General features: G+C 36.9%; 3 protein-coding genes and 4 long non-coding RNA genes across 13 annotated transcripts; 1 reads left to right on the forward strand and 6 right to left on the reverse strand.

Moving 5' to 3' along the window:
- Positions 1 to 1,717: 1,717 nt before the first annotated feature.
- LOC126826654 (probable RNA methyltransferase Y17G7B.18) lies at positions 1,718 to 26,432 on the forward strand. The gene is made up of 5 exons (XM_050555632.2): positions 1,718 to 1,958; positions 5,422 to 6,742; positions 9,818 to 10,036; positions 10,759 to 10,882; positions 26,275 to 26,432. The coding sequence occupies exons 2-5, from the start codon at positions 5,504 to 5,506 to the stop codon at positions 26,331 to 26,333; spliced, it is 1,641 nt and encodes a 546-aa protein (XP_050411589.1). The 5' UTR covers positions 1,718 to 1,958; positions 5,422 to 5,503; the 3' UTR covers positions 26,334 to 26,432.
- LOC126826671 (uncharacterized) lies at positions 12,943 to 15,018 on the reverse strand. The gene is made up of 3 exons (XR_007682358.2): positions 13,941 to 15,018; positions 13,426 to 13,601; positions 12,943 to 13,275 (listed from the first exon to the last, which is right to left on the reverse strand). It is a non-coding gene; the product is annotated as an uncharacterized LOC126826671 (long non-coding RNA).
- On the reverse strand, positions 15,135 to 17,826 carry LOC126826668 (uncharacterized). Of its 2 annotated transcripts, none has more exons than XR_007682356.2 (3): positions 17,727 to 17,826; positions 16,980 to 17,051; positions 15,135 to 16,745 (listed from the first exon to the last, which is right to left on the reverse strand). It is a non-coding gene; the product is annotated as an uncharacterized LOC126826668 (long non-coding RNA). The 2 variants fall into 2 exon arrangements; XR_008788722.1 differs by having other exon boundaries at positions 17,697 to 17,822.
- A 10,800-nt stretch (positions 26,433 to 37,232) lies between the features above and the next one.
- On the reverse strand, positions 37,233 to 88,929 carry LOC126827152 (protein bicaudal D). Of its 4 annotated transcripts, XR_007682586.2 has the most exons (5): positions 88,622 to 88,929; positions 86,271 to 86,363; positions 81,894 to 85,452; positions 41,740 to 41,890; positions 37,233 to 37,428 (listed from the first exon to the last, which is right to left on the reverse strand). XR_007682586.2 is itself a non-coding variant. In XM_050556383.2 (3 exons), exons 1-3 carry the CDS (start codon positions 88,730 to 88,732, stop codon positions 83,314 to 83,316), a joined length of 2,343 nt encoding a protein of 780 aa, XP_050412340.1. In that variant the 5' UTR covers positions 88,733 to 88,929; the 3' UTR covers positions 81,524 to 83,313. The 4 variants fall into 4 exon arrangements, 1 of the variants encoding a protein (XP_050412340.1); XR_007682589.1 differs by lacking the exons at positions 81,894 to 85,452; positions 86,271 to 86,363; positions 88,622 to 88,929 and adding an exon at positions 70,720 to 70,763; XR_007682588.2 differs by lacking the exons at positions 81,894 to 85,452; positions 86,271 to 86,363; positions 88,622 to 88,929 and adding an exon at positions 55,603 to 55,794.
- A 1,560-nt stretch (positions 88,930 to 90,489) lies between these two features.
- LOC126827221 (uncharacterized) lies at positions 90,490 to 102,117 on the reverse strand. 2 transcript variants are annotated; one of them, XR_007682610.2, is made up of 3 exons: positions 97,441 to 101,467; positions 96,880 to 97,122; positions 90,490 to 96,138 (listed from the first exon to the last, which is right to left on the reverse strand). It is a non-coding gene; the product is annotated as an uncharacterized LOC126827221 (long non-coding RNA). The 2 variants fall into 2 exon arrangements; XR_008788721.1 differs by having other exon boundaries at positions 96,880 to 102,117.
- A 6,942-nt stretch (positions 102,118 to 109,059) lies between these two features.
- LOC126827160 (uncharacterized) lies at positions 109,060 to 113,112 on the reverse strand. Its single transcript, XM_050556392.2, has 7 exons — positions 112,930 to 113,112; positions 112,519 to 112,720; positions 111,518 to 111,672; positions 110,838 to 110,979; positions 110,377 to 110,513; positions 109,801 to 109,948; positions 109,060 to 109,569 (listed from the first exon to the last, which is right to left on the reverse strand). Exons 1-7 carry the CDS (start codon positions 112,949 to 112,951, stop codon positions 109,287 to 109,289), a joined length of 1,089 nt encoding a protein of 362 aa, XP_050412349.1. The 5' UTR covers positions 112,952 to 113,112; the 3' UTR covers positions 109,060 to 109,286.
- Positions 113,113 to 116,603: 3,491 nt separating this feature from the next.
- LOC126827342 (uncharacterized) lies at positions 116,604 to 120,435 on the reverse strand. Of its 2 annotated transcripts, none has more exons than XR_007682668.2 (4): positions 120,291 to 120,435; positions 119,139 to 119,275; positions 118,354 to 118,501; positions 116,604 to 117,824 (listed from the first exon to the last, which is right to left on the reverse strand). It is a non-coding gene; the product is annotated as an uncharacterized LOC126827342 (long non-coding RNA). The 2 variants fall into 2 exon arrangements; XR_007682669.2 differs by lacking the exon at positions 120,291 to 120,435 and adding an exon at positions 119,471 to 119,521.
- Between the last annotated feature and the right edge of the window lie 23,744 nt (positions 120,436 to 144,179).

Here is a 144,179-nt window from a genome sequence, read left to right on the forward strand (position 1 = left end):
TTTTAAAATTGCCTTTGTGCTGTAAATGTATTGCTTTGTGTTTGTTGTATGTTGTTTGCATGATCTGTATTATTGATGTATTATTTTGTGTAAGTCGATTTTAAAAGCTCACGTTGTACTCTTGTTTTATCGACTATGAATTATTTCATACAGACGTCACAAACCTTACTGCATGATGAAATTCACGAATTAGTTCATCTTCTGAAAATCTAGAGAGAGGGGTTTTATATGGTGGCTGAAAGCGTCCATTTAGATCGGCGTGTTTCTAGATACAACGCGAGAGTCGCCGTTAAGCCAGCACGACGAAAAAGGCGCCGATCGGCGACTTTTTCGTCGTACTACCTTATCGGCGACCCGCGACTTTCACAACACGAGAGTCGCCCATAAGCCACGCGCCGAAAAAGTCGCCGAAAAAATCGGCGCCTTTTTCGGCGACTTGCTTAACGGCGACTCTCACCTTGGAAGTTTATAGTTAGTTACATGCGCAATGGCTACATTTTACTTCTTGTATATAAAATGGAGGAGCTTTTGGATGAGTTAGGACTTGTAGGCTAGCCTACTTTCTGCCACAGATGGAGCAACATGTGGCAAACTCTTGCACAAAAGCATGTATGAGGTTTACCATGAAAAACTTGAAATACACAAGCTGGAAGTAGGGACAAGTAAACATGCAATTTTCGGCCCTACATTTCAACCTAACCGACCTCTCAAAATCATGAATATTCACCAAAACCTGGCAGAAAATGTATTATCAAACCCCTTTCTTCGATTCTACACCAAAAATCGCCATTCAAAAGGGGGAAAAGGGAAAGGGAGAGAAAGACTAAAAATAACTTTCGCCCTACATTACGGCGTAGAAATATTTGGTGATCTGTGTGTGTAAAATGTAGCCATTGCGCATGTAACTAACTATAAACTTCCGAGGCGAGAGTCGCCGTTAAGCAAGTCGCCGAAAAAGGCGCCGATTTTTTCGGCGACTTTTTCGGCGCGTGGCTTAACCGCGACTCTCTTGTTGTGAAAGTCGCGGGTCGCCGATAAGGAAGTACGAGATCGGCGCCTTTTTCGTCGTGCTGGCTTAACGGCGACTCTCGCGTTGTATCTAGAAACCCGCCGATCTAAATGGACGCTTTCAGCCACCATAGTTTTACATAGGCTAAGCCTGTTCCCCAATCTCATTCAGAAAAACTGAATAAAATATTGTTTATAAAAAAAAAAAAAAATGTTACTTGACTTCACGACTGAAACGAAGCTGATCAGCAGTAAATATTCGCTTGGCCTGCTGAGATTGATGACGAGGGGGCGGGTTAATTAGCTGTCAATATTCACTTTTTTTTTTCTTCTTCTTCTTCAAATTAAATTCTTAAACAATTTTTTAAGTTATTAAAAAAAAAGCTGTAAGTAGGCCTATATCTGAATAAAAAATATTTCCTATTTAATGTAAATGGGTACATAAAATAGTACGCGAAGGTGTAAAATGAGTAAAAGGTGACCAGTTTGTATTACTATTATATATCGATTGTAAATAACACGTGCTACCGACGCCGTATGATGTGACGTCACCCGTAGACCTATACGGCTTTGTCTGCGATATCACCTCGGTGGAAGCGGACGTAAAATACAACTAACCCCCCCCCCCCCCCCCACACACACACACACACACACACACACACACATCGTGTACAGCGTTAAAAGAAGGCTTTAGTATATTTTAGTATAGTTGTGACCGCTCTCTTTTAGCGTTCGATTGGTCACTAGCCATGGTTTATACTCCCGAGACATGCGTATAACCATTTCCGTTTGAGACCGAATGATAACATTGGTCTGAATCGAACTAAGCGTGTAGCCTGGCAGAGGCTCTGCATAATCGACAGCGAGCTGCACTGAGAAGCACGTATTTGTTGTTGTGGAAGTTTTCTCCAGAATATTTGCGTCAACGTGATGTTTATTCTCATTCCCAGGTTTCAGTATTAAACTCATTAGATCTAGTGACATTGAATATTTGTTTTACTGAACATTGAATAGAAACTATAATTGTATGTATGGAAATTTCGTCAGATGAACAAATGTTATTATTTATAATTAGGGCTTTGTTTTTTAATTGTGTAGAGCTAGAGGCCAAGGCCTAATATCAACATTTTAAAGGGACACGACCTAGTAGATAAGTTGTAAAATTGTTATGACTGAAATCAGTGGTGTCAGCTTTGTAGAATATAAACTACCGGTACATTTTACTGTCTTTCTCACTTTCTGTATTTGATAGTGGCATTGATGATTAAAGGAACTAAATCTGTATGCTTATCTTTGACACCTAGAAGTATACACAAGACAAATGGATCGCAACGCATATAATAATGTAATGTGAATATATAAACTGATTTACTTTCAATCGTTTCTGTTTTTACTGTATAATTTCTAATCAGTTATTTTTGGCGAAATAAGCTTACGCGAAGGGTCCAAATTGAATGGCAGTCTTTGGCATCTGGTTATTCCAGTCTGCAGGGGTAGTATTGTCCTATGGGATATGTTTAGCCTCATAAGTCATACATCGTGTTGCTTCATTACAAATGTCGCTCGAAAGCATTCTGGCACACAATTCGTGCGTCAATTTTAAAATGCTCATTTGAATAATTTGCTATTTTGTCTTAAATATTAGATATATCAGAAGCCCATCTTTACATAGTAAGATAACAACATTAATGTTGATTTAAATTGATCAATAAGTCGTGCAATGTCGAAGACTGTGGATGATATTGAGTTAGCGACATACCTCCTTTAATACTTTGGAAATCTTGGGGCTTTTGGGGGAAAAAATGCCTTGTTGGATGTGGCTTGACTAAGTACAATGAATTACATCTTGCCTGTTCAAATTGTATTTTGACAAATCTAAGTAATATTGGAGATACTCACACTTAACTTTCAATAATTTACAATTTCGGTACTATACTATTCAAAAAAAGTAGGGGATATTGGATTTTTAAGTGTTATTAAAGTCACCTAATGAAACTGACGAAGAAACAAATGACAAAATGAAATGAAGTTCACATTCATCGATTTATTCCAAATGATCGTTAGACTAAGTAAGGCACAGACTGACCATTATAAGGGTAAAATGATACCCGGGGTCAAACAGCAAAGTTACCACAGCATCACAACCAAGTCAGTAACGGGTAAATCCTCCTCTGTTTGCCAAACAAGCATTGATCCGACGTGGCATACTCCTAATGAGACGTCTAAGGTCATTTTGGTCCAGATTGTCCCATTCCTGTTGCAACGCAGCAGCAAGTTCTTGGACATTGGCAGGACGTTCTTGACGTTGACGTAACCTCTGTCCAAGCATGTCCCAGACATGCTCGATGGGGGAGAGGTCGGGACTCAGTGCTGGCCAAGGTAATGTGGTGATGTTCTGTTGTTGGAGGTAACCTGTAACGATCCTGGCCCTGTGACATCTTGCGTTGTCATCCTGGAAGATGAAACGGCGGCCATGACGTCGTGCGAACGGCACAACATGGACTGCCAAGATGTTGTCCCGGTAGTACTGGCCTGTAACACGCCCTGCAACAACATGTAAAGCCGTTCTTCCAGCAACAGTGATGCCTCCCCACACCATAACAGAACCACCCCCAAATCTATCATGTCTGATGACGTTAACGTCTTGGAAGCGCTCGTTTCGACGACGCCACACCCTCCTACGTCTGTCCAAAAAATCAACAGTGAATCTTGACTCATCTGAAAACATCACATTGCTCCAGCGTCGATTATCCCAGTGTTGACGATCCCTACACCAACGACGTCTTGCCTGGATGTGATGATCTCTCAAACAAGGGATCACGCGAGGACGTAGGGCGCGAAGGTGACCCCTATGCAGTCGATTCCGAATCGTCTGGCCACTACCTCTCACACCAGTGTCTGTTTGAAGACGAGCGCTGATCTGATTTGCTGTGATGACACGATTTCTCAAGGCCAAGGTACGGATAAATCGATCCTGGGCTTGAGTTGTCGCCCTTGGTCGACCTGAGCGTGGTCTGTCCTGTACAGATTGTGTATCACGGTATCTGGACCATAGCCTGCTTATGACAGACTGAGAAACATTCATCGTCCGCGCCACAACCGCCTGTGTTGTGCCGATCTGTAGCATACCAAGGGCACGTAACCTTTCATTTTGGGTAAGCCGACGCATATCAAAATTTGTTTTCTGGTCACTAAAACAATTAAACTGATGTTTCCACCCTGGAATTCAAGGCCACAATGACTGTAACATTCAAAGTCAGAGTCGTGCAAATCTTGGGTTGGACCCCCATGATGATCCCAAGCATCACCTGCATTCCATGCGGTAGCTATTGGTGCGTTTGGGCGTCACATGTAACTGGAAATGTTTCTTCTGTTAGGTTCTATAGTGACTTTTTTCGTAGTCATTTGCATATTTTAGTATTATGCCCCCAAAATCAAATATCCCCTACTTTTTTTGAATAGTATATTTCAGTAACGTACCTCTACCAGTGAAATTTTCAGGGGGTGTTCACGGGGACTAGCCATGACCTCACACCAAATTTCAGCCGAATCGGTCAATAACTTTTTATTTTACCGTAGTTTAGCTTCTATAAGAGATAAATTTATCCGATTTTTACGCCATTTTGTTTGTTGACTATTTAGGCTCGAATGACGTCATATTTGGATTGTGGGTTAGGGTATGGGCTAGGACCTGTAGATTTTGTCATAGTCTCAAGATGTAGACAGGGCTAGCCCTAACCCTAACCCTGTCTTGTTATTCGAGTCTAAATAGCCAACAAACAAAATGGCCTCAAAATCGGATAAACTTTCTCTCGTTATAAGCTAAACTACGGTAAAATAAAAAGTTATTGACCGATTCGGCTGAAATTTGGTGTGAGGTCATGACTAGTCCCCATGAATACCCCCTGAAAATGTCAAGTCTCTACGATCATGGGAACTGGTAGAGGTACGTTACTGAAATAGTACCACAATTTCTAGTTCATGGAATTTAAGGAACACTAATGGAAAATACCATACTTTGGTCAGTGCTGAGTTCAACTTGAGTGTTGGTCTAATTATATCATTATTTTGTTCCATTTTATCTGGAAAGATTAATGTTTTGGCTGTATCAAATATATTTTCCCACCGTAATAAGGATGTTTTCCAATCGATGGCTGCCTATTTAAGATCATGACCGTCGAAGAAATATATTTCTGTTAAGACTATTGTCTATTGTTTGAAGTCTGATGAACTAGTTCTTTCCTAGTCAGTTGTCTTGGTATTGCCCAGAAGGTCTTTTTAGTGGATTTACAGAAACAGTTGTTTCACTATCCAATATAAGACCCTTTTGTATGCATATAGTCACTCAACTTATTAAGTACAGCTAATGAATCTGATGTGAGGTTTTAAATCTAATTAATTTTCTGTTTTCAGGTTCACCCTCATGTTATAATGGTATTGACTTACATTTCCTAAATGTTTACCTATATAATTGCGAAAAGGTTAATTTTCAAATATGGATCTAGCTGTTCAATCAGAGATGGCTGTTGAAGAGAAACCCCCTTCTTTTGCCCAGGGTTCCTCACAACCTACTGATCTACCGAAGTTTGCGAGTTCTGGAAGTTCAAAACCCAACTTGACAACTAGCGATATATCTAATAATAACATGGATTTGTTACGGACAAATTCTTTTTCAAAAAAACGCAGATTTTCATTTAATCATAAAAACTATGAAAATGCCGTTAGAAGAAAGAGAAGCTATAGTTGTGTATTGAGAGGTGATAATAAGTATGTATTACCAACTAAATTTCTTCTTGGTGGAACAATTGATGATCCATTAAATTTAAAAGGCTTGTCCTCATCAGAACAATTAGATGCATTAAAACATTTTTCACCAGTTTCATCCCCACTGTGGCATAGTCAAAGGAAAAATGTTGAAGTTGTGATCCCACCTAACATAACAGACCCTCTTAATCTGAATTCGAGCGATAATGAAATAAATAATTGCCTTGCTAAGCGAAGGAAAAGACATCGACACAGGAAAAAAGATGAACTGAATGAAGATCTTTTGCCATTTGATGCCCCCATCAAAATAGATGTTAATTGTGAAGTAGATTCTGATATGGCATCGAAAGTATTGAGTGAACCTATCGGTGGTGCATCTACATTTCTCCTTCCATTTGCCAATTCAAGGAGAAGAAGACGAACAATGAGTGAATGTGCCGCGGACATGGTAAGCTCATGTGAACTTATAAACAATGATAAACTCAAAACTGATAAAACCATATCACCTAAGATTCAACCATCAAATTCCTCAAAAAAACTTACACCAGAAAAGATATTAAGTGCTGAAACAAAACAAAAACCTGCTAGGAAAGCATCAAATACAAAATTTATTCATGGAAATTATAATCGGTATTACGGATACAGGAATACGCCTGAAGTAGACGATGTCCGGTTAGTCAGTTTCAAACAAGAGTGGTTTAATGCAAAGGATGTGCTGGATATTGGCTGTAATGTCGGTCATGTGACAATGGCAGTAGCTAAAAACTTTCTTCCAAAGAAAATGGTCGGTTTGGATATTGACAGTAATTTAATATCAGCTGCTAGGAAAAATATCCGACATTATATAGACAGTCAACAGAAACATACTTATCCTGTCTCGAGTACTGTGGCATTTGGTCCTTTAGCACCACCTCCATTGGGGACTGAGCCGAATGAAATTTCCTTTCCAGAAAATCTCACCTTTAAACAGGTAAAGTATTCCATGGTTTAAAGTCAAATCAATGAATTGGGTTATTCAGATGTGTTATTATACGTCCACATTCATAATGTGAACGTATTATGCCGTCGCCCCTGTCTGTGTGTGTGTGTGTGTGTGTGTATGTATGTATGTGTGTGTGTGTGTGTGTGTGTCTGTTGTTCGCCTACAGGGCGCAATTCTTACTGGATTTTCTTCAAACTTGGTATACTTATTCCTTATACCCCAAGGAAGATCCCTATTGTTTTTGGTGCATGCCCGACCCCCCGGGGCAGAGCCACGCCCATTTCTAGTATTTGTTTGTTTGTCGTCTACAGGCCACATTTCTTAACTAATAATCTTGAAACTTTGCATACACATTCTTTGTACCCTAAGGAACATCCCTATCGTTTGGGGTGCATGCCCAACCCCCAGGGGCAGAGCCACGCCCATTTTCTTTTCGTGTGTTTTTGTGTCGCCTACAGGGCGCAATTCTTACTGGATTTTCTTCAAACTTGGTATACTTATTCCTTATACCCCAAGGAAGATCCCTATTGTTTTTGGTGCATGCCCGACCCCCAGGGGCAGAGCCACGCCCATTTCTAGTATTTGTTTGTTTGTCGTCTACAGGCCACATTTCTTAACTTATAATCTTGCATACACATTCTTTGTACCCTAAGGAACATCCCTATCGTTTGGGGTACATGCCCAACCCCCAGGGGCAGAGCCACGCCCATTTCCCATTTTCTTTTCGTGTGTCTTTGTGTCGCCTACAGGGCGCAATTCTTACTGGATTTTCTTCAAACTTGGTATACTTATTCCTTATACCCCAAGGAAGATCCCTATTGTTTTTGGTGCATGCCCGACCCCCAGGGGCAGAGCCACGCCCATTCCTTATATTTATTTATTTGTTTGTCATCTACAGACCGCATTTCTTAACGTATCAACTTTACATATTTATTCCTTATACCCTAAGGATGATCCCTATTGTTTTTAGTGCATGCTCGCCTCCCCGGGGCAGAGCCACGCCCATTTTTGTATTTGTTTGTTTGTCGTCTACAGGCCGCATTTCTTAACGTATCATCTTGAAACTTTGCATACTTATTCTTTGTACCCTCAGGAACATCCCTATCGTTTTGGGTGCATGCCCACCCCCCAGGGGCAAAGCCACGCCCATTTTCTTTTTCTATGTGTGTGTGTCGCCTACAGACCACAATTCTTAATCAATTGTCTTGAAATTTTTTCATATGAATTGCTTATACCCTAACGATGACCCCTATTGTTTTTTTACCCCCAGGGGCAGAGCCACGCCCATTTTCTTTTCTTTTTATGTCTGTGTGTCACCTACAGGCCACAATTCTTAATCAATCGTCTTGAAAATTTTTCATATGAATTGCTTATACCCTAAGTATGATCCCTATTGTTTTTGGTGCATGCCCGACCACCAGGGGTAGAGCCACGCCCATCCCTTATATTTATTTATTTGTTTGTCATCTACAGATCGCATTTCTTATCGTATCACCTTGAAACTTAGCATACATATTCCTTCTATCCTAAGGAACATCCCTATTAGTTGTGGTGAATACCCAACCCCCAGGGGCAGAGCTACGCCCATTTTCTTTTTTTATGTCTGTGTGTCACTTGCAGACCGCATTTCTTAATCGATCATCTTGAAATTTTTTTTAGACTTATTCCTTATAGCCTAAGGCTACGTTTTTACACTTATTCCTTAATCCTAAGGCTGGCCTCTATTATTATTTTTGGTGCATGCTCAACCCCTTGGGACAGAGTCACGCCTAATGTTTGTGTGTCTTGTGTTTTGCCTACAGGCCGCAATTCTTAACCGATCCTTTTGAAATGGGGATACCTATTCTAAACGTCATGCTTTTAGAATAAAGACATCGATTGTTTTAAAATAAAAATTGTGTTCTGTTAATGTGAACGAAACGTTAAACTGATAGCAGTCCTACAACCCAGTTTTATTTCACAGACCCTCAATGCAAACTGGACCATATCAAACAAAACAGGAATGTGGACGTATATTGCTGCGTTAGCGATGCTCTTGTTAAGATAGTGATGGGCGTTGGTTAATTGTAATGGAATTTCTCTGCTTATTTTTGTCTCCTCTGACCTTGAAATGTTAACTAATATTAATTCAATGAGATCAACTAATATCTCAATATTAACAGATAACATAAAATATATTGATTTGAGAGATCTATGGTTTCTAGAAATGTTCATGTATACACCAAAAAATGGACGAAATATTGATCATTTCAGTTTACATGTTGCTTTCATATTGAATTCAAAATCTTCATGTTTGATTGGCAACTAATGTGTTTTAGAAGTATTATGATTGGCAGAAGATGTCTTTAAATTATGAATTTTTTGTTCTCTGCAAATAGGGGTGGACAATAATTCATGACACTGATTGGGTATGAAATCAATCTTTAATGCGTCTTTGATGTCCCAGTTTACAAAAATACATTCTATTCAAGAGTTATTCCCCTTTACAAGGATTTACTAGAATATTCCAGTTCCCCTGGTTTATTACTATCACAAGATAAAAATTACAACAGAATTGAACAAATAATGTATTGTTTTAAATTTCGAGGCTTATTGTTTTGGCAACCCGGGTATCATTTAATCTTGTGTATTTAGCATTAATCATCTAGTTTGTACTTGTAAATTGGATGCTCATTATTGAATTTGAATGGTCGGCTTTAAAATGGACACAAGTACAAGTTAGATGATTTTTGGTGATTTTGTGATTTTTACAAATTTTGAAGTAAACATTTTTTAGATACATGTAATGATGATGCAGTGAGGACCAGAAAGATCACTAATTGCTTTTCGTTGAGTCAAACTAGTGTCTGTGGTTTCAATCACAGGCTTGTTCATGGCAAGGAATAAGGTTGAAGACCTAACCTTGTGGGTTTTCTCTGGGTTCTCCAGTTTCCTCCCACAGTTAACCCCCCCTGAGCTCAAGTGGATTACTGAAATAAATATGTGCCATATGTTTGTCCTCAAATTCACCCCATCTTTCTTACATGTATAGAAATTGTATATAAAATATGTGTACATTTTCAGGCTAACTATGTATTAAGCAGTGATGAACAACTGAAATTAGTGAAAGAAGAATATGATACAATTCTTGCTTTAAGTATAACCAAGTGGATACATCTAAATAATGGTGATGATGGTGTTAAATTGTTTTTTAAAAGAATTTACAAGCATCTTAGACCAGGTGGAACACTGATATTAGAACCACAACCATGGGCATCATACAAAAAACGAAAAAATCTTTCAGTAAGTTTCTGTAGATTCTAAAAACAATTTTTATGTGCACACATTTTCATATAATTTTTATCTGACTATTTAGATGAACTTAAAATATATGTTGTGGATCAAAAGATCTCGGATGAGTTCAATTTTGGTGTGCATCAGACCTCCAATTTCTTGTGTTATGGCTCCTGCCTTTTACTCAAAATGTGTAACTTAGTTTGTGGACTTTCTAGTGTGATGAATGTGAACATGAAACCTATTGATTCCCATCATTCCCATCATTGATCCCTCTGTCTGCCGGGTACAAATCCTATCAATATTCATTCCATGATCTTCTGTTGAAGGGTTGGGCCTTTTTCCCAAAAATTTGTGAAAGTGATAGAGGCTATAGTTTTTAACAGATTTATTTTCAAATTCGATTGGGACAATGAGAGGGGATGAGTTCCGTTGATTTTGGTTGTTTTCCACCTATGTTAGGATACATGTATGTGGAAGCATCTTGTATGGCAACCACTTGTTTTATCTCTTATGACATATTTGATGATATTAATTCAATAAAATCATCTTATATTGAAAAATAAACAAACAAATAAAGGAAAATATATTGATGTTTCAATAAATTTAAAAATGTACTAAAATCTTCGAATGGCATTCAAATAATGTCTTGGAATATTCGAATAGTAAAATTGATTTGACCTCTCTGACACTAATGCCTAGTAATTGACTGACTGTTATTTTTCTTTCAGTCTACAATACAGAATAATTTCCGAAGTATTAAATTGAAACCTGAACAGTTTAGAGAATATTTGTTGGGAGAAGTTGGTTTCCTGAAGTGTGAAGTAATTGATCTGTCAAATCATAAGGCCAAAGGTAGGATGTGATATGATGTATTATTAACACTAAATAAACATTGAAAAACTCAAAATAGTAGTTTCCAAACCAAATAAACTCTTATAGCAATTGTAATTAAAGCTGAACTCTGGTTACAAAAATACCTAAATAATTAAATAAAAAAAGTTAACGCCCCCAAGTCGCCATACTTGTTTCCAATTTATGAAATAAATATGGCGGACATGGAGGCTTATGACCTGGAAAGGTTAGCCGATCTCACTTCCAGTTTGTTTCTTGTCAGCCAGCTGTACACATCCAGTTTTATTCTCTACCCACGCTTCACCGATTGCTCTATATATATTTTCCCAACAGTATACCAAATTATTGATGATTGCAAAATGTCTGATCAGTTAAGCCTGTAATTAATTATATGAACTGCGTCTACTACAATATACCCTAAGCTTTACTCTAAAACAAAAGATGCAAAAAGATGGCTTACCCCAACCTGAAATTTTCAACCAAAACAAGTTACCTACACACACTATTGTAGGGTGACCCACCATAAATAAATATCTCCAAATATCTCGACAATTACGCAACAATATTTATATATATGCCAAGCCTCAAATCAGTTTCACACAATTATAGTCACTAAATAAACGATCATGTTCTACTTAATAACCTATGACCATTAATCATCTATAAATAATAGACTGAAAACTGGTTCCAAGTGTCGTCCATAACATCCAGACACTTTTGAGTAAAAGATAGGTTACGTGCCCTTGTTTTGAAATTAGTCTCACTTAACCAGTCTATCAATCATTCTACGTCTGATTGACAGGTCAGGATAATCAAGACTACTTTTTTACGAAACATAACAGAAAGCTAGAACAAGAAATTGAATTTAGAAATTAGCACTTTAGACAACTCAACAATTGTTTTAAGAAACTTGTAAAAGTAAAATGAAACTACTGCTAGTATCATGTCCCTGTCTAACCCGAGTGTTTCAGAGATATTATTTGTACTAAACCAAAAGATGCCGCTCTTAACGGTACAGCTAATGATAAAGCAATTTGAAAAATAAAACAAATGTAATTTCTAAAGCTGCTGTGATAACCAAGAAGCATAATGTCCAGTGTAATTATAACTAATACTATGCAATAAACATATAGTTAAGATTAGATTTTCACAGGTTGCCATGTTCGATCTTGTATTATTGTTCACGAAAACACTCCACAATGAGATCAAGGGATATAACTACATATAATAATAATATGAAGACAATAGTGTGTGTAGGCGACTTGTTTTGGTTGAACATTTCAGGTTGGGGTATGCCATCTTTTTGAATCTTTTGTTTTAGAGTAATGCTTAGGCTATTTTGTAGTAGACGCAGTTCATATAATTATTTACAGGCTTACCTGATCAGACATTTTGCAATCTTCAATAATTTGGTATACTGTTTGGAAAATATAGAGCAATCGGTGAAGCGTGTGTAGAGAATAAAACCGGATGTGTACAGCTGGCTGACAAGAAACAAACTGGAAGTGAGATAGGCTAACCTTTCCAGGTCATAAGCCTCCTTGTCTGCCATATTTATTTCATAAATTGGAAACAAGTTTGGCGGCTTGGGGGTGTTAACTTTTTTGTATTTAATTATTTCGGTATTTTTGTAACCAGAGTTCAGCTTTAATAGTAAGTATTAAAACAATTTGAGTATAAATATTTGGTAAATGGTAAACTAAAATATGGAAAAACAATGCTCAAAATCTGACTTTGAAAAGACTGACTTGTTCTAAGATAAGTTTCCTTAAAGAGAACATCAAGTGACAAAATAAGATCTTCTTGCAATTAAAGTCAAGTTCACACCAATCTGATTAAAATTAAATCGGCCATCTTCACTCAAAATTGCAAATATAGACCTACCGTAAAAACAACTTTGCCAATTAGCGAAAACACTCTTATCCCCTCAGACGCCAGTGACGTCACAGTGGCCGAATGCATATTCCTTAATAACCTATATACAGCTGGGGTGTATATTCATTAACGTCTGACTGATTCCGTAATGCCCTAATTAAATAAAACAACTGGTTGTGGAATAATTTGTTTGGTAATTTATTTTAAGATCCAATTTAGAATTTGTTTGATAATGATAATTGTAAGCCAACAGTAAACCTGTACAATAATTCACTTTGTATGAAAACAAAAAGATGAGTGTAAAATTGTTATCTACGGTTCCTCTCGTCTTTTACAAAACGAAATGGTTTCATTGTGGTAATTTGACAACAATGTTTCATTCCGAAGCAACTGCACTGAATTGTCTTTGTCTCTGATTACTGCACACCAAAAGAGATGGTTCGTTATCCTTAAAATCCAGAGATTGATGATGTCACAGTGTTTTTCTTTTCCAACTGCCATCTATTTTGTTTTCAAACCTGGAAGAAACAGTAATAATTCTAATGTTATAATTAACATTTATTTGAGAAACTACTCAGTTCTAATGACTTTCCACGATACATAGTTTGATATGTCAATGGTATGTTTTATGATGATCCAAACTCAAGCTACAAGTAAAACAAATTTACCTTTAGCTTCGTGCCAGATAACGAAAAAGTGATTCATATTCACTAGGTTGTCACCGATCCATTTACTGATTTGAGTAGCCAACTGTATATCATATTCCTTTAGTCATCGTATGGCATGAATGAGACCGTCTTTCTCCATGTGGATGCTTGATTTGACTTCATTCCTCTAAAATAGACTGTAAAAAAATGAAATAGGAAAAAATATCTCACTACATTAGAATTAACAGTAGGCCTACAACTAAATTTGGACTAATTAATTTTGTTGGTAACCAACTAAATTGAACAATAGATTGTTTGAGAAGAGGCATCTCATAATATTTGTGTATTAACTAAAAGTTGCACAGACATAGGATCATAAATTAACACCTTGATGGTAGGAGTACTCGTGGGAGTAAGAACGCTGATTAGGTAATTATCTTTTGTATGCCAGCCAGATCAAAGATATAGGTTCACACAAACCTTGCAATATTCTTTTTTTTGACTTTGCAAAGTGATTAGCACGAACTAAGACTTACCTGGACTAACTGTAGGCCTATATCAAATACAACAGATTGTTCCGCGTCCAGCTGGAATTTTCACAACTCTTCAAAGATAATGTTTCATTTTAAAATTCACTCTAAAGTATTCCAGTCACAAGTATGTAATCCAGTGATGGGATTTTGCCTGTATATTCCAGACTTGTCCGAATCTTTTTTCCAAACGCCCAAAATTGTCCGACCGGGAATATGCCCAATCGGACATCAAGACATGGTGAATAATATTCAAAATTCTGAAATTAATATAGTTTACTGAGTGTATAACTACCACTCAACCCGATTATCGTTGATAATACGCTGGGTTTATTAGGTAATTAAGTGATCAACGTATTTATCGTGTTATACCGTCTATAGTATAAACCTACCTTGATTTAACTACTTAATCTGCCTTGATTGACTGACTTAATCCTTTGTCGGACAATTCATCAATCTAATCTTAAACAGAAGTCATTGCTTTCCTTTTGTCGGACTATTCATCAATTCAATAAGAATGATCATAATTTTAATCCACCTCATTTGTCGGGCATCTTAATCGCATTGATGTGAGCCGACATCATCTATAATAAACTAATCATAGATGTCACATATCGTAAAAGTAAATAACACCCTAAATCAATGGACAGTCATTTTGTCTACGATATCTTTTACGTCTTTTAAGAATCCATATAGAAATTCTCATCCACGGTGGCACTTTCCCTTGATCTCGAGCGCGGCACGAATATTGCTTAACATATTATTAGGCAGTGCTTACTATGAAGCCGTGTGATGAGTCACGTAGGCTATTAGTTTCTATTATCCAGAAAAATATTCTACGAATATGTTGAAGACTAGGAGTTTCTGGGTGACCGAGACTAGTACGCGCCCAGCAAAATAACAAAAAGGGGAGGGGCTACCAATAGCTATATGAGCAGAAATTCTAACGTATTTGTAGGCGTCAATCATTCTGCTGTGTTGCCTATGATGCCTGTCACTCTGTCGTGACTATGAAAGAGTGTTATTCGCTGAAGTTAGCTATGCCTGTTTACAAGTGATTTAACTATTTCGGAAGTTCTGCATTCATTTGGACTCAGACTAGCAATTATTTGCCCATTGACTTCAATGTTAAATGACTGTATCATCACAGGCTGTAGCTTTTTGCTCAACATTCCGTTGGTTCCAATCTTTATAAGCACAATGGGGACAACATTTGGCAATCTCCTCATCATAATTTTGTAGGGGGTTGACCGTTTAGATTTTTTGCTACACGGATTTGAAGTTGACAGGGGTGAAAATCTCACTTCCGACACAATGATTGCTCTGCAGAAAGACACTTTACACCCCCTATTCCTCCGCTGTAATATCATCAGTATTACCCAAAACTGCTATGAAATTGCAAATTTGATCCCTTTTCTCCAATTCTAGACCAAAAAGTCAACCCAAAAATGCAGGAAGAGGGGAGAAAAAAATTAAGGGAAAAATTGTCTATTTATAACTCGCACTACATTCATCCATCATGAAATAAGGGGAAATAATTACTAGTCTTAGTCCTATATACCTCACATGTTTCTGCAGTTTAAACAAATCTGTTGTTATCTAATAAACAAACATATATGCAATTCCCTGGCCAAAGAATATGAAAATCTATGCATTTTCAGATGAGCTGTGCGGCATTCTGAAAACACTATAATACATCAGAAAACTGCGGAATTTCAGACAGAAATTTAAAAGCACATGAATTTTGAATTAAACAGAACATTTTTATTTTTGAACATAAATGCATTCTGTAAAAAGATGAGATAAATTCAATATAAATCAAACACGAAAATACTTTAAAACAGTAATCATGATGCAATATTAGACTTTTTAACACTTTCATCGAAAACCACACAGTTTTTCTCTGTTAACGTAGTTTCAAGTGCCAAATTGTGGTCAAATCTAAAATGTTGAAACATGCAGTGCCTATCAATTTTAAAATATCTCCTATATAGCTGTATTTCCATAGGATAAGTAAGTTGAAATAATCTGATTATGTAACACTACAACAGCTTTTTCATCCCCACCCCCCAGTTTGGAATCTGATAATTTAAAAGCACATGAATTTTGAATTCCACAGAACATTTTTATTTTTGAACATAAATGCATTCTTCAAAAAGATGAGATGAATTCAATATAAATCAAACACGAAAATACTTTAAAACAGTTATCATGATGCAATATTAGACTTTTAACACTTTCATCGAAAACCACACAGTTTTTCTCTGTTAACATAGTTTCAAGTGCCAAATTGTGGTCAAATCTAAAATGTTGGAACATGCAGTGCCTATGAATTTCAAAATATCTCCTATGTAGCTGTATTTCCACAGGATAAGTAAGTTGAAATAATCTGATTATGTAACACTACAACAGTTTTTTCATCCCCACCCCCTGGTATGGAATCTGATACATTGCTGACCAATCATAGGTCGCCACGTTCACTCGGGCCTGTCAAATGATTTACAATGGCGATGGTGCCTACAGCTTTCCTGACCAAGAGATATGCACAACCGTCGATCAACACACAAGCCATTAATGTTATCTTCCAATATGAGAGGCCATGATAAATACACAAGCGTCCTTTTCAAGCTCGGAAATTAAGTCATCACCAAAAAGCAAAGTTTACAGAGGTCCTCAGGGCTGGAACCCAAACTGATTACGATTTGCCCTCCACTTCCACCACAGGTGTCATAGAGATCAGGGATGAAATTGATATGCATCATCGTTCTCCTAAAGCCAGTCCAGGAAGAGATCAGGTTTTGAGATGTAGACCTGAAATGTTAAATTTGGATGAGAATGAGAATTCTGGGCGAATACTATCCAGGGAAATGGTCATTGACATCCAGAAAATGGTCAAAATGTGGAATTCTGTCATTCAGTTAAATGTCAAGGGGAGAAGACAGGCCTGTGCAGTACCAAATTTCCAGCCCATTACTATTAGTGAGCAGAAGTGGGGATGAGGTCGGATGTACTTCTTAAAGTGTATGAAATGCACATTTATCTCACCTGTTTTGCTTCTTTTTTTTAATACTTGTGTTGAGGTCAATCATTCCACTCTATGAAACATTGCCCTGGCACCTGAAATGATAGGAGGCTGGGGATAAATATGCAATAAAAAACAGTGAGAAAATAAGAAAAAAATATGGTTTCAACTGGAAATAGAAATAAACCTCTTTATTTCTCGCGAACAGCCCGTCACTGGCCCTCCAAAAAGAAACCAGTTAACAATCAGTAAAAAAGTAAACCTTGAGTGTCACATAAGTCTAAGCCAATCTCAAAGGTAGATGCCATGTTTTGAGGTTCGGTCTAAATATTAAGGCCAACTGCATGTTTGGTCAAAAGTCACACAGGTGTGAATTTTGGAGTGTACATGTTAACATGTCATTGTATGATGTAAAAAACATGTTAGGTCTAAATGTTAAGGCCAACTGCAGACTTGGTTCAAGGTCACAACATGTAAATAGGGTTAGGGCACATGATTTTTTGACACACAAGATTGTGGGTTAGGGTTAGGGTAAGGACTGGGTCTTGGGTTAGGGTCAGTCTTGTTTACATCTCGTGACTTTAGACCAAATCTGCAGTTGAGTTGGCCTTAATATTTAAACCTAACCATGTTTTGATATTGTGAACAAAATGTTACACAATTACAACCCAAAATTCATACTCAACCAACGGATACCCCCAATCATTGCTATTTTGATACCAAATAGTCAAAAAACTTACTGCTGGGCAATAAAAAAGCAGTATTCTTACCATTTCTGACACTTTCCATTCAAAACTTCAGGAAATAAGCCCTTGAAAAAATATCAACATCCCGAGTCGGCCATGCTTCTTTATATCATCAGGAATTAGACTAGCAATTATTTTCCCATTGACTTCAATGTTAAATGACTGTAACATCACAGGCTGCAGCTTTTTGCTCAACATTCCGTTGGTTCCAATCTTTATAGGCACAATGGGGACAACATTTGGCAATCTCCTCATCATAATTTTGTAGGGGGTTAACTGTTTAGATTTTTTGCTACACGGATTTGAAGTTGACAGGGGTGAAAATCTCACTTCCGACACAATGATTGCTCTGCAGAAAGACACTTTACACCCCCTATCCCTCCGCTGTAATATCATCAGTATTACCCAGTATTTTCTCCAATTCTAGACCAAAAAGTCAACCCAAAAATGCAGGAAGAGGGGAGAAAAAAATTAAGGGAAAAATTGTCTATTTATAACTCGCACTACATTCGTCCATCATGAAATAAGGGGAAATAATTACTAGTCTTAGTCCATTTGCTGCCGTATAAACGAAGACACGTAATTCTAAAGGAATATTATGGTTGTGAATTGGATGCCGAAGCAGGATCGGCAAGCTTTCATTCAACATATCACGAAAATGCTTAATTTTGTAGGACATTTACTGACATAAATTTGAATGCCGTACGGGAATTAAGTGTGAAAAATAGCGAGGTCACCAATTTTTATTACGTACGGGATTTGAATATTTTGTTGACATGTGGTTTTTAATTGTGGTATGAATTGAATACTGTACGGGAATTAAATATGAAAAATAGCGAGGTTCACCTATTTTTATTACGTACGGGATTTGAATATTTTGACATGTGACTTTTAATTATGGTACGAATTCATCTGCTTAAATAACGTGAAAATCGGCCCAAAATTGACAGACAAAATGGCCGCCGTTCGTTCTCAAATAGCTTAAAAATATGGTATACTAGCAGGATACCCGGCTTCGCTCGGGGGTCATAACTCCGAAACCGGAAGTGGTAGACTGACGCCACCTGGCTTATGTTACTCCCTGGTCGGAGCTACCCCTATACCCCAAATTTCAGACTCGGGGCAGACCTAGTGTAGCCGCCAACCCAGAACAGACCGGCTTCGCTCGGGGGTCATAACACCGAAACCGGAAGTGGTAGACTAACGCCACCTGGCCTATGTTACTCCCCGGTCCGAGCTACCCCTATACCTCAAATTTCAGACTCGGGGCAGACCTAGTGTAGCCGCCAACCCCGAACAGACAGACAGACAGACAGACAAACGACAGTCACAAATATATATATATAGATCAATGTTGTAACTTCCTGAATTATGGCCCCTGATTGTATGAAAAATCGCGTTTTTAGCTTGTGGACCCTATAGAGGTCATAAGTTTTATCCGATTTAAAAAAAACGTATTATTATATCACCGTTACACCCTAAGGAAGGTTGAGTTCGAATTTCGTGAAAATCGGCCCAAAATTGACAGACAAAATGGCCGCCGTTCGTTCTCAAATAGCGTAAAAATATGGTATATCAAGGTTGAAACTTGAAATGTAAGTTTATCACACAAAGATTTCACTTCCTTTCGATATTCTCGCATATTGAATTGTAATTTCCTGAATTATGGCTCTTGATAGTAGGAAAAATCACTTTCTTGTTAGCTTGTTCTCTATCCATCTCTCAAAATTCTCAAATATCACCTGCAGCGGAAGTAAGTAGATGCGGACTATCTTCCATTCACGCATTCGCTTGGCTGCGGTATTCCTGGCCTAACAGTGACAGTAATCTATTTATAGATCGTTTTATTCTTGCTTTCAGAAATTAAGTTCCGTAGAGTTTTTTCTAAAAATATTCGTTTTTTAAAAATATGACAAACTATTTATAGTCTGGTAATTAGCCACGGTAGTGGGAAATTTCAGGCGTTTAGTAGGCCTAAGCTTTACATGTAGTAACAACTGACAATTTATTGTCGACTAAACACAAAAGTAAAAGTAAGGCATACACGATGCAGTGAAAAACGGCTGCGGACACTGCGCAAGTGTTTTCAACATTTAACGAATCTCAAAACATTATTTTTATTATAGTTTATTGTCGTCGGCCAATTTCCACTTCTTTATAGTGTATTTATTATCTATTTTTATGATAATTTGTTTCGATATATGAAGTTTTTGGCGATATTCGATAAACCACTATATCTACGATTTTTGGCCACATGATATCGTAGTTGGGTCTGAAAATACCATATCGCGATAAATGACTATATCGGGAATATCGTACAGCCCTACCACTGGCTATAAGTACTTAAAATTTAGTTTGGTCTCTTTATGTGCTCTTTAAGCAGATTATATTCTTTCGGTTGACAATGATTTAAAAGTCTGTGTAAGATGTTTTGGTAAACTAATCTTAAAAGAGCAGAACTGATTGATAAATTGATTTTACCAAAAATAAACATAGAATTGAATGCCGTACTGCTACAACCCAAGTGAAATTAAACTTAAAGTAGAAGATAAAATCAAAGAAAATGTGACACTATATTTTACTTACTGATTTTATAAGAGATTAAAGTTTTATTAATAAATAAATTGGGATCTGTAGAGTTAAATCTCCAAACAAATTTCACAGAGATTAATTTCTATGGGAGCCTGTTTATTGTTCGTTCTTCATATTTCCAAGCAAATCTCCTGAATCTCAAATAACCATGCTCTGTACTTATAATCACCCTGTGTGATGGTCTGATTATGTATTTCACCATCGTTAATTGGATGATAAGTGGCCTATCGGTAGAAATAGATATCAGCCAATACATGGCCATTTTGTTGATACCTGCGTAGCCGATACCTGTTCAAAACGACTCGGCAAATACCTTTAAAATATTATTCATATTGTGAACAAATCATCATATTCTCTTGCTTGGCACTCGGCCCTTTTGTTTTAGTAGCCGTGTTTGTGACTATTTAAAGGGACAATAACACTCTTGCTGGCTTGACAGCTCCAGAAAATAAAAAATAGCCTTATTCTAAGTACTAGATGTGTTAGTGTCCTACCTGGTGTGTAAATTATCCATTAAATCCTATTTTACTTGTCCAAAGGGTTCAAAAATATTTTTAAATCCAAGTCACATTTGAAAAGCTTTACGTCTGGCTTTTCAAATCATTTAGTTGAATTTTTCCAATTTTTTAAATTAGGTGTGTTAAGATGAAATTTGTATCATCAATTAATTGAAATATTGTAAAATAGTACAATTTGTTGACCAGAATAAAGATTGGGACATATTATTCAGTTACAACAAGAGTGGTATTGAGCCTTTAAACATAATGCAAGACTCAATGCTTATGCTAGTCTCCCACTGTCATGCAATGAGTTATGATAGGATTGTCCTTATTCAGTCCGCGATCTGGTATGTGCAGATACATTTGCATATGTTTCGATACGATAACACAACTGACCACAATGTATGATGGGATCACCACAATTACTCCACGATTTCAATCGTAGTTTAAGTCGTAATAGATGGTTGTATTTTCAACTCTGTGCATAGAAAAGGCAGAATAGCGTCATTTAACAAAGACGTAAGCTATCACCTTTAACTACGAACCATTTACCGGTGCCGACAAATTTAGGGATATATTTTGTAATCCACATTTAATAACATTTTATAAATCATAATCTTGATCATACAGTATGTGCTAGAAATTAACCACGGCATACGGAAGTACTGTGGTAAAAATCGCAGCAATCACAGACTGCTACAGCAGAAAAAAAATAGCCAAATTTATGCTGTTGTCCACGTGTAGGCCGTATCAAAAGTTCATGTAATAAAAATGAAATACTAGATGGTTTTCTACACAAAAACGTATTCCTTTTATATAGAGAGTAAAGAAGACACATAAAATGCGTAGGTGAGAGAGAGAGAAATGGGGTTTAACGTTCACTCGACACAAACTAGGTCATTTCGGGACTAACAGATGGTTTAATTTTATTTCAACAATTCGCTTGCGCGTAGGGGTCTTTAGCAGTGGGAGGGACCCGGAGAAACCCCACGAGGTTGGACAGGCGACCCTACTCCTTGCCATGTACAACCGGGGATTCGAAACCACGCCAGTTGACTCAATGACAGACTATTATGGTACAGCGCGCACGTGCTAACCATTCAGCCCCCCCCCCCCCCAAATGCGTAGGTCATAACCTTTCAATATCATTCAGTCGTTGACAGACTTTATTATCCTCTGCAGTATGAAGAAATCAGGGGTCTGTCTTTTCGTCAACTTTTTAGGACACAACAAATCTGCTTCTAATTGATGTAGAATGTTCAGACTTTGTGTAGGTGTCTATTAGGTATTTTGTTGATGGAGTTCAATGATGAGTATTTTTTTGCTCATGCTCAGCGAGATAAGCAATTTGATGTGTAGATGCTTCAATAGACACAATGGTTCTAATTGAGTGAGAGTGTTTACACTGGATGTATAATTTCGTTAATCAAAACCTTGATCATCATATTATCGTCCTATAATCTTCTTATTATACGACCACATTTTCATGTGGACGTATTATGTTGTCGCCCCTGTTCATCCATCCGACCGTCCACAATTTATTTGTGGACACTCTACAGGTCACAATTTTTATCAAATTTTGACGAAATTTGAAATAAAGGTCTATCTCCCAAAGATCTTGGTTCCTTTCGATATGGGCATGTATAGGACCATAACTTCATGGATTATGGCCCCTGATTGTACGAAAAATCACGTTTTTAGCTTGTGGACACAATTTACATAATGAAACTTGAAATGCATGTTTATAACCCAAATATCTTGGTTCATTTCGATATTCACACATATCGGACCGTAACTTCCTGAATTATGGCCCCTGATTGTACGAAAATCCGCATTTGTAGCTTGTGGTCCCTCTGGAGGTCAAAATTATTATCCGATGTAAAAAATGTTCGATCATATCACCGTTACACCAAAATGGTGTATTGGAATTCAGACCAAAACTGCCGGACAAAATGGCTGCCCCACTGGAATACGTAATGTTCTTAATTTTTCGGGAAGCAAGTTAACTTATCTTTAGATTTTACAATTCCCACAAGGCCGTAACACCGCTATTGTAGCACCATGGGTCGTTTGTCTCTCGTGGAGAGTGGTCAGCGCTAAACCCGGATGCCACATCCGACGTATAACCCATGCATCGTTTCTTACTACATTTCTGGAACAGCCCATGATCGCCTAGTATTGTCTCTGGCCGCATCTGTTTCTTATTTTCTTCTCGTAGGACTCCACTTTAAATATTGTGTATTTATTCTGACATTCAGTTTATGGTTACACACAGTAACAACAATACCACATTTCGTTTCTACATTTTATATTAAGCACTGCTACATATAGGTTACAAAGTTACAAGCATAATAAAGTCATTCTCTCTAATCCGCTCTCATGCAGACTCAGCGAGTCTGCTGATGGAGATTCCTACATCTTCTCCCTACGAGAACTACATGGCTGTCTACCCTAAAACACACATTCTATTAATTATATATTCTCAGATTCACACCCATTAATTATTCTATTGGCTAATTATGATGTAATTAATCATGTGATTGGTCACTCTTCCCAAATATGAAATGGTAACTTTCCTACCACGTGTATTTCAAACAATGACAATTTATCCTTGAAAAATGCAAATGACCATCATGTTTACTAAACTCTAACTGTGTTAACGTATCTAAACAACCAGCATACTTTCTCTATTTTTGGTTATGAAGTTAGAATCAACAATATGAAAGATAACGCTATTGTTCCAGCCATCATATTTCTCTATTCTTTGTCTTTAGACCTCATGTCTGGTTATTGTCACACTATTCCTAAACAATTTTAATTTGCGTTTCAGAATTAACTTATACCATAGCTAATATTTTGACAATGGAGAATAATTAATCAAAATATTCAAAACCCTAATATTATTTTACATAGATGTTTCAAAGCACAAATCCTTTCCCTCCATATTACTACACTATAAAAAAAATTATAATGGATTTTTCTCCCACATTGTACGTTGTTGAGGATTTTCGTAATTTATATGCTGTTTTTATTTAATATGACAGTTGGTTGGATTCGAAGAGCAGTATTTGCCCTCTTTTCAAAGATCATAATAATCTCGTTTACATCGTGCGTGACTGTAATAGCGGTAAACAGCTTTGTTCTAGAAAATTCTTATTACACGTGGACAATACGTCATTGACTAAGAATGGACCTTTGATAAGATTCCCAAATATCAGTTAACGTTTATTGTTCTACTACCAGACACTCATCATTAATTATCAACACAACACCCAGTATAATCTATTGAGGACAATGTATTCAACTCTATAACACCAATCATGAGATTATGTGGCTTCTATACGTGCACATTATTCTGCACTGGCCGTACAATTTTATAGTTACATAGTGGATGTCGATCGTAGCCATGTTTGAAAATTGGGTATTTTTTCCAGCTTGCAAAATGACCGATGGGTCAGATCTAGTTACGGTCATTTTCCATAGCCCTCGGTCCCGACCGGCATAAAAGGCCGACGTGGAACCTATGTTGTGGACCCTCTAGAGGTCACAATTTTGATCTGATTTTGATGAAACTTGAAATACAGTAAACCTCGCAAAGTCGGATTCGTATTAGTCGGATCTTCGGTCAACTCAGATAAAATTGTTTGGACCCTTTGATCCTGCTTGTTTTTCTTATTAAATTTCTGCGCGTAAGTCGGATTTCCTAAGTCGGATCTTCGCTCAATTCGGTCCATTTGATCTAATTCCGGCTTTTTTCCTTTACCTAAGTCGGATCGGCAGTATGTTCACAACATGCTGTTAAAAATACGTCCCCCTCGCCAAACGGCCTGTCTGACACCATTGAAACCCAAATACAGGGCAGCGCACAAATTTGCGCAACTCGGCCAGTATAAGACGAAACGAAATTGGAATCTTTGAAAAAATTCGATTGTAATTGGACTAGGCAAAGCAATAATTGACTGAAGTTTCTCAGCTTTTCAATGATTCTAATTTTTCCCCACCCCAGCTTACCTAAATTTCGTTTCGTCTTATATGGCCAAGCCACGCAAATCCATACGCCACCCCACATCTAGACCTCAATGGCGTCCGCCAAAGCCATTTAGAAGAAGGGGACGGATTTTTAACAGCATATTGTGTTAGCACATACTGACTCTAGCGAGGTAAGCAAAGTCTTATTTTCTCACTATAATGTTCCTTTACATTGTTCAGGCGTTCAGACCACGACCGTTTAGCAGTAAAAAGTTGCCCAGTAAAATTGACTGGGAATCGATTTTATTTCGACAAGGATTTAATAGGACGGTTCCTGAACGTACAGGGCGATAATGAGACCTATATTCAGAGTGAACTAGGTCTTCGGATAACTTGGATCTTCGCGTAACTCGGATAAAATTGGTCAGTCCATTTAGATCTGACGTATGGTCCAAAGATCTTGGTTCCTTGTGATATTCGCGCATATCGAATCGTAACTTCTAAATCATGGCACTTGATTGTACTAAAAAATTACGTTTTTAGCTTGTGGTCCCTCTAGTGGTCACTATTTTTATCCGATTTAAAAATAACGTTTGAATATATCACTGTTACACCCTAATGATGGTTGGGTTTGAATTTTGTGAAAATCGGACCAAAACGTCGGACAAAATATGTGCCCCTCGAACGCAAATAGTGTAAAAATATAGTAGATCAAGAATGTGGACCCTCTAGAGGCCACAATATATACCGATATTTGCACATTTCAGACCATAACTTTCTGGATTATGCCACGTTTGTACGAAAAATCGCTTTTGTTTTTAGCTTCTGTATCCATCTCTTGCAAAATGTGGGCGTATCATGCCTGGCAACTGCTGGTATAAAACAAACAACACATCAATTTAAAATATTGCTCTTAACTTTCGCTAACCCTTTCTCTGACTCCAGGTATAAAAACACATCATATAATATTATCTAATACTGTAGAGATATCTCACTAAAGATGCATTATAAGAGCTAAATCTGCATAATGCAGGTTTCTATTTTGACTTCAAATGTTAAATAAATTATTATCTTAGACTTACATGTATATGAATTATTTAGTTTAGTAAAACAAAGATGCCTGTTGAATTTCAGCAATTTCGGTTAATTACTTCTAGAGGTATGACCCTTATTTCACTGTGTTGAACCCCTTTTAAACGCTCTAATGACAAAAGTTGTCATTAAATTCAAATGCATTATTGAGGTTATTAATATTGACTTTAAGCAATTTCTGTCCATAACTTCTCCAGTTATGGCTCCTTTTTCACTTTGTTGAACCTTGTCAACATTCGATCTGTATGAAATTGGTATCAGTGTCTTGTAAATGCTCCTATAATCTGTAAAAGTATAAATATGTGACAACCTTTGTCGACTGCCCAGACGACTTAGCTGTTGTGGGTGTATGTTTTGTTGGTTGGCAACCTATCTTAATGCATTTTAATCATTCCATGCATTTCTTCTTTTTTTTTTAGGCTTCCGTAGACCAATTCAGGTATACTCCAAATCGGGCTCTCCAGACAAAAAGAAATAAATGTATAATTGAATTCATGTATAATTCACATTTGTCTGTCTGTATAATTAATTATTACCATTGTTAATTATAAGATTGCTAATAAATCATCTTACAATACTTTTGTTCGCATAAATGTAGGGGACAATCTTAATTCATTTTAGAAGATTGTGCTGGTAAATCCCTTACCCCTGCCATGGTGGCAATGGAGACATGTAATTTGACCTTTTCATTAACAATCTTTGAGGTTGTTTGAAATGAGCCTGCACAAAATGGTGACAATTATTTTATGAGAGCAGACGAATACGGCGTAAAATTTAAAAAAGAGCATCGCTACCTCTGCAATATTCCTGTTTTGATTGATATGGTATTTTTTTTAAAATGAAGAGCATGAAATATGAAATGACTGCAATGACTGTAATATGACAAGAGGCAAAGAAGGTTGGGCATTGGGGTTTGTTTTGCCAAATTTACAGACTAAATATTGACAAATAAGTGGGTGTGGCACCACCCCAGGGGGTTGAGCATGCACCAAAATAAATAGTTGTGGCATAAGGAATAATATGCAAAGTTCCAAGATGATCCATTCAGAATTGCAGCATGTAGACAATAAAAACAAAAATTGGGTGTGGCTCTGCCCCTGGGGGTTGGATATGGAACAATATAAATAGGTACAACCCTGTTATTGAAATGATTATGCTGAATTTGAACAAAACCTGTTGATAATTGCAACCTGTAGAGTATTTATGACAAGAATTGACAAAAAAGTGGGTGTGGTACGACACCTCTGGTGGTCAGGACATGCACCAAAATAAATAGTTGCCAGTGTTGCCACCTTACAGAATAAGGAATAAATATACCAAGTCAATAGCTACGGTCCTTAGGATATAAGGTATACCATGTTCCAAGATAATCCATTCAGAATTGTGGCCTTCAAAGTTCAAACACATAACACAAAAATTGGGCGGGGCTCTGGAGTCGGGGTGGCTATAAGGAAAGTTTCAAGATGATCGGAACATGCACCCAAATCGATATTTGCCGTCCTTAGGCTATAAGGAATACATCAGTTCCAAGACGAACCATTAACAATTGTGGCCTGTAGGCAACACAGACACACAAAGAAAAAATGGGTGTGGCTTAGCCCCTGGGTGTCGAGCATTCACCAGAAACAATAGGGATGATGGCTTAACCCCTGGGTGTCGAGCATTCACCAGAAACAATAGGGATGATCTTTAGTGTACAAGGAAGAGATATGCAGTTTCAAAAGGATCTGTTAACAATTGTGGCCTATAGCCGACACAAAGACACACACAAAATTGGACGTGGCTCTGTCCCAGGGGTCGGGCATGCACCAAGAATAATAGAGGTCATGCTTAGGGTATAAGGAATAAGTATAAGAGGTTTTTAGACGATCCATTTAGGAACTGGCCGTGGCTCTGCCCTGGGGGCTGGGCATGCACCAAAACAATAGGGAGTGATTCTTAGGGTATAAGGAATAAGTATGCAAAATTTCAAGATGATCCGTTAAGAAATACGTCCTGTTGATGCCCATCAAACAAATTTTTAAAAATGGGTGTGGCTCAGTCCCTGAGAGTGGGGCATGCACCAAAAACAATAGGGATCATCCTTGGGGTATGGAAATACGTATACAAAGTTTCAAGACAATCCATTAAGAATTGCGCCCTGCAGGCGACCCACAAACACACACAGACGGACAGGGGCGATAAAAATTCCCGCCGCTGCAGCTATTTTTTTCTTTTTCTTGGTGGCTGCCATGTTTAATCATGTGGCTTATCTGAAATAAAATGGGGTTTAACATTCTACTGGTCTGCTCCTATACTGGGCTAATGAAGACGTGCATACGTCATTCAGTGTTCTGTGTGGGAAATTTTGCCCGGGCAGCGGCACTATATCGTATTCCAACTGCCAAATGATCTTTTACGTGCACGCCAATATATATACAGGGCCTCGGTTTTTCGTTCCATGCGAAAGACCAGACAGCTATCCTTGTCAGACCGTCCGTCCTGCATCACTGACCAGAGGAAACCACGTCGGCAAATCCCGATGAACTATGTGACTTCTCACGTGGAAGGTGATGCAATCAACTTGTGAATCGCCAAGTGTGTCTCCCGCTTAAACAGTGATAGATTGGTAACTCATTCGGGAAATTTTATGAGTGACCTAACGATCACTTACCATTAAAACTAGTGTATTGGTTGTTTTGCACATTACACTTCTCCATTCTGAATTTTGCATGATAGACAAATTTATTTGTCACTTTGCATAATAAAACATATACCTTATATGGGAACTTCCAGAACCTCATTTGCGTGCGGGAAACAAAATGCAGACTAGAACGGAATTAATAAAATACGCGATCAATCTAAAAGGTTATGGTCATTAAAGGGGGCGATACTCTGAACTCCGTAATAGGCAGACCATCATTAATTTCCCCATTGACTTCAATGTTAATTTTGTCTCTTTGGGTTTGCCGGCCTCCCATTTTTCCCCAAATTTTCGTTTCGCTGGTCATGTCTTTGTACCAGATTTTGTATGAGGTTGACCACCAAAATTTTGAGATACCCAAACTAAAAACATGTTCGCCGTACATATCACCGTAAACAACCTGTTGACTGTGTTATCCTTCCGCCTCTAATTCATAAATATTTACTAAAACCTGACAGGAAATTAATTTAACCCCCCCCCCCCCCGCCACAAAAAAAAAATGCCCAGAGAGAGAGGGAGAGAATTGCTATAAACAGACCGGTATGTTTTTTTTAGTTCATATTGTAACAGTATAAATTTTCCATAATAACTAAAGACTGGAACTACCTTGAGACTATTTATTACTGGAAAACATTTAACATCACATACGGAGAACAGCACGTCCGACAAGCAGAGTAACTGTCTTGGAAACGGGATGAAACCTAGAATTTTTGTCAATGTACAAATCGGTATTTATGATAAAATGGTATCTTAGGAATTAACAACATACACCAATGTTACTAATATCAATTAAAGAGGAAAGATTAAAATATAAAAGACATTACATTACAGATAATAATTAAACTCATTAATGTGTCAACTGTCTGCCATTAGATATGTAACTTAACGTCTCATTAATAACGAAGGATTAATAGAAACATAAGAATAATAGAAATGTTTAAATGAATGAATGAATAATGAACAAATGAAATATTGCAATAATTACATATCACTTGAATGATTACAATAACTGAGGCTGTTATTCCTAGTAAAAAGCAGATTATGTTATGTTAATTGTGTGGTCAGTTGTCTTAGTTGGTCATCATATTTTTTATACGCCCATATTTTCATGTGGACGTATATTGTCGCCGCCCCCGTCCGTCCGTCCGTCCACAATTGTTTGTGAACAGTCTACAGGTCACAATTTTTATCCGATTTCAATGAAACTTGAAATATAAGTTTATCACCCTAAGATCCCGGTTCCTTTCGATATTGGCATGTATCGGACTGTAACGCCATGGATTATGGCTCCTGATTGTACGAAAAATCACGTTTTTAGCTTGTGACCACTGTAGAGGTCACATGAGGGGTTGGATGGCCGAATGGTTAGCACGTGCGTGCTGTATCGTAAAGCCTGAGTCAACTGGCGTGGTTTCGAATCCCCAGTTGTACGTGGCAAGGAGTAGGGTCGCCTGTCCAATCTCGTTGGTTTTCTGCGGGTCCTCCGGTTTCCCCCCACTGCTAAAGACCCCTACGCGCAAGCGAATTATTGAAATAAAATTAAACCATATGTTAGTCCCGAAATGACCTAGTTTGTGTCGAGTGGACGTTAAACCCAATCTCTCTCTCTCTCTCTCTCTCTCTCTCTCTCTCTCTCTCTCTCTCTCTGTAGAGCTCACAATTTTTATCCGATTTGGTTTAATTTGGGAGCCACTTGACTAATTTACATGTATATGTTTCTATCTGCCTGGCGAGTATACAAACAGACAAAATGTAAATTAGTTGCAAACACAAATTCGTGAGGTCAATAGATGCAAGTTTGCTTAAACTGAACACGCACACGTAACTTAAACTGGAAAAAAAAATTAAAATTGTTATTTTCAGCTTTGTTCGAAAATGCCGCGCCTTTCAAATGTATGCTGGTCAGTCTGTGGTCACCGTTGCAAGAGCCTTTAATTGTTCACGCCAGACAATAATTAATCTTAGAATGAGAGTGCTTCAAACTGGAACTATTGCCGACCCCCAAGGGCGGGAGCGTCACGTGTGACGTCACTCCAGGAAGATCAAGCAATACGATTACGTCATCTTAGAAACAGATTTGTCACTACAACCTCCACAAGTAGAGAGATGTTTGGTGGAAGGGTAACTGCACAAACTGTTCGAAATCGCTTGCAGGCTGCTGGTCTTCGAGCTCGGAGGCCCTATAATGGACCAATATTGACACCTCTTCATCGCCGTAACCGACACAGACGATTTACTCAAAGACAGTGGAATTCGATTGTCTTTAGTGACGAATCTCGATTCACTTTGAGATTTGCCGATGGCAGAGTCCGAGTGTACCGCAGACGAGGTGAACGTTACGCTCAAGTATGCGTCAGAGAAGTTGACCGATTTGGTGGCGGCAGCGTCATGGTTTGGGGTTCTTTTTGTGCACATGGACGTTCTCCCCTTGTTGTTGTCCAAGGGAACTTAAATGCTGTCCAGTACAGGGATCCGATTTTGCAACCTGTTCTTCCGTTTATGCAGAGACATGGGCATGGACTAACGTTTCAACAAGACAATGCTCGACCCCATACAGCAATTGCTACCCATAATTTTTTAAGAAATGCCGGTGTCCAAGTCCTGGATTGGCCGTCGCTTAGCCCCGACCTTAATCCTATTGAACACATATGACTATTCGTGACATATATACGAAAAAGGGTTAGAAAAACTTGTGTCGACCTTTGTGAAAACGGTGTAAATAATTCGTATCTTTTTCGAAATTTTTTTTAAAGTAAATTTTTCTCTTAAAGTTACGAACTTTTGTGAAACTGCCCCATGTTCGGTATCAAAATGTGTGTATAAATTTCCAAAAAATCCTCGGTAAGGAAACTGACACATGGCTTTATTTTTCGACTCGCATTAAGTATGAGGAAATCAACCAGTATGACCGAGGGCAAAGAGTACTCCAAAATCTGACTTAGCGTCCTACAGTAATATAAGTGAACTGTTCATACAGTCCATAAATAGGAAATCAACAACCCAATATGTCTTTTATATCCCTTGCAATTAATTACTTTTAATCAGCTTTGTTTATTTGTAGTTAAGATTATAATATTTGATTCTCGGCTGATGTACGTCTTAAAGCCAACCCGACACCAGAATTTAAACTTAACCATTAAAGTAATCAGAGAATATTAAACTTACTTTTTTTCCAAATTACTTGTTTGAAGAATTCCGAGAAATGTGGTAAATAAATTTTATAGGTTTGGGGAAGCGGTACCTAGAGGGATGTACGTTTGAGTCCTGTTTGCATTAAGGCAGACCACCCTGTCCAAATTAGCAGGAATTGTTAAAGAGGCAATATGACAGAAAACCAATACAAATTTTCCATATTCGAATTCAACACGTGATGGATTAGATAACAATAAATATATATAAATCAAAAGTATTACAAAAGTCCTCAATCAGTACAAATTAATATAAATTTCAGATGGCCAATACACTGCCCAAGCGGTTGCCAATCACTTCTGGGTCAATGTTCGGCCCATCTACAGGCTTCAGCAACGCTTTTGGGCCACCAACACCACGAATGATCGCCCCCGAACTGGTAGACCAAGGGTTACCACAAGGCGACAAGACCGCCATGTTGTGCGACAGCACGTGCACGTGCAGAATCCCTTCACAGAGACATCACGCCAGACAGTGGTAACACACGGAAGACCCATCCGTACCGATACAGTGCGCCGACGTCTCACCAGAGAGAACATCCATTGCCGTAGACCTTACTGTGGGTCGATCCTCACCCCTCACCATCGATGTGAAAGTCTACAGTTTGCCCAACAACAACAGAACTGGCGACACAGGCAGTGGAGAGCTGTTGTGTTCACAGATGAGAGTCGGTATTGCGTATCAACGAGACTCATGGGGAGGTCCAAGCATAATGGTTTGGGGTGGAATCGGCCTGAACTAAAGAGTGGGTCCTGTGGTGTTCCAAAATCTTGGTCCAGGGAGAGGGGGCGGCATCACAGAAGTGCGCTACATCGATAAAGCTCTCAACCCCACGTGATACTACGTTTCGCACGTCATCGAAACAACGTTTTCCAGCATGACAACGCCCGTGCCCACACCGCCAGAGTTACTCGAGACTTTCTACAGCAGAATTGTGTCAACGTTATGCACTGGCCAGCCCTTAGTCCGGACTTAAACCCGATTGAATATCTTTTTGATGAAATTCAGAGGAGATACCAAACACGCGATGGATTTCGCTAGGCTTTTCTAAGAGTGTGGTTCCAGGTGCCAATAGCGTTCATCAATCGTCTGGTCCACTTCATGTACAGACGCTGCGCTGCAGTTATTGACACTCGCGGTGCACCCACCAGATACTGATGTATAGACTGTGTATAGACTCTAAACCGTCTCGTAATGCCTTGGAATTGTGATGAATTAATCACTAATGTGTCAACATACCGTTCACAAAAAATTGCTTTGATCCATTTAGTAAGCCGTTTTCTAGAACGATCATCGTGCTGGCGTTTTTTTTGCTGTTTAGTATATTTCAGAAAACACCTCTCAAATGTCGAAACAGGGAGTTGGTATTCTTTCTCCCTATATCGCCCTTTTTATAAAGAAGTCCAGATGTTTCACAAATGTATCGTAATCATGTTTAAAGAGACAAAACAATTGATACCCGGTTTACTTTCTGTAAGTCACACCATCCGAATTGTAAGGTAGGCCTCTCCGTCTCTCTGATATACTTAGTCAATCAATTAAGTTAATTCTGCGTGGAAGATAATTCAAAGTCATTATACCAGTCATATGTAGTTGTCTAAACTAAGGTGTTACATTTTCACAGAAATCCACACTTCCACAGTTTTCTAAGTACCAGGATAGCCATATCTACATACTTGCATAAATTAAAGCGATCGTCGCCATTACCAAGTCATTCATGCAATCATAGATAAGACGGTATGATGCAATTGAACAGTGGAATTACATAAATGAGGTATGTAACCGCGTTAAGAAAATCTTGCGATCACTTCTAAACCTTAGTCGAGGCACAACCCCCAGATCGGTGACCATTTCTCGGGGAACAAGGTTTGACAATAGTTTCTGGTAGAAGGGACGCTAGTGAAGATATGTGTAGTTGCTACCTCTGAAATTTACTGGCTAATTCCAGGAGAGCCGAAAATCCAAGATGGCGGCCAAAAATGTTACAGCAAATTTTCAACTCGTCCAAACCCTTTAATGGGTTTAAACAAACTTAAATAGGTATGTTGATTTAGTGGCGCTTGTCCAGGATTTTTCAACTGGACAGGAAATGGACCAGAGGTGTGGAATTGGAGAAAGAGAGGGGAAATGGTGATTCTTCTAAAAGTCATGATGGATTGTAGATAAATTCATAGCCAATTGCCAGGATTATGCTGGGCCAGTTTTATAGAGAAATTTGTATTGAAATATTTAGTCAAAATGCTCTGTTTAAAGCTGCTTTTGCATAATCCCAGCAATAGGTTCTGAATTTAGATGTCTAAATATGTCCCTTCACGGTGCCAATGTCGGAGGCTTGCAGAGGTTTGATGATGCCGGGGATCATTATTTTCCCCGACCGCAAATCCAATACTCAAGTTTAGGGCCTACTACTGGGAAATGTGAGAAAAGAAACATGCATACTAAATTGTTTTGAAACCCATTAAAGGGTTCATGAGGGGTTCAAAATTTGCTCAATCAAGGTGCTTTTGCACCAAAAACTATAGGATCGAGCAATTTAATTAGACCAAATCCAAACACGTAACAATCATGTCACTAATTTCAGACTAACTCTTAACTTTATCATCTGAGGCTGATACATACCGCGTTTCAGAGATATCCATTCCGCCATTATGAAAATTTACTCAGATTTGGTAATATTAATATAACTTCTATTTGACCCTTAAATGTGTTGGGACTGACCGACTATATGTCTACAGTTTGAAAGACTCTAAATGCTCCAATTCGGAAGCGGTCACTAATATTTGAAAAAAAAAACTATTCCGTAACTTAGAAGCTTACGATTTGTATTGTGTACCACACGTTTACCACAAGATCGTAATGTCAATGTCGCTAACTATCAATCCTACATTATTCTGCATTATGCTCCAGGGCCCTGTTTCACGAAATTTTAACTAAAGATAAAATCCAAAATTTAGTAGATACTTCAATTTTGATTGGCTAAGCACTAAAATCAATCTAATATTAACCAATCAAATTACTAAAATTTGGATTTTATCTTAGTTAAAATTTCGTGAAACAGGCCCCAGACTCCACAAGGGTCATTTCGCCAATAATGTTTGTCAAGGTCAATTTCAGACCAATTTAGCCACCATCTTGGATTTTCAACTCTCCTGGAATTAGCCCGTAGATTTCAGAGGTAGCAAACCATAAATATCTTCACTAGGGACCCTTCTATCGGAAACCATAGTCACACCTTGTTCCCGGCAAATGGTCCGACTATATATTAAGCTGAAAATTGCAGACACGCCGTTTGGATCATTTCAAATGCGTGTACTCAATCCCACTCTCATCATCGGTACACTGTGAAATCTGGGACATAGATATCAGTCTTGCGGAGTTTGGTCGGGAAAATTCCTCGTTACTCGTGTTTCTTTAGCAGTGATGCATTAACGAGGAGGGGGGGGGCTGCTCTTTCGGATGGGGCGAAAAACAGAGGTCCCGTGTATACGTTGGCGTGCACCTAAAATAACCTTTTGCAGTTGCAATTCCCCGAAGAGTAGGCTGTAACGCCAATTTCCTGATAAATTTTCCTCATTACACGCTGCATTACGTATGCCCGTCTTCATTGGCCTTAGTCGAGGCACAACCCCCAGATTCGTGACCATTTATCAGGGAACAAGGTTTGACGATGGTTTCTGACAGAAGAAGTCGTAGTGAAGATATCTGTAGTTTGCTACCTGTGAAAACTACGGGTTAACTTCAGGATTTTTGGGGGACAAAGAACACGATTGTTTGTCAGATTTTATTTCTGATCATTTTTGGTCGCCATCTTGTATTTTCGGCTCTCCTAAGGTTAGCCCGTCGTTTCCAGAGGTAGCAAACTACAAAATATCTTCACTGGGGTCTTTTTTTTTATCAAAAACCATAGTCAAACCTTGTTTTCGGCTTTCCTGAGGTTAACCAGTCGTTTCCAGTGGTAGTAAACCACAAATATCTTCACTGGGGTCCTTTCTATCAGAAACCATTATAGTCAAACCGTGTTCCCCGACAAATAGTCAAGGATATGGGGATTGTGCCTCGACTACCTGGTTTTAGCAGTAAAGTAGGACGCTAAATTTACATGAATTGTTTGCTGTATTACCTGATCCGTAACCCCATATTTTATCAATAAGAAAATGGATTATGCTTGTGTCTGTATTCCAATGTTTTCTTTATCTAGTGTCACCAAGCTTCCGCATTTTATAATACACTGATCACCAAACCATACCAAATTATTTTTGAGACAGGAATATTATAGCATAGTATATGAAATACAAAACTGTCTTAGAGCACAGCATTAAAAGTATATGGATTAACCTATATAGAATGTCATGTTTAGTTATATATACGTTCCAGATTTATATGTACAATCAGATTGACTACTGGGCGACTATGTAAGCGTATAGGGGTCAATAGATACCGCAATATTAAGTTGGTAATATGTCAACATATTGTGATTGTTCTGGTGATTTTATCACCGAAAAAACAGTTTTTGCCGAGTTAATTGAATAACTCTCTATGCTGTATGTCGTCATTTCGTTTTAAATGCACACGTCGACATAGCGAATGGCGATATTTCGCGAAAATGTCGACATATGCTACGGCAAAATGGAATATGTCGACAAAGCTTCAGAATAGCAATATCTTAACGCAAACGTTAAAAAGAAACGGGGACATCTAACATAGCGCGTTGACTCAATTAACTCGGCAAAAATTGTATTTTTAGAGAAAAATCATCAGAACAATCACATATTGACATATTACCAACTTAATATTGCGGTATCTATCGCGCTATTGATCCTTATACGCTTCCACAGGCGACAGACCAACTTCAGTGTGATATATTTTTAGGTGATGACCCTGGGCTTTTATGATGTAACTGACTCCTTTGGGTAAGAGTTCAGGGTGTTTCATTTTGGATTGACTCCAAAGGTATACGAAATCTTCCTTTGATATTTAATTATTTGACATCTGTAGACAAGCGCGGTCTGTTGACTTTAATTCGAATTAATTGATGAACGGAAATATTTGATCAGATCATGGCATCTGGCAGACATTGATTTGAACTAAGCAGCCAACTTCGACGGAGGATGGTGGTGGGGGGGGGGGGGTAGGTAAGAAAGGTGGGAAATGCATTTATTATTTGTTTTTCACAATTTATTTCTAATCATAAAAATTGGCATTGAATACAATATATATGGTTCAAACGATAAAGAACAATAACCACCGACACTGGAAAGCCACCTTGTTGTTTTAAAAATTATAATATAACGTTTAAATAAATACAGAATGTAAGATTTTTTATTAAAGGGAGGAAACGAGCCAAAATCTAAATTAAACAATTTTGCATTAATAACTTCATTATTTCAACTTTTCTTTCATCATAATTCAACATTCTGCGACTACTATTTCGAAAGAGGATACTGCCACCTCGTCCATAAGCTCGAATATTCATTAACGTATCGTAATTGGCTAAAGAAAAACAAATTGTGTTTATCAACAGTTCGGGTTTTATTGAAAATACATTTCAACAATCTGTACAGAATAATAAATTATATATTTTTTAACAGTTTCATTGCTATTGTTCTGGTTTGTCAGTTAACACTCTCCATGCCAATACTCTTTTTGGAAACCAACCAAGGTGCAGCCGGGCATACCTTCCACAAACAAAGAGACATCCCACCTGAAATGTAATAAAATGGTTAACTATTAAGGTACTTGTCATTGCCTGCGACATTACCCTACGTGGAAGCGGGTGTTAAGCCCCACTGACAGACTGAAGCACATGTTGTTCTTGCTATAATATTTTCATAGAAAATCTATGTGCAAGTTCTGATTCCCTGACGAATTAGCCGTTTTTATTTATTGGGAGCTTTTCTGACAATTTGAGGCTATGGTTTGATTTTTCATGGTCATTACAAATTAAAGGAGAACTTCCAAATAAATTCAGTGAATTCAATGCGTTAGACACTCCTGAACACCACACACTTGACCTTGTTTTTTATCTCTAGGTACCTACGGGAAGAAATTAAAGGAGAACTTCCAAATAAATTCAGTGAATTCGGTGCGTAAGACTCCTGAAAACAACACCCTTGACCGTGTTGATATCTGTAGGTACTTTTGGGAAGAAACTATAAACTAGCCGACATTAAGGTAGTAAGTGATCGATGTTATCAAGCAATTGAGCAATGGAATTCCATGGAATGAGATACTAAATCCCGTTACTTTTAAATTCACTTTTATTTTTGATATCCCGTGAAATCTTGAAATCGAGGGGGGAGATGATATACATAGCTAATTGTACTTTTGCCTATTTATAATTAAGCATAACAAATAAATATCCCAGATTAACTGGATTACGAGGGCGGGACAGTTTGCTCGTAATTTTCGTGTTATGCAATATTTGAAGAATTAAACGATAATAAACATTGTCTTATTCTATCTATAGATAAGATCATAACTACATATTCGATTAGTTCTCGATTAGCACGCATTATCATGTAGGAATACAAAATGTTTTTTTTATCAGGTAAAAGCTGATTTTGTAGAATCGTGTGTTAATAAAAGGCGACGTAAAAATAATATTGTCTTCCTCGTTTTCAACCCTTTTAAACCTAATATAAGTGTATGATTATGGTGGATGTCTATACGCTAATCTCTAGCATTAACAGTGTACAACTCTATGCTGTTTTTCTACATCGACAAAAGCATTTCATTGTTTATTGTAGGAATGACATCAAACATTATGAGAAAAAGTTCGATGTTGTGGCTTTTAACCCATTAGAGGAATAGTTGTCATATAATTTATTTTAAGAAAGCATTTTTTTTTTGTATTGTTTTAGTGAAATAGCTGTTTTAAACATATATATATATGCGGGTTGATGTAAGTTATAGGAAAACTTTAAAAAAAAAGCTAATGTACGGTATAGACCAATTAAAAAGCCAATAAGTTAATATTTTCTTAAGTTTTATATTAGAAAATCATTACATATTTGTTCCTATTTATTTTTATTCCTAGATTCTTAATTTAAACCATTTTAGTTATTTCTGAAATTCTATACGGATTATCACCCTTATTATTGGTGTATTGGTAAAGTTTTGACGTTCTAATTTATGATGTCAGACTATCGCGATCGCCATCAAGAAACACCATCGAGACCACAGGGCGATATCTGGCGTTTCCACCACGCTTATGGCGATCTTTACGCGCTCTTGGGCCATTTTTCGTCGCCGTAGCAGCGCAGTAAAGGCGTCACCCCGGTCTGACGGGGTAAAGAACGAGATTTTTTTCAAGTTTGTAATTTTTTTGGGACAATTTCTCGCGTTGTGTTTACGTTTGGCGGCGACCTTGTGCATTTAGTCGCTGTACGGTCGCAGCAGCGCAGTAAGGAGGCCACCCGATCTGACCTTTATCTTAATATTTACTGCGTCTTTCTTGTATTCATTGCTAAGTATAATTTGTCTGTTTTATTGTCAGTTTGCTTTTCATCTTGAGTGAAGCTTGTATCATTACAGGCCTGGGATTGTACAGCGCATGAATGATCCATTCACTGGATTTGATATACGTTTGTTGTCCACTGTGTAGTTTTTTTGCTTGTGGTGCTGTCCTCCTGATACGATGTTTGTTTATCTGTTTCGCGTTCTAAAAAGTATTCTGTGACACAATCTGGAATTATTTTTTTTTTTTTTTTTGTATTAATAATATGTTTTCCCTTGTGCGATTCATATAGTTTATTGTTACTGTCTTGTTGAAACTATTAATTTTTATACATGAAAAAATAACACTTCTATACACGACCACACACTTCAATTTCCCCACAAATAATTAACCATGCACAGTTGGTAGGATGCTTGGAACATTCGTTTCAATTAGCTTTTTTTTCTCGTAATAAAATCGTGGTTTTATGTCCATCTACGGCACAATTATAGACTACTTAACATGAAATATTAATATTTTTGCAGTAATGTATAAATATTGGAAGGCTATAATATATTAATTGTTCATTTAAAAGTACATAACCTATTGATTTTGTAGACAATCGCTTATAATTATGGTTATTATTGGTAACTTTTGTTCATTTCCGAATCCATTCTGCACACCCTACATGAGGTGAGATGTACAAATTCAACATAAAGAGAATGAAACGATTGTTTTGTATATGATCCGAGGTTTGATATACTGTAGTATAGTGTCAGTAAGGCAGTTACAATTTTTTCTAATTTGATGACCTTTTTACCGTGGATGACTATAGGCTAGCATCAATCTAATTAAAATATAGATCTATATTTCGTTTCGTTTTTTATACTTTCGATGGCCTACACTACATGTAGATCTAACAAGTTATGGTGGGAGTTCACGTTCTATGACTGGCGTGGTTTCGGATCCCCGGTTGTACGTGACAAGGAGTAGGGTCGCCTGTCCAACCTCATGGGTTTTCTCCGGGTCCTCCGGTTTCCTCCCACGGCTAAAGACCCCTACGCGCGAGCGAATTATGTAAATAAAATTAAACCATATGTTAGTCCCGAAATGACCTAGTTTGTGTCGAGTGGACGTTAAACCCCATTTCTATCTATCTATCACGTTCTATGACGTCAAGTACCAAGCAAGCGACATTTGACCCGATTACGTCAGTCATTCGATTAACCAATTAGCGACCGCCATGTATTTTTTATCTACTTTTGCTTTGTTTTGATTTCTATTGCCGCTAATGTCTACCCACAGTTCCGCGGAAAAAAGGTCTAACGCTCGATTCGACAGACCATTTGATTGGCTGACCCCTCATTTCAAGCAGAACACGAGTTAAATAACAACGCTTCCAGATCCAAGTATAGTAAAGACAAGTAAAATCGAAATTTTGAACTATAAAATCGAAACGAAATTGGATCTGTGTTTTAATCAGATTGAGGCTAGCATATATCTTTAAAAAGACCAGGAAGAAACATAGTTGTTATACAGTAAAATACCGCTCAACAAACAACTCGGTATTACGAGCTACTCACGTACACGACCATATTTTAAAATCAACATTCCTTAATATTAATTTATATTTTTCTTTTAATTTACACCCCCACCCCGTAAACTCCTTCGGCTACGATTTGTAATCGGAATAGCGCTAATTTGGTTTCTATGTTTTGTAGAAGTTACTGGAGATTTTAATGGGATTGTAATATTCCCATCATCTTTAACGCAGTGTAAAGTTACATTCTTCCTTGAAATAATCTCAAACAAATAATGGAAAAGCAATAGAAGCAAAAAAAATCGTAACAAACAAAAACAAAAATGAAAGAATTACGTCTGTTTTCCCACTCCAATTGTTTCCCTGACACTGAACGATGTTGGTTAATCCTCTTCTATTAACAATTATAGAACATAATCCTGACAGAATGTATTGAAATTGGCCATTCTAGTTACATTAATGCTTTGGGTTGTAAGTTTTGTAAGGACTGTATTACCATATTGATTAACAATAAGACATCTTGAATAACAAAGTCTGTATTCGTAATAAGAATTAATACTTTGTGAGTTTAAGAAAGTTTCACCTAAAAGCTCCGCTAGCACTGCTCTTCGCGTATCATTGCGTGACATATCATAGTAACACCACACACTTGATGTCATGGCTCATAATGTATCTGTATTTTGCCAAGGGGAAAGGGGCCTTCAGTTATACTGCATGGGTTAATACAATATCATAATGGCATTCTATAAGTAAAATCTCGTTTTTTCCACAACACTTATCTTGTATAAAAATATATTTAGAGAAGCAAACAAATAATTCAGTATCTAGTTATAAACACGTGGAATGAAGTGACTCGATGGACACAGGGTGGCAGTGTTGCTTGCATTGACACTCCATAGTTTTACTGCACAACATTGCACCGTTTAGAAGCCATTATAGCAGAAACAACATGCGACAGACTTGGATAAATGACGCCTTTTCATCCGCCCCCCCCCCTCTTTCACGTATTTTTCATATCAGTGATTGTAAAAGTTTACCTGATCGTCCTTGCATTGGTGCTCTGTACCGTTTTTGTTGACTTGAGAAAGGTAACGATGACAAATCTGTTATATCTAAACTTGAACCGTTTGGTTTGTTGTACTTTAACTTATCTGAAGCTATCATAAGTCGTGCAAGAAACATTGCTCTCTGAAAATAGAAAATGGCATATTTTTAAAAAGACTCCTCAAAATAGATGTAACTGGTTGACTATATTGGACATCTATGCAACCCTTGTGTAATAGAACTGCTTAGTAAAACTTATTTTACGGTGACCAGTTCTGAGTGTTCCGAGTAGAGTTCTTTTAGTACAACTTATGACTGTATTTTGTTACCGTCTTATTGTGAGTAGTACCATTCGTTTCGTAAAGTGTTATTTGGTACACGTTATGAATGTATTTTCTCACAGTGTTATCGTGAGTAGTACCGAGTGCCCTGTAAAGGGTTGTTTAGTACAACTTATTAAATAACTCTATTTTCTCGTGGTCTTAGGGTGAGAAGTACCGACTGTTCTGTAATAGTAAGTGCAGGGGGACTGCACCACACAAAATTTACACAAAAACAAATACACGGACAAGACATCATACTCAGGAAAACACAAACGGACAAACACTTGACGCAAAGAAATTCAACAGAATAAGATATTCTATAGAAGGCATGTTGTGACAACGCCCAAAATCTAAGTTATCGAAAATTATATCAAAATATCTTTCTGATAAATAACCCGTGTCTGGTTAGGCCACAATTTAAATAAAAGCAGACAGATTAAATCTTACTACAGATCTACGTCTCTATTACGGACGAGCCTAATGGAAAGTAGCATTAGGAATTCCACACTGTCATGCTAATAGAAAAATTGAGTAACGATATGTATTCAGATTACGGAAGCCGTGACCACTGTGCAGAAGGTTACCTTAGGGGCAATGTCTTAATGTACAAGACTAATAAATATTTATATTTGAAGACAAAAGGAACGTCATCATATTAAATTCGTCTTTTGTGGTTGTCTTGGGTAATTAATTGCTTTTCTTCTGTGTACTTTTATACTAATAACATCAAAACGAAATTCTTGAAGTATTTTAAATTGCTAGAACCTTTCAAAACTATTGTGACACCGGTGCCACATGGTACTTGATTATTAAAATAACCAAATAGCAGTTTATTCCTTAACACATTAAATGTGACATGGAATGGGATATATTTTAAACAAAGCACATTATCAGCCAGTATGTAACTTAAGAATACAGTGAAATAAGAAGTACGGAATTCATAGATAATAGAATGTGTTTAACAAAACACAGAAGACAATAGCTATAATTAATGGAGGGGACATTGCATAACACAGCAATCCAATCCTGACAGGAAGTGCAATAAGAGGTTCCTTGTGGCGACTTCCCGCTTCAGTAGAAACACAAAGACAATTTCTGTATTACACAAGATGGATATTAATGACATTTTTCCGTTATATAAAGATACAATAAAATGTTCAACAATCAGTATGTCAGTGACCATCAAATAAAATGAACCCCGAGTAGTAGGTACAGAGAATTCGCAAAGTCTTGACCCAAACAATCTATAAAGAAACAGGAGTAGTTTGTTTTGATTCAAACACTAATGAAATTCCTTATAATTATAAAGAAACAGGAGTATTGTTTTGATTCAAACACTAATGAGATTCCTTATAGTTCAAGTCAGTTCTTTAATCAAGTCCTTAAAGACACCATAGTTCTGAATAAACTGCAAATATAGACTTTCTTCCATTTAAACTAGTAAATAATCTTGCCAAAAAGCTTATATGTTCAAAAAGGATTAAAATTAAGAAAATCTAATTTAAATTCAGACTGCTTTCTATTAATTTCGCGCTCTTTAATTTCTTGCATTAATGATAATACAGAGCTCTATCAAAAATCTACTGGTTTAAATGATTATCTAACAAACACCTTTATGGCCTTCTGTGGCAGCGGAGATGGTTGGTAGAATGGTCTAATTCGTGTGCTCCTGATCATATTGTCTGTCATTGAGTCAATTGGCGTAATATCGATACCAAGTTTGGAGGGTTGTGGGCTCTCTCCGGGTCCAATATGCTGCTAATATTAACCTTTTGCTAGTTCCAAAATGACATAGTTTATGTCGAGTGGACGTTACACCCCCCCCCCCCCACACACACACCCATGTGCCATTGCCTCGTTGTAAAATCATACAAACTAAATTATAGGATATAATATATTGAATTAAGAAATCTATGATGTATTGATTCCCTGCTTGTAATGCAATAACATTTTATGATTATGTTATAGCTAGTAGTTAATATTAAAAATTTAAATATGATAAGTCAAACCAAGTCTTAACGAGCGATATTGAATCAATATAACCAATTAGAATATTTATTCAATCGTGAGAATTGAGTTATTAAGAAAGGGGAGTGAATAACAGTCAACGATTGTTTTTCTAATTAATTCAAATAACATTTTCAAAAATTGTGAAAAATATTTAATGTAGGCTGTCAATAGCATTTGACATAACCCGTATATAGATGGCTTGTCTCTGTAACACAAAATATTGCAATAAAGAAAGGTAAACAGGCACCGCTAGTAAGTTTTAGTTTCGTATTAAATATACAAAAGCTAACAAACAATATGGGCATAATGAAACTAAAAATATCTTCAGATTTCCCACTATCAATCAACTGAACTCTGGAGGGACATGCATAGAGGACCTTTACACAATTTGATGTATGATCCAGATCAAATTCTAGGATAGAGAGGTCAAATCAAACGTAGTCTAATAATGGTTTCCAGAAAAAAATCGTAACTTTATTTCTTAAGTTTGTATAAAAATAACCAAGACGTAATACCAATGTATTCTGCAGTCGTTCTCACTTTACGAAAGAAAAATAAGTATTTGCCAGCTATATGGACTCGTCGAATGAGAAGTGGTATAATTCGTTCTAGAAAAAGAAAAACACGCCATTTAACATTGGTGTTCTGCCATTAATGATTTACATCACTTAAAGTATCTGTCGAAAGACATCGAATCTAAATCATGTTTACCAAAGAAAGACCGGTACGTAAACGTTTAATGTCAGGTGAATGTGTTGTTGCCAATTTGCAATCAGTAGAAACATGAACAATCCAAGAGTTAAACGGCCATTTCCGTAAGATCTATTAATAGGAATTTGTGTTAAATTACGACAAATAGTAGTTTACGTATTAGTTAAATTCGCTTGGAGCGATAGCTAAAAAAACCCTCAAATTAGAAAGATTAAATGACGTCATAATTCTCATGTGGTCGTATTTCAGATCGCACCATTGTTCCTTATCTTTTCTTCGAGTCTACTTTCGTTATAATATAATCTATAACCTATCTTTAGTTCAGATGATTTGTTTTTACTTATCAATAAATAATAACCCGATCGTTTGATCCTAAATGTGACCGCGGTATATAGTTTTAATGATATATTGAAGCAGCGGGGAATTCATGAGTTTGATTGTGGCAAGTGACGCTTATAGGTTACCTAAACACGTACATTAATCAATGTTTGACATGATCTACAAGCGTAATGAAAATTCTCTAAACAATTTTAATTTCAATCAGCATTCGCCACTCCAAACACTATAAATAAAACATATACTTTGCAGAATAAATAATAGCACTGAACAGCATTGCATTAGAAATATTTGGTTTGAAGGTGAGAATAATTATTGTTGATTTTGAAAATATAGATGTTGCCAGACAACAAAATATTCACCAACCAGCAGCTTGGTCTTTTGAGATGCTTCGGTTGTCACTATTTATATCTTTTTCGTTAAGGTAAAACTTGCGATTATAAGGCTTCATGACAATGTAAGTAACACATATATGGTAACTATTTCGTTATGGTTTATGTCTATGAGTAGTTGAATAAGACCACGAAGTTTAAAAAAATCATCTCAAAACATCTAGAATGGTTACAGGACTTTGTACGCAAGGGCAACGCGCCATATATATATTTCACCTGGACATATTGTGTCGGGTGGACGTTAAACCCCAAATCTCTATCTCCTTTTAAATAAATTTGCTAAAAGTGGTAACAGGATTAAGTGTAATCGGGTAATATTGCGTCTCAACTTTATTCCTACATTACACCATATAACACTCAAGTTTAAAACTACTGTATTCAGTAAGACTATCTTGTGATATTAACTTAGCTGAACAACCTTGGATATCAATATTCTTGAGCCTTAATTTCACTGATTGTACACATTCGCTTACATTACCAATGCTTTCAGAGTAGAATATCAAACTAAAACCAAGTGAAGTCATATTATATGAATAAACATTTCAATAGACATTATAATTCTATACCGGTGGAGAATATATTTGTGATTTCAGTAGACATCCCAGACAATATATTACCATAATAAAATTATTACCTTACCAAATCTTAATTATTATAACTAATCGTGAACAATTAACTAAATGAGAATATAAGGAATATGTATATTTGCCCATCATATATACGTACCATGTCTTGTTAATATCCCTAATGGTGAATATATAATACAACATGTCATATTATTAATATAATTAATAAAGTGATCAATTAAACAAAAGAGGGCGTATAACAAAATATTATTTCAGAGAAGAAACTGATGTTTCTGGAATCTATAAGGTCGACTTGTTTTCAATTCCGTTATATCAGTAATCTATATACTCATGACGTATAAAACTTGAAAGGGTTCTTGATTGAGCTCTAATGAACAACCCCAATGATTTTTTAAAATTCTATAAGAACTCTGCCTTGCATCGCGTACACATGTCGGGAGATGACTCTGAAATTTGCGATAGCGATCTTATTCATATTATACCCAATGAAATTGTTGACAGGCGACAATAAAGGTGACGACAATATACATTCATATTAAATGTGAACTTGTATAATTATTCTGAGACTAGCGTAATAATGTGATATATTTTTTTGTTTTAAAGTGTCCTGTGTTACGTGAACGCCACTAATTTGATTACAAGTGTGCGCATTATCAATTGGGCTGTATTATGTTATTTTAATGACAAACCCCCTTAAAAGATCAACAACATGTGAATCTCTTTTGGTATGAAAAGCTTAAAAATGCCAGAACATGCACACATTACCTTGATGCTATTATCTTCTTTTGTAACTCTACACTATGTCAATATACGCATTGCATTTACTAATTTGCATACATTTCGTAACATTCGATTCATTGACGTATAAAAACATCGTTCAAAGAAATGGTATCAAAGAACCGTTTCATCATAATGCTACATTAATATTCATTTTGTAAAAACGTTCGTGCTGTTATTAATATTGTATTTACACTATATTAGAAAGTGAGAGATAATTGTAATTGATAACAATTAAAACAAGTTGTTTTCTTTTTCAAAAAATAAACTCCTATTCTGGTTAGAACAGAATGAAAGTTTCTTCAGTGGTCCATATTCTTTTTGTCATGAGACATTAGAACAGATGAGGTCAGTTTTACACTTGTTTAAATCCTTTTATGGTGGTCTATCATTTTCATATTTGTTAAGTACAATACACTGTTAAATTGGGTGTAATTAAAAACTATAAGCTGTGTTAAGAAGTGTAAACTTTACACCAGTTAGTGTTTTTTTTTTTAAATGTGACACTTTCGCAAGGGTAACCAACTAAAAGAGCTACACCCAACAATGGTAACCTATATTCATGGGTCAGGTTAAACGCCCTATAGAGGCGTATAGCTAATTTCAAGTTTTCTGCACTTAAAATTCGTTTGCTTGAAATAAATATCCAACCCAACACTGTTCTACAGCAGTGTTTTCATAAACAAAATACGCCGCTTTCGTGTAATGATTAATGTGGAAGTGAAAGTTGTTGTAATGCTTAATCTACTCCCGCGTGTGAAATAGCTTTACTTAACGTCCGTTCGAATCCCCGGCTGTACGTGACAAGGAGTAGGGTCGCCTGTCCAAGCTCGTGGGTTTTCTCCGGGTCCTCCGGTTTCCTCCCACTGCTAAAGGCCCCTATGCGCAAGCGAATTATTGAAATAAAATTATACCATATGTTAGTCCCGAAATGACCTAGTTTGTGTCAAGTGGACGTTAAACCCCATGTCTCTCTCTCTCTCCCTCTCTCTCTCTCTCTCTCTCTCTCTCTCTCTCTCAATTAACGTCCGCTTCCACCAAGGTGGTATCTACTTCCACGGGTGTAAACTGTTTAAACATACATTATGCAAGAGCTAAATCTGCCAATTGCGGGTCTTTCTTTAGGCCTGAAATGTTATCTAAATTATTAATTAGACATTAATTAACATATCCAGACCATAATCAACTCTCGATGGCATCGCTAGCCTGTGATATTTACTGGATTATGATCCCATTTGCTGCTCGACTTTCATTCATAATTCAAACATGAAATGGATGATCGAGACTATGTTTTTATCGTACAGACTTTAGTAATGATGATCGAAGCTAGGCCGAAATTTCAATTGCTTAATTCTCGGTTCATAGTGGATCAATTTGACTGAAATTTTCAGCAAATTGCCTTTACATTATCTAGTTTTTAACTATTATAGTGAGAACTGCCAGCTCTTTATCTTATCTCCCATAATGTATCTTTAAGTGTAAAATTACACGAGTGCAAGTGGAGTTGCGATGGCCTAGTGGTCTAGAGTGCCGCGCTTCGACCTCTAGCTGGCCGGTGAACTCGGGCTTGCGTTTGTGGTTTCGACCCCTGGTGTGAGCGTATGTGGCTTGTAGATAGGGGCGCCTTTTCAACCTCGTGGGTTTACTCCGGGTACTCCGGTTTCTTTTCACAGGAAAGATATTTAAAACAAAATGAAAAATAAGACTGGTCTGCGATATTACCTTCGGTGGAAGCGGACGTTAAACACTAAGAACAACAACAACAACTGAGTGCAACACTCATCGGAATGTAGTGTATCAGACAGGTTACACTATTGGAAGTGACAACTATAGTTGTCACCTGAATTGGTATAATGTTCTACACTATTTTGGTGTTATCAGTTTACACCACTAAACGTTAGGAGTTACCCCTGTTTAGGTGGCAACTAATCTAGTTGTCACTCTATTTGGTGTACACTACCTCGTTATATTTAACAGTGTACGTTTGTATTTTTAGGCCTATGTATTTAACCAATACGATAAATATTCGCCAGATAAAGAAAGGGTTTTCCAAAAAACCTTATTCTATTTCACAACAGGGAGAAAAAAAATGATTTGGAGTGATTACAGTTCAGTAAAAGACAACACCAGCAATACATTACCATTCCCGTGAGTTGACCTGCTAACTAATCAGAAAGAACAACATGACAATGGCACAAGGTAGATTATTCTAAGACTTTATTTACTATAAATAATGAGGCATTGGTGCTTCCACAAAGAGCGGCCTGTTTTGGTTTATATCAACAATGTGGGCGTTGTTCACTATACCCACGGAGCTCATCTAAGATTCACAGTGCACCATCAGATAGAATCATATCGACATCTTAATTTCATTGACAATAAGTGAAAGAACACTTTTCGAATCAAAAGGGTTACATTTACATGGGCTATGTTCGAGAAAAAATGAAATTGTGTCAGTGGCAATTAGAAACTAAACTGGAATGAAATGTGCAATTTTAGGGTCAGTTTCGGGTTATTTTGAATATGATTTGCAATCAAGTTAAAGATATTTTAATTTCTAGATGAAATTGGTAATGTCCATCCTCTATAAATTACCAATGGTTAAAAAAAAATTGGTGGAGCCGTATACAAACCAAATGTCAAATCGGAATTGGGAATAATTAGCATATAAAAGAGTAGCCGAGGCGTCTTCGACTCCTTGTTGTTCTTGACCTTATTCTAATCACATGCAACTCAATTTATTAGTATTAACTTGGAAAAAAATATGAAAATATGGCGACATTTACGAGTTAGATTTGGGCAATGATTCGTGGAAAAGCGAGTTAATGAGATTTGTTCCCTCAAGACCAGTATTATACCATCCGTCACCGTCAGATTGGTTTTACAATAAAATTAAAAATCAGTACAGTGTCAGTTTACGATATTAAAACAAAGGTGTTTTATTAACTTTCTTAAGGTATGTCTGAAAAGTTCGTAAAGGACACGAGGGCAGTAAAAGGCCATTGCAACAAAAATATAGATTGTGTGCGAAGTTGTGATGTTTTTGTGACTCTTCGGAGACTTACATAACATTAAAAAACATTTACAGGTTTTGTATCTTAAATGTTTCATTAAAAGGAAAGTTATAATACATTACTATAGCATTGGTTTGGTGATTTTCCATACAGTAAATTACATTTAATTGTCTTTAATTATAAAAAAATACTTGTAAAAATTAACTAAGACTTGCTAAACTAGTCTTCTTAATACCAACAGAGAATCAGACTTTAGGAAGAAGTGCAACACTACTCGAAAATAACGTAACTTTCATGAAGAGCTGCGAGGATGACAACAAGCGCATGAATGGGTGGCCGAATGATTTTACGCGTGTGTGTTACATCATAAGGTCTGGCATTGAGTCAAGTGGTTTTGATTCCGCGCTTGTACATGACAAGTTGTATGGTCGCCTGTCGAACCTCGTTGGTTTTCTCCGAATCCCCCGGTTTCCTCCCATAGCTAAAGACCTCTACGCGCAAGCGATTTCTCTTTACTATAAATAGTATCTTTACCAAATCATGTAGCAAAGTCAGCCGTTTTACATTACATTTTTGGTGAAATATCTTAATACAATAATATAATATTATATTTGTCGGAGTATAAGTTTCCCTTGCCCACTTTTAATGATTACAATATTTTTGTTCGAATTTTGATTGGTTATTTTATGTTATCACTTAGTAATGAACAGATTCAAGATGACAAGATTTTAAAATTACTTAAAGGTTAATTATCTTGGGATACTACTGTACGGGTAATAAAATAAAGATACAAATAAATAATTGCCCATTTCTGTAATGTAATAAGAGTATTAACTGGTGAAGGTAAAAATAAAGTGCGTACGGAATTAATTCCAGGCAATTGGGTTGAGAACTTGTAAACTCTCTATATCTGGATCCTGCGCTTTTGTGAAGCTGCTGACATCAATTCTAGGGCCTTACAATGACATGAGACACGGTATATCATGTTCCACCCTGTAATGAACTATATTGTGGAATCTCATTAAATGAACTACGCTTTTTGATGAAGGATAACTATATAATAATAATAAAAAAGTATGTAAAACCTTCCAGAAACTATAATAATTGTAATATGTTCTATAATTATAAATAAAATAGATTTATACCAAGATCGTGAAAAACTGGATGGAAATTATCTTCTTATATAGGTTTGTTTTTCAGATACAGTTTTTAATTTTGGATATTTTAAGATTGTTTTCTTTGTAATAATAAACAATGTGCTTTTTCATCTTCGATTGTCAGTATTTTAATATCTTTGTAAAATTGTCTGGTCTAATATAAATTTAGTAAGATGACGAAAACCACATGGGATGGTTTTGGATAGTTATTGGGCAAAATCAGTATTAGAACAGTTGGATAACCAAAAAACACGGAAAACGTCTACAGTCACACAAAAGAACAGACATTTCATTTACTGTACATAAAAGAAAATTCGTCTTTAATTATTTAATATAATTAGAATGTCGGCTGAATATACAATGTAAAGGAGCATACGATGCCTACCACGCTATAGTAATAATGATACTTGTATTCGATTTTTTCAGTGGTGATTCTGTGTACGAATTTGAAAAAAAGACGCTCTCAAATAACAATTTTGCTTATTAATGTCAAACTCGACCATTATATTGATTATAGAGATGTCTGGATCTTTATGTAGCAATGATATCTGTTGATGTGAGTTAATATGACACTAGAGATGTTGCTGAATATTTTCAGAGAAGATCCAGATTGTTCAGTATTTCAATCTGAGTAAAATTAGATCTTCGTTTGCCGAAATCTGAGTAAAATTATATCGTCATTTGTTGGAATATGAGTAAAATCAGATCTTCATTTGCCGCAATCTGAGTAGAATTTGATCTTCATCTGCCGCAATCTGTTTAAAATTTAATCATTGTTTGTCGCAATCTGAGTTAAATTAAATCATCATTTGTTGCAATCTGAGTAAAACCTATGTTGGTCTACTCTACACGAGGACCGAAATATTTATTTATGCGGATTTTGTTTGTTTTTCTTTCAAATTAGCCTATATATTGATACGGATGGGTTGAAATACGAGACTGTCACTCCATCTAACTAACATAATTCATAATTTGGCTAATTTACGCTATTCTGTTCTACAGATCATGATAATGCCGGGTCATCCTCCAAGCACAATCCTATATATTGATCTTGCTTCAAGGAAAATTTTGTAATACAGTGCCGCATACTTCTTACCCTAATTGTTATTCTTTCTAATAGGTTACGATCATATCTTAATGTTTATACAAACAAAGTTCTGAATCTTAAAAATCATGAAGTTTGATAACCAAAGACGGCTGTAAACTAATATATTCGAAAGATTTTTTTAAAAGATAATTATTAAATTCAAAATATTAACTAATAATTATTAAATTCAAAAATCTTAATTAATAATTAAAGTATAATCGTAGAAATATATTTATGACGCACGTGTTTAACGATGAACTTCAAATTCCAATACTGTAGGATTAAAAGTATTTTTACAAGAATTACTATAGACATACTTGTACAGATATATGAATTACTCTTTGTGCGTCATAATTGTCAAGGAATATGTTCTGTTCCAATACTTTTCTTGAATGTGAAGCTTATTAAAACATATAATAACCATTAAACCATTATAGGTATATACAAAATCGATTACAATAGTAACATATTTTATAAATATCATATAAACATTACTTAAAACATTTCCAGAATACAAGCAATTAAAATGTATAGAAAACGGAGCTTTACAATGTCTTTACATATGTTATATCGTTTGTTGTTCGATCTGGCATTTTACTGAACCTAAATATTTCGTATTATTCGGGCAGAAATTTTAATCTACTTCATTTTTAGGAAAGAAATACAGGATAATTCAACAGTTTTTTTTTATTGAATTTGGTTAAATATACAATTTCAACGAAACATATTCTGATCAGCTATAACCTATAATGTATGTGACATTTCGGTTTAGTAATCTTCTCAATGACTATTTTTCTATTGATGTCTTTTGTCATTAAGTAAAGAAACCTTTGTAGTAAAACTTTTATAACAGTTATAACCACCATTATAACCAATGGGAATGTCAAATCTCCTGTCCAGTAGAAAATATGATCTTCTTAATGGTATGACTGGGAATTGTTTTATAACGTTGTTCATTATCATGGAGTTACAAAAGAGCAAGACTAACTTCAGTTGTGAAACCTTTAAATGTTAGTCCTTGGTTAACTTGAGTGAAAGCATCACTTAAATGGTGTTATATAGCATGGGTTGAAATTTGCTAAGGAAATCCTTCTTTTTGATCTTTCCAAAGGCGCGATTTTACGATTTCGTTTCGTCCAGGTGCGCAATTTTACGATTATGTCTTGGTCATATTTATCGTTAAAATTTTAAATTTTACGAGCATCTATCATTTTCATGGCAGTTACAATTAAATCAGTCCTACGTTCACTGTCTCGGAATATCTTGCTCCAAGGCCCAGTGGTGTTAATTTGCAGTGGAAGGAGATATGGCCAAAATAAACTAGCATGGAAAATACCCTGTAATGAATCTATTTTCAAAGGGTCTGAAAAAATCAGATCAGATCTAGAAGAGAAAACTTGAAAAAGAAAAATAGGTATAGCTTTAAGGTGTATGAACTATACGCAGACAGATCATCACATTCACTAAGTCAAAATTAATGTTGTAATTATCGGGTATTTTAAAAGTTGATTGAAGAAAAAACTACAGTTCCCTTTCGAGATTTGACTTGAAACCGGTTTGACTCGGCAGCTTATTATTTTTAATTAATGTTAGTTTTGTATCATATACAATAATTATTAGGAATGCGTATGAATACGGCTGTTATAAAATTAGGCTTCTAATAAAACAGGGAATTAAATAAGTACGCAAATAACGGGTTTACACATGAACAAGGAAGCAGAACCAGACCGGGTACCTATCCAAACCGCGACACCGGTTATATCACCAACGGCCTTGTTATTTCTTTGTGAATTCGAGAATTACTTTATGTCGGTATTGTATGTTTTGAATCGAACTGAAACTGTCTAAATTTCCTACTCGAAACTAATGTTACGGTTTATAATAAATGCATTTTCTTTGTCGTGACTTTTGTCGCTTCTTGAATTAAAATATAATTTGCTATATACCAATAATTCATTTAACTGTTACTGGGTCGGAGAGTTAATAATATTACTTACAAGTGTCACAAGAAACCATCGGGAATACCAAATTGATTTTGTGGAGGATGAAAAATTAATAATACAATAAACGGGAACAGTGGGGTGGAATTCCAATGTAATGATGCATACGCACGGTTAATAGGTTGACTATTAAAGAATTATTATACACTACAAGTACACTCAATGACAATGTGGTAAGGCCAACAGAAGATGACCTCCCGAAATCGTATTTGAATATTACTATTAGAAACTGTAGGGTAGTAAGCCTTCTCATCAAATTATAAATTGTGAATTCACGAACAAAGATAAAAGCGAATGTTTTATGGGTTTTATACCGTTTAATAAAACCAATATTCAAACAAATACTACTTTATTGTCATTGAGCATACTATAGAATTTGTATAACTTCTTTGTGTGCGTTATTTAGAAATCGTTAACGTGCGCGTCGGCTGTATTTAAACTATTTAACGATGTGACTACTTTCGTGTTACAGTAGATTCGAAATAGATATTAATATAAAATGTAAATAACGTATGTAATAGATCCTGGGGGTAATCAGGTATAAAATATCCATAAAACGAAGAGTAATCTCTAGAAAATAAATAGTGCTATTCTTTTTATTTACAAAAAGAGGGAGCATGTTGGTTGGCCTCGCATGTCTTCTGTTTTAATTACATTAATACGAAACCCGAGATAAGAGAGTATTTCCATATTTTCAGAATGCCAGGAATATTAAATGTGTTTGTTTTTTTCGAAATTAGATGATTTTCTCTTAAGATCATATTCAAAGAAGTGACATAAAGTGATAATGCTCTAAACAAAAATATATACCGGACTCATTCTAAAGATAAGGATATCTTCGCGTGATCCTTTGAATTTTGAAAGTTCAAAAATGTCACCGCTTCCTTTGCTGGTTTTATCTGTTAAAAAAGAAAACATTTCTTTGACAATCCGGATATAACTCACTTTGCATAATTTTATTCAACAGTTTTTTCCCCTATTATTCAGATAAAAAAGCAGATTATTAAAACAACGTCAATTCTCAGAAAGTTTTTGTTTTGTAGGCGTTTAAGATTATATATCAGTGACAACTGATAAGTAGCAACGAAAAGCATTAATCAGATAAAGGCTATTTTAGAGTTGTATGTTAGACTAACTATCCTTCTGATAAACTTTATTATTTCATACAATCAAGTATTTATATAATATATAACCATGTAAATCATCACATGGTTTTTGTTGGAAAAATTCCCGAAAGTGACAGATATTTTTGTATTTAACATACACAATTTCTTAAGTGCTTCGAAGAAAACCATTATTTTGGGGGAAAATTTCAATAAAATGTTTTGCCCCTGTTGAACTCAGTGGCAAAGTCAGAATTAATAATTATAATACAAAAACGGTATTCTTTTTTTAAAATGATTCCAAATTACTTTTTGTCATTTTTGAATACTTTCTAACGTTTAAACTATAATAAGCAAACCTTTAATGAGTCTTCTTCTTCTAAATCTAAAGCATCTAGAGGCGCGCCGTCTGTTGATGTGTAGAATAAAACTGCTAACAAGAAAGTCAAAAGGCCTGCTAGCTGAAAATACCTTGTTGAAACCATTCTGTCCCCTTTTACAATGTTTGAAGCCCAAGTTATCGTCTGATAGCACTGCTGTCGTTTGACGTTTTATATTGTCACGCGCCTCGTCAGTTTCTTCCGCCGCGCAATTACTGTCACTCGATCACTGTCTGTTAATGGCGATTGAAAAACAGGTGATCGATGATAGATTAGAAACAGTTTTGCACTTGAACATAATATACTTAATTTATTATAATTAACTGATAATCAGTGACAATATGGACCAATTAATAAACTATATCGAAAGATTGGTGTGAAATACGTCATTCCCATACACTCATACTTAAATGTCTGCGGCTGTTCTCGGTAATTTCAAGCTGTAATCACTTTGTTGTGAACTTATTGAATCCTTTTATATCTGTATTCTAATCTTTTTTACTTTTATTTATAGAATTATAAGAAAATTGCCCGGTATAAGGGTTGCTGTAAGTTTCACTCACAGTGTTTTGTGTGCCCTTTTGAAGTATAGAAAATAGAAAATATTAAAAGGAAGCGTTAATGGTCGAATAAAGATGATGTGATTTGTCGGTAACTGAGATGCAATATTGATATCACATTTCTTTCCAATATACAGTCATTATATGTCTAGCACAAAACGGCACACTTTACGCATGGTTTGCAGGAATAACGTCCAATCGCTATTTAGTCGAATCGTTCTTAGCCATATTGAACTGTCTACCCTGGCAAGACAGTGAAAACGACGTGGAAAAAATAGGGAAAATAAGATTCTTAAGTTGAAAAACTTATATTAATGCTTGGCTTGTACACAAGGATTCGTGTGACCATCAGAGGGACAATAATTGTCTAACAAACACCGTCTTTGATCTTTACAGGACAGAGTAAACAAGCTGATAGGTGCGAAACACACCGTTAAGTCAACTAGTTATTGCATGGTCGAATCATTAATCCTAAATCTAGAATGTCATTGATTCACAGATTGAAAGTGTTGAGTGAAGACAATCTACGTTGACAGTTTAGGATTCTAAAATTTGTATATTGACGTGACGTAACCGGGATTATCCACTGCGATGCTATTTTTCCAGGGTTATTTTTATTATCTACTACCGTTTTAATCTTGTAATCATGTATATTTAATGTGTTTTCTTTGTTTGGGGACTTTATCTAACATTTAAGAAAATCTTTCCTGGATGGCTTACACTGTTGTTATGGCAGTCTAGCGTTATTTTAGTTCACTCAATGAATCAACATACAATTGTCTCCCATGGCCATTGATCATTGTGTACAATCTACCAGTCAGCGTTAAACTTCACTGATTTGTATACATGTACCACAAGATTAGTAGCGCATGTGTGAAGACGCTCTGACCTAAGTCTCTATCACCCAGAAAAAATATTCTATGAATATTAGTCTGGATGGGTTGTCAACATTTGAGAATAATAGGTCATTGGATAGATTATCCAGTCTTTTTTATATTAGCATGAACAACGTCTAAGGGAGGTAACTAGTCCTAAAACAAGATGTCGAAATCCATCTGCATTGCCAGTACAATATCCAACACTCTTAAAAAAAATTATTGTAAAATTTCTCTCTTCATGGGCCATATCTATGTTGTTTTTTTTTTAAAAAATCCTAATTCGTCGTCACGATTCATGTTTGTTTATAAATAATGCGTGAATTATGGGATTTTTGGGGGGGGGGAGGGGCGCATCTCTTATTTGACTTGGCCAAATAATACTGGATAATCAACCACATAAAAAAAACCCTCCCGGTTACGCATGAGCAATGGAACTTTTCGTCATATATTGACAACACTCGGCAAACCTCAACAGATTCCAGTACCCTACATCTAATCATCTAAAGTCCGCCATTAGAGCTACTTTCAAGTTCCCGGATTACAATGGCGTTGTCCATGACGACCAATGACGTCACCGATGACGACGTATTTGAAGAATGTTTTATCTTACAAAATTTTCAAAGATTGAAGCTGTTTTTCTTTCAAGTTTATCCGATTTTCTTTAGACAAGGACAAATTTGCACTGAAAATTCTACACACTCTTCGAACGACGCAATTTTGAGAACTTCTTTCTAAACGCGGGCAAGTTTCCGCTTATAAGTAAACCGGTGCCGCATCGCAAATGTATAGGCGTAGGTACATATCACTTACTGTCATACAGCCGAGGCTAGATGTAGGGTACCGGAATCTGCCGAGGTTTGCCGAGTGATATTGACAACGGTCCCAGACTTTACGTATGTTGAAGACTTGGGGGTTCTGGGTGACCCAGACTACTCTGACCTATAATACACATTAATTACTAATTATGCCCTCTCCTTTTTCAGATTTATTGCTTTGTCAAAATATAAGTGACAATTAGAATTATGCTTGTTATAACATTTATTTGTTTATTTGGTCCAATTATTGAATATATTTCATTTTATTGGCTTTTCTTTGTAATTTAACAAATTGTATCAAATATGCTGAAGTTCTAACTACTCTTGTGGGGGGCGCCAAAATAATCTTTACCCTTGCAATGTCACAGAAATATTTTGTTATATGCAGACTGAACAACTGTGAAAGTCTCCTTTATGGCGTAAATCATTAACAACTGCTTACAACCTCCATTCTACACAAATTACTGTCTACTTTGAAAATAGACCTCCACCTTCAATGGCCGCCATATTAAACAAGTTAGTATACTTTTTTTAAAATTTGATTCTAGTCCATTTTACACCGGTCAATCCCACACAAATAAACATTTTCGATTTCATTAAATGGAAGCAAAATAAATACTTCTTAAAATTGTGTTTTCCACTAAAATCATCAATTTAGGAATTAAAATGTTGGTTAATCAACTTGGTGTCTGTTCTCAAACGGGGTTATTTCGTAGCTTTCGTATGTACAACAGCTAGAAATATCCGTGAATATATTATCCCAATTTTTACATCGGTTTCGTCGAAGACAATAATTTTCAAACAAATATATGTCTATCACTCTTGAGCAGTTTGTATGAAAGTATGTTCTTATATTTCGTCTTATTAGTAACATTAATGGCACGATTTGATTGCTGTAAACTGTGACAGGTGTGAAACCGAGGAAAAAAGGGCAAACCAAAATCCGATGACTTTCAGGTAGCCCGTCATTTATCATTTGACAGTTTCTAGACGTACATACATACTGACCAATAATATTGGGTTAAATATATTTTGCAAACAAACAATTTGCAATTATTACGTATAGAAATCGCGAGAACAATTAGGTTAACTTAATAAGAAAAAAGAGAAAAAAAAAACGCCAAAAAACATGCGGTTACCCCGACACTCATTGCCAAACACTATTTCTCTAAAGAAATTAATTTTACTTGATGTATTTTTTTAGAAATGACAACTGGTATAAAAAAAGATACAATTATGGTGAACGTGATTTTACACAGTTTAATGCTAAAAGTAAAGTTCTTTTAATGTTAGCCAATAAAATAATTTCTTCTTTACAACGTCATAAAGTAATAGATAATGGTAATTAATTACTTACAATGTAATGAGTAATGTTACTAATTAAATAGCTATAACCGTGAAGGTTTTTTTAATGATTACATTAAAAAGTAATGGCAATGATACTGTAATTACATCTGTTATGCCATGTCCCCTGAAAAACTAATTATATATTCTTTTAAGTTTGATAAACTAGTGAGTATTTCAACTTTTAAAACCATTGCAATAGAACTATACTGCGGCGTACGACGACGGGTTTGATATAATACAAAGTGCATAAAACTACAACCTTTATATTCAGGCATGCCTAAATTAAAAATATTCTAGATTTGTTATATATTGTTTATCATGGTTAGTCAATCGATACCACCTTCGCATTTAATTATTTTACAAGCCCACTGAATCAGTGAAACTTATATTAGATTGATATTGTAAGCCTCTGGATCATAAATAGTAACCATTATTGATGAAGTCTCGATCTCTTGTTATTCCTCAACCAGTCAATGAAGACATTGTCCCAAACAGAAACTATCTATGTGACAAGATCCGCTTGAGTATGATCTTGCTGCGGATCATTCGAGCAGAAAATACAAATAATCCATACCGTTTAATGAGAAAGAAAGACATTTTATGAAAATAAACCTCTTTAAACAGTGAAATATTTGATCAAAAATGTGAAAATGGGGATTGCGGAGTCATTTTTTTTTTGTTTTGACATTTCTTAACTGATATTGCCAGTAATACGTTATTTTATTGAGGCTAGGGTTATAAGGTTTCGGTCCAATAATTCCTTGAAATTAGGAAAGTACCCGATATTCAAAGTAATAACCATTTAACAAATCGATACCGAAACACGATTTCCGGATCTCGTGGGATTTATAGGTTCTATTTTTGATATTAAGTAATCAAACAATCCCAGCAAGTTTTGGATAAAAAAACTTCAAAGACTATGTCGTGAAATGGTTAATGCCGATCCATCATAGATAATTATTCAAACTTTGAAATTATATAGGGTTCATAATTATGACTAGAACAGGGTATTTTTATATCCAAACCTTTCACTTATTTCCTTTTATAAAGAAAAGTAAAATACAAAAAAAATCAAAGACTTTGGGTTAGTAGCATCCTTTATGTCGAGTCATTGTCGATAATTTATCCGATTTTGAATACAAATAAGATTAATATGGCTTCGATCAGTCCCAAAAGAGTCAAGCCAATGATGATGCGTATAGTAAGTGCGGGAAGACCGCACTACACGCAAACAAAGCCGATAAGACAAAACCTGCGGACAGGACAAATACAGACATGGCAATAAATAAACAACAAATATCAAACCAAGCATATTGGGACAGCTCCAAGACAATTTCCAAAAATGTGGAATTTGGAGTTTGTCGTGGAAAAGGCAATAGAACGTCCCGCGAGCGCACCATGCAGAGGTTGATAACCCTTGGGTCAGGGATTTTAACCAAATTTTTTCTGTGAGATGGGTTTGTACCCAAATACATCCCCACAAAATATTAAATTGATTCGGGCGATACCGACCTGGAAAATTGGAATAATATTTTTTCATAGAAAATAAGCCAAAAAATGGAAATTTTTGCAACAAATTGGATGATCTGTTATTCGGACACTGATTGATTTGGACAGGCAAAAGTTTGGTTATTAATAGAACCTTGTAGTCTCCTCCCACATACCAAGTTTTAAGCTTCTACTGCTAACGATACCTTCATATTGACAGGATACCCAACTCTCTCTCTGAAAATTGAATTTAATGAAAGGCTATAACTCGTTCTTTTCAAGGACTAGGACCAAAGTTGAATGTTACTCACGACTAGCAACCTTCCAACTAACAAAATTAAAAATAAAAATGATCGGAATAGCCATAATAAAAACAGGAAAATATTTTAAAAACACCGACTAAAATGATTCGTTTCTCAATATCCCAGACGAAGTATATGTTATGGACATCTTTACAATTGTAATATATTCCATTTAGTCGTTAACAAGGATGATTTGGAATAGAGATAGAAATATGGGGTTTAACGGCAACTGGACACAAATTAGGTCATTTTGGGTCTAACATGTGGTGACGCATATGAATGGACAACTTTACAAAATTAAATATTTCATTCAGTCGTTAGCAAGAGTGATTTGACTTGAGAGAGAGAGAGAGAAATGAGGTTTAAGGTCCACTCGACACAAACTAGGTCACTCTGAGACTAACATGGTACAATTTTATTTAAAAAATGTGCTTGCGCGAAAAGAGAAACACTACACCATGTCATATACAAGCCTAGGTTAGGATGGAAACCACGCCACTTAACTCAATAACAGACCTTAAGATCTAAAGCGCGTGTGTTTCATGAATGTCCAATGCAATTTACTCATAATAAATCTTATATTTGAATATGATATAGTAATGAAATGTGACATATGGTACAGGATTCCGAGTAAGCATATTTCAGCTGTCAGGTAAAAGATTACTACACCGCTAATAGTTACAGGAGATTTGCATCATCATCTACAGTACGTCGTCTTGTCTGGAAATGTTCCGTTTTGAACCGGAAAACTCGCTAGTAGTAGAGAAGCATTGCAGCTAAGCCCGCGATTACATTTGTTATGTCGCCCGTGGCTTGAAGACGAAGTGTTTCTGAGATATGTACATTATTCGACGGGTGTGGCTAAATGGGTAAAAGGCTGGCTTGCTAGCCTGGAGGTCGTGTTTTCGATCCCTACATTGGCTGAGAAAGTTCATCGCGATTTTCCGGCGTGGTTTCCCACTGTCAGTGGTGCAGGACAGAGAGTCTGGCTAGGACAGCTGTCTAGTCGTTCGGATGGGACGAAAAACCTAGGACCTGTGTATACATTGGCGTGCACATAAAAGATCCCTTGGCAGTTGAAATTCGATATAAGAGTAGGCCAGAGTGCCGCTGCCCGGGAAAAATTTGCATCATAGCACACTGTATTTCATTTATTCGACGGGTATGTCTGTTCACTGCAAACTATATTCAAACTATCACCCCTTCTACCATGTTCGGTGATCTCGAACATTCCTCGTGACAATTAAATTTGTTATTTTGGTCAAATATATTTTAGGAATCGAACAGCGCGTATTCCCAGTTGTATTTAGGAGCCGATCATTGTAAAGAAAGATTTGAAGCTTGTATGGAGAGGCATTACAGGAGACTTTCATACATTTCATATTGAAATCCCCGAATGAGAAAATGACATTGGACAAAAACAGCACTACATAAATGACCTTTACCGGTGGCCCCAAAACTGATAATATAGGAAGGCAGGTCAGAAAGCATTTACACTCAAACATAGGAATCTAAGTTAGTGACCACTTCTGCTCGGACATACGTATATGTAGGCTGTTGGAATGTGCAGTCAACATTATCCTGTATTGTCTGGAGTGCTATACATACTATTGTGATCTAGGCCATCCCCCCCCCCCCCTGCAGCGATTTCAATAAGGAAAACATGGTGGTCCCAAAACATGGACACTGCCAAACTTTAAATGTTTATCCATGAACACGTCTAAATGTTTCTTCTTATGGTTCTATTTAAAGCAGCATGTGGACAATAAATATATCAAGTTTAGGATATTCATGTCAGTCAACAAATCTATGCGATGATCTGCTCCTTAATACAAATCTTAAGCCCTCGTCAGACTGGGGTGGCGTTCATACAGCTTTCTAGGTCAGATCGCAGAACCTTGACGTAATGCCCCCGTCTGACTGGGTGGCGTCCTTACTGCGCTGCTGCGACCGTACAGCGACTAGAAAATGCACAAGGTCGCCGGCAAACGTAAACACAACGCGAGAAATTGTCCCCAAAAATTTACAAACTTGATGAAAGTCTCGTTCTTTACCCCATCAGACCGGGATGGCGCCTTTACTGCGCTGCTACGGCGATGGAAAATGGCCCCAGAGTGCGTCAAGATCGCCATAAGCGTGGTAAAAGCGTGGTGGAAACGCCAGATATCGCGCTGTGGTCTCGATGGTCGCAAAAGATCGCTGAGTCACGGCGTTTGTTTTGAGCATGTTTAAAACAAACGCCAAGGTTCTGCGATCTGCCCTGGAAAGATGTGAAAACGCATTTTTTTTTCAATTTGTAATATTTTGAGACATTTTCGTACGTAGTGTTCACGTTTGCCGGCGATCTTGTGCATTTTCTGGTCGCCGTACGGTCGCTGCAGCGCAGTAAGGACTTTCAAGGTTAGATCGCAAAGCCTTGACGTTTGTTTTGAGCATGCGGTGACTAGGTGATCATTCACGACCATGGAGACCACAGCACGATATCTGGCGTTTTCACCTCGCGTTTACTGCGCTTATGGCGATCTTCACGCGCTCTGCGACCATTTTCCGTCGCCGTAGCGTCGCAGTAAGGACGTCACCCCAGTCTGACGGGGGAATAATGAAGTAGTAGTAATGAAGAAGATCATTGGCCATTTGAAGATAATCGTTGGTCATTGGTGAAAAGGCGCTACTTTGGTTAAATTCTGCTGATATGAACGCTTGTCATGCCAGCCCATCCATTTATACTTTTCCTGCTATTACGGTGACTACTGAATACAGATGAAAATAATCATGGTCTCATATTGCAAAATTATACACCAATTACGCCCCTTCCTTAAGCCCCCGTCAGACCGGGTGGCGTTCTTAGTGCGCTGCTGCGACCGTACAGCGACCAGAAAATGCACAAGGTCACCGGCAAATGTGAACACAACGCGAGAAAATGTCCCCCCAAAAATTACAAACTTGAAAAAAAGTCGCGTTCTTACCGCGATCTGTGCGATTATACCGCGTTCTCACGGCGCGCTCGTCACGAACTCCATAAACACAGTGGGAACCCCATAAGATCGCCATGAGGACGTGGTGCAATCTCGCAACAGTGGTGACATCATCGTAACAATGCCATGACAACGCCCTAAGGACCCTGAACGCTTGGCGGAGTTGTGGCAGACACGCGAGGGTCGTGGTGAAGACGCCATGAAGTGCCCGTTGCAAATGTTACAATTTTCGCCACGTGTGTACTGCGTGTGTACTGTGCGTTTACTACGTTCATGGAAAACCACATTCTTACAGCTTTCCAGGTCAGATCGTAGAATCTTGGCGTTTGTTTCGAACATGCTCAAAACAAACGCCGTGACATGGCGATCATTGGCGACCATGGAGACTAATGCACGATATCTGGCGTTTCCACCACGCTTTTACCACGCTTATGGCGATCTTAACGCGATCTGAGACAATTATCCGTCGCCGTAGCAGCACAGTAAGGACGCTACCCAGGTCTGACGGGGGTATTACAATGACCGTGAACGTCCAATTTTGTCACAAACATTTTATGATTTTTAACCAAAATAACATATTAGGCACAAGGAACATTCAAATAACAATATATAGTACTGGTGTTGATAAATTAAGTTAACTTAAAGAAAATTCCACACGATTCATTCTCTCCCAAACGAATGCATGATTTTAAGACGACCACTAGACCTGACATACCTGAGCAATATAAAAATTGTAGGGTCACAACATTTTAAGTAGGAGCGTTTTGAAAATAGGGTAAAAAAAGGGTCGTAATATGGCAAATTTTGCCCCCCAAACAACCATTTCCAGTTATACCGGAAGTTGTCATTTAGGAGTCCCCATAGACCAATTCTGATTGAAAATTGCTGACCCCGCCGGGTTATCGTTTTTTTTCCATTTTCTGCATGGTCCTCTTGTGGACACGCTCATAACAAGTACCATCATACCATGGACAAGGAACTGGCTATGAATTCGCCACAGCCATCTTGGAAATGTAACGTCCTAACAAAAGTTTCATGCTGATCGTATAACATCAATTGGCGGCGCCTTAGAATGTTTCGATGAGCGTCGCCCCCAGAACAACAACAAAAAATAATTTAAAAAAGCGCAATTTTGAGAGTTGTCATATGGTTATATTGTAATGAACAGTACATAGATTATTTTTAACTCAGCATTTTATTGTGTAACAAAGTCCTGTCGCTTTTATTTGACATTGGGATCGAAATTTCACTATATTACATTCTTTCCCATTACATTCTTTCCCATCTCAGGTAACTGCCCAGAGAATATTAGTAATGCTCGTCGGCGCACCCCAAGGAATATGGAATTTCCATGCTACTATGATTGGTTGATCACTTAAAATCTCTGGCCAGTAGATTTAATATGGGAGCAGTTATGAGAAAACACTTTCAGAATACGTTGTATAAAAGAATATTCCGTAGACCCTTTAATACACATTTTCTATCCAAAGCTGATGTTATTTCTCCAACGAATCAAACAGAGCTGTCGGTCCTAGACGTTGACACAAATATATTTGTTAAGGAAGATGAACAAAGATATTTTTGTTTAGTTGCAAGTTAACAAGTTCAGGATCAGTTTAGTAATTAGGTTTAATTTTTGGACCTTTTTTTCTGTATCTATTAACTTGTCCGAACACACACACACGCAGGACATGGGTCGCTGTAGAATGATCATCGGGTTTGTCATCGAATCGAGTGTCGCAGCGTGCACTTGACAAGGCGTAGGGTGGTCCGTCTAAACCCTTTTCCGGGGCAGCACTTTTCCTACATGAACTGTACTGAGAAGAAAAGTTATTTTTCGACTACTCCACTGCCCCATTTTGTATTTTAATATGATTGATGGCCCCCAAAAGGTCTTTGCTAGCTGCATTTTCCTGGTCTCCAAATAATGCATAAGAATGTGTAGTTATCTTCACAACACCCACATCATTCATTCAATCGTCTAAGTCGAGAATACCATAATTTGGTGTTTAGTGCGGTATAAGGCATTATCAACGCACTTACCATTAATAATACATAAACAGCTGTCTAATTATACTAAATGTAACCTAAGCTATTTTGATTTATAAATAGATAGAGGAATTACTATTACAGAAGTGTCGTGTGTGCGTCATGGTCCTAAAGGCAGTATAGACTTAGATCACATGAAATAATACACGTGGAAAAGCTAGTTTCATTTTGTTAGTATTGTTTTATTTATAGTCTGTAGACGCACCAGTATATTGGGTCAGCTGTTCCAACTGGGATATCCGTCTCCAGGTTCGAAGCGAAGCTTTAGTTATTACACCTACATTTCTTGGGAAATGCTCTTTGGTCGCACAGCCTGCATCTTATAAACAGTAACAGGTTTAGTCGCGTGCGTCTAATGAACATATACAGTTTTTATCTGCTTACAGTTAACGAACAGTATAGCTTTAAGCTATTACACAAAACAGATCACAGAGCGGCTTGAACTGGGACAGTTTGCCTCTTTATAAATAGTATAAAGAGTTTTCCCAGTCCATTAGAACTTACCTGTATATATGTTTCAATACATAATAATACTTGATAGTTTTATACAGTTTTGTTCCGTTTGTTCAAAGAGAGAGAGACGAACATAGCACAACAGCTTTTTAGCTAGTCCGCTGTCCGCCCTATCCCCTAAAGAGATTTTACCGGGGTGTGGGTCCTGAGCAATAATTGCAGCAGAATTCCCCACACTACCAAATCGCTACACCATCTCGTGGCCAAAACAAAAGAGGAGCACCACACACACAAAGGTTTCTTTTGCAATACAAACAATTCTGCTCAGAGTTGGTTGTAATAATTGTTACTCTTTTTAGCGTGTGTCATTATTTTACTATGGTGACCGATTGGTATCATGTGGTGATGTCGACCATCACAAGACGACAAGCCGACAAGCCGACATCACGACATTTCAACCCGACATCACGAAATTTCAACCCGACAATACGACATTTTCAACCGACACCAAAACATTAAAAATGTATAATGTCGCGTAAATGTTGTATTGTCGGGTTAAAATGTGATGTCGGGTTGTCGTGATGTTGGCCATGCTCCTCTCAATTATGTACACTGATCCTGGTGTTGGTCAAGAAAGTTCCCCAGGATTATGCAGCTTGGTTTCTCCCTGTCGGTAGTGCAGGACGAAGGGCCTTGCAAAGAAAAGTACCTAGTTATGTAGATGGGACCAAAAGACAAGCTCCCGTGTACACATTGGCGTGCACATAAAAGACCTCTTCACAGTTTGAATTTGGTGAAGAAATGCCACTGTCCAGTGAAAATTTCCATCATAGCACACTGCCGAAAATGGGGTATAACGTCCTATTTTTCTGGGAGCCACGGTGACTCATTGAGTAAGACGTCGACTCGCTAACGTTGAGGTCCCGTGTTTGATCCCTGTGTTGCTGAAAGTTCATTGGGAATTTTCGGGCGTGATTTCAGTGGTGTAGTATGGAAGGACTGGCAAGGGATAATGTATAGTCGATCGGATGGGACGAACAACCGAGGTCCCAACAAGATGTTTACACTATTTGAGTAAGAGGGGCGGTCATTTTGTCCGGCAGTTTTGGTCCGATTTTCACGAAATTCGAACTCAACCAAAATTACGGTGTAACAAGGATATATTCGGACGTTTTTTTGTGTTGTTTTTTTTAAATCGGAATAATAGTTGTGACCTCGAGAAATGGGGTTTAATCACACAAACTAATTTTTCTTAATTTTATTTCAATAATTCGCTTGCGCGTAGGGGTCTTTAGCAGTGGGAGGAAACCGGAGGACCCGGAGAAAACCCACGAGATTGGACAGGCGACCCTACTCCTTGTCACGTACAACCGGGGATTCGAAACCACGCCAGTTGACTCAATGACAGGCTTTATGATACAGCACGCACGTGCTAACCATTCGGCCATCCATCCCCCCACCTCGAGAGGGACCACCAGCTAAAAACGCGATTTTCGTACAATCAGGTACCATAATTAAGGAAGTTACGATCTGAAATGCGCGAATATCGACAAGAACCAAGATCTTTTGGATATAAACATGCATTTTAAGTTTCATCAAAATCGGATCAAAATTGTGACCTCTAGAGGGTCCACAACTTTGGTATACCAAATGTTTACACTATTTGCGTACGAGAGGCGGTCATATTGTCCGGCAGTTTTGATCCGATTTTCACGAAATTCGAACACACATAACATTATAAAATATATTCAAACGGTTTTTTTTTTTTAAAAATTGGATAATAATTGTGACCTCTAGAGTGGTCTTTCTGTATCGAATTGTTCCAACTGTGAAGGGTTCTCTACCGACAGGGAGAAACCGAGCTGCAAAATCCCGGGGAACTTTCTTGACCAACACCAGGATCAGTGTACAGTATTGACAGGAGCATGGCCGACAACCCGACATGATACCATTTGGCACCTAGAAATGGGCACAAATTAGTCGCAACGCATATAATAATGTAATATGAATGTATATAAACTGATTTACATTCAACCGTTTCTGTTTTTATTTGAATTTCTAATCAGTTATGTTCGGCGAAATACGCGAATAGTGTCCAAATTGAATGGCGTCTGGTTATTCCAGTCGACTCCTGTAGTGATCTCCTATGTGATATGTTTAGCATCGTGCGTCGATTCGCTTCATTACAAATGACCCCCGAAAGCATTCTGGCACGCGATTCGTGTGCCAATTTTAAAATTTTCATTTTGTCTTAAATATTGGATATCAGAAGCCCATCTTTACACAGTAAGATAATCACATCAATGTGTTAAAACTGCTTTGCCTCGCTCCGTTATTTTACGTACATGTTGTATTAGAAAAATTCAAGATGTCTTTCGCTTAACCGGATTCGACGTATGATCCTTACCTGTAAGATTAGCCGATATATTAAGACTTGGCAATACGACACAGACATTAAAGGCAGTACAATCTATTAAACTTGTGAATATGTGTACATATGTGGTTTCACGAATATATCTACAAAAGTTCGTCCAAAAAAGACAAATATTCGAATATGTCCGACAAAAACATAATGCTGTGTCAGAATGTTGCTTATTATGGTAGGTAAGCCACTCAGTAAAAGAACTGATCGAACGAATATGCAAAATGTGATGAAATTTACCTTGCCTATTTATCTTGTCGGACATTTCAGCCCAAAATATTGAGCCGTTTGGAAATGATCGACAATACATTTGATATAGGTTAAATGTTCGCCTCCAATAAATAGTTCACTGTGGGACCTAATAAACGCGACTACTTGATATCGTTTTTAAACTATCAAAAACACGAAAGAATATGGGAAGTTGTCACTGCGCATACGTCGAGGTCAAGCAGTATGGTGCCAGATCGACAATGGCGCACCGTCCCCGCCATTACATAAATATTCAGTAGCGTAAAATACAGTGGAAATAGGCTTGATCTGAGCCGATTAGCCCACATCACGTTTTTCCCTTGTACCGGACTATGCAATGTCGAGAGGCACGTCACGCGGGAGAACATACTTTACCAGTGTAAGTTTTAAAAAGAACGAAGTGAAATTACTTCGACGACCTTCACCTATACTGTAGCTCCAATCTGAACGACAGACTCACCCTACCTGCAGAGAAGTGACTCTGACACAGTGAATAGCCATGATATCCATATGACGTTATCTAAACGTCACAGGTCATGAGGTCACATCAACAAACAAATGTAAACACCATCATTATGATCATTATCAACATTACAAGACACAATGTTACATTGTAAACAATAGCCTTCTTGCAGCCTTTAGGACTGTATAATCCGTACAGAACGTCTTATCGCTTCTTCCAATGATTTTTCACAAAAATAACATCATCTACAACTCTAGATTTGACGTCGGCATATTGGCACTATTTTGTGCTTCGGTCGTGTCTATTTCAGATATACACAATCAATTCTGTTAATGTTTTTAGTGTGGGGATTGACTAAAAGTTAATTTCTTTCAGTTCTAAACAAAAATTTAAAACTTTAACGCAATTTTAAAAAAATAGCCAAATTCTGGCTGGGATTACTGAGCAAAATGGCCATTCACTGTATACGTGCGAAAAAAAAAGCCAGCTACCATTTAATTTTCGTACGTTAGTTACGTACGCTGTAGCTCTTAACCATCCTTATGGAAAATGGTTGTTTTGTGTTGAAGTGTTAACGGAAATCGGAAGACACAGGTATTATTTTGCTTTCTTGTGGAAGCACAAGTTTACGGTGTACTGCCAGGAACTGTAAACTTCAATTAGTGATCCCGACAAAATCCATGCGGTTAAGGCGTATAATAAGCATATCATATTTCATACAATTCCCTCCAGGATAATCCGGTCCTGTTAATAAGGCGGGTCTAGAAGCTCTTAAAACTATACAATAACTGCTCTACGTTTATATTTCTGAGAGATATGGTATTTCACACAGTAATTGAATTGTTGAAATCATACAGAAGGATGGGTTGTACTTTTATTCGGTCTTTTCTCTACCTTGGTAAATGCTACATGACATCTTACGATAATGACTTTGCCTAATAAGCACCATTTTGACGCTGACGAGTGCACTCGATTCGCCGACTAGACCGTTCTAGACAATTGGATCATGAATCGAGTCTCACGGGAAAACTGTGTCATCTGTGCCAACAAAAGGGGCGAACAAGATAGCTTAAAATAAGATCAGCGCGTTCTTACCTTCGCCGTGTCACTGTGGTACGACACTAGTTAGGGAAATGAAGTTTTTTTTAGGCCCGAAGTTACTCCCAGTAAGACTGAAATAATAATAAACCAAATTGCGTGTTAGAAAAGGAACAGGAACTGCACCTATTACAACACAACGTATTTTGTATGCTGTTAAAGATACATTCCCGCATACCAACTGGGTGATTTGATGATTAATTTGGACTAAAAACATATTCAAACTAATTAATTTATCATAATTTTGCTTCAAATCCTTCTCAAAATATTGCAGTTGCCAAGGAATACCCTTACTATAAAACAAATCGATCAAAAGAGGTCATGTTTGTGTCACGTGACTTACCTCTCTCTCAGTAGGGCGAAGTGGGAGGAGAATTCATTGCATACACAAGACGATGTTGCCTTAATCGCTAACTATTTATTACAAATATCGAAGCCTAATTAAATTCTGGGATTATCCACTGCCCAAGTTTTTTCCGTGGTTTTTAACTCAGAAACTGTTGTATGTCTAACTCTTTATAAAGTTTATCATGCGCTCTAATCTCCGCGTGCGACCTTTGACGTCACGCGTGCAGACACTCCTAGTCGTCGGGCTGTCGATTAGGGAAACCCTTAAGTTTTGTCCTGTATGCGCTCCATGAGTGTTTTTCAGGACATCCAGTATTTTTCTAGTAAGATTGGATATTTCTACTTTCCATATACACTGTATACCAAAATTGCCATACTTTTACTGGAAATAACCACCCGATAAATACTTTTCTGGGAACCTATCTTTAAGGGTTCTTTTATCAGTTGAATGTTAATTGTCATCTTATGACCAAAAAGTAGGATATCATCATAGGGTCTCTATAGTAGGGTATCCCATGCTAAAACAAAGTCTCGAGCTATTTTCATTATTCAGATTGCGTATTCATATCCTTGACAAGCCTTACTTTTCGTTTCTCTGAAATCCTGACTGCCCTGCTACATCCTCACCCAGCGATTACACCGACGACTCCTTGTCTGTTAGAAGGAACATATCTAAGAGGGAACATATGTTAGTACTAATATAGTAATAATCGTTTTACGACATAGATGTAAAATAACAAGAGCAACATATTACATCTTACAAGAAAACTTTTTTCATCAAAATGTGAGATTGTTAGATTTGAACAACAAAACCAAAATTATCTGTGGTAGGTTCCCCGGACATTCCAACTTCTCCGCCAGTGACGGCTTGTCCCTTAACCCACCCCTGGCGCTTATAGATAGCCTACGCGTGGTATGTAAAATTGCGAAGTAAAGAAAAGGATATTCAGACCGGCTTCAGGGACGGGTGATAAGAAGAAGTAATTAGTCTAGACCAACACCAACCCCAATATCACACCCCTTTAAAGCGACAATGGGTCTGAATAAACCAGAATACTTTGCCGTTATTATCACCAGCGACATTTTGGTAGCCAGATAATTTATTAATTATAGATTTCAAACGTTACATTATTTGAGAAATGTGAAGATTTGTAATAATATTCATAAAGTTTGTAGATGACCATATTGTTTTAACTCTGTGCTAAATAACATTGCTTCTTGAAAAGTCATTTTATTTTTTAAGCCGAACGTCGATATAAAATAATACAAATCTGTGCCGTTTTTCGTTCCTCGTATTTTATGGGGCATGCCATGTACCCATTTACTGGTGAAATGCCGGCAGGAATATCATTGATCAGTGAAATCTAAGAGCGTATTAAATGTATCTAATTATTTGGCTTGTAAGATCAAAAAGCGTATTAGTTACAGATTAAAGAGTAAATATGAAATTAGTTGTTTTCCAGATAATCAATATTAGGAATAAATGACTTTTCAACGCCCGCTTAATAAAACACAAATCAAGCCAAAATTTGTATCCTGTTATCATCACGGTAAATATGGCAGTATTGATCTGCACGTGTCCAACAATGGTTAATAGTATCGACAAGGACACAGGTGACATTCAAATTCAGAATAATACATCTCCGGTTTGGTTTGAGACTTTTAGAAACCTTAACGGCCATATTGGATTAGTCTAAATGTAGACTGCGAAATCTGATGATTCGTGTTGTATTAATTAAGGAAAACGTGTGGTGAAATCCGGACGGAAGAGACTCGAGTTTTACCGCAAATTTTCAATCATAGCATCCCGAGAGAGAAACGGAAAAATAAAGTATTGATAGAACCGTCGCCTAAATGCCAGTTATCATATCCGCCAATTTATTCAGTTTTTAAGATTCATTACTTCCATTGATTTGAACTAAAGTGTCGTTTACGGAAGAACTAAAGGGCAGTGGGGTTTGATTAAACACCACACGGCATTATCATTCTACTTCCAACTATTAAATTAATGACCTATATAACATAACCTGTAAGGGGGATTTGTTGCCATGTAATAATAATAATGAGGATGATGATTGATGATATGATGGGGATGGTGATGATGACATATGGGTTGACGTCCTACTTTTCTGCATCAATTGGGCTAATGACAGTGGCCTAAACTTATGTCAAATTCCATCTGTCAAGGGTTCTTTTGCTTGCACGTTTCGGTTTTTCGTACCAGCCGAACGAATAGACACTATTCGTTGCCAGACCCCTGTCCTGCACCATTGACACGAAAACCGAGTTGGAAATTCCCGGGTATCACCAGTATCGAATCCCGGACCTTCCCAATAAAAATGGAAATAATTCACCGATCCTGTCATATTATTGTTAGATTGATGTGTGGAATATTATACTTCCGTTAATAACACGGTTCTAAGAAACGTGCAGTTGCATTTTTATTGTCCGGACACGATAATACAATTCAAACCAATGGCTTCCATGACAAATTATTTCTTTTTCAATTGGAAGAACTCTAATCAGACCGGGGTGTCTGTAAGGGGTGGGGTTGTATAGATATTCCGTGCCTTTACTAAGTTTTCGCCGGTCTCCATTAGCCCAGTCGGTGCAGAGTAGCAAGACGTTAACATTCCAATTATTTTGTTAATTACATGCATATCTTGTGCAACATGCCTTTTTCAATACGACAATTACAATAGAAATTATTATTCAGTTTACCGGAATGCATTAATGTTTGAAATAGGGCATCCCCCCAGGGCCAAAGCCACACCCATTTTTTTTCTGTGTCTGTGTGTTGCCTACAGGCCACAATTCTTAATGAATCGTCTTAGAACTTGGCATATGTATTCCTTATAGCCTAAAGGTGGCAGCTTTTGCTTTTGGTGCATATACCAACCCCCAGGGGCAGAGCCACGCCCATTTTTTTGTGTTTATCGTATACAGGCGGAATTCTCAATGGATCATCTTGGAACTTGGCATGTGTATGCCTTAGAGCCTAAGGACGACAACTATTGATTTTGGTGCATGTCACGAGCCCCAGGGGCAGGGTCACGCCCAATTTTGGTCTTTAGAGCCTGAAGGTCACAATTCTGAATGGATTGTCTTGGTATACTTATTCCTTATACCCCAAGGACGACAACTATTGATTATGGTGCATGAACCGAGCCCCTTAGGCCGTGTCACACCCACCTTTTGTTAATATTTTGTTTGTAAATAATCCACAGGTTGCAATTATTAATAGACTTGGATCCACTTCGGCACGATCCATCATAGTGTTGTACCTCTTTATATCTGTCCATGTCCAGCCCCCAAGGGCATAGCCACACCCAAATTTTGCCGGGTTTTTTTGTCTACAGGCGGGAATTCTGAATGGAACTTGGCATATTTATTCCTTACACCCTAAGGATAGCTACTATTTAATTTGGTGCATGTCCCGACCCCATGAGGGATGTGGTACCACACCCACTTTTTTTGTTTATTTTTTGTCTGTAAATACCCTATTGGTTGCAATTTTGTTTAAGTTCGGCATATCAATCATTTCAATAACAGAGTTGTACCTATTTACATTGTCCCATGTTCCACCCCCAGGGGCAGGGCCACGCCCAATTTTGTGTTCTCGGCTACAGTCTGCAATTCTGAATGGATCATCTTGGAACTTTGCATATTTATATCCTTATATCGTAAAGATAACAATTATATATGTTGGTGCAAGCCCCACGTGTTTGTTAATATTTAGTCTGTAAATTTGACAAAACGAACCCAGCGCCTAGCCTTCTTTGCCTCTTGTCATATTACAGTCATTGCAGCTATTTCATATTTCATTCTCTTTATTTTAAAAAATACCATATCAGTCAAAGCAGGAATGTGAACGTATATTGCAGCGGTAGCGATGCTCTCGTTGATATTATTTACGATGTTGATAATCAGATATGGTGTCCGATTTCGTTAATAATAAGTATGTATGCGAAGAATTACTCAAAACATAAAAAAAAACACTTCTCAGTGCAGAACATTGAATATTCTGATATTTATTTCTAAAGTTATTGCCCATGATCAACCTATATTTAGCGAAAAGAGTTTTTCAATGATCCAGCAAATTCCGATAATTTTTTCTAGAGTCATCGGCCTTGGTCATCTTATAGAATCTTGTGAATACAGAGCTAAAAATTATAATCCGATACGCAAGTACAACAAATTTGCGTTAGCTATATGATCTTATACAATTTGAAGTGATGCCTGGTGTTTTTTTGATTAAGAATCGCCATTTCAGTAATTTCTCACACGAAACTACCGTCTAGATTACCTTGCAGTATGGGGATTTACGAATTTTGCAAAAAAAAGTTATTATTTGAGATGTATGTACTATATTTGAATTATTGACTTCTTATTAAATCGAAACTTTCGTTTCAAGCTTTTCCATTTAACCTATAAATGGACAATCTTAACTACAGTTTTTTTCTTTTAAAAACCCCACAAAATCATATCAAGATCGGTATTGAATTATGTTCACACAAGTTCGTAAATCTGGAGATAACTCTGAAAATAGCGACCAAAAAGCTTGATTTTTTATTTGGTACTTCTTTACGACAAAATTGGTAATCTCAGGTAATCTCATTAAGATTATTTTCTCTATCAGTATCTCTGTCTGCAAAGCAGTACGATAACATTGATAACTTTCAAATCGTGAATCTGATAATTTAGGAAAAAATTCGTACAAAACACTGTCTTTAATCGCGTTCACAAAAGAACACTGAACAGTTGGGTGTACCTACAGATACAGGAGGGAGTATGAAAAGGTCACGTGTGCTATATCTTTGTCACGTAGGGACGAAAAGGAACGGAGAGAGAACAGTCCGATCAGACACCGTTCGTAAAGGAACCTAGTCGTTTAGTAAATGAAATGAAATGAAAAGGGGTTTAACGTCCTACTGTTCTGCTCCTAACCTGGGCTAATGAAGACGGGAAGTCGTTTTTAGTCAAATAAGAGACGCAGATCTAAATAGGATATCACGTTCAATAATATCCCAAATCCCCAGAATACATACATAAAGACTGATTTTAAAGCCCTGGAACTGTTTGTGTACCTGTAAATTAAAGGATTTATCCAGCCCTTTGTTCTTTTGCACTAATCTCTAGATCAATTCTGGCTTATAGGAATACATAAATAGCAAGAAACTGAGCACAATTGGTTCCCATAGGAATACAAATGGCTTGCTGTAAAATTTATCTTCCAAAGGAAAGGCGTAAGTTGTCAATAAGTTATTCGTATGACGTCAATCTCGTGGTGTTACAGCGGTTCTGAGCAAAATGTAGAATATTAAATATATATTTACATTATCTAGAATTCCCTGTAAACTCTCGATTTTTATACCCACATTTTCATGTGGGCGTATATTGTCGTCGCCCCTGTCCGTCCACAATTTGTTTGTGGACACTCTACACAGGTTTATCTCCAAAAGATCTCGGTTCTTTTCGATATTGGCATGTATCGGATCGAAACTTCATGGATTTTGACATTGGTTTCTTTCAATATTCGTGCATATCGAATCTTAACTTCCTGAATTATTGCCCTTGATTGTACGAAAAAAATGGCGTTTTTAACTTGTGGTCCCTCTAGAATTCACAAGTTTTATCCGATTTCAAAAAATGTTTTAATATATCACCGTTACACCCTAATGATGGTTGAGTTCGAATTTCGTGAAAATCAGACCAAAACTGTCGGACAAAATGGCCGCCCCGGGCCTCGTACGCAAATAGAAGTCACAAGTTTTATCCGATTTCAAAAAGCGTTTTAATATATCACCGTTACACCCTAATGATGGTTGAGTTCGAATTTCGTGAAAATCGGACCAAAACTTCGGACAAAATGGCCGCCCCGGGCCTCGTACGCAAATAGTGTAATTATTATGGTATATGAAGGTCGAGGATCCTCTAGAGGACACAATTTTGATCCGAATTTGATGAAACTTGAAATACATGTTTATAACCCAAAGATCTTGGTTCCTTTCGATATTTACGCATATTGGAACGTAACTTCCTGGATTATGGCCCCTGATTTATTTTTTAGCCTGTTCTCTATCCATCTCTTGCAAAATGTGGGCGTATCTTTCCTGGCAACCGCTAATTATTAACTGTGTCGAATAGTTAGGCCTATATATAAACAAAATCAAATGATTCAAAGAAGAAAACTGTAGAAAGTCAATGAGTAATTCAAGTTTATGTATTCTTGAAGGGCTTCCTTAGCAGACATTGATATCTTAGAAGGGGGTGTCGTAGAACACGGGTAAGAATCTACTATAGAACGCGGTTATGTGAAGCATTTGAATCCAATATGAACGCAGCGAGATCTGTATTTACACACCAATGATAATACAGAAAGTTCAATTCGAATGTAGCATTCGCGATAAATTCCCCAAAGCCCAATTCCTTGACGAGACAGCAATAAATGGTGTTTCTGGAAGTCTTGCCTGATGGGACAATTATGTACTAGTCCTGTAGATCTGTCAAAATTTAAATAGCACCAGGGTCATTGAAAACAAACCCGTTCGATGGTCAGTGACGGGTTTAACAGAGGTTCATTCATCCTCGTCACGCTTTGTCCTGTACCTAAATCAATTCGTTTTCCATGTGTATGCAGTAGCGGATTATCAGTGAGGCTGATGAGGTTCATTCATCCTCGTCACGCTTTGTCCTGTACCTAAATCAATTCGTTTTCCATGTGTATGCAGTAGCGGATTATCAGTGAGGCTGATGAGGCTGCAGCCTCAAGCCCAAAGATTTTGTAAAAAAAATTTGTTTAGACTTGTCTGATACGATTAAAAACGCATATACAATGAATGTTAGGGGGTGGGGTTTAGGCCCAACGGGAATCAACATAGGCCCTCACCCGAAATTAATTAGGCCCACGCCATTTTAAATAGGCCCTATTGTTTGGAGATCTGATCTTATTTTTTAAACGTAGGCCTACAATGTACGTTAAATCCTTGTAAGTTTTCGGTTATGTCTTGCTTAATATATTGTATCCACGTGACGTCATTTATGGGCATATAAAGTTACATTACCAATAATATCAAACGACTTTGGCTTAAGAAAAAATATCTAGCAAAAGATCTTGCGCTAGTTTCGATGTAAACACCCCATCATGAGGAAATATTATCCTTGAAAATAGGTGTATGTACAGTTGATTTCCGGTGACGTTTCTGCTGTCAAAACATTTTGTACGACAAATTTCAATAGTTATAACTAATATTTTAATAATATTATAACCTGAGTAACGAATCCCGTTTTTAATGTTAGCAACTACCTTGGCTCTAACTTTAAAAACTAAATAGGCCCTCCAGCAACTGCCGCCTCAGGCCTTGGTGGAGCCTAATCCGCCACTGTGTGTATGGTCGAGGCCCCCGATATATTTGAGTCTTTGACACAAGTAATGTCAATTGTTTTTTAGGTTGCCAGTAATGACACATTCTACAGAATGAAATAGAGATGGCGGTGGGTTATTAGCAATTCCAGGGGTAACGTAGCTTTCTGTCGATTTTTAATAACTATATTATATTCAGTGGTGGCGCAAGAAGTGATTGTGGGACGGGGATGTCTCGTTTTCTGACAATGCCCTCGGTTAAGGATACCTGACTGTAAATGGGGTTTAAATGTCTTACTTTTATTCACCAAAGGCGATTTAGTTTTTATTTCGACTGTCAGTGGATCTTTAGCGCGCTGCAAACATTTAAGCGTGATTACAAAAAGCCGCCTTTATAGCGCCGTTTACACTTGGCTGCGATAAGCGTGCCCTTCTGGGCACGGTACCAGGCCGCGATAAATTTCAAGAAATTGGCCCGTTTACATTACTCTAAAATAACCGGTCTCAGAACCGTGCCAAGCACGCTAAATGTGGAACTCTTCACAGAAAAGTTAATTTCAGTCCCTATACAAATTACCCAGATGAAAACAATTATGATGGTCGATTAAATTTTATTTTGAGTAGCCATTTTGACAGAACTGATGACAGAGCTGTCAAAGTTTGCGGGGAAAAAGGTAAAGGTTCATTTGGCGCATGCGCAGTAATTCGTGCTCAGACCGGTTAGCGTTTACACTACGAAAATTTAAGGCGAGCCGGTCCTGGTACCGTTCCGAAACCACCTCACTTTCGTGGGCCAGATTGGCACCGTACCAGGCGCGGCACGCTTACGTTTGACCCGTTTACACTACAAAAATGCGAAGCGCGCTGTACCTGGTACCGTGCCTGTTTCGCTTAAAATTTGTAATGTAAACGGGGTTTTAGATTATCAAAGCCGGTCTGCAACATAATCCTTAGATATTATGTCAGTGATGAAAATGTCATATGAAATACTATTAATTGGTCGTGTACGTACGCATAAAAGCAATATAACTTCGTGATCGTGAGCAGGTGATATTTATTTTCACACTCACTTCCCTGTAGTCACCATAAATTTTAATTAAATAAATTGACCGTGAATGAATAGAAATAATCAAGTGAAGGAAAATTGTGTGGATATTGTTCTGATTTGCGTGCCATGGTGTCGCAAGTCTACAGTGACATCTCTGAGAAAGAGAAAAGATGGCCACTTCCTCTTTATTGTTCACTAAACATTGAACTCGTATTAAAAGAAACCCCATTTATGCCCTGATCATAAAATATTAGACAATCAATCTTTCTAATTATAAGAGCATTATCAGTACGAAATTATCCTGTAATGGGTCCTATATTGTAAATGTCTGATGTTTCATCACAGTTTGACTTTCAAACTTTCATTAGCTACGTATAATCATTGATACACTGGGAAAATAAATCGAAATTTAGTCATTCTGCTGTTTAGTATAGTAATGATTTAGTAGTTCAACGTGGTTGTAAAGTTGTTTACAGAGATTGACACCGTTCTTTCAGGTATGACTGAACAATTTATGAGCAATTCATCACCCACCACACTTTTCAATACATGCTATACTTTCAGCGAAATCCTTTTTAAACAATTAGCACATCAGCTATCAGATTTAAACATCATCTTGTTTATTTAAACAAGCGGTCGACATGCAAGATACGCCCACATTTTGCAAGAGATGGACAGAAAAAAAGCCAAAAAAGAGATTTTTCGTACAATCAGGGGACATAATCCAGGAAGTTATGATCCGATATGCCGCGAATATCAAAAGGAATCGAAATCTCTGAGATATAAATAAATATTTTAAGTTTCATCAAAATCAGATGAAAACCTTGGTACTACATACTTTTATATTATTTGCGTACAAGGAGCGGCCATTTTGTCGGGCAATTTCGGTCTGATTTTCACGAAATTTGAACTCAACCGTCATTAGGTTGAAACACTGATATATTTTAACTTTTTTTAAAATCAGATAAAAAAAATCTGACTTCTAGAGGGTTCACCACAAGCTAAAACTGGACTTTTTTGTACAATCAGGAGCCATATTCCAAAGAGTTACGAACCGAGATCTTTGGGATTAAACATATATTTTAAGTTTCATCAAAATCGGACAAACATTGTGAACTCTAGCGGGTCCACTTTAACACTATTTGCGTTCAATGAGCGACCATTTTGTTTGCCAGTTTCAGCGCGATTTTTACGAAATTCGAACTCAATCATCATCAAAGTACAACATTGACATGTTTAACCGATTTTTAAAATCGGATAAAAAATTGTGACCTACAGAGAGTCCACAAGCTAAAATCGCGATTTTCCGTACAACCAGGGGTAATAATCCAGGAAGTTATGGTCAGATATGCGCGAATATCGAAAGGAACCAGGTACTTTGGGATATAAACATGTTTTAAGTTTCATCAAAATCGGATCAAAATTGTGACGTCTTGGGTGTCCACAACCTTGACATTACATACTTGAACACTATTTGCGGCCATTTTGTCCGGCTGTTTCGGTCCGATTTTCACGAAATTCGAACTCAATCATCATTATGGTGTAACGGTGATATATTTTGAACAATTTTTTTTAATCAGATAACAAATTGTGACCTCTATAAGGCCCACAAGCTAAAAACGCGATTTTTCGTACAATCGGGGGCCACTATTCGGGAAGTTGCAGTCTGATATGCATGAATATCGAAAGAAACCGAGATCTTTGGGTTATAAACATACATTTCAAGTTCCGTCTAAATCAGATAAAAATTTTGACGTTTAGAGAGTCCACAAGCTAAAAACGTGATTTTTAGTAAAATTAGGGGCCATAAATAGTCCATGAAGTTTCAGTCCAATACATGCCAATATCAAAAGGAACCAAGATCTTTTGGAGCAAAACCTATATTTCAAGTTTTGTCAAAATCCTGTAAGAATTGTGACCTATAGATTATTCACAAATAAATTGTGGACGGGCGGACGAACAGGGGCGATATACGTCCTTCGGAAAATGTGGACGTATAAAAAACAAACCAGAGACATCCTGTCATTTAAAATCTCTAATAATGCTAGTGGTTAAAACATTTTTTTAATATCTTTTAAGTTCTAAAATGTCTTAAATAAAAAATTCTTTACAAGACAAATTGATGGACAAAACCCTGTTAAGATAATATCATATAACATTAAATATATTGTACATGTATCTAATATTATAAAACAGTATTACCCTATCCAATACACGGATACACATGTCCATCACCCCAAATAATACAGTTTCGTGAATAATTCATAACTAATGGTTATGGTTATAATAAATTATATCATAGTGTTTCTTAGTTTCTTATAAAATATTAATAGTTATCACATCTATTAGGTTTGTTTGCAGTATACAAGTATATCTATTGCTCACTGAAAAAAAAGTGTGACCATTTCTTACCTGTTTCACATAAAATAACATACATTATAAATTTCAATAAGATCTGATTTCTTGTTGGCCATTTATAACTTTTAAGCGTAATTGAAGTTTAAAATCATAGATAGAGAAATGCAAAAAAAAATTGATTATAAACATCAAACAAGAAATTGTACCTAGAACTATAAACTTTTTCATGTTTGCAAAGCCCTCAAAAGGATCTCAATTCTATTATTAAAAGATAAATATAACATATATATTTCAACATCAATAAATAGCTACACACCAAGTTTGCACCTATAGTTGCCATGTTCATATTCTTAACTGTTAACAACTTTGTAATAGAACTGTTAAAATCGGATTAAGATGCTAAAAATTTTATCTGTTTACATCAAAGAGAAGACAATCTTGGTAATTCTAGAAATGACTTATATCACATATATGTGTAATAAATTTCAATATCAAAGTTTATATTTTGGAATGAATAAGAATTATTTTGAGAATAAAAAACCCCAGCTAAAACTGTTATCTTTTCGGTAATATATAAATTTCTTACTTGCATCTAATATAATATAAATAAAAGTTGTATTAAATTTAAACTAGTGTGGATATAACATTGCATTTAAAACTATTTCATTGTTTCCATTAATAAATGCTAACACAAATAGGAATAAATACAAATTAAAACATTTAATTTGAACCATGTTATAAATGCTATGATTAGGAATATCAATATATTGAGATTAAAAATATTCTCAAAAATCAAATTGGCAACCTCCAATTTACACCTCCTTTTCTAATATTGATGAATTGATTTATCATGTGATACATTGAATAAAAGATTTATATGTATATAGTATATATTTAAGTACTACCAAAAGATTATAGAAATGAATTAAAATCAATCTAATGATTAAATTATATCAGGAGTCAACTTCAAGATAAAGTATTAGTGGAAAACCTACCTTTCCATAGAAGTAACATCATTATATATATGCACTGCAAACAACCTCAGCAAGTTTTGGAAATATACATAATTGCTTTATAATAATTTTATACAAAAATAATCAAAACACTTAGTACAAAGAGCCCTTTATATCATCCTAGATATTTTTTTGGTTTAAGACCATACCTTAATTAATATCCTATTTTTGTACAAATTCCATTCTAACCATCTGACTAGAGTAGAATGGATTAAAATGTATACCTGTATAATCCTGTTTATTTTTATAAAATAATCTTCTCTGAGATAATACAAGTATACCGAAAGCATACACTAGCCATTCATGCTTTAAAAATATTGTTATCTAAAACATTTATAGTTTGCATTTATTAAGTTTATACACAGTGCACATCTCACTGTGGATCCATAGACTTATAACCATACATGTATTATACCATTCCTTTCTACATGTATACAAAACCACTCAACACAAATCACATCCTAATAATCACGCTTTTGATATGACCTCCGCGTTTGACCTTGATCCTCAAATGAAGGATAGTTTGTTTTGGCCTGATTGTTTTTGGGTCTAGGAACACGTCTAATGTTACGCCTTTCACGGTCGAACTCGAGATCCTCCAAACGTTGAGTCAGCACTAATTTTTGCTGTATCGCCATTCGCAGTAACGAGTTCAGAGTTTTCTTTTCTTCTTCGGCAGCTGTTAACTGCCTCTGCTGTTCATCTAACTGAGTAACATATTCATCACAGCGTTGAGCAAACATTGCCCTCAACGATGCAAACGTGGCTGCATCTTCTTTCAAAGCCTTCAATTCATTTCTTAATTTCATCATCGTTTCTGTTACAATGACTTTCTCATTTTCATACTTCTGCTTAAGATTGGCTAACGCAACCTCAGCGGTAGATTTATTGGCCTTGAGAACACTACGTAATGTTGCAATCTGTTCTCGTTTTGTTGATAACATAGCCTTCAACTTTACGACCTGTTCCTGAACTTCCTTCAAATCTGCGTTTTCACCATCATCAACATTTTGGCGTGTAACATCTAACAGATGATCAACAGCTTCTCTAAGATATTTAACCTGGTCATTAATAGTCTGTGAAAGAATGTAGCAGGAGGTTGGATCTTCTCGTTTATCTTGAGAATCTTCTCCAGTATCAGATACAGGTCCATTCTCTTCTGAAGTAGTCTTAGTTGCATCTGACTGGCTTTCACCATTTACCTTAGATAGAGCTGCAGCAGCTTTAGCGTGATCAAGAACAACACGACTTGGAGTAGACCCACTCATTTCACAAATCAGATGATACAACAGAGCTAAGTTATCTGAGGTGTTTATAAGTTCATCTTGTGTTGCATTGAGATTATGCTGATCTAACTCGCCTTCCGAAACTGAAAATTTAATTGTCTTCTCCAATTCTTTAATCTTGTCAGCATGCTGTTGTAAGGATTTTTTACTGACTTCTTCATGGATACCGCTTGGTGCCAAATTACGTAAATCTTCCAACTCAGCTTCTAAACCTTTTAATTCTTTGGAATATTTCAATTCATTATGCAAAATATTTTTCTTCATTTGAAGAATGGCCTTTTTCTCTGGATCCTCCTCTTTATCAATTTCAACTGTTAAGTTCTCAATGGAAAATAGATTAACAATGTCTGAGAGATCTAGGTTTCCTAATGAGCTTATTAGACTCTTCATTTTTTCGGATCTATCCTTTTCCTTAAGATATGCCTTTTGAGCTTCATCATAACGTTTTTGCGCTTCACTCACTGATGCTTGAAGCTTGAATTTTTCATTTTCAATTTGTTCTATAAGTTTTTCTAATTTTTGCACCTCAGTAACCTGAATTTCACTTAAAATATCATTAACAACACCGGCCCTAGGTTTCGAAATATTGTCATGTTTTGAGAAATCAGCCTCAATCTGTTTTAAAGCTGGATGATCCTGAGTTTCAAGGTCCTCATCTGCACCTGTGTCAATATTATCTGAATTAATATTGAACTTAAGACCATCAGAGAGTCCACCGAAATGAGCCAAATTGCTAATGTTGAACATGGATTCTTGAGCTAATCGCAGATCTAACTCCTTTTTGAGACTGTGTTTCTGATCACGTTCCGCTTGAAGGGAATTTAAAGCTTCTTCCAAATTTTGTTCAATAATTTTCTTTAAGTTCCCCAACTCACTTATTTGACTATTTAGGTCTTCAGTGCATTCTTGAAGTCGTTTATTTTCATGTTTCATGGCTTCGAACTCCACTTGGGCTTGTTTCAATAACGATACCTGTTTCTGAAGACTAATATTTTCATCTTCTAGTTCTGCATAGTCAGAGAGATTTCTGTTTTCACGGATTTTATATTCTCTTATTTCATGCCTTAATTGTTGTTTGATAGTTTCCAAGTTTTCGTTCTGTAGTTGTAACTCAGAATTAAGGGTTCTGTAGCGTTCATTTTCTGATTTGGTTTGTTCAAAGCTTTGGTGCAGAGTTCTTAATTCTACTTCCAGGTCTGTTATGTTTGATCGCAATCCTTCTTCTCGAGTAGCTGTTTCTTGTAAAAATTCCTCTTCATCATGTATTCCACTTTCATGGTGCTTTTTAAAAGTTATCTGGTGCTTACTCAATGCCTGAAAAATACAACATTAATCAATGGTAGCAATATTTATGATGTGGTTTTAAAACGGTGTTAATAGCAAATTTGGTATTTATCTTTATCCACTAACTAACAGAACTTTAGGTTATGGAGACCGTGTTGTGAGTTGGGCTCTAACAACAAATCAAAACAACTATGAACAAATAAAAAGGGGTTTAATGTCCTACTGTACTGCTTCGACTGGGCTAATGAAAATAAAATGAAATGGGGCTTACGTCCTACTGTTCTGTTCCGACTTGGCTGATGAAGACGGGCATACATGTACGCCATGTACAGTGTGCTATGAGGGTAATTTTACCAGACAGCCTACTCTTATATCAAATTCCTACCGCCAAGGGATCTTTTATTTGCATACCAATGTGTATACTGGACCATACAAGTATGGTTACCGTTAACTATGGATGCAAGGGAAATAACTCCATAAAAGAGAGATGTCTGAAATAGTGTACTCAGACTTCCAAATGACACAACAAAACCTCTAAAATCATTAACAATGCAATGTATTGCTCTCTAAATAGTACGATAAAACAATATGAAGAAAGCCTGGCTACTGTGACTTTACCTTGATGATTCATAAATAATACATACACAAGTGTATCTACATCATAGTATAATAATCTGAGATCAATACATTCCATTTGTAGAAATACGCATTGAGTGAACTTGTGCAACTTGATCAATGTTTGTACATTGTAGCTCTGCTGACCATATGAGTCGATTTCTATCTGAGTATAATTTCAGACACAACAACCAATTACTACATGTATTATTCAAATGTATATAAATACAAACCTTTTCAGCGTAATCAAGCTGATGTTTCATTTTATCAAACTGATTTTCCAGATCTTCAAACTGTTGTTCCAGTTGCTGTTTTTCTTCCAAAACCTGAAATAGTTATTCAGATTATTTATTTTTAGAAAAGATGTTTTGAAGTCACTGTTGTTGTTGGGCCTACCATTACCAGACCAACCCTATTTTTGGGAGACAATTTTGCCAATTTTTTCAACTTTTTTTTCTCATTTCCCAGGACAGATCCTATAAATCAGTCTTGGCTTGGATTTCCGCAGACAGATTCCAGCACTGAAATTCTGGTATTGACAATGGTCTAAATCATATTTCCAGAAACTTGCTCAGTAATTAAGCTATAAATATTTGGAAATAAACACTTTACAATGCAACAACAAAAACTATATACGGGTAATGCAAGCATCGATGTACATGTATGTTATTAAAATATTGATGTATTAGTTCTTTTAGTTCTATCCAATCTTACCCCACGAAAATAAAATCTGACCAATAATCTAGACCAACAAACATTTTTAGATGTAAACTTACAAAAGAGTAAAATATAAGCATTGATATGTCTGTAAATGATAACAGCCAAGTAGTTTGAATTTTATTAAAATATTTTAATTTATTTTTCTAAATGTATCCTGTTTTTAGTAATACTAATAGACCCATTTCGAACTGGTTTCACACAAAAATGCATTCCTTTCCTCAAATTTAGTAACAGTAGTAACAAGCTTCATTTCATTTTTCATTTAAACTGTCCATGCATGTATATTATAAGCTTAAATGTACCAAACAATATACATACGATGATACTATGTATTGTATTAAACTTCATATTGCCTTGGCTATTGTTTTGTCATTATGTTGCAAATTTGATATTACAATTCAAAATTTATATAACCCAAAATACAGAATTGTGAATGAATTTCAGAGTGAAATTGTCAACATAATTGACCTAGAAATGAATTCATTATACATGTACTTCTTCTACATTCAAGTTATACTTGTTCTAAAACTTTTTTTATTACTTTTTTATTAAATATCCATTGACTGTATGTTGATGCACACTGTAAATATGGACAATATAATTAATTTGAGAAATATAAATGCCCCTTTGTTAATTTATTGTACCAGTAATGTGGATGTAACTAGGGTATGCATTTTAATGTACATGTAAACTACACGTATGGTTATTTGAGAAAAATTAAGGGTGTGTTCTGTTAATTGACTTGTATAACCTGAACCACAAAGAGTTCCTTTTGGCCTTTATACTAAAACTTGTTGTCTATAAGTCTCCTAACATGCTCAGCAACCTCTAAACACATGAAGTTATCTAATTTTACTTAATAACAGTGTCTATCAAAGTACAGTAGTTATTTATGACTCAAGATACATTAAAGAAATGCAATGGGATCCAACTTTCCCTGCTAAATCTGGGCTAATGAAGATGGGAATGCACTGTTCTATGCCACTGCCAGGCTCTCCATCCTGCATCACTAACAAATGGAAACCACGCTCAAAAACCACAAGGAACTTTCCCAGGTAGGCCTAACACCAGGATCGAGCCAAACACCTCCAGATTATTGAGCAGGACGGAATTCCAACAGTGGAGGTTTCTTCAACATGCACACCAATGAGCTGAGTACATGGGTGGACTGCATTTTATTTTTTCACTCTGTATGAATGAGTAGACACTTTGCCTTGCCAAACCCTTAAACACTTTCAGTTGGTTTTGCCTACGTCATTTATACAGTTATATTTTCTTAAAGTGAATACCTCTACGATCCACAATAGAAGAATGGCCAATCCTTTCTAGAATTTCTATAGACCTATGAGTATGACAAAGGCCACCTACTAAACTCTGTAATTAGTACTAGTAGGCCCACAAGTACTACAAAACTGAACATATGAAGAAAAAAAAAAATGTTTCCATTGGATTACGACTGCCAATGTTGACATGATCAGATTGAGCACAATACCGTAGACTTAATAATCCAGTCTCTGAATCTGATGTGATCAGTGATAGAGCCTCTGCGTACCACCAGAGAAAGACAAAGTCATCAATACTAATGCCCAATGGCGATTAAGCTTACATATCAAAGTCGCAAGATAAATAAATGTTTAGACCTAGGCTAGTACGGAGGTATAAAAGACTCAAAAGTTGGATTATTCAGTCTATCTCTAGTCTATGAGTCTATGCAGGTGAATGAATGAAAAGTATAGCCTAGCCTAGTTCAGTACCATATAAAATATTAAGTCTACATTACAGTATAAATACCGTACAGAGATATTAGATTAAATCGCATCTCATTCACATTTAATATAGTCTGTTGTACACAAGCCACACTTACCTGTAATCCATATTCAGCAGCTTGCACTTTTTCAACTGTAGTTTCCCTCAACTCAGATCTTAAATTTTCCACTTCCAACCGAAGTTCTTCGATTGTTAGTTCGTCAGACATTTTGTAAGATTATTAGACCTCCGTGGATAACTTAGAGCGAAATTTCGATAGGTTTATGAGGGTGTCTTATCTCATGAAAGCGCAGTTGGTCAAACATATCAGATTTTACATGAGTATTTCAGCTTGTTTAGTCATCCATTTTGCAATATGGCTGATATTCATTTATGGTTGCAGATCTACATTCCCCACCTCACACACATTCGCTACCATTCGGCTAACAGATGCATTCATTGACCGACCCTTCCGGTAGTTAGGTTAATGAAATGATTTGAGATCTTTCTAAGAACTTTTTACTTAACAGCCAAGGATGATAGATTTTTTTTACTAAAAGCTATTGAATATTATTAAACTGACAATTTATTAATACAGCAGGATGTAAGTCAGTAATTAACAACAAGTGGACGATAATGTATGGTAATCGTGCGCGATGGTTGTAGCCGGTGAATACCGATTTGTACATCGGGAGTCTTCGGCAAGGTCATAGCCGGTTCGCAAACTCCCACGCATTGATTGATATTCATGCTGTCAGGGGGTGCATATTTATGTAGTCCAATCCCGTATAATTTCTGAGTGTTGATTTTGTGAAAATCGTTAGTCATTTATACAGACATGGATACAACCCGTATTTTCAAAAGATGCTTTATTCAAATTTTGTTTATCTTAATTCATTCACCTCGAATTTTTAGGTGGATGAAAAATTCAAATTTTCAGACAGTCTAATGCAATCGGAAATGCAAAGAAAAAAAAATCTCCCAAAATATATTAACGATCTTCTGTGCAGCTTCTTGGGTAACTAATGTGTATTGCATTTCATGCGTGTCAACAACTTAAAGTATCAAATCTAAAATGTATTCTTATCAATCCGATTGAAAAGAGACCGATCGATCACATAACAATATGATGTTAATTTTACGTTACATTTACGTAAAAATGGTCAGTCAGTTTACCATCATTTTGCTCATCTTTTTAACGATAATTTTACGTCAGGAAATGACGTTAATCTAACGTAAACTTTACGTCATTTTTACGTTATATTTACGTCATTTTCTGACGTAAATCTAACGTAAACTTTACGTCATTTTCTGACGTAAATCTAACGTAAAATTTGCGTAAAGTTTACGTCATTTTCGTTAGATTTACGTCAGAAAATGACGTAAACTTTACGTTAGATTTACGTCAGAAAATGATGTAAATATAACGTAAAAATGACGTAAACTTTACGCTAGATTAACGTCATTTCCTGACGTTAAATTGTCGTTAAAAGGATGAGCAAAATGATGGATATCTAACCGATCATTATACCGTAAATCTAACATTAAATTAACATCATTTACGGATGCAATTCTAAAGTCAAATTTTGATGAGCATTAAAACCTTCAAAATTATTCATTATTTGCGGCAGTAAATGGGAAGTACATTCAACCAATAATCAAATTTTCCTGACCCGTGGGTGAGGCTAAAAGTTGAGTGGTCCAACGTGTGCGCTTTAGATCATAAGGTCTGTCATTGAGTCAAGTGGTTTGTTTCCACACCCAACTTGAACATGGGTTTTCTCTGGGTCCTCCTACTACTAAAGATTCCTGGTGCGGATGAATTATTCAACTTGAATTGAATCACTTAGTCCCAAAGGACAGTTTATGTCTATTGGATGTTTTACCCCATTGCTCTCTATCTACCCATAACCAGTCAGAATTCTAAATGTATTGCACAGAAAAGTTAAAAATCTAGCAGAATTATATGACAAAATATACTACAAGTATGTATACATATACTTTATTTAAAAGACAAAAATATAATGTTATAAAATACAAAATACACATTTAAATATTAACAGTTTTTATCCACAGCTGTTTGAGAAATGAAGACGGGCATATGCCACACAGTGTGCAGAGCTATGGCGTACTCTTATATAAAATTCCAACTGCCAAGGGATCTTTCACACACACACACACTTGAGTTTACACTGTACCTTGTTTTTTTTGTCCCTTCCGTATGACTAGTCAGCCATCCATGTCAGGTCCTCTGTCCGGCATCACTGACACGGGAAAATGTTCAAGAAAAAGGTCTACATTAGCGCTATGAAAGTGTTGATATGCATATAAGAAAGAAAAAACTGGGATATTGACCAAATTGGGCCAAAACCTATAGCCTCTATCTTATTTGCTCAAGGTATTGATGGAATAGAAGTTAACTTTGGAATGAGTGAAATGAAATGGGTTTAATGTCCTATTCCGACAGGGCTAATGACATGGAAATATGCTATACAGTGTCCTATTATGGAATTTTATCCAGACAGCGGCGCTAAAGCCTACTCTTATATCGAATTCAAACTGCCAAGGGATCTTTCACGTGCACACCAATGTGTGCACAGGACCTCGATCATTCGTACCATCCAAACGACTAGACTAGGGAGAATTAACCAAGGAAAGCAAAGTCCTGAAAAGCTGTATATTGATAATGCTTGTCCTCTCACAATCGGAATGATTCACATTTCACACCCAGTGTACGGACAAACAGGGCCAAAATTGATATGTGGGTGTATAAACAAAGATATATACTACACCAATATTACATGTGTTGCAGAATTGGTTTAACACATTTCAAATATAATTGTAACACGGATATTTGCAATGGTTGATCCATGACAAAAGATTTGAAATATTTTGAAGAGACGCAAAAGGTTACGCCATACAGTGTGCTATGAGATAATTTTGCCCGGGCAGCAGCGCTATGGCCTACTCTTGTATCGAATTCCAACTGCCAGGGGATCTTTTATGTGCACGCCAATGTGTACACTGGACCTTGTTTTTTTTTGTCCCATCCAAACGACTAGACAGCTGTCTTCGTCAGGCCCTCCGTCCTGCATCACTGACAATGGGAAACCACACCGGAAAATCAGGATGAACTTTCTCGGCCAATGCAGGGATCGAACACCCGACCTCAAGGCTAGCGAGTCAGCGTCTTACCCACTTAGCCACATGATCCCCCCTTGGCCTCTGTACATGTAGAGATGAATTTTGAGCTACCTTTATATATATCAAGGATGTAACCCTCTATCAGTTAACCCGTCACGGATTGGTTGCATTGGTGAACCGGTTCAAAATATTCGTTTCATATCATACCTGACCTTCAAATCCAGGAATTGTAGCCACAACGGGGATCACGTTGGTTGAGTCGGTAAGACACTGGCTATCTAGTCTGGAGGTCGGGTGTTCGATCCCTGCATTGGCCGAGAAAGTTACTCCAGATTTTCGGGCGTGGTTCTCCCTTGTCAGTGATGCAGGACAGAGGGCTAGACAAGACAGCTGTCTAGTCATTAAAATGGGACAAAAAAATGAGGTCCCATGTACACATTGGCGTGCACGTACAAGAGCCCTTGAAGTTAGAATTCGATATAAGAGAAGGCCGTAGTGCCACTGTCCGGGCAAAATTTCCCACATAGCACACTGTATGGCGTATGCCCATCTTCATTAGCCCAGTTCAGAGCAAAACAGTAGGACGTTAAACTTTCATTTCACTAGCCACAGCTCTGTTTTCTTTCAACAAAGGGGGGGGGGGATGGGTGGATGGCTGAATGGTTAGCGTGGTTGAGTCTGTCATTGAGTCGAATGGCGTGGTTTCGAAACCCCGGTTGTACGTGGCAAGGAGTAGGGTCGCCTGTCCAACCTTGTGGGTTTTCTCCGGGTCCTTTGGTTTCCTCCCACTGCTAAAGACCCCTACGCGCAAGCGAATTATGTAAATAAAAAATTAAACCATATGTTAGTCCCGAAATGACCTAGTTTGTGTCGAGTGGACGGTAAACCCCATTTCTCTCTCTCTCTCTTTCACCAAAGGGGGGGGATCAAGTGGCTAAGTGGGTAAGACGCTGGCTCGCTAGCCTGGAGATCGGGTGTTCGATCCCTGTATTGGCCGAGAAAGTTCATCCTGATTTTCCAGCGTGGTTTCCCTTGTCAGTGATGCAGGACGGAGGAACTGACAGACGGACAGCTGTCTAGTCGTTATGGGACGAAAAACCGAGGTCCCGTGTAGACATTGGCATGCACGTAAAAGATCCCTTGGCAGTTGGAATTCGATATAAGAGTAGGCCGTAGCCCCGCTGCCCAGGCAAAATTTCCCTCATAGTACACTGTATGGCATATGCTCGTCTTCATTAGCCCAGATTTAGATAAAGAGCTGACCATTCTTGCTATGATTGTTCAAAAATAAATAATATACATGTAAAATGAAAATTTCATTCAAATTACTTCATTCTGAGCCAAGTTATCACAGTTTCTAGTTTCGACATGATGTGTGCATTGTGGTAATGAGGGCACAGGTATATTCGAGACTTGGCCTCACTTTCCCATTTTTTAATTAAATTTTTAAATTGCAGGCCAGTTAAAATCTTGAGTATCCAATGCCTTCATATTGCATACTTTTACACATTTTGTCAGGCAGTTTCATTTTGATTTTCCCTTAATTCGAATTCAACCTTGATTATGCGATTTTTCGAACAATCAGGAGCCATAATCGAGGAAGTTACGTTCGGATATGCGCGATTATGAAAAGGAACCAAGATCTTAGTGTGTAATGGTTATATATTCCCATTGTTTTTTTTTTTATAAATCGAATAAAAATTGTGACCTCTACAGGGACCACAAGCTAAAAACGGATGGACGTCTGGACGGACAGGGGCTACGACAATATACGTCCACATGAAAATGTGGGCGTATAAAAATTGTGACCTCTATAGGGACCACAAGCTAAAAACGGATGGACGTCCAGACGGACAAGGGCTACGACAATATACGTCCACATGAAAATGTGGGCGTATAAAAATTGTGACCTCTATAGGGTCCACAAGCTAAAAACTTGATTTTTCGTACAATCAGGGACCATAATCCAAGAAGTTACGGTCAGATACATGCCAATATCGAAAGCAACCAAGATCTTTTGGAGATAAACCTATATTTCAAGTTTCGTCAAAATCGGATAAGAATTGTGACCTGTAGAGTGTCCACAAACAATTGTGTACAGACGTCCGGACGGACCGGGGCTACCACAATATACGTCCACATGAAAATGTGGGCATATAAAAATTTTGACCTCTATAGGGTCCACAAGCTAAAAACATGACTTTCAGTACAATCAGGGGCCATAATCCATGAAGTTACGGTCCCACAAACAATTGTGGACGGACCGATGGACGTTCGGACGGACAGGGGCTACAAAAATATACGTCTACATGAAAATGTTAGCGTATAAAAAACTGTCACCTTCACAATCACAAACTAATTTGGACAAACAAACAGTCAGGGCAACGATATAATACCCCAGTATTGAAATAAGGTATATACTAAATTACACCAATATTACATGTGTGATAGAATTTGTTAAACACATTACAAATATAATTTTAACACAGATTTTTGCTATTATTGATCTATCACAAAAATTTGAAGAATTTGTAAGGGTTTAAAAAGTTTCCCCGTATACTATGGCGGTATATTAGATTCAAAATTCTAACATGCTATCGTCTAATTTCTTACTTCTACTCTTGTAATTTCTAACTTCCATTCATGTAATTTCTAAATTAAGACAATGTATAATTCAACTTCTTTTTTTGTTCAGTGTAAATTTTAATTGTTTCATCTTATTTCTATTATTAAGGCGAAAAATGTCTAGTCACTTTACATGTTAAGCATGAATGGTAAACAAATTTAGAATTTTGATTTCTACCTAGCAACCATCATTATGACGTCGTTTGGTGTCGCCACCGTTCGCTCAATTTGGCGATTGAGCACCTGATCGGGACCATTCTGTTGATACAAATGACTCGCTCTTAGTCCAGTTGAATGGTTTGGTGGAGTGCTAAAATTGAAAACAACTTCGAGAGAGAGAGCGAGAGAGAGAGAGTCTGATGGGGTTAAACGTCCACTCAACACAAACTACATGTAGGTTCGGTATTAACATGGTTCAATTTTATTTCAATAATTCGCTTGCGCGTAGGGGTGTTTAGCAATGGGAGGAAACCGAAGGACCCGGAGAAAACCCACTAGGTTGGAAAGGCGACCCTATTCCTTGTCACGTACAACCGGGGAATCGAAACCACACCAGTTGACTCAATGACATACCTTATGGTACAGCGCGCACGTGCTAACCTTTCGGCCGTCCAACCCCACAAACAACATTGAACGTGATATCTATGTATGGTTTGCAAATACGATTTCAAATACGGTCGGTAAGACGCTGGCTCACTAGCCTAGCGGTAGGGTGTTCGATCCCTGCATTGGTCAAGAAAGTTCATCCAGATTTTCCGGCATGGTTCCTCCTTGTCAGTGATGCAGGATGGAGGGCCTAACAAGTACAGCTGTCTAATCGTTCCGTAGTGCCGCTGTCCGGGCAAAGTTTCCTTCGTAGCACACTGTATGGCGTATTAGCCAAGTTCGGAGTAGAATAGTAGGATGTTAAACCCCATTATATTTCATTTTCTATTTCAAATACAAGCTAAACAGCATTTGTTCATTTTTTTTAAGACAAATTGAGCCAATTAATATTTATATACTGTTGGTCTACATTAACACAGGGTACAATTTTATAGATAACTCTTACTGAGTTTAATATAAAGCAACGTTTCGACGAGGACACTCTCGTCTTTATCAAGAATGTGTCGTTTATATCAACACAATGGTCCCGACCAGGTGCGCAATCACCAAAAATGACTTCATAATGATGGTTGCTAGGCAGAAGTGTAAAAATTAAGAAGACGTTTTTCGTCTAAATAATAGAAATAAGATGGAATAGAATTAAAATTTACACTGAACAAATAAAGAAGTTGGATTATACATTGTCTTAATTTAACAAAATACATGAATAGAAGTTAGAAATTACATGAATAGAAGTTAAAAAATACATGAACAGAAGTTAGAAGTTAGACGAAAGCTCGTTAGAATTTTGAATCTAATATACTGGCTGCAGTAGATTTTCAACTCACTGATACAACTCAGTTCAAGCCAAAGAGCGGTTATATGATACTGTGACACAGTGACAGGATATCTGCTTGAGGCAAACTATTCATAAACAATTGACTCTTACAAGATCAGACGGAAAATATTTTAAGCCTACTGCTTGTAAAGTAAAGCTTTGGCCTACATTCTGGTGAATTTTGTGCTACCATAGATACATATATGAGTTCGTTACATAATTAAAAAGTCTTTATTTCTTTGCCATCTGGGTGGTTTCATAGACGAGTGTTATTGAGGAGTGTTATTGAGTTCAGTCGCTTGGTTTCAATCCCAAGTCGGTATGTGACAAATAGTTGTGTATGATAAGTAGTAATGTCATCTAGCTTCCATATACAAAGCCCTTATCAGCCTTTTTATAACTTCCTCGACATGACTGCCATGAATGGTGCTCAAATATAGGGTCTGTAAAAAAAAAAACAAAAAAAAATTCAATTAAAGCAACTTTTATACTCCAAAATCAAAATGAAATTAGGTTTAAATTATCATTCAATGTGTACAAAATACCTTGGTTTTTTGTCCCATTCGAAAGACTGTACATTGGCCCCAGCCTGCAGAGACTGGCGTTGGCCCTCTCCAGACTCTCTGTCGTGCGCTCAAAAGTCAACTTTAGTTATGCACAGCAGGTAGATTTTTGATGAAAAGCAATAGCAGTCGGGGTCCAAGGGGGAGACGTCAAGTTTGGAATTACGTTCTGGTTGATTACAGTGTTACAGAAGAATTTGCTATATTTCTGCTATTTAGAATCAGAGAAGATTGAGATTAAAGTGTTGCCAATGCTATGAAAGTAAAAATGTCATGTGCCAAAGCCTGCAGCGTTGAGTAGTGAGGACATATTTTTTTTTAGTCCAAAAGGTCTAAGTAATTATTAATTAAGTAAAAATGAAAATGTGTACAGTAATAACCTGATAGTAATTTTTTTTTTTCACAAAAGCAAACTGTTTCGTAACCTGGCGTCTTACAGAAGTAAGAATTACGGTGAAAAATTAGAAAAATAAGGACAGAAATAATTTTACATCTGTGTGAATAGTATTTATTAGTATTTTTACTACTATTACATTGTATTGTAAGTTCTTTTCATATCGCTGAATTTGTAGTCTCAGTATACGTGTATATCAGCAGTCGGGGATATAAGAAAAAACTTACTTTCAAATAAAACCTCTCAATTTAACTGGTATAATCTATCTTTCTCTGTTTGTGTAATCCAAGTAGCTGTATATTGAACATTTCTCATGCACTCCACGAATAAATTCCAAAACGCCCGCCATCTTTAAAATACCCTTCCCAGAATACCTCGCTTCCGGGTTCAGAGTTGTAAAAAAGTACGTACAAATATAGAAGAATCAAAATGATTTTAATAATGATAGTTTAATCAATGTGGACAATATACTGAAAAAGACAACAAACATAGACCACCTAACATTGAAATCAGTTAATAGAAATTACATTTAATAATCTATCGATGTAGTTCTTCATTTGTATTGACTGTAATTTATCTTGACCTTGACCCAAAATGGCGGCATATATCATATACGTAGATAACGGAGTCTATGCGACTATCAACTGTAGGCCTACGCACTTCAATATTTTATATATAGTCTATAACTACGTAATATTTTAGGCTTATGAATAGTAAAATTGAAGAAATTATTATATGATTCAGAGGCCTTTTTTTAAGCATGCACATGATATAATATACATACGTACAGCTTTATTCGGATCACGACGGATGCAGTACTGCACTGGCAGTTGCCCAACTCGTATATTTGGTTGATGTTTTTTTAAATAGATCGACTAGAGCCATTTTATTCAGTTGTATCAAATTAAATAATCCCGATTTTTAAAATAATATTTCCATTGCGAATATAGGTATCTACTTTTAAGATGTCGGAATTTTTTTTATATTTATTTTCCCAGTCTTATATTTATCTAGGTCAAACTACAACATATTTATTCGACCGTTGGACAACTTTCAAACGTGTGATAGAATCTACTATAAGGACTAAATTAAATATATTTTTTGTGGTAACAGAGCTTAGACACATAACAAATTGTACACACATGCAATAAAATAATATCTAAATTTCTACAAATTTTGACCGAATTTAAATTGGTTTGAAAGGCCACTAACTTGTCTGAGTTGGGGTATTAAGATAATTTATATTTACTTATTGTGCAAAAGTTAGTCAATTTAATAAATTCAATTACCACCCATGCAGTTAAACGCTGCCCCAAAATTAACATTCAGGCTGTAAAGGTGTTTTGGGCAATGAAATAAAAAAAAGTATTGTAATATTTTGGAGCAGATTTTATTTTGTTTAACTTCTAATTGGTTAATTCTTGTATGCATGGAAAACAGGCCACATGAAGCCAAGCCTAGAAAATATGCCAGAGTGTCCTAAATCTAATTAGCCATCAAATTTCCAAACATTCAACCAAAATGAGACGGAGGAGTCCACTAGGCCTACTATATTATTATTATGGTTCAATTATAGCACTTCATTACACATGAGTATTTCTAAGCGCATTCACAAAAACACCCATTTCAACACCATTTTTGGGGGGTTGGATGGCCGAATGGTGACGACCTGTCATTTAGTCAACTGGCGTGGTTTCGAATCCCCGGTTATACGTGACAAGGAGTAGGGTCGCCTGTCCAACCTCATGGGTTTTCTCCGGGTCCTCCCACTGCCAAAGACCCCTACGCGCAAGCAAATTATTGAAATAAAATTAAACTATATGTTAGTCCCGAATGACCTAGTTTGTGTCAAGTGGACGTTAAACCCCATTTCTCTCTCTCTCTCTCTCTCTCTTGTTAAACCCCATTTCTCTCTCTCTCTCTCAACACCATTTTTGAAATAATTTTTTTTTAAGTTTTGGATGGAAGAGGACTCACAAAGAGTTTTTGGAAGACAATTTCACCTTTTAGCTGCTCTGACAGAGAAAGAATATTGACAAGCATATTCAATATGTTTCTTTTCTTACGATGGTTTAACAAAATAAAATTTACAGTTCGCACTACTTTCGAGTAGTTGTTGTAGTCACAGAGACTCGAATAGTAAGGAGAATGTGTTTGTGAACTGCACAGGTTTTTTTGTGGAATTATATTTATGACCCCTTTGCCACAGTGGCTAAGTGAATAAGACACTGGCTGGCTTGCTTGGAGGTCACAGGTTCGCTCACAGTGTTGCCTGAGAAAGCTCATCAGAATTTTCCGACGTGGTTTCCGCTTGTCAGTGGTGCAGGACGGAGGGCTTGACAAGGACAGCTGTCTAGTCGTTTGGATGGGACGAAAAACTGAGGTCTTATGTACACATTGGCATGTACATAAAAGATCCCCTGGCAGTTGGAATTCAATATAAGAGTAGGCCTGAGCACTGCTGTCCAAACAAAACTCCCTTGTAGCACACTGGCGCGAGGTTGGATGGCCAAATGGTTAGCGTGTGCGCGTTGTATCATAAGGTATGATTGAGTCAACTGGCGTGGTTTCGATTTCCTGGTTGTACATGACAAGGAGTAAGGTCGCCTGTCAAACTTCATGGGTTTCTCTGGGTCCTCCAGTTTCCTCCCACTGCTAAAGACCCCTACGGGCACGCGAATTATTGAAATAAAATTAAACTATATATGTTAGTCCAGAAATGACCTAGTTTGTGTCGAGTTGATGATAAATGCCATTTCATTCTCTCTGAGGTCCCATGTACACATTGGCATGCACTTAAAGATCCCCTTGCAGTTGGAATTCAATATAAGAGTAGGCCTTAGCACTCCTGTCCAGACAAAACTCCCTGGTAACGCACTGGCGGAGGGTCGGATGGACAAATGGTTAGGCGGTGGACACACTAGCCGAATGATTCGGTGTCCACTGTCATTCGGCCGAATAATTCGCCCGAATCAATTATATTCGCCTGGTGTGTTCGCTTCGCCGAAGCATTCGGCCGAATATAGAATTCATTAGCCAATCACCACTCATATCGAGAAGTCACATGATAGATTAAAGACACAGACGCCGCCATGTTTAATCATGTGACGTGAAAGGTGATGCAACCGACAGGTTGAATCGGGCGAAGCATTCAGCTAGTGTGTCCACCCATTCAGCCGAACGATTCGGCTAGTGTGTCCATCGATTTAGCGCATGCGTGTTGTATCATAAGGTATGTCATTGAGTCAACTGGCATGGGTTCCATTCCCGGGTTGAATATGACAAGGAGTAGGGACGTCTGTCCAACCCCGTGGATTTTCTCTGGGTGCTCCGGTTTCCTCCCACTGCTAAAGACCCCTACGGTTAGTCCTGAAATAACCTAGTTTGTGTCGAGTGAATGTTAAACCCCATTTCATTCTCACTCTCCCTTTGGATGGTGCCACACTTTTTCATGTATTATCATTATTTGTTTTCCCTCTCAGGTTTGATTTCGATTGCAAAACCACATAAAAAAGGCTATTAATTGGACTACTTTCAAGTTGCTGTAGTCACAGACTCAAATAGTAAGGAGAATGTGTTTGTGAACTGCAAATTTTTTTTTTGTGGCACTACATTTATGACCCCGGAGCCACTGACTGGCTAGTGTTCATCAGGATTTTCCGATGTGGTTTCTGCTTGGCAGTGTTGCAGGACAGAGGGCCTGACAAGGACAGCTGTCTAGTCGTTCGGATGGGACGAAAATCTGAGGTCCCATGTACACAAAATGAAATGAAATGGGGTTTAACATCCTACTGTTCTGCTCCTAATCCGGGCTAATGAAGATGGGCCTACACCATACAGTGTGCTATGAGGGAAATTTTGCCCGGGCAGCGGCACAACAGAATACTCTTATATCGAATTCCAACTACCAAGGGATCGTTTACGTGCACTCCAATGTGTACAATATCAAGTTACTGTAGTCACAGACAGGAATAATAAGGAGAATGTGTTTGTGCACTGCACAGGTTTCTAGTCTTTCGGATGGGACGAAAAACTGAGGTCCCATGTACACATCGGCACAGTTGGAACTCAATATATGAGTAGGCCTTAGCACAGCTGTCCGGATAAAACTCCCTTGTAGCACACTGGCGTGGTTGAATGGCTAATGGTTAACTTTCAAGTTAACACACTGGCTAACTAACGAGGGGTCCGATCCTGGTATAGAATTTTCCCCTTGTTTGTAATGTAGGACAGTGTCTAGTCCTTCAAATAGGACAAAAAATCAAGATCTTGTGCTCATGTTGCATGTGCATGTAAACGAAACCTTGACAGCTGGAATTCGAAATGAGAGTAGGTCATTCATTCATTCCTTTTTCTCTTTATGTGTCGCTTACAGGCTGAAATTCTTAAAGGAGTTAAAAGGTTCGATCCCTGCATTGGCCGAGAAAGTGATGCGTGACGTAGGGCCTGATAAGGACACCTGTCTAGTTGTTCGGATCCGATGAAAAACTGAGGTCCTGTTGACACATTAGTGTGCACGTAAAAGATCCCTTGACAGTTGGAATTCGATATAAGAGTAGGTCGTAGTGCCGCTGTACGGGCAAAATGTCCCTCATAGGACACTGTATGGCACATGCCCGTCTTCATTAGCCCAGTTCGGAGCAGAACAGTAGGACGTTAAACCCCATTTCATTTCTATTGTTGGGCACCTGGAAATGGACAAAAATGGGTAGCAAGGCATATAATAATATAACATGAATGTATATAAACTGAATAAAGTTCAGTCTTATCTGGTTTTACTGTATATTTTAATCAATTATGTTCGACAAAATATGCAAAAAGCCCAAATTGAATTACAGTCTTTGGCGTCTGCTTATTCTAGTCCACACCAGTATTGTCCTGTGGGATATGGTTAGCCTTCTTCATCGAGTCGCTTCATTACAAATGGTGCTCATGTTATTAAACTGACATTTGTTTACGTAAGAAAACTAAGGATAAAAAATGACAGTAATTTAATTGTTAGTATCATGAAATTAAACTGACATTTGTTTTACTTTATACAACTAATATCAGGTTTATGTTAGAAAACTAACATTAGATTTATGTTATAAAATTAACGTTAGATTTACGTTAGAAAACTAACGTTAGATTTACGTTAGAAAACTAACGTTAAATTAACGGTTAAAATTATGACATAAAAGTAACGTTATATTAACGTTAGAAAACTAACGTTATATTAACGTTAGAAAACTAACGTTAGATTTACGTCAGAAAACTAACCATAAACTAACGGTTAGAAACCTGATGTAAAATTTACGTTAGAATAACGTTAGAATTATAACCAATAATACATATATAATTATTATGTCTGAATTCCAACTATTTATCAATTGTTAGAATGTGCACACACTTGTAATTTTATTTAATCAAGAAGTATTTAAAGCGAAAAAAGTTGGTTAGTAATACATCATAAAGTTTACGTTACATTTACGTCATTTTCTGACGTAAAAGTAACCATAACCATTATGACGTAAAAGTAACGTAAATTTAACCAAAGAATTTTACCATTATTGGACGCTAACCAAAATCTAACCATAATGACGTAAACTTTACGTAAATCTAACCATCAATGTTAACTGGGGAAGTATTTCAGAAAAATATAGTTAATGCTTGCATTGACTGTTATCGTCTGCAGTGGACAATTCATCATATCTTTGTAAGTACTGATAGAATTGTACCATTTTTGGACTGATATTCCTGAGGACATTCAACTTTCACAATATTGTACTTTGCAACGGATTACAACCCCTTCATTGTCAATTAAAAACTTTAATAGCACTTTATTTAATAATCAAATTTAGAGGTTTTATAAATTCTTAAATTGAATCATTTGTATCCTAAATCAGGGATTTTTGCGTCATTCATATTCATTTATGAACCAAATTCAGTTTCGGTTTTACCTTTAAATGCCCACCCGTAGATACTGTGAGTGTACAGCGTTAACCCGAGACATTGATTACAATCATGGTGAGCCGTTTGCCAGCAGCATTCGATTCATCCGTTCGTGGTTTATTCTTTTACTGTAAATTGAGGGTATAAAGAACGATAATTTTAAATTGTAACATTTGCACCACAAATCCGTTGATTAAACTAAACGAATAAAGCATATTGTTGTTTATGTCACAAAAATATGAGTGCATTTGTATAAGTACAATCTACATCATAGATCGCCTAGAAAGTCCAGGCCGAGAATGTTGAACAGGATTTTGCGGCGGGCGGTTCCCCCTTGCCAGTTGTGTAGGACGGAGACCCGCTGGACAAGGGACAACGTATAGTCGTTCGGATGAGACGAAAACCCGAGATTTTCTGTACATGCTGATGTGCACGTATTTATAGCCCTTGCCATTTGGAATTCGAAATGAAAGTATGCCATAACGCTGCAAACTCCCCGCCCACCTCACCTCACCCCACTCCACCCCATACGTTTCACATTTTGCAGCCGGTATAGTAGGACTACATTACACACACTTCTGTGAAAGTTGAGCCCTTGTAGACTGTCACCAGATTTGTTTTATTTTTCAGGACGATAGTTATTGGGATGTAATAGGTTCGACGGCGGGGGTGGGGGCTCTTTTACAGCGAAACTTTGTGTTGAGAATCTTCGAAAAAACCGAGGTAATCTGCAGAGCCAAATTTCTAATGTTAATGACTTTGCGTCAATCGGCCGAATCGCAAATTTCAGTTTTCTTGGATGAGCGGGCTAATAAGGTCTAATCCAGATAAGGAGAGATCGATTGGGTTGAAACAAACTTTTGCCACCAACAAGTATAATAATTGAATGAATTATAGACAAAAGGACTGCAACAGTAGTGTTATTATTGTCTTCATACCAAACCATCTTGTAAACCGACCCATTGAATTCACCACAAATGGGCGTCTATAGGATAGTCATCAAGAAGTACCTAAAACTGAAAGCACTTACCTCCCATTAACCTTTTATTGCAGTAAAACCGCTCGACTGCAGCCGAAGCCCAGCGTTGATTTTGGCTGTGTTAAATTAATAAATAATCTTAATCTTCATAAATTATGGCCTAAAACATTCACGGGGTCATGCGTTAAATCAATAAAGAATCTTGGCCTTCATAAATCATGGCCTACAACATTCACGGGATCATGCTGGTTAATTTGATACCATGCAGGACCCGTGAAAGGAGGGGAGGGGGGGGGCAGCTGGGACACTTGTCCAGGAGCCCGGAGCCTAGAGGGGCCCGGAGGTCTGCTAAGTAATGTTTGGGGGTTTTTTTTGTTGTTATAAATTAATATAAAGAAATACATTGTAGAAGATCGTAAAGCCGGTGACTTTTCTGAATGTGCGTATAAGTGGCGTGGTCGTAGAATTAGAATCGGATTCTGCCCCTGATAGAGACGCTGTAACTTTCAAACATTTTCAAGCCCGGCCGAGACTAAGGGTCTATAAAACCTTATCTAAAAATGCGTGCATTATTTTTGTAAATACTTTAGTATACTATTCAAAAAAAGTGGGGGATATTTGATTTTGGGGGCATAATACTAAAATATGCAAATGACTACGAAAAAAGTCACTATAGAACCTAACAGAAGAAACATTTCCAGTTACATGTGACGCCCAAACGCACCAATAGCTACCGCATGGAATGCAGGTGATGCTTGAGATCATCATGGGGGTCCAACCCAAGATTTGCACGACTCTGACTTTGAATGTTACAGTCATTGTGGCATTGAATTCCAGGGTGGAAACATCAGTTTAACTGTTTTAGTGACCAGAAAACAAATTTTGATATGCGTCGGCTTACCCAAAATGAAAGGTTACGTGCCCTTGGCATGCTACAGATCGGCACAACACAGGCGGTTGTGGCGCGGACGATGAATGTTTCTCAGTCTGTCATAAGCAGGCTATGGTCCAGATACCGTCATACACAATCTGTACAGGACAGACCACGCTCAGGTCGACCAAGGGCGACAACTCAAGCCCAGGATCGATTTATCCGTAACTTGGCCTTGAGAAATCGTGTCATCACAGCAAATCAGATCAGCGCTCGTCTTCAAACAGACACTGGTGTGAGAGTGAGTGGCCAGACGATTCGGAATCGACTGCATAGGGGTCACCTTCGCGCCCGACGTCCTCGCGTGATCCCTTGTTTGAGAGATCATCACATTCAGGCAAGACGTCGTTGGTGTAGGGATCGTCAACACTGGGATAATCGACGCTGGAGCAATGTGATGTTTTCAGATGAGTCAAGGTTCACTGTTGATTTTGTGGACAGACGTAGGAGGGTGTGGCGTCGTCGAAACGAGCGCTTCCAAGACGTTAACGTCATCAGACATGATCGATTTGGGGGTGGTTCTGTTATGGTGTGGGGAGACATCACTGTTGCTGGAAGAACGGCTTTACATGTTGTTGCAGGGCGTGTTACAGGCCAGTACTACCGGGACAACATCTTGGCAGTCCATGTTGTGCCGTTCGCACGACGTCATGGCCGCCGTTTCATCTTCCAGGATGACAACGCAAGATGTCACAGGGCCAAAAATCGTTACAGGTTACCTCCAACAACAGAACATCACCACATTACCTTGGCCAGCACTGAGTCCCGACCTCTCCCCCATCGAGCATGTCTGGGACATGCTTGGACAGAGGTTACGTCAACGTCAACAACGTCCTGCCAATGTCCAAGAACTTGCTGCTGCGTTGCAACAAGAATGGGACAATCTGGACCAAAATGACCTTAGACGTCTCATTAGGAGTATGCCACGTCGGATCAATGCTTGTTTGGCAAACAGAGGAGGATTTACCCGTTACTGACTTGGTTGTGATGCTGTGGTAACTTTGCTGTTTGACCCCGGGTATCATTTTACCCTTATAATGGTCAGTCTGTGCCTTACTTAGTCTAACGATCATTTGGAATAAATCGATGAATGTGAACTTCATTTCATTTTGTCATTTGTTTCTTCGTCAGTTTCATTAGGTGACTTTAATAACACTTAAAAATCAAATATCCCCTCCTTTTTTTGAATAGTATATATAATGATTAACACTGTTTTGGATTTGGTATAATTTAACCTTTCCTTCGCGCGAAGAAACTGCAGCGAATGTCCTTCTGTGTTTAAATCACTGGGCTAGTGACTTTGATGATGTTGGTCTCGTTATCTTCTACTCAGGAATTTCAGCTTCTAAAATTCCGGTATAAACTATGGCTCCAGTTATCTACAAAAATTGACGGGTATCTAGGAGACAGGCTATGCCAGCTATAGTTCGGAACACCTGATGGCTAATGGTCTAAAGTTTAAGGCGTGCGTTGTCTCATAAGGTCTGTCATTGAGTCAAGTGGTCTGGTTTCGATTCCCTGATTGTACGTCACAATCAGTATATAGGGTCGTCTGTCATATCTCGTATTGTCCGGTAGCTGAAGGGGGGGGGGGGATCGCCACCCGAGCTGTGAATTTATGAGACTTATACCAATTAGTCACTTTTCTGAAAACCACGATAAGCATGGACCAGAACACACACTCACTAACAAGCCCCAAGGAAGAGTTGCACCGCCCTGCCATTCAACCGGATAAAACGACCAGGCCTACACAAATGACCTATATACATATATGTGTACATTCTATGTTTATTTGTCTAATGTTCGTCTGCATATTCGTTTGTTTTATGTGCATGCGCCTTGTCCAGTGTTGTGTTTGCCTGTCTGTTCGTCTTAATCTGCCTATTTTGTCAATTCGTGTCGTCCAGTGTTGTGCTTGTTTTTGATTGTTTCCATCTGCACACACGTTACAGTTCTTGTTACATAAACGTATATATGTCCACGTCCGTATGTTAAATGTATATAGTCCGTCCTTTAAAGATACATTATGTAAGATTTAGATAAAGAACTGATCATTCTTGACAAGTAGCTCAAAAATAGATAATGTAAAATGAAAATATTGAAAATTTCATTCAAATTACTTCATTCTAAGCCAAGTTATCACTGTTTGTAGTTTTGACAAGATGTGTGCATAGTGGTAACCAGGGCACTGGTATATTCGAGACCTAGGCTAGCGTTCCCATTTTTAAATTAAATTTTTAAATGGCGAACCATTCTAATCTAGTTAAAATCTCGAATATCCGATGCGGTCGAGAGTTGATTAAGGTCTTGTTTTGTTAATAAATGTCTAATTAATAGTTTATATATCATTTCAGGCCTAAATAAAGACCTGCAATAGAAAAATTTAGCTCTTGCATAATGTATGTTTAAGTGTTTCCATGTTTACTTTATGTACATATATATATGTGAATATTTTACCAATCCTTTCACTCCTTTGCTAATCATCTTTTATATGTAAAATGTAATTGTCAGCGATATCACTTCGGTGGGAACGGACGTTAAATAAAGCTATTTCATACACGTCTCGAGGTATTTTGGAGGAGCATCCGACGGGGTAGAATTGATAGGGAAACGCTGCAGCCGTTTGTAGGGAAACGTGCTCGTGCTCCATTGAGGGAGCCCAGGACCAGGAGCTCTTGTGTTTCACTAGTTTCAGAACTGGTCGTCGCTAGTGGGTCAGAGCCGACTTGCCACGTGAGAGCCAGGGAGCGGATCTACTTAGAGCCCATCCCCGACGTGATCATTAGAGGAAGAGCCTTCGAACCCGCATATCTTTTTGTGTATTCTTGCTGTACTGATACCTGTATATTGTTGATCTATTAAAGATTCAGACCGAGCTTTGTGTTTTCTGGTTGCTGACATCGGGAGACACCAGAGCTGAGGTATTGTGGAGAGCTTGGGTATTCGAGAGTTGGCGAATCAGTCTTCATCCGAAGACAGCCCACAATTGGAATCTTAGTAAGTTGGGTAGTGGGTCTGAGGCCTATATCAGAAAGTCCTATATACCGATACCAAGTCTTAGCGTAGGGCTTCGAAACACAACAAACGTATCAAAATTGCCACATATACTCCTTAAGGAGTACTCTTTAGAAAGAGCCCGTTAGGTGTACTCGTAAATCTAAGACGGTGGTCATTTTAAGATGGTCGGCTTTCAGGCAACGAAATATCAGGAAATAGATGAAAAATTATACGGACTTTCTGGTTACCACAATGGATGGATTAGAAAGTTATCCGACCCAACATCTCCATAACAGGAGAACAATTACAACTCTACCCACATCTTCAACTTCAAGCTTAATAGAACGTACAGTTTAACAATTATGTTTCGACATAAACGTAAACATTTTCCCCAAAGGAACGATTTGAAATAATGAAACCTATATGTACTGAAAATTCCCAAAAGGAAATGCACAATGGTGAACCCCCATCTGTCAACATTGAACAATTGCATAGCGATACACGTTACAAACTGAACTCGCCTAAACTCATGTCATAAACTAAAGTGCAGTCTATGACACAACCAATCGAAACATTAATGTTCCCAATGAAGTTTAAACCTCTTATGTCAAATCGTCTTTATGTCACTCGTATTTAAACATCTATGATAAATAATTTGTATTTATAATACGCTGTGGTGTCTTGTTTTTACTTACTTACTTGGATTTATCCATTCAATAATACAGAGTGACCCTCTTAAATACCCAAAGGTGGTGTATTAACTTTATTTGATTATTCAGAAATTTTTAAAAGAACTTTAACGGGAACAATTCATTGTGGGCAGCTTAACTTGCGTTTAATTATTTTCGTTGTTTTATGAAAAAGGGAAATGTATTAATATTTACTGATAATCATTAATAGTGGTCTGAGCCAAAATCAGTTACCCCCCTTTATGTCGTCTGTTACGTGCGCATATTCAAACTTTCTGTCATGCAACTTAATAATAATATGGCTACTGAATAAAAAAAAGTATCGTAACAACACAACAAATTTCTCATCGTGTGTCTCTCTACACAATGTAGAAAACAAGCAAAAGGGAGGGTGGAAAGCGTAATTAATGACCTTGATTCTTGACATTTGGTCAAGCTACACGTAAGATGGTGGCTTTTCATGTACAGCCATACCGAAAGAGTGAAATGGCATTTAACACCCTCTCGACACAAACTAGGTCAGTTTGGGACTAACATATGGTACAACATTTCAGTGGCATTTAACACCCTCTCGACACAAACTAGGTCAGATTGGGACTAACATATGGTACAACATTTCAATGGCATTTAACACCCTCTCGACACAAACTAGGTCAGTTTGGGACTAACATATGGTACAACATTTCAATGGCATTTAACACCCTCTCGACACAAACTATAGGTCAGTTTGGGACTAACATATGGTACAACATTGCATTGCGCGTAGGGGTCTATAGCAGTGTGAGGAAATCTGAGGAAACCCATAATGCTTGGCAGGCGTCAACCAAATTATGGAATAAAGAAAACAAAGAGCAGCTTATATTCTCATAAAAAACAAACCTTTAATAAACATGAATCTATGAATTGTTTACATTAAAAATAAATACACAAATCACTAATGATTTTACTTAGCGTCATCCGGTTTTCAAACCAGAGGTCATAGCTAATAAATTATTTACATTAGTGAACCATTTACATAACCTATATTTAACAATATTCAGTTTGGATGATCCGCGTTTATACATATAAACAATAGACTATATGATAAAACTAATGATTAATTCCAAATCAGTGAGATTGGAGCAATTGAGACAAAAGAACAAATGCAGCCGTTAGACTAACAGACATGTTAATGGTGGATGACGAACCACCAGCATTGTCTCGGCTAATCCTTTTGAAGGCATCAAGATGGCAGACAACGGCTAGTTTATCTTTCTCCAAATTAGTACATTGAGTTGGCAACAATCCACATTCCATCTCTGTTCGTAGACCAATAACAACGTCTGTACAACTAGCGTGTTTCTTCAAAGCCCACTGTTTTAAATCACAATCGACATGTTTCACTCGGATTCTGAAATATTAAAATATTTGTACATAAAAACTATGTAGGCGGGGGGGGGGGATTAAATCGCAACATGACAACAAACCCAGAACAAAGCTTTAGTTCTCCCATCAGATCTGCGCTTTAGCCAATCGCAGTAATTGTCTAAAGACGAACTCCTTCACTGAGCTTAGCTGTATTATGTCAACAATATATATATATTCAAGGTCTTAAAAATGGTTATTAATGTTTCCTACTTACTCGCAAAAGTTTTTGAAAAATACGTCTTCTTTCATCTCGGTTTGTTGAGCTGTCATCATTAAGTTAATCATCATTTCATTCTGGTCTTGTTGACATTTTTCAACAGCGGCTGTTGGTTCTTCAAAACAGTCAATTCCTTTCAAATACACTGCAAAGAGATAAAACATAAATTAGCACAACTATCCTTACCCAGCGTTTGAAAAAGAAATATGGACAGATCCTATAAAACAACGATTAAATCAACCAAAAAAAACCACACACACACACATGGGCGTATCTTCTGGTTCCCAAGCTAAAATATTATTTTGTGCAATGCTACCATCTTTAGTGCACGATAGTTCTTTATGGACCCGGGACCGAACATTAGACTTGTGACGTCATATTGAATATCGATGCGTCATTGTCCAAGATACAAACATGCCCAGTTTCATTTCGATGAGACTTGATTGGCAGAGCCTTGGGCTGTTTTGGAAGAGTGTCGTCCCCAAGAACAAGAAGATGAGTAACGCTCGTTAGTTCTCCATCAAAAAAAAAAGAAACAGTGCGTTCTAACATTAAAGTTGTCATAATACATACCGGAAGGGTGTGCGCATAAAATATTGACACCTTTATCCATAGATTCAATATCGAGACCGATTGCTCGTAGAATGACGGGTGATTCAGGACAAGCATCTCGTTTTTCTTTCATACACTTGGTTAGGGCATCTTTATGTCTGAAAATATGATTACATTGTTTTAAAGGCAATAACTATATCGCCGGTATAGGCAAGAGATGAATCCAAGAAATAAAACGGGGCTTAACGTCCTATTTTCCTGCAGCAATTATACTAAAGTGATTTAAATTTTACGTTCGATCCGAAAAACTCAATGTTGTTCCATGCTATGCATCCCTAGTCTGCAGCACTGAGAAGTGGCAACAAAAATGGGACAACCCTAGGAACTTTCTCCGACAACACCCGGATCGCAACCGGGACCTGCTGGTTGGTGAGCCAGTGCCATGGCTACCATGGACTAAAAAACTACTGTCCTTAACTTACCCGCAATACTGGGTTACGTCTTTTTCTGTTGTTCCAATAACTGCACCACGTCCCATGGTAGCGTTTGATAAAAATAGTTCAGGGTCAAGTTCCGCTACAGTATAGCATTGTCTAAGATCGCCGACAAGGGTGGCTCTGCATGCTGTAAAGACGTGACAAAAAATATTTATTATCTTTTTGGAGCAATAGGCCCTTATTTCTGCGGGGTTAAAACATGCTACATCTAAAGACATTTGGAATCTTACAATTCCATTGTATTTCGCAAATACAAAGTTTGAAATTCTGACTTTTGTATTGATTGGATACCAAAATGATTATAGAGGGGTATGCAAAGGGCGTTATTCATGGATATTTTAAATACTGGAGTTAAATTAGTTTATCAAATAATTAGGCCAAACCAATTTAATTTTTAGTTTTTAGCGGTCTTGATCTATAAAAAGCCCATTCAATTCTTGTGTACGATTTGTTAACAATTCAAGACTGAAATATTTGGAACCAAAAGCTTTTGAGAATAGCAAGTATGTACCTTTTGCTTCATAAATTAATTTTATTACTAAAGAAATTGAAGACAGAATTTTGAATAGGTTTTCCCGAAGAACAGAAATTCAGATTGTTGTGGCCTTTGTATGATTAAAGTCTGATTGATGACATGTTATTCTGGTTATTTAATAAATACTTACGATGAGCGCAAACCATGTCTAGTTGACCAAAGATAGCTCTAAAGTTTGTATCTATAGCCGGTCGTTCATCTTGTTGATTGGCGGGGTTGCACAAAGTTGAATTCATAAGTTTTCTCATAAAATCTATGCCACACTGGGTTACTTCGGTCTGTTTTCTATAAAGAAAGATGGAACTTGTTTTAGAGACTGTGCAGGTTTTTCAAATGTACCCTTGAATTTAAATTCATTTCGTACTAAAATTGCCTTTTTTTTTATCTTATATTACGTTACAATTTAACAGTACTTCCGGGAAACCCGTGGTGTGTACCAAAATTGTACTTACTATAATATGTAATACGGATGAATTATCTTATTTGCAAACGTCATTTCCAAGAAAATGGTAACACATGAAATAGTTTTAATATAGACCTGTAATGGTCATTATTATTTTATAAAGGCTAGAATGTAACGTTTTTCATCGAGTGGAGTATAAATAAGTTCTTCATTTACAAGAAAATGGGTAATATAATTTTAGGTAGATAATTAGTATATGTACAAGTACAACGACTATGTATGTTTTAATATACTAAATATATATTAACATTTCCTTGTAGCAGATCGCGAATACGACGTAACAACGTAAGGTCAACGACACTGCTGTGTTAATTCGTGACTGTGGTAATAAAATCACATACGTAGCCCGGACACATAGTGATTACGGTAATTGAGTACAGTTACAGTTATCTGGCTAATTCAGTTTCAACCGATTTAGATCTAATTAATAAATTCTTTTAACGGAGAATTGACTTTAAAAAATATATTAATATTATTTACTTATTGTATGATAAAAGTTTAATTCCTGTATAAATGCAATTTTAATTGTTTTGCAAAAGTCAGTGGTGGTTCATGGTCTATTCTCATTTAACTCTAAATTTTATTTTACTTTTCGTTGGTAAAAATAGAACTTCTCCAAATCTCCTTGTTTTGAAATAAAGAAAGAAAAAAAAACCTCTAAAACTTACGAGCAAGCTGTTTGTTTAAATTGTTCCATGTTAGCAGGGGCGGAACCGCTTGTTTGGTTGGTAACTAACCATAGGAAACTTGTTACTTCCATGCTGCTATTTGATACACATTGATATAAATTGTTGATAAATGTTGTACGGCACTGTGACATTTGTTGCTGCTGGGCCATTATTACTCCAATGGCACTGGCAACGAAGAGGGCTGTTAATTAAAAACACAATTTTATTATACACAATGTAAACAGATCCGAGCTATTTTTGAATGTTTCCCCAATTTATATACTAAAATCCGCAGGACTTTTCGCCATATCATTTTGGAAACTGATTTTAAAAAATGACTGCAGATGACAAGAAACCCTTCTATTAATTTTTCAAAAATTACCAAGAAGTCATATCGATGTCCGAACTTACCGCTAAAAATTTTAGACCACATCTTGAAACAGAAAAAAATACTTCTAATAACTCCACAGAATACACTACTCCTGATCCGATGAGTTGTTGATGTTGTGACTCGAATGATTTTGCAGTATCCACTAACTTTATTTAAAGGGTTGACGCTCTATTCATGGAGGAGTTCATGTTATAATATGACGTAACGTCCGCGACGTATCACGTGAGATGTATTTTATGACGTTGCAATCATAAAACTTTTCACGGGGCAATAAGCTTAATTAGATTTCATACAGGGTACGTTTAACTATATAAGGAAGTAACAAGCGTTATGATTAATTAATGAACTCTCATGTAAATTACTTTAGCCCTGTTCAACCCGAGATTTCTGTTTTTTATCCAGACCCTGGGGGGATTAAAGGAGATATCAAGGGCTAAACTGTTAATATTGATTGATTAGGTGATACAAGTAGTGGTAGGCGTGATCTTACAGTTATTTATTTATTTATTTATTTATTTAACAAATATACTTATTTTTTATTGTACCACATTTTGAAATGAAATGAAATGGGGTTTAACATTCTACTGTTCTGCTCTAATAAAGGCGAGCATACGCCATGCAATGTGCGCTATGAGGGAAATTTTGCTCGGGCAGCGGCACTATGACCTACTCCTATATCGAATTCCACCAATCGAGTTAATGTAGACGGACATACAGTGTGCTATGAAGGACATTTTGCCCGGACAGCAAATGAATTCCAACTTTAAAGGTGTGTTTTTCGTGTACGCCAACGTGTACGCGGTTCCTCGGTATATTGTCCCAACCGAACAACTAGACACTGTCAGTTGCCACCCCTCACCCGTCCGAAACCACTCTAGAAAAACCGGGAACTTTCTCTGATAACACCGTTATCGAACCCTGGTTAGTGAACCAGCGCCCTACCCACTGAGCCACCGCCCTGCTAAGGACGATTTCAAAAGAACAGCATCTCTGGGGTTTGAAATTCATAAGCACAACTAAAGTTTAATAGCTATCGGGTGTTCTAGAAACAGTAAGCATACTCTTCATCGTATACGACACCCAGAGCCACTTATAAATAAATATTACTGGACCTGAATTCAGAAACTTAACCGGTTTAAGATAATCTGTGCGTCAAAGGTGACGAGCTGACCCAACAAAGCATCAACAATTTGCTAGACACCTGAAATTATACCGTTTTAAATCTGCTTTACTTAGTGGCTACATTTTTCTTTTCCGAAATGAGGAAATAAAACTTTCAAGAACTGGTGAAAGATCATAAGCTACAGGACACCATTATCAGTTTACATGTGTGTACATCAGGAATACATTTTGGGGGTGTGGGGCACAAGGGAGACATTCTGTTGAATGGGTTAGAAAAAAGGCAAATAATAATCACACCTTTCTCTTATGAGGTCAGGTTTACTTTATTTGAATTAATCGGGACCAAAATTAGTTAAAATCCATCAAACGGTTCAGGAGAAGAAGTTGTACACCGTAAATTCTGTTTTTGCTTTAGATTCGAATTTTCAGGAAATGCGCTCTAATCTACAGAAAGATGAAGTTGGGGGGTGCGGGGGATTTTATACTGGTTTCAAGGTCTTTCGGTTACATATATTTTCAAAGCGATGAACGAACCTTATTTGAATAAATTACGGTATGATTTGGGTATTTTTCTTCACGTTTGTGATTCAAACGGAAAATATATGGATTTTATTTATGTTAAATGAATAGTATTCGCAAAATATTTATTGTTTAGAAAAATTCGAGATACATCACAGAGAAAGAAAACTGGGAAATCATTTGATGGAAACCCATCGTTACTGACACGTTAAATTGTGACCTATTGTTTATATTCCAGTATATAATATCTATAATTATTAATATTATTCTTTGAAAAGCAATAGCTACGGCTTTTAAAAAAAATCGTTCTATATACTCACACCCCGGCAAAAACACCCACTCCCCCCCCCACCCCGGCACCCCTTAAAATTAAATGACAGTCATGTACACTAGTCACGCAAGTAGAATGGAAGCATGAGGAAGCCAAAATTGAAAAGCGCGTCACCGGGTATTCCGGAAAGGGGAGAGAGAGAAATGGGATTTAAATTCCACAAGGTTGGACAGACGACCCTACTCCTTGTCACGTACAACCGGGGAATCGAAACCACGCCAGTTGAGTCAATGACAGACCTTATGATACAGCGCGCACGCGCTAATCATTCGGCCATCCAACCCCCCATTCCGGAAAGGGTAGTATACCCTAATTCGTGCGTGACACCCGCCATTACTGTGAGACATCCGTTTAGCGGACCCAAGTTTATTTCAATTTGGAAAAACATTTCTAAGAATATATTTATAAACTGTGTTTAGAATTTGTTTAAATAAATCATGAACTAAAATTAATGTAACTTTTCAGTAAATTCGTGCTAATTTCTTGGAATTGTTTAATAAAGAAAATTAATCATATTTTTTTTTTATGAAAAAAGAAAAAGAGCCCAAGGAAAATGTGATATCTTTTAACATCTGACACTGATCACTAATTTATATTAATTACTAATTACGCTCGTTAAAGTATGATTAGTGGCTTAAATGTTTTGCTGTAGTGGTCTCACCTTAATAACACCCAGGGGGCGTATAATTCTATGTAATATGTAAAGAAAGTTCGTTAACAGTATATTGATTGATGAAGGTGTTACATCTAGTGCCGCAAGATATTAGCTTATTCTCGCTTAACGTGGGACATGTAATTTATCCCAAACTATTTAAAACTTAGAATGATTTCTTCTGGCAGCATTCTTAGAGCTGCTGTTGGTGGTGATATAGCACAGCAGACACCACCTTCTGTTCAACTTGCCTGGTTTAAAGCAAGTAGCTTTTGCAATTATTGCCAACATGAGAAATCTTTTAGAAATTTATAATATATGGTGGAAATGATATCCGGGGAATCTGTTCAGTTTTCATAGAATACGATTTCTTTATATATGTATTCAATTTAATGGTCATAAACATAAAGTTAGGTTTCTATTTTTGTAATGGCTAAATTTTATACCCGCACGTTTACATTTTGATAGTTCACCAAGAGATCGGGTTATTAGCAGGAATGGCATTCTCTTTCTGCGATATCACTTATTTCTCGAAGCCGACGTCCAATAAAGCACAATTTATTTTGAAAGTGGATACTCAATAAAACTGTTTGAAACACACTTAATTTGGGGAGTGAATTTTAAATAACGCTATTTTAGGTACATTTTTGGAAGTGGACGTTTTATAAAGCTATTTCAAAAACACTTAATTTTGGTGGTGGAGGTTAAATACAGCTATTTCAAACACACATAACTTTGGAAGTGGAAGTTAAATACATCTATTTCAGACACATTTAATTTGAAACCTAATACTTCTTCCTCTTACATGTAAATATCAACACATTGATATAATATATGAGACTTGTATCTGTATGGGGGTAGCAATAATTTCTAAAATGTAAAGAAACCAGAAGTCTTGTTTTCAACCAATTTATTAGTGAAAATATTGCATGAACGTACAAAATATACAAATACACTAAGCCAATGTAAGCACTTGAATACAAGTTATAATAAATATTTCTTTTCTTGTCAAAATCTTGCATAAAATCTGAGAAATATATGATTTATTTTCTTTACAAACACATGCACAATTTAATAACTTTGAACAAATGTGGAATTTCGGAATTTGGGATATGAAGTTTTTTATGAGATTTCCATTGTGGATTACCCTGAAAAACTAACTAAGAAATAAAATTATATAATAAAAGACATATATTCAAAAGACACCATAGTAATTGTGTTCCATAAACCATTATATTTTCAACTGAACACTAAGAAACTTAAAAAATAAGATATATTTAATATCAAACCAATATACAACTAATAACGTATATATTGACTTCTGTACAATGGGACAATGCTACTACTGTAGAAGACAAATCGTTGTCTTTATAATAATAATAATATTTGAATTATTTACAATAATGAAAATAATGATGAGTGAAAAAAAAGTCTTTCATTGTTTCATCAGTCGATTAGACTTCATTCAAATACAATCAAAGTTTCAAATATATGAGCTATTTATGTACATTATGATTATTATATAAATTACAAAATGGAGTCGCATTCAAACATTTTCTGTAAGTCTTTATTGCAACAAATCTTCAGAAAATATCGTAAAATATTTTTATTAAAGACGCTGAATCTCTTTCAAACTGGAATATTGTGAAAGTGGAATATTTTGAAAGTGGAATATTGTGAAAGTGGAATATCTAAAAGGAATATCAATTCACAACGTTCAGTATTTACAAAGATATGATAAATTAAAATTTTCGCAACATAAACAAGCCAGTGCCACCTATAAGTGTCTTTAAAATATTTTGATGTACTTTTTTTAATCCAATTGTACACAGGCCAGGACATTATCTACCGTTGATATTTTGGTTTTGTGTTCTTAATTAAAAGATAAAAAATTGATCTGGGTACATTTGAGAATAGAGAATTAGACAATCTCCGCAAAATGCAAATGATGTTCAGCGGCTTTAACATCGGTAAACCAGTAAGTCAGCATTTTAGAGTTCATATGACAAAGTGGTTATTCCTTAAAGTATGTAGCAAAAATAACCATGGTTATCAAAGTAGAAACGGTTACTGTTGTGGCTGTGGCTCCGGCATAATGGACACGTTCCTGGATGTAAAAGTTCATTGGAGAACAGTGTTGTTGGACTTGACTTGGAAACATACTAAGACAGTGCTCCGGTAATAATTTACATTCCAACTCGTTTCTTAAACCCAAGATGGCGTTATCACATGGTGCCTGTTGACGTCTTCTCCATGCTCCCATTTCACATTCCATTTGTTCCAGACGAACACTGAGAAAGAATTACATCATTCAATTAATCAAAATTTAAATTCAATTTTATATGCTGACAAGAACAGCCCAAACGCTATAAACATTAGTATAGACAAATGGTCGTGTCATTATATTTTTTTATCAAATTAGAAGTAAACATCTCTTGTGATATAACTTTATGTTTTACTCTCATTTGTTAAAAGAAATAGTGATAGTGTTTTTACAAAACATTATTGACTTAAAAATGACAATTACTCTCTGATATCGGTAAACAGAATCCAGAAATTTAACAACGTTCAGTTTTACTGACAAAAGTAGGTTCGCCATAATAAAAATATAACATGCAATGTTGTTGAATGTTTTAAAAATTACATAAACCAACATAATTTGACGTTATTAGAAATACCTTCTCGTCGAATGATCAGACAGTTTTCGTCCGTTTTTTCCAAAATGTGTATTTTGGCTGTCACTTTCTTTTGTCAGATCAGGATAAAATTCATTATCCAGTTAAAATTTGACTGTCTGTTATATTCTTATATAATACTTACTTGCACATCTGCATATAATTTTGTTGATCTGTCAGTTGTTGTTGTTGTCTTAACATGTTTATTTGTGTGATTTTCATATCCATATTCTGAAAGCAAACTCGTACCTCGGGAGTGGGATCAGTAAAACATGGTAAACCAGCCAAATAAACTGAAAAAAACAATACATTAATAACTGTTAATAACTCATATAATATAATGAAAAGGTTTCCATTTATATATGTTTAACATATTTCATCATTACTGTGCTATAAAAGAATGATTATGTCGCTCGATCTAGAATTTTGATATCGAAACAAATATATTTGGTCTTTGACGCCTTAACCGTCCAAAAAACAAGCATCAAAGACACAAATTATTCTTAAAATTAAGCAACTGAAACGTGCTTTAAAATAATTAAATTTCAGAGAAAACTTGTTATATAATCATTATTCTAGAAAGCCTTGAGTGTAAATGCGTCAGCGCACATTAGGGTGTATACATGCCGAGAGCAAGCATCATATTAAGTAAGATTATACAGTCTTGTTCAGATAAATTGTTTTTAAAAAGTATCGCAACAGCGGATCCTGAAAGAAATTGCCAAATCTGAATAAGCCTACATGTATTCCAAATTTCCATGTATTTGAGACTTCAAGACAAAATATAGTTCGTGATGACAAAATTCAAAAAGCGTACTTTATTACCTTTGAAATCGATTTGTGAATCCTACATTAAGTTTTTCTACAATCGACGACATAATCGGCTATGTACATTTATTAACAATCTTATGATAATATACTAAATCTTACCATTAGGATGGGCACACAATAGATCTAAACCCTTCTCTAGAGCTCTAATATCTATGTTCATTTTCTGGAGAACGTAGACACCATCTGGACACATGTTCATCTTATTTTTCATACAGGACATCAGCGATTGACGATTACTGGAAGTTTAGAATAATAATCATATAAAATCATCTTAAATTTTGTTCAATCAGCCTTTTAGAAATAAGTGTATCCACGTTCTTAGGGACTTGCTATATGCATGTTTTATTTCAGTAAAAGCTTGATTAAATGTTTTATAATCGCTTAATATCTTAAAAATGCGATGACTAATTAATAAACGAATTCCTGTGCACTTTGATCATAGATTAATATACAGCTCGGGGCAATTAATATATCATATATTGACAGGCTGGACGTCATCTTATTGGTAAATTACTTATATAGAGCAATCCAACATTATAAAACACATTCATTATCATAGTACATGTCTATTATTAATAAAGCAGACACATTTTTACGGTTATGCGTTTTTCCACAGAAACATTTATGAAAAACAAATCTACAAAACTGACAAATCATCAAAGCTGGGTGGGATTAAAAACTATTTCCTCAAACAAAAAAGCCCTTGCATCTTTTTTTTCGGGTTAGGTTTCTTTTTTCTCGCTATGAACTGTGGTTAAGGCGTTTCGCGCGCTTCGTACGTGTTCACCGTAGCCTCGAGTTTCGACATGGTGATAGGCGAATGACAGTTCAAGGATAAAACAAAACTTCTTTCTAGAAACTTAAACTGGAATCGGATGGGGTTTAGGCTTTGCTTCGATTACTTTATTAAGTTATTTTGTTTATTATGCTTCCAGATAAATTATTCTAACAGTATTTTTTAAGTAACCTTACAATGTGTACATCGGTTATCAATTATTTTCGTTCAAACGCCCTGACTAGAAAGGCTTTCCATGCCCGCCCTGGAGCTTTTTCCCTGCAAATTAAAACTCATAGCTTTAAAATGTTAATAAAGCAAACGAAAAAAGGACCAGACAATGATCTGTGCCCGAGCACCACGACTACCTATTAACATGTTAATATTAATTAAAAGCATTAACTCTCTTTCATTGTAATTAAAACTTTACACATATCAACTGATGCGTGTATGTAAGACAGCTAAATAGAACTTACGGACAGAACTGATAGACTTGTTCTCTGGTCATACCAATGATTCCACCTCGACCGATTGATGCATCAGTTAAAAATGTCTGGGAGTTCATTCCGGAGTTTAAAGAATATGAGAAACATTGACGAAATTCATCCATTAAAGTATAACGACAAGCTGAAATAGAAATGAGCTGAATAATTTTGAATTCAAATGGCCAATAATGATTTAAAATGAAAAACTATCAGTAAAGGCGATATTAAAATTGTGCAATGAAGTAATTTCAGACGAAACGCAATAAGAAGGTTAAACGTATACGCGATCTCCAAGAAACGTCTTTATTTATGTACGTTCCAGTTCGCCAAACTGCATGCTGTTGCGTGTGAGATGATTAAACACGTTTACATAAATAACTGGTACGCTATCTATATAAGCTGCACAAGGTGGAGAGATACAATTGCAAAGTGTTAAAGGGAAATAATTCTGCTTTACATGTATGGAGTCAGACTACTAAATATCTGGAAGTTATTAATTAGCGAATAGAGCGAGATATTTAGGTAAATCATTTCTCCCCCGTTTTCTCTCAATTGCACGCACACCTTTCTTAATATTTTGGTGTAGAATTGCTAAACAGAGTTATAAGTTTCTTTCTTGACAGGCTTTGGTGAATACTAATGGTAGTCGGGTAGTTAAAAATATTTACTTACGATGAGCACAAACCCGGTCGAATTCGCCAAATATACTAGCAGCTTGTAACATAATTTGCTTTTGTTCTAACTGATTCATACACATAGTGCTGTTAACCATAGTTGCTGCTATCATCTGACCACATGCATCTATTGTGGGTCTGGATCTAAACACAAACAAAATAAGTAAACAAATATTGAAATTTGTAAGGAAATATTGATCACAGAATAAAGTCGTTGTCAAGTCTCAGTGATACATTTTTACAATTAAAACTGGTTAACAAATAATTAATTCTAATAACTTACAGACATGCTCTGGCTTTAAATGCTTCTGTTCCTTCAGTTGGTGGTTGTCCTCGTGTTCCGTTGCTAGTCAAATATGTTAAATGATTATAGTTTATACTTCCATTTTGAACACATTTCATGGCATTATTTAAAAATGTTTGTTGGCATTGTGAACTTCCTGCCTGCTGTCCAGCAACGATTTCAACCAGACAACACACCACAGACAAAGATAATACAACTGAAATAAAAAGATACCGGTAGGTATTTATAGTTTTTTTTATGAATAATGCTTCTGCTGCTCATATTGCTGTAAACAAGGATCGTGTCGCAATTTACGATGTCGCAATGTAATTGTGAGACCTATTTTATTATTTCTGAATTAAAATGGGTACTTTATACGGCAAGACTGATATCTTGATCACTTGTAATTCATTCTAGTATAAACACTTTACCAACGAATTCCTCTAAAAACGCATCAGAAGATTTAGTTAGCGTTATGGAACAAACGGAAACGGGTTGTCCCTTTTAACCTTTTTTTTATAAACCTTATCAGAAATATTCTATGGAAAAATAGTAATTCTGGACTGATTTTTTCTTCACGTCTGTGAAATAACTTCAAATAAACAAAAAAGTGTCTACGCGCGTAAGCAGTCTTAGGATTCGTTGGAATCACGTCGCATTACGAGTTTCTGATTTGTAAGCATCACTCCACAAACTCTAAAATTATTCTGATTAGCGCGTTTGCAAATTGAAAAGCAATTAATATGTATCGTAAATACGTCATGATTCGAACACTGAAATCAGAATGCTTGATTCATCTGTATTTTTGCGTGTAAAATGCCGACACCAGAAAATTTAGATTTTAAAATATTTCAGCTTGCTGCTGAACCCTTAAAAATTTTTTCAACCAATTGATTGCTAAAGTCTTTTAGCAATGTTTCGAGAATCCATTTTTAAAGAAAAAAATAAATACATAACAAATGGTAGAATTAGATTGGATGGCTGAAAATCAAATATTACTACTATTCGAGTATATATAGCTTTGATATCAGAATTAAATCTTTCCATATAGCCCATATAGCACCAGCTTTAAACTTAGATAAACAAGAAACCGGCAGCATAAGTAATGAAATTAAAATAATACACACCAAGTCCACCTGATCAGGTATTCTTATTATAGATATACTTTGATGACTTAATTAGTCATACATATTTATATAAACGAATGTAGTTTTAGTTTTAATATGACATAAACTTTGTTACGTTAGTCTTTTAAACAAATATTTAATTTAAAACTAGAAATCTTTCTATTTGACCAGTTTACAATTGTAAATTTGGTCTGTCTCGCAGTGCAACTACTGAATATAATAGGAGCAACGTTGTAACACTGATTCTCTTACCGTTACAGTAATTGTATTTCATAAAAGTTTTATGTTTTATCTAATCTGATCAATTGCTAAATTAATCTTAAACAATTTAACTTATTTTAGCTGTATAATATATATAGTAGAATAATGTTCAACAAGATTATCTCTGAACAGTTCGTTTACTTGAAGTTACCTGTTAAGAGTTTAGAAGCCATGATTCTGCTAGCACAACCTGTTACTCCCTTTAGATATGTGTCGAATGGATTATTTTAGAATCGGGGGACCTTTTAAATGAACTTCATGATATGCGCGGAATTCCGACAAAAATAAAATCATACACAGATTTATGATATTGATCATTTTGAACATAATTGATAATTAAGACACCAATGTCAAAGGCACGCCTGGAATTACATATCTATTAATTACTTACGTGTGGCAGATAGATCAATTTATGTGCGCAATAATTAGACTACATATCAATCAAGCTTATACCATTACATATAAGGATGCTATTCCGTCTCTAATTGTATAGGCCGGCATGAGTCAAAGGTGAATTACTAATTAACACATTTTAAGAAGATGATATTTTACTTTCTTTGATATGTGCGATATACTTATGAATAATAGGGAAATCAATCAAGAACGCGACCTCTTTTTGAGAATCTAGACGAATATAATAGATAACTCGAGTGTATTTTATGGTGTATTTTTATTTCAATATACGTTTGAGGGTATGGGTCTTTAACTGTGGGACAAGATAATGCGATGAAAAAATTCAATCAGGTTTGACAGGCAACCCTAAACCATATAAAACTGGCAACGGCAACTAAATCAACGATAGACTACCTTTAAACTGGGGAACGAAACTATGGCAACTTATGGCCTAAAGCTTTGTCCTGATAATGGTATTTACATGTTAGAACAATATTTAAAAGTATTTGCAAAACAATTTTCAGAATGTATCTAATATTTGCCTTTTTCAAATGGATCTCTGTCATTAACGAAGAAACGTGGTAAAATACAAATACAAATGATATTATGTAAAACATTTCGAAATTGGTTATTTGTTTAAATTGTAATTAGAATATTAAAACAAAATCTGTAGTAAATTAGACCCACAATCGGCGTGGATGTAAGCCAAACTTTCAATAATTGTGGTCGTACAATGCTGAACGTTTTTGTTAAAGATACATTCCCGCGTACAAACTGGGTGATTTGATGATATATTTGGACTAATTAATTTATCATAATTTTGAATTCAAATCCTTCTCAAAACATTGTAATTGCCAAGGAATACCCTGCTATAAAAATCGATCAAAAGGGGTCATGTTTGTGTCACGTGGCTTACCTCTCTCGGTACCTATAGCAACGGGGGCGAAGTCGGAGGGGAATTCATTTTATACACAAGACGATGTTGTCTTTAATTGCTGAATATTTATTACAAATATCGAATCCTAATTAAATTCTCGGATTATCCACTACCCACGTCTTTTTTCCATCATTTTTATCTCAGACAGTGTTGTATGTCTAACTCTTCGTAAAGTTTATCAATATGTACACCAAGCGCTTAATTTTCGCGTGCAACCTTCGACGTCACGCGTGCAGGTATTCCTTATCGTCGGGCTGTCGATTAGGTGAACCCTTGCATTTTTGTAATGTATACGCTCCATGAGTGTTTTTCAGGGAATCCAGTATTTTTCTAGCAAGATTGGATATCTCTACTTTCCATATATACCAACATTGCCATACTTTTATTAGAAATAACCACCGATAAATACTTTTCTGGGAACCTATCTTTAAATGAAACGAAATGCGGTTTAACGTGCTACTGTTCTGCTTCGACTGGGCTAATGAGGACGGACATACGCCATACAGTGTGCTATGAGGGAAATTTTGCCGGGACAGCGGCGCTACAGTCTACTTTTATATCGAATTCCAATTGCCGAGGGATCTTTTAAGTGCAGGCCAATGCGTGCACAGAACCTCGATTTTTGTTCCATGAACGGTTTTCCATAAACGTTGAGAATGCGAGGGGCATCACAAGAGTTTTCAACCTCACTATAAGTAATATGCGATACATATTAAAATCGTTGTACTTATTCCCCACACACACACACACACACCCACCCACCCACACACACACTTCTGGACATCAATGCACCTTTCCCGTTGCTTCTCCAGCATATTTAACGGCTTTTTGTCAAGTGGCGCTAAAAGCTCCTCCGCAGCCGTGGTGACCTCATCATCAGGCGCACATCTGCGGCCCCTGAGTACAGATTTTAGTTGTGAGAAGAAGGATAAGAAAGAGGGAGCTAGATCTGGAGAATAGGCTGCCTGTGAGGGAGGACCTTGAAGCGCTCACTGCTACTTTGACGATGTAAACTGGAGCACTTTTCTTTGATTTGTTCATGCAACCTGTTAGATAATCTATTATTATTTCGAATCCGGAATCACAGATAACAAATGCCATTATCTTGCCACTGGAAGACGTCAATATTGAAATTTTGGGGCGTTGGTGACGTTACATGCTTCCACTGTATACTTTGACTTTTTGCCTCAGAGTGAAAATGATAAACGCAGGTTTTTTTATCCCGAATAACAATAGTACCCAAGAATTCCCATAGATCTCTCCAATAATCCTCGAGAAACAGTTAACTAGCCATGACTCTCTAACCTTTTTGATCTTCAGTCAACTTTCTGGGCACCCAGCGGACTAACAGTTTGTTCATTTGCAAAATGGTTTGCTAATGGCAAGTGCAATAGCTAACAGTTACTCGTCTGTCCAACACTATATCGAGAACAGCATCAACTTTATCTTGGGTGATCACATCAAAAGGGTGACTAGACCCTGGTTCGTCATCAGTGCTGATTCTACACCTTGTAAATAAGGTAGACTACACAACTGTTTGACTGTACTATACCAAAGAGCATTGTCACCTAATGTTCACCCGATTAGATTTTATTACATACTTCGAGAAGGTATTTGTTGAGTAATAAAACCTTCTAGTAGTTTATCGAGGGCTGGCCGTCCTTACCGCACGGTACAAATAAAACCTTCTAGTAGTTTATCGAGGTTCGGGTGTTTCCGGAGTCCAAAATGGCCGCTTTATATAAATGAGAATTTTGGGGATAACTAACCCGAACCCTAATCCTAACCCTTTTTAAAAGACTGAACTTGGGTCTAATTTAGTTTTTACTTCTCTTAAAAGGGTTAGGGTTAGGGTTCGGGTTAGTATTCCCCCAAATACTCATTTGTATAAAGCGGCCATTTTGGTATGAGTTCTGGCTTGTTCTGGAATTTGTTGTTTCTAGTGGTGATAATATTTGTACCGTGCGGTAAGCCGGTAAGGACGGCCAGCCCTCGATAAACTACTAGAAGGTTTTATTACTCAACAAATACCTTCTCGAAGTATGTAACAAAATCTAATCGGGTGTAATGTTTATGTCATATAAGCATGAATTTGCTTTGGCGTAAACTTCTTCAAATAAAGGTACTTAATTACAGATCTGCATTCGCTTTTTACCATTTTAAGAGAAAATGATAGGGAAGTTAGAGGATTCCATTAGAAGTAGATAATATACGTAAAATAAAGTAAATGCATCCATTCTAGATGATTATTTTATTACTGACATGTTTCATACAATTTTCAGAGTAATGTAGGTAACTATATATATATAGGAAATTACAGAAGGTGGAATTCGTGTTTTGCATGTCGAGCACCATCTTCAATAAAAGGCTTGATCTCGCTTTAACTCTATACATCTTATCAAGGCCTTCACGTAACATTTGTCGTCACTAAATTCGATTGGTCTAGGACCCAACTCTAGACCTCTCAGATTCGTCGACAGAAAATATCACACTATCTAACTGAAATGTCTAGTTGTCATAATCGAGTCGCAAAGTTCAAGGTTCACTCAATGTCAAGGTTGCTGGAGCTTGTCCAGTTCAACCTCAGCTTTTCCGCTATGATAATGCTATGACCAACTTCACATCTTGGTCCAAACCTTTCTAATTTGCTTTTCATTATGTTAGTAAGTTTGCTTTCTCTTTGGTTGTCCGTGTGTTTTTCAACTTAAATCTTTCAACGGCTGTAGACATATTTACTCCCCTATTAGTGGGGCGGTTTAGGAAGAATTTTTGGTAGAATCGTGGGTTAAAAGCATGAAACTTGGCACACAGATGGCATCAACCCTACTGAATATTTTGGGATGTGGATCCACCTCAGCAGCCCCGCCTGGTGGTGGTTACGGCGATTTTTCTCAAAATGGCCACCAATTTATTGAAATACATATATATCTTTAGAAGTATACATTGTAGAACCATGATCTAGGTTTCTAAATGTATTGCTCTAAGGTCAACCAAGCCAGCGGACAAGTCACTTAAAGCCCAGAAGACCAAGAAGACCACTACCAGAACTAGCTCCAATGCTAGAGATGAATTCCTCTCCAAAACCGTCGTCAACCTCAGCAACCGTCCACTCACAGATGAACAGATCAACCTACTCTCTAGGGGTCTAAAGTACGCACCAACATCTAAACCAAGGAATCATGATGAGTACATAGTAAATATAGAAAAGGGCCTCCGGCAATTAGCTCCAGGTGGGAAGATAGACTACATAAGACACCAAATAGCCGAACTCATAGCGAAATCCACTCCACAACCTAACAACATCAGCAGACTAGAAAGGGAAGCCTTAAAGGAATTAAAAGAAGATAAAAACATTACAATTGTCCAAGCAGATAAAGGTAAAGCAACGGTCATTATGGATAAAGATGATTACCAGTTAACAGTGTCTAACTTATTGAACGATACTACCACATATCGCAGAATAAGGAAAGACCCAACAAGCACAATAAGTAAAGAACATACCAAAACTCTAAACGAACTTAAAGAAAAGAAACAAATAGACAACAATCTTTTTTATCAACTGCGACCTAACCATCCCCGTCCACCTTATGCTAGAGCCACCATTAAAATTCATAAAGATCCCATTAAAGCTCGCTTACTAGTCTGCTCACGAGATTCCGTCCACTACAACACAGCCCAACACCTCTCAAAACTCCTATCATCTCTAGGCAAGTCCGCTAAATCCTTCATCCGTGACTCATCAGAATTTTGTGACGAAATCAAAAATATACAAAACCCTGGTAAAATAGTTTCATATGATGTTGTTGACCTATTCACAAATGTCCCCAGATCTGAAGCTATAGAAGTTCTCCGCCACCGCCTAGACAAACTTCAATCACCTTTAAATACTCATCTCACCACAGACAGTATAATAAAATTAGTAACAGACTGTGTCAACACCACCTACTTCACATGGGGTGATGATTTATACCAACAGATACATGGCCTACCGATGGGGAGCCCCCTATCTCCACTACTAACCGAAGTTTATATGACCTCCCTGGAAGAAAAAGCTCTACAGTCCTCACCAATAACTCCTATATGCTATTATAGAAAGGTCGACGATACGTTTGTAATGCTGAAAGAAGAAGATGACCCTAACTGCCTTCTACAACACCTAAACAACCAGCACCCTAGAATCAAATTTACGATGGAGAAAGAAAACTGTGGAACCATCCCCTTCCTAGATGTCCTTGTGAATAGAAATGGCGGTACCATCCAAACAAGTGTATATCGGAAGCCCACACACACCGATCAATACATACATTATCAATCTAACCATCCCATCAAAGTCAAAGCAGCTATCATTTCAACCCTCACCCACAGAGCCAAGAAAATCTGCAATCCTGAACTCCTCAATAAAGAACTAGAACATATAAAACATACATTCTGCAACCTCAACCAATATCCTGAACAGTTAGTCAAGAAAGTCATCAACACCGCTACCAGCAATGAACCTAAACTAGCTAAGACTAAACAAGATTCACAAATTCGCATCTCTATACCATTCCACAACAAGCTATCCTACCAAATCCGGAGGCTCCTTAAGCCAGCGGGAATAGACACCAGCTTCTACACTGGTTCTACAATAAAAGATATCCTCAGCGCAAATGGTAAATGCCGACCAACAATACCTCTGCAACCAAAGGGAAGTGTTTACCAGATTACCTGCTCCTGCAAGAAATTTTACATAGGTGAAAGTAAGCGTCCATTAGATATCCGTCTCAAAGAGCACCAGTCCAAAGGCACCACCAATGAATCAGCTGTATCAGAACACCTGAAAAACAACCCCCGCCACAGAGTGAACTGGTCAGCTGTAAATACCCTTAATATCAACATCAATCAAAAGAAAACTAGAAAATTAATGGAGGGAGTACAAATAAAGAGACATCAACCAGAACTTAACAGAGACAGTGGTTTATATATCCCCAGAGCCTATGATGAATTAATTAAAACAGACTAAATTAATAATTAACATAGACTTTACTTTCACATAAATTCTTAGTATCTTTTACTCAGTTTAGCAGTTTAGTTTAATGTATTGTAACATTATATGCAGCACATAATTATTATAGTACTTATAATTTATAAAAACAAACAATAAGATATTCATTAATTTTTTCTGTAACCTATAAACACATAAATATTAGCATACAGTTTCACGGTTAGTAATATAATTACTAGAGTTAATAAAATGGCCTCGCCTTTTATCTATTGTTATGGTAATTAAAATACATCAAGGCTATAACCTTATATTAATAAGTGGTTTCTACCTAGTGTACATTACAATTAAATGCTTTTGTCAATCTATATGGTTTCATTATAAGAACAAGGGTCACTGTTTTCCTAATTATGTTTTCATTGAATGTTGTGATTGTACATAGTATATATATCTCATTCCTTCTATCTGTATCAGTATTGTGCTTGAAAACGACAAGAGAATCATTGTTGAAACGTAGCTTTAATAGAAATATAGTAATTGTTATCCATATAACTTTGTGTTTATTTTTTATTCACAAACAATTGTGGACGGACGTCCGGCGAAAAGGGGCGACGACAATATACGTCCACATGAAAACGTCGGCGTATAAAGAGACTGTTAAACACTCTATTCGTTCGTTCGTTCCTGGAGTTTTACATCCACTTCCACCAAGGCTAATATCGTAGACAATTAAACACACTGGCATCTATTGAGTTAATAAAGATTTTGATAGAACATTGAGGCACAGAAGGTCACTGAACGCTGAATATTATGACGTATACAAATCAAACAGAAATGAGATTAATTTTATACTTATATTTCCAGATGTGAAATAAACAATATTATTTTATTTAAATAATGAAAAAAGGCTATTTTAAAGCATTCCTAAGTATAATACTGATGTCATAAAGCTCTTTTCCGAAACAAACTGCTGTTGGGTTTGGTTTATTTTTAGTTCTTCCGAACGAAATAGAATCTGTTAGAATGTGAGCTAGAAATAGTTGAAAATCTATCGGGCTTTATAATGATCTTATCAAACCTAATTAAACTTCAAATAGTTCTGACGATATTTGCGGATCCGGTTGTATTTGCAGATTTCATTATAAAAAGTTAAAAATCCTTTTAAAATTTTAACCTCCCGGGTGTTAACAAGATATATAAACCGACGACATAATACACCCACATTAAAACATAAGCATATAATGTGGGCGTATTGGCTTTAACTACGATGCCCATATTTAACATTGGAAATTAGTTTCGTTGGGTTAAAACGTCTTATTACAGAAAAACACGCTTATCCGAAATTTGGTGCTATAGTCCAACATCCATTAGTTCATGTGTTGAAGTATTGTGTTTTGGACGTGTTTTATCTTATACCAACAAGTAAGTCGGCCTAAATATTGAATATTATTACACTTTATTTTCCGATAAAGAGGAAACGACAATTCAGTAGCATTACTTCTGAACGTTTCGGTTAACAGTATAAATTTTGGGACAAGTTATATGTAAAAGTACAACAAACATTTGCTAGCTATGTGAACTTATTGCCAGATTATTACGAACTTGATCTAGACAACCAATAACAGTTTTAAAGGTACCATACACGATTTATTTTAAACTACCAACACTGAAGTCAGAATATTGCTTACAAGAAAGTCTGAAGAAGTATGAAGCCCGCTTCCATCCGAATGCTATTCTCCAACAAAACCTACCGCCCAACAATGGAACGGGGAATTTTATGAGCAAGTCGACAATGTACTCGTTACATTACCAAAGAGGGATATCATGGGGAACCACAATGCTGAGAGGACATAAAGGATATGCATTATGTTGTAATGAACGTGGGTCCATTTACAGGGTAGTTATTTCCAATAAAAGTATGGTCATTTTGGTATATATGGAGAGTAGAGACATCCAATCTTACTAGAAAAATATTGGATTCCCCGAAAATCACCCATGCGTCCTGCACAGGACAAAATGTTAAGTGTGCCACTAACTGGCAGACTGTCCGTTCGTTGCCTGCTCGACAGGGCAGTGGGCGCTTGGTATCTGTTGATCGAATGACTGCTGTGAGAAAAGTGAGAGATCTAAACGTACAACAGATTCTGCAACCAGAATTTATTTAGGCTTCGATACCCATGGTAAATAGACAGCGATTAATGACAAGTTGAAAAATGGACCCTTCCTCAGTGACGCCACATGACAAACAAGGCTGCTTATAATAGATTTAAAACAAACGTTTGATAGATAAATTAGTTTGAATAATTCTTTGTTCAAATATAATATCATTAAATCACAGTTTGTACACGGGAAGGTATCTTTAAGTGAAATGGAATTCCCCAGACTACATCGTTATGTCGGATAGGTTCAGAAAAGATTTTACTATCGTAAGGTGACGGAGGGTCCGACCATGCACTAGCGGTAGTTCAGCTGAGTTAAAACTGCGAGCCAAACATCTTTGTACCACATGACTTAAAATATTGAGAAGTTGTCACGCTCTCTCACACCCATACACCCTCGCAACCTCACACATACTCCTACACGCCGTCTTTATACAGACGTGTTATTTTAACGCTGATTTTCTTCACGGTGGACCTTTTTTTTCTTATTTTTAAGGAACATTTTGTAGCATTTTATCGTTTTTAAAATTATTTTTTCTGGCTTTTTTGGGTAATTTCCCTGTAGCACTAACGGTCACGTGCTGTTGCCGTTATGAGCAGTAGCGATGACTCATTTTACCATCACGTGAACAGAGTATCCTAGGAGAAGACATATCAATATAGATGAGGAAGAAGGTGAAGCCGATTAAGTTGGAAATGGAATTCACGATGTCGGCCTTAACGTCCGCTTGATATCGCAGACAAATGTTTACGAAGACTTTTGTGAGTGGGCGGGGTTTTGACGTGATTTGAACATCTGCGTTTCCTTTAATTATTTACAGTACAAAACAAAGAATAGCACGCATTAATAAAAGTTGTTAAAGGAGCTAAATCGCTAATATTTGGGACCTAGAAATTGACCCAAATGGGTCGCAACGCATATAATAATGTAATCTGATTGTATATAAACTGATTTACATTCAATTGTTTCCGTTTTGACTCTTAATTTCAAATCAGTTATGTCCAGCGAAATACGGCCCTTTAGCAATTTCTTGCGTCTGGTTATTCCATTCTATTGAGCAGGCTCTCCAGTTGGATGTCTAGCCTCGTTCTTTCTGGTCACTTGTTGCAAATGACGCTAAAATGCACTATGGTACACGATTCGTGTACCAATGATAAAATGTTTATTTGTTGATTTAAATTGACAAATAATTCGTATTTTCAACGTGTATGACTTTGGATGATATTGAGTTAGAGACTTAGCTACTTTAAATATAAACGGAAAACAGAAGTTATATACCATTTTCACACAAATCTGCTGAAGTGTACCGATATATGACCTTTTACATTCCACACGCGAAAAAACACTTTTCAATTTTTCAACTGCGATAACATTTGCGGAGATGGTCATGTGACGGCACTTTACGACGGCATCTGATACACACGAATATCTGCACCATGTTTATTCACACCCTGTTCAATTAATGTGGTGACTTTAAGATATAACCATTACATATTCCGAGTTTATCGTCTAACATATGGCTCAATTAAAAGTCAATATAGAATAAATCAATTTGACAGAAGATTAGAATCATTTTCAAAAACCTACGTTGCCCGGTCTGATATTCAAGACTTACAGAATATTACAGAAGACACTGGGCGCGAACGGGACCGCAACCACGAATGCGACCACTGTGACTTTCCGCGCGAATCGTCGTTAATACTGGGTTCGCATTAATCGCTAAGCTTAAACACCCGCGCGAAAAGGTGTGACGTTTTACTCAAGTTTGTAATACTTACTGTCAAGCTTTTTTAAGTAGCAACAAATATTTATACGCGAACCATAAATAGAAAAAATTTCCATTAATATTTTTTTTCTCCCCTTTTCCTGGGTTTTTTTTTTTTTTTTTTTTCTTCCGCAGTCAATATCAAATCATCGTAGCAAAAATTCTAAACGGTCAACCCTCTCAAAATTATGATGAGGAGATTGTCAAATGAGGTCCCCCGGATGTGCATTATAAAGATTGGAACCAACGGAATGTTGAGCGGAATGTTACAGCCATTTAACATTGAAGTCAATGGGCAAATAATTGCTATTCTGAGTCCGTATTATGCACCATCATTAGTTGTACGTTTACTATCAAAATCTTAATGAGTATTTTGACATTCGAAGCTTGATTACACTTTGGGTATAGTAATGCCAAGAGATTTATCTCCCCTTTATCGTACTTTGGTGCGGAAAAGTCGTCGTCCATTTCTGAACTGAAACTTACACACGTTTCCATTCATATTTATGGGAATGTTTATTAATTCAGTGTAAAGTGGTGGTGGAAAACTCGATAAGACAATAAATTTAATGGTATGCGTTTAACGTTGTTGATCTCCACAATACAGCAATTGTCTGGACAATCATAGGCGCACGAGCCAGGGGGCAGGGGGGGGGGGGGGCAGCTGCCTCCCTAACTTTCGGGCAAGCTGACTTTTCGGGCAGACGGGTAAAGTGAAAAAAAAATTATTTCATCTACTTGGCCAAATAAAGTGCTCGAAATCTAATAAAACACTAATTTTACGGGCTGGAATAGCAGTAAAACGCTTTTGCGGCCGTCAAATCTTCCAAAATTTTCTTGGGGTGTGTGTGTGTGTGGGGGGGGGGGGGGGGGGGGTCCATACAAGGTCAGCTCCGCTTAGTCGCCTCTGTAAACCTGAAATTTTTTGGGGCAGATATTCCAAAATTTTCTTGGGGGGGGGGGGGGGGTCCACATAAGGTAAGTTCCGATTCTTCGCCTCTCGAGGAAGACCGCGCCGCTGTCTGTAAACCAAAAAAATTTTCGGGCAATTCGGATTCCTGCCCCCCTAACTGTCATCAAGCCCGTACGCCTATGTGTCTGGTGACCCCTTTTTATGGGGCCACGTATTAAAGTCATATCTATGTTTCAAACTTTAAAAAGACGTAACGCTGCTAAAAAAAAAACGTGCGCGCTGGCGGATTATTGAAATAAAATTGAACTATATGTTAGTCCCGAAATGACCTAGTTTGTGTCGAGTGGACGTTAAACCTCTCTCGTTTTATAATTTTGAATCGTGAAATGACGGCAATTCTGAACATTCAAGTGACTGACGTAATTTTATTTATTAAATGGCCTTAAAGGGACCCCCTTGCAAATTTTAAAGCTTGTATCCACATTTGAAAGTTTGGTAGACTATCGCCATCAATAAACGCCATTCAGCAGACGACCACTGTCAAGACAGCTTGCGCCATGTATAATTCCTATGTTTTATTGTGAGTTTGTCTTTCATTTTGATTGAAGCCTCTATCATTACAGGCCCGGGAATGTACAGCTCAGTGGACGCTTACGATTGGCCCCCAGATCCATCCACTTGATTTGATATATGCGTCTGTTCTTCTTTGCTTTAAATGCCTGTGTAGTTTGTGTGTCTTGTCTGCATGTTTGCCCTATTGGTTTTCTTTGCGTGTAGTGCGGCCCCCAGCACTTACTATTACAGTAATGTTATATACCTCACTATGTCGGATGACGTCAATACAACTTTCTAAAACACTAAGAATAATGGAAATGAAATAAAAGGGGGTTTTATGGCACGTCACCACCAACCGGGGTATAGGGGCCTATTGCGCCAAACACAATATGGTGAAATAGTGTTGCACCATGGGTTGTTTGTCAGACGTGGAAAGCGGATACGTACTAAAACCGGTCGCCACATCCTACGTATGACCCATGCACGTTTTTTTTACTACATATCTTGATAGCCTTGTGATCGTCCAGAGTGTATTTGTAATTGTCTTCTTTGGCTTCCTTCTCTCGTTGTGTATTTTTTTCACCTCCACTATTAAGACGTTTATCTTCTCATTAGGTAAAGAAGCTAAATTAAATCGCTAATATTTGGGACCTAAAAATTGACACAAATGGGTCGCAACACATATAATAATGTAATATAAATGTATATAAACTGATTTACATTCAATCGTTTCCGTTTTTACTCTAATTTCAAATCAGTTATGTTCGGCGAAATACGCCAGAAGTCTCAATCGAATGACAATCTCTAGCGTCTGGTTATTCTAGTCTACATAGTATTTATTGCGCATACTCTCCAGATATGAATATGCCGTCACCGTTTGACATGACTTGTGGAATATGTCTAGCCTCGTTCTTCGAGTCCCAATTGTTAAAAATGGACCTGAAACGCATTATGGTACACGATTCGTGTACCAATGGTAAAATATTTATTTTGTCTTAAATACTGGATATCAGAAGCCCATCTTTTCCCGCTAAGATCACAACATCAATGTTGATTTAAATTGACACGTGTACAATGCGAAGAAAATTTTCAGCCCACTCTTCATCAAATTTTTACTGCCAACGATGCTTTTGGTGGACATGTGAACGACTGGACACGCTCTACTTGTTATCCCCACCTCTGACAGGTGGGAACCGGACGTGAACAATTATCTCGGCCCACGCCAGGATATATATGTAGAAAAGAGTAGAGAGGTGAATAAAATAATTAGTTATACAGTATTATGGATTACAGAGATATATACTGACGTCAAAGTAACAATGGGTTAATTGCTCTGTACAGTTAAACAAATAGTCTGTTAAAGCAGAGTAGTTTACATTATTTGTCCATTTTCAATGAAACTTTCTTTTATATATGATAAAAGGAAGCACCAGTTTACTCTTTGTGTATAAATATAATAGTTGAACTTCGGGAATATACTGAATTTCAACAACTGAAATCATTCAAATGGCTGCATTTATTGTGACAAATACCCAAATCTTATTCTTGTTCGTCTAATGTGTTTTAAATAAAACACGGAGAGTCTGAAAACATCTGCAGCGATATTGACAGTGACGAATTAAGCTAGAGTGGGGGCATATATTATAAAAGGGGATTACAATTTTTAAAACAATCAAAAAACACACATTAAAACTTATACATATTGTTGCAAATGCCTTCGCTTTTAAGCGTCAGACATAGATACCACGTTTCTAATATTTACTGTGTTAATATATTAATCTAAACTGAAAGAGGTAATTGTGGTGGCTGATTGGTTTCATGTTGTGGTGTCGCCCTTCATAAGGTGACAACCCGACATCACGACATTTTAACCCAACACCACGACAACCCGACATCACGACATTTTCAATCCGACAAAACGACATTTTTAAGCGACATTACATTTTTAATTTCGTGGTGTCGTGGTGTCGGGTGAAAATGTCGTATTGTCGGATGGTAGGGTTGTCGGGTTGTCGTGGTGTTGGGTTAAAATGTCGTGATGTCAGTTGTCAGATTATCGGCCATATTCCTCTCAATACTATGATTATGTACATTGATCCTGGTGTTGGTCAAGAAAGTTCCCCGGGATTTTGCAGTGTGGTTTCTCCCTGTCGGCAATGCAGGACAAAGCAAAGGTTCTGGCAAAGAACAGCGTCTAGTATTGTAGATTGGACAAAAACAAGGTTCCGTGCACCCATCACAGTTGGAATCAATGAAGAAATGCCAAGATCCATTGAACATATCCGTCATATCACTCTGCATAGCGTATGCCTATCTTCAATGGTCCGATTGGTGCAGAAAAGTAGGAAAATGAAATGAAATCAAATGGGGTTTAACGTCCTACTGTTCTACTCCGGGAGCCACGGTGGCTAAGTGAGTAAGACGCTGGCTCGCTAGCCTAGATGTCAAGGGTTCGCTCCTGGTGTTGGCCGGGAAAGTTTATCGAGATTTTTCAGCGTGGTTCCCCCTTGTCAGGGGTGCATGAAGATGGGCCTGATAAGGACAACTGTCTAGTCGTTCGGATGGGACAAAAAAACAAGGTCCCGTGTATACATTGGCGTGCACGTTGGAATTAGATATAAGAGTAGGCCCGGGCAAAATATCCCTGATATCACACTGTATGGCGTAAGCCCGTCTTTAGTAGCCCAGTCGCAGCAGAACAGTAGGACGTTAAACTCCATTTCATTTCATTTTGTTCTGCTCCAACGGGACTAATGAAGACGGACATACGCTATACAGTGTACTGTGAGGGAAACTCTGCCCTAATAGCGGTGCTACGGCCTTCTCTTATATTGAATTCCAACTGTCGGGGGGGGGGGGTCTTTTACGTGCACGCCAATATGTAAATGGGGCCTCGATTTTCTTCTACACAACTAGACACTGTTCTTTGACTTGCCCCTTTGTCCTGCACTAGCGACAGGGAGAAACCACGCTGCAAAATCCCGGGGAACTTTCTTGACCAACTCCAGGGTCAGTGCACATAATCATGGTATTGAGAGGAATGTGGCCGATAACCCGACACCACGACAACCCGACGTAATTGGATTCCTGCATTGGCCGAGAAAGTTCATCCAGATTTTCCGGCGTGGTTCTCCCTTGTCAGTGATGCAGGACGGAGGGGCTGACAAGGAAAGCTGTCTAGTCGTTCGGATGGGACGAAAAACCGAGGTCCCGTGTACACATTGGCGTGCACGTAAAAGATCCCTTGGCTGTTGGAATTCGATATAAGAGTAGGCCGTAGTGCCGCTGTCCGGGCAAAATTCCCCTCATAGCACACTGTATGGCGTATGCCCGTCTTCATTAGCCCAGGTTAGAAGCAGAACAGTAGGACGTTAAACTCCATTTCATTTCATTTCATTTCCGACGTAATTGACTAAAATCGTTAACCTATGGTTCTATTTGGAACCTTAAAATGGACGAGAATGGGTTTAAACGCACATATTATTACAATATGTATGTATATAGAGTAATTATATGATTTATATTTTATACCATTAAAGTTTCTTTTGAAAATATGCAACGGCTTATTTACTAACTTAAATTTAATTTTTGGCTTGTCAACTCTGGAACAGAAAATCGGTTATATCTGGACATTGTCTATGTCTATGGACCAAATAAATCAACACATTTAATTTAATTAAAGGGGCATTATGTAAGATTAGATAAAGAGCTGACAGTTCTCGCTGTGATAATGGTAATGAAAAGGGAATATGTTGAAAATTTCAGTCAAATTACTTCAGTCTGAGCCGAGTTATCGCCGTTAGAAGGACAGTGTAGCCTCGATTGTTATTGCTCCCGTTGTTAAGATAATAAATAAAGTCTCGATTATCCATTTCTAAATGGCCGAACCGTTCTAATCTACTTAAAATCAGAGTCATCCGATGTCTTGTCATGTTACTTAATATCTAATTAATAATTTATATAACATATAAGGCCTACAAAAAGACCGGCAATAGGCAGATTTAGCTCTTGCACAATGTCTCTTTAATTTAATTAAATCAATACTTGTATCGTTTACTCTGGACCCCCTTTGACTCGGTTGAATGTCGATTTGAGTATTTACATGTAGTTTGACTTAAAATCATTAAAGTGAAAAATAACAAGAAGACTGAACATAAATTACACAATAAACCGAACGGATCTGATGTACACTTACCCATGAACATTTGGATCATCCTCAACCCATCTAACATCATCTGCATAAATGATAACATCTCATTGTCATATTGTATAATAAACTATATAAAATAACAATGTGTATGTCGGACACCGTGTAGGACGGCAATAAAGTAAATGGCTTGTGTTTTAATTTCAAATAGGATTTGTTTGCATCGGTGCCAAGGGATCGTGGTGCTTAATCTCAGTTTCAATATCCTTCTACTGTCTACTGGATTTTCGCACTTTTACGATACTTTAGAGACGAGTACCGATATTGCTGTTATTAAAAACCGTTGGAAATGGACGTGAATAGTTTGCCTCTCGAGTTATGAACCGTAGCTAAATTATGTCTCGCAAAATTATTAGAATTAAGGTAAAGCCACTCAAGTACTCTCAGACAACAAGTCAGTGGAAATACGCTATTTTTAATTGAAACGGTGAATTAAGCGTGGTAAACACAGCTTAAACATTGATACTCTCACAAATTGTTGCGGTACTATAGGAAATAATTACTACACTGGAGATAAATAATGCTTCGAAAGGGAGCAACAATGAACTTTAATAACTACCTCGGTGAAAATGACACTGTCTTCATGTATGAACTGAAAGTGGCTATAGAATTGTTTTCTGGTGATGCATGTTTAGGTGACATTGTGGGGGTGGAAGGTTTCATGATGGAATTAGATTTGAAACAAAAATGATTTCTATATAGACAAGAGGAGTCTCGATTAGGTAATGCATATCCTGGGGTTTTAGGGTTTTCAATAATTTATCTATTATTCAATAATGTATTGTATAGAGGACATCGCTTTTTTGATATTTAGTGATAAATAATTCAATATCTCCCAGGAGGTATCGTTTCGATACACTTTGGATAAGTCACTTTGATTTCCTTTTGGGACCATTGTAGCTCAGAGGTTAAGACATGGGCGCACTACTTAGGGGGTTCCGGGTTCGATCCCGGTATTGGCCGGATAAATTCCTTGGGATATTTCAGTGTTGTTTCCACTTGTCTGTGGTGAAAGACGGATGTTTTGGCAGGGAGAAGCGTCGAGTTATTCAAGTGGGTAGGAATCGTGTACACTATGAAAGAAAACCTGACATTTGCAATTCGACGATAACCAATTTAATATCATCTGTTGATATCAAATATACCAATATTCATCTATAGCTGAATAGATATAAATGATAATCAAAAAAGGTTAATCAATGATTACTTAATACATTACAGTATTGTAAAAAATGATCATTAATGTAAAATACAGTGGAAATGAAATCTTAACATCTTACCATTGTGCCCAAACTAGGCTAATATACGCCAAGGAATGTGGCTTGGGAAATTTTTGTCTTGACAGCGAGGCTACTTTCTATTATTGTTTTGACTTATAACTGCCTGGAGATCTCCATATTCCTGAAGCAATGGCCCGAGAAATCCCTCTCTGTCCATTGCTAGACTGACTTCTAATACTTGAGCTTTGGGGGGAGTGTGTATATTCTTCCCGTTCAATAAAATCTCTCCTAAGTACAGCAACATGACAGCCTTTCGTTTAATCAAGGGTCTTCCCTAAAACTTTGGACAGTGTTTAAATGTATTAAACACGGCGAACGTATTGTTTGTATCCAAGCAGTATTTTTTACATTGTTGCCGTTTTGATAGCCTCGTTTGTCACGCAATTAGTCTTTCTGCAATATTCTGCTATGCACTAGTTAATTGGACGTAATAAACTTCGTGTGTCTCGACGTAAGGTTATGTAAACATATCTAGAGCTCTGTTTAAACCCGAATGATATTGTTACGCTGTTAGGTATTGGTTGTTAATCGGACTATTGACCAATCATAATTTGGAACAGAGTGGGATTAGGTCTAATCAAACGAAACACTACGTGGAGTATGGGAGGTCTCTAACGTGCTGCTATTGGTAAACTTGAACGCGGGATCTCGGGTTTTCGTACCCCCCGGAGGACTTATCGCTCTTCCTTGCTATACCCACACCGCTGACAAGAGAAATTCAGGCTGGCAAATTCCGAAGAATTTGGTCGGACAAAACCAGGGTTGAACCCCAGGACCACACTGCTCACTAAACACATTGTAGGCATCTTTTATCTTTCTTATACTATATCAGGAGAATCTGTCCAGAGAAGGATATTCCCGAAACATTGGTAAAGAGCGTTATCGCTAAACTTAGAAGTTTAGAAAACAAGTATGGGCGATTGTTTTTATTTATCTTATTAATAATAATGTATTAATTTTAAAAACAATAAAGATAAATTGCACATAGTAAATCGAATATAAAACACAGATCTACACATTTGTAAAATGTATGTCTCATGTTGTCTTTTAAAAGTAGTAATACCAGAACAGTTAAAAAAAACTCTAGAAAATGCATTCCATAAATTTGTGGCGCAGCGTGTGAAAATGAACGTTCGTCAAAGGAAGTATTAGGTATTGCAGGAGGTAGACGAAGTTTGTCTTACTATCTAAGATTTCTACTGGTGTTCAATGAGTTCACGTATACATTCAGTTAGCAGGTGATTCATCAAGGGACTAAAAAGTGGAGATCAAATTCTTGAACGTAAAGAGGCACTCAGTGACGTGTTTTGTGGGTTTTGAGCAGGTAACAATCTGGGCAGCTTTGTTTTGTACTTTCTGTAATTGTTCTGTCTTATATTATGGCAAAGTAAACAGTGGGGAATTACAATTTGCGATGTGAACATGGAATTTATAAAAGATCAAATTTTACAAATTATAGATATCAAAGTTACAAGCTTTAAGAATGTTAGTTATATGTTCATTCATTGACTAATTTTTATCCGAGGTTACGAACACAGTCGGATATTGGTACAAAAACATCTCCATCTTTGACATTTGTACAATCTAATTTTGACAGATTCAAGTTACTACCGATTTAAAGAATTTCCGTCTTGATGTCGTTTAGTTTCAAAAAGTTGTCACGCATCCACATCACATGTGATTAATCAAAATAGTCAATACATCGTTGTGTGTTTGTACAGCAACTGTTACGAATAACTCAAATCGGCTTCGATCAAGCTTTTCGAAAAGCTACTGGAAAGTTTACTGTTCATTTCAATCCGAGCCACAGTAGAAGAGAAATGCAGGGGACACGTTCCTGGTTCTTAAAGCTCCCATCACACCAAAGCAGGACCTAACGCGACTCAAATATTTTGAGTCGCGTTATAAAGCTGGAGAAGTTCTTCTTGGATCGCGAAGGTCGCCGTCAGGTCTTGTTAAAAAAAAGGCATCAACTCGACCTCTTCCCGACGAATGACCGTGACGGTCCAGGTCGTGCAGGACCAACTCGCTTCATCCCAGATCCAACAAGACCTTGGTGAGACCTACTCAACCTAATCACAGCCCCAACGCGACAAACTCGCTTTAGTACAGATGCTATACAGATACTGCCCAGATCCATCACGACCTCTGCAGAATAGTATAAAATGATCAGAAATAGGCTTGTAGTTTCATATTGTGTCAGGATATTCAAGAGTGAACATCTTCTTGTCTAATCAACCCCATTAGACAGTATTATATGGTAAATATGACATGTATCAAATCAACTCTATTCGACAGTATTATACAGTAAACATGACAGGTATCAGATCAAATCTATTAGACAGTATTATATAGTAAACATGACAGGTATTAGAACAACACTATTAGACAGTATGTCAGGTATCAAATCAACTCTATTAGATAGTATTATATAGTAAACATGACATCAACTCTATTTAAACAGTATTATATAGTAAACATGACATGTATTAGAACAACTCCATTCGACAAATTGTCAAGTTTATTATCCCAAATTTATACTGTGCATCTTTGGAAGCCACATTCTCCCTTTTACACCTCGATAACAAAAGTTTGATCGTTTTCGAAGTTGATTTTGCTTAGCTCTAGAATTTAGCTACATAATTTGACCTCGTAAACAGAAGAACAATTCTAAACCAAAAACAAACCCTGACTTTAATAATCAAAGACTAATCTGTTCATGTATTTAGAAAGCCAAAAATACACACGCTGTAATATTTTCACCCTAGACGAACCCCCACCTTTTAATACGATGGTTATTAAACAATATCTCCATCGATATACGAAAGTATGAATGGCATTTCAGGGATTTTGGTTGTCGAGTCGAAGCAAATTTTCCATTTTACTTTTCCGTTGTCATTGAGGTGGAGCTAATAGGAATAACTCCATAAGACAATATAGATTACAGATAACTGTAGCGCTGTATACAACCGATCTGCTTTGTTACCTTTAAGCGTAACTATCTAATCTTATTTGAGTTGGGCCATAAAAACGTCGATACATTTTAGTATTATACTGGTGTCAAATATAATTCAATCGCCACTAGAAAGGTTTTATCATCTATACATTATATACTTTTCTTATAAAATGAATGATATCAATATTTAATTTGGATACATTTCGTCTAGAAATAATACATTGACAATAAATCTACTTTTTACTCTATTTTCTTTTAAAATATTATTTCAATTTTCATAGACGTATATATATCGTCATTGGCTAATTAAATGTTGTTTGTTGTTTTTATATATCTACGGTACTTTTTATCTCTGATAAATGTTATTTAAATTTAATGGCAAGACTATTAGTATTTTCCCAGTTTAAGAAATATTTTCTCATCTTAGGAAATGGTGGGATTGAATTTATTTTGATTTTGGTGCGGTGGGGATGGGGGTATGTTTTGGTTTTCTTCTCCCATGAATTGTTCTTATAAAGAATAACATTCGTTAGCTCAATGATTTGGGTGTCATAACGTCCATACAATAAGTATTTTCAAAATCATCAACAGAAGAAGGCGGGGGATCAGACTGTCGTAAATTAATATAAGTGGGTACTTATATTAATCGGTGAGATTAATAAAAGGCAATGGCGCTTGAAAGCCGTCACTGGAAGAATTTTCATGTTAATTTAAAAGGCTTATCGATATTGTCACTTGAAGGTTAAAGATAATTCCACCTTAAGTGCGCTGAAAAAAATGATGTTCCAGGGATGATGTCCAGTTTTGTCAGGTGTAGGCTTTTTAAAGCCTAACACCCAAAATTAACTTGTTTTAGTCACTGAATCGTGTTTGGGATTTCTCCTTTAAAATTTTTGTTTGTCTTTGTTTTATGCACTGAATTAAACAAGTTGCCATTTCAATAACAATTGCAGATTTTTTTTGCTGCGGTTTTGCATTATAATGTTTAAATATTTATTACATTCATTTGGAAACGGAAGACGTCAAAGGGTGGTAACGACAGGACGAGATAAAGAAAAGGTTGTTTAGCCAAGAATAGAAAAAGGACATTTGACAACGAGAAGCGAACACGTTGGTGGTGTAATACCACCTACATAGAGCCCCATCTTTTTGTTACGCGGTTGTTATTGAACTCACAGATTTTCACTATTTTTCTTAACTACTTAGATTTCATCACGAATACATTGCTTTTAAAATCCTTTGGGAAAGTAAAAATTGACATAGTCTAGCTCTCCCTCCTTTCATCAGTGACAATGCATTTCGTTTAATATACAGTCTTATTAATTGGTTCTTTTTTTTCGTTATTATTTTATAGTTATTCAGTAGGGAAGGGGGACTAACTACGTGGT

This window comes from Patella vulgata, chromosome 7 (genome assembly GCF_932274485.2).
Source record: "Patella vulgata chromosome 7, xgPatVulg1.2, whole genome shotgun sequence".
In the NCBI taxonomy this organism is placed as follows: Eukaryota; Metazoa; Mollusca; class Gastropoda; family Patellidae; genus Patella; species Patella vulgata.

Coding starts and splice junctions, on each gene's coding strand:
- LOC126826654 (XM_050555632.2), top strand. CDS start 5,504: ATGGATCTAGCTGTTCAATCAGAGATGGCTGTTGAAGAGAAACCCCCT. Junction 6,743..9,817: donor AAAATCTCACCTTTAAACAG/GTAAAGTATTCC, acceptor GTACATTTTCAG/GCTAACTATGTATTAAGCAG. Junction 10,037..10,758: donor AAAAACGAAAAAATCTTTCA/GTAAGTTTCTGT, acceptor TTTTTCTTTCAG/TCTACAATACAGAATAATTT.
- LOC126827152 (XM_050556383.2), bottom strand. CDS start 88,732: ATGTCTGACGAACTAACAATCGAAGAACTTCGGTTGGAAGTGGAAAAT. Junction 86,364..88,621: donor CTGCTGAATATGGATTACAG/GTAAGTGTGGCT, acceptor TAACTATTTCAG/GTTTTGGAAGAAAAACAGCA. Junction 85,453..86,270: donor AGCTTGATTACGCTGAAAAG/GTTTGTATTTAT, acceptor TGTATTTTTCAG/GCATTGAGTAAGCACCAGAT.
- LOC126827160 (XM_050556392.2), bottom strand. CDS start 112,951: ATGTGGTCTAAAATTTTTAGCG. Junction 111,673..112,518: donor TTTAAACAAACAGCTTGCTC/GTAAGTTTTAGA, acceptor CTTTCTTTATAG/AAAACAGACCGAAGTAACCC. Junction 110,980..111,517: donor AGACATGGTTTGCGCTCATC/GTAAGTATTTAT, acceptor ACGTCTTTACAG/CATGCAGAGCCACCCTTGTC.